This window comes from Ornithorhynchus anatinus, chromosome X5 (assembly GCF_004115215.2).
Source record: "Ornithorhynchus anatinus isolate Pmale09 chromosome X5, mOrnAna1.pri.v4, whole genome shotgun sequence".
Taxonomy (NCBI): Eukaryota; Metazoa; Chordata; class Mammalia; order Monotremata; family Ornithorhynchidae; genus Ornithorhynchus; species Ornithorhynchus anatinus.
Genome location: NC_041753.1, coordinates 9,183,832 through 9,301,180, shown reverse-complemented (window position 1 = coordinate 9,301,180; position 117,349 = coordinate 9,183,832). Strand labels below are relative to the sequence as shown.

At 44.8% G+C, this 117,349-nt stretch overlaps 2 protein-coding genes and 9 pseudogenes across 3 annotated transcripts; 10 read left to right on the top strand and 1 right to left on the bottom strand.

Moving 5' to 3' along the window:
* ORNANAV1R-PS3256 (vomeronasal 1 receptor ornAnaV1R-ps3256 pseudogene) lies at window positions 2,917–3,465 on the bottom strand (annotated as a pseudogene).
* On the top strand, window positions 13,940–14,922 carry ORNANAV1R-PS3257 (vomeronasal 1 receptor ornAnaV1R-ps3257 pseudogene; annotated as a pseudogene).
* Window positions 19,652–20,601, top strand: LOC114807961 (annotated as a pseudogene).
* ORNANAV1R-PS3118 (vomeronasal 1 receptor ornAnaV1R-ps3118 pseudogene) lies at window positions 31,994–32,982 on the top strand (annotated as a pseudogene).
* Window positions 41,717–42,649, top strand: ORNANAV1R3061 (vomeronasal 1 receptor ornAnaV1R3061). The gene has a single exon (NM_001253453.1). The coding sequence runs from the start codon at window positions 41,717–41,719 to the stop codon at window positions 42,647–42,649; it is 933 nt and encodes a 310-aa protein (NP_001240382.1).
* On the top strand, window positions 51,478–52,457 carry ORNANAV1R-PS3117 (vomeronasal 1 receptor ornAnaV1R-ps3117 pseudogene; annotated as a pseudogene).
* Window positions 59,778–60,218, top strand: ORNANAV1R-PS3305 (vomeronasal 1 receptor ornAnaV1R-ps3305 pseudogene; annotated as a pseudogene).
* Window positions 65,512–66,411, top strand: ORNANAV1R-PS3304 (vomeronasal 1 receptor ornAnaV1R-ps3304 pseudogene; annotated as a pseudogene).
* On the top strand, window positions 76,566–89,099 carry ORNANAV1R3212 (vomeronasal 1 receptor ornAnaV1R3212). Of its 2 annotated transcripts, XM_039910716.1 has the most exons (3): window positions 76,566–76,857; window positions 77,398–77,583; window positions 88,655–89,099. In XM_039910716.1, the coding sequence occupies exons 1-3, from the start codon at window positions 76,640–76,642 to the stop codon at window positions 88,668–88,670; spliced, it is 420 nt and encodes a 139-aa protein (XP_039766650.1). In that variant the 5' UTR covers window positions 76,566–76,639; the 3' UTR covers window positions 88,671–89,099. The 2 variants fall into 2 exon arrangements, with proteins under 2 accessions (XP_039766650.1, NP_001240533.1); NM_001253604.2 differs by lacking the exon at window positions 88,655–89,099 and having other exon boundaries at window positions 76,640–77,587.
* On the top strand, window positions 88,670–89,325 carry ORNANAV1R-PS3430 (vomeronasal 1 receptor ornAnaV1R-ps3430 pseudogene; annotated as a pseudogene).
* Window positions 103,930–104,677, top strand: ORNANAV1R-PS3921 (vomeronasal 1 receptor ornAnaV1R-ps3921 pseudogene; annotated as a pseudogene).

Here is a 117,349-nt window from a genome sequence, read left to right as displayed (position 1 = left end):
TACTAGCAGCGTGGCTCAGTGGAAAGAGCACGGGCTTTGGAGTCAGAAGTCATGGGTTCGAATCCAGGCTCGACCACTTGTCAGCTGTGTGACTTTGGGCAAGTCACTTAACTTCTCGGTGCCTCAGTTACCTCATCTGTAAAATAGGGATTAAGACTGTGAGCCCCAAGTGGGACAATCTGATTCCCCTGTGTCTACCCCAGCGCTTAGAACAGTGCTCGGCACATAGTAAGCGCTTAACAAATACCAACATCATCATCATCATCATTATGTGCCAGGCACTATACTAAGCGCTGGGGTAGATACAAGCTAATCAGTTTAGACACATCTCATGTCCAACAGAGGACTCACAGTCTTAGTCCCTATTTTACAGATGAGGTAAGCCCTTACCCTTGATATTAGCCCCAACTCACCACTTTCATTTAACCCATATAATCAAACTGTAACCAAATCCTGTTGATTCTACCTTCACAGCATCTTGAGATGCCCCCTTTTACTCTCAATCCAAACTGCTACCTCTCTGATTCAAGCATTTATCATATCCTTGACAACTGAATAAGCCTTCTCACTGATCTCCCTACATCTCAAAAACCTCCAGTAATTGCTCATCCATCTTCACATCAAACAGAAACTCTTAACCATTGGCTTAAAACACTCATTCAGCTCTCCCCTTCCTACCTTGCCTCACCCAACTCCTACTGTATCCCAATTGGCCCACACATTTTGCTTCTCTAGTGCCAAACTTCTCCCTGCACTGTGATCTCATCTCTCTCACTGTTAATTACTTACCTTCTCCTTCCAGCCTGGAAATTCCTCGCCTTCATATCTGACAGATCACCACTTTCTCCATCTTCAAAAGCCTAGTAAAATTATAGGTCTTCCATATATCTTCTGACTACGCCCTCACTTCCCCTATTTGCCTTCTCTTCTTCATTTCCTCTTCCCTTGGCACTATACCCATTAATCACTTCTATATTCACCCCATCCCCAGACCCCAGCACCTTTGTAAATATCCTTCTATTTTGCCAAGCTGCCCCAATCTGTAATAGATTTCTATCTCCCCCTCTAGACTGTAAGCTCCTTGAGGGGAGGGATCATGTCTACCAACTCTGTTGTATTCTCTCTGCACACAAAAAGCCATGATTGACTGAGGACCTGGATTCTAATCCTGGCTCCACCACTTGTGTGCTGTGTGACCTAGGACAAGTCACTAACTTCTCTGTGCTTCAGTCACCTCATCTGTAATATGGGGATTAGGACTGAGAGCCCCATGTGGGACAGGGATTGTGTCCAACCCGCTTATCTTGTATGTATCGGCCACTTCTCAGCTGTGTGACTGTGGGCAAGTCACTTAACTTCTCTGTGCCTCAGTTACCTCATCTGTAAAATGGGGATTAACTGTGAGCCCCACGGGGGACAACCTGATTACCCTGTATCCACCCCAGCGCTTACAAAAGTGCTCTACACATAGTAAGTGCTTAACAAATACCAACATTATTATTATTATCTATCCCAGCACTTAGAACTGTGCTTGACACATAGTAAGTGCTTAACAAATACCATCATCATCAATATTATTATTATTACATGGTCTTTGTCCCTTGAGGGTTTCACTGTCTAAGGGTAAAAGTGGGCAAAAGGGAATGGAGATAGATACATCAGGAATGACAAAACATTAAAACATAACTCAGAGAAATACACAAAGGAAAAACAAAATCAACAGGTTGCTGTGGCTAAAGGTGCAGGATTCCAGGCTCCTCGGGGCTCAGAGTCTAGGACCCACAAGCAGCCCCCAGTCTTCAAGGGGCTTTATGGAGGCCTCATTCTGTAATAGTTTTCTCTGTTCTTGCTGTGATCGGGAAGGCTGGATGAGATGGAGTCTTCTTAGTGGCAAGGAGGAGAGCCGGTACTTGTTCCTGGGGAAGCAATATGGCTGGCTCTCCAGGGTAGGGGGTGATTAAAACACACTACGGGGACTTTTTCCCTGAAGTAGAAACCCTCAGTCCCAGATGGGAAGGCAGAAGTTACCACAGATGCTTAGTTTTCTCTTCCAAACTAAGAAAGGATTGTCTGCCAGTGGTCCCTAGTTGGGCAAAGGAGCATGTGGATGCCAAGTGAGTTGACTGTCTCCTCATTGAAGAAGATCATAGTGGGCAGGGAATGTATCTGTTACACGCATTCACCCAAGTGTTTAGTAGAGTGCTTTGCACACAGTAAGTGCTTAATAAATACAAATGATTGATTGATCAAAAATGGCCCAGGCCCTAAAGGCATGGAGGTAAGACTGGGAGAGGAAAACCCATTCCATGAAGAAGTGAAAATGAGAGAAAATTAAATCTCAACTCTCCTCCTGGTTGCTCCCTCTCTGAGATCAGAGATTCTAGGCCCCTGGGGGAGAATAGGATACTTCCCTTTGCTAATATCATTACAGAGGAGCTGTGGGAAGAGGATAGGGCAAGGAGCTGACCTGTTGATCAGCACCGAATCCCAAGGAAGGGGAAGGGTCTTTCACCTTCCTGAGTAGATGGTGTGGCCTGGAGACCTGTGGATCAGTGTTGATCAGTACCCAGTGGCAAATGAAGGGATAACATGTAGCCAAAAATGTTTTGGTGTCATTCAACCTGAAATATTTCTCCTCTTCCTCCCATAATAGGATGCCAGGTTAATGATGCAGTTAATACAGTATAAGGACACCAAGCTGGTGACGAAGAGCAGGATGGTCTGGGTGGCTCTGGACTTGGGGGAGGATTTGGGAGTGAGGCTGGTGCTGTGGATGTGCTGGATGTGCTTGTGGTGTCATATAACACAAACACCATGTAACCACTGGCCCAGCTCATGACAAACATAAAAAAGACATCTCGGAGAGTCATCACAGTTAGAAATACCGTGTCATTTAAAAAACTCATCCAGAATATATTACCATATTTCATATCATATGTATCAACTGTGATATTGACATTTTTGACTGTTACAGTTGTTGCTAGGATACTAATATACATTAAGACATTGAGGATGTAAAAGAAGAGGAAGGAAGACAAGATATATCTGGGGGCTTTGTGTTTGGTCTGGCCCCACCAGGAAGTGCTGGGACTGATGGTGATGGCCTGGAACACGGTCAGGAGACACGTGGTGCAAATGGAAAGGCCATTGGAAACCCTTCTGACATAGATAATGATCCAGCAACCAACAGTATCCGAAGTCTTCTCCCTCCCAATTGCCAATATGACTGCTGGGATTCCCTGGGTGAGAAGTGTTGCTGTATTGGCCATGGTCAGATGGGTGAGGGTCGGATCTGTGGGCTTCTTAGAATGGGGCTGAGTGATACAGACTCTGACATAGACCACAAACAAAGTCAAGTTCCCCATCAGCCCAATGCCAGTCTGAAAAAGTGACTAAAATCAAGTCACCCACAAGTATTTTCCTATTCTCTTCAATACTCTAGATGTCAGAACACCTTTAAAGGGAAACCCAGAAAAATCTATCACCATCCCTAGCAGCAGCAGTAACAACATCACCATCATAACCACTCACCCTCTCCAACCCCACCACCATCATATCAACATCATGATCATAACCACCCCCATTACTATTAGTGTCATCTTACTCTTTCTCCCCTGCCTCTTCTTCCTCCTCCACATCCTGCTCCTCCTCCTCATTTTGTGTCATCATTGTCATCATTGTCATCATCATCATCAATACCATTATAAGCAATAAAATAATGGAAATTAAGTTGCAGAATCTAGTGATTTGAATACCTCTTCTTAGTATGCTGGGTAAATTACCCTGAAGCCAGTCCATCTGAATAGCCTTAGTAGAAAGATGACTAGTTGTCACTGATGGAATGTGTGGTGCCTCAGTGGGTTCCCACTCAGCATTGCCAGGAAAGCAGGACCTCCTTTCTAAACAACATTGCATTTGCCCTTATGTCATCAGGAGTTACCTACCAATAGACAGGAAAAGCACTTATGAGTTATTGGAGTTGGAGCCTAGAGTAATAGCCTCAAATTTTTAAAGACACGTGGAAATGAAATCCAACACCACCCTCACACCCTGTCCCAAAATCCATCAAAATGCTGAGTAAACCTGGCTGATAATGACAAGGAAGCATTTTTTTGCATCTCAAGTGGATTCTACTGCATCTTAACGCTATAAACTGGCTTTATTTTCAGAGGTGATGGAAAGCATCTGAGCCACTAGCTCTGTATCTTCCCTCTGTGTATCCTGGGACAAATTATGCTCTCTCTCTCTCTTGCTTTGTGTATCCTGGGACAAATTATGCTCTCTCCCTTTCTCTCTCTTGCTTTCTGTGTGTGTGCATGTGTGTGTGTTCTGTAAAATGGGAATAAGATTCTTAGGTTGTGAGCCCCCAAAGGGACAGGTACTTTATCTGACTTGATCATCTTGCTTCTATTCTAGCAGATGCATAGTTCTTTAGCACATAATGCATTAAGTTCTTTAGCACTTAATAAATATCATGATTAACACTCGGGGGAGGGCAGTGTTGCCAAGTGGAAAGAATGCAAGCTAATACTGGATAAGTTATTTGCCTGCTGCATGACCTTGGATAAGTTGCATATCTTCTATTTGTCTCAATTTTCTTTCTATAAAATGGAGATTCAATACCTGTTTTCCCTCTTCTTAGTCTGTGAGCCTCATGAGAGAGGACTGTGTCTTACTTGATTATCCCGCCGTCGACCCCTGGGCCACGTCCTCCTGCGGTCCTGGAATGCCCTCCCTCCTCACCTCCGCCAACTAATTCTCTTCCCCTCTTCAAAACCCTACTTAAAACTCACCTCCTCCAAGAGGCCTTCCCAGACTGAGCTCCCCTTCTCCCTCTAGTCCCTCTACTGCCCCCCCTTCATCTCTCCGCAGCTTAACCCTCTTTTCCCCCCATTTCCCTCTGCTCCTCCTCCTCTACCTTCCCATCCCCTCAGCACTGTACTCGTCTGTTCAACTGTATATATTCTCATTACCCTATTTATTTTGTTAATGAAATGTACATCGCCTTGATTCTATTTAGTTGCCATTGTTTTTACGAGATGTTCTTCCCCTTGACTCTATTTATTGCTATTGTTCTTGTCTGTCTGTCTCCCCCGATTAGACTGTAAGCCCGTCAAACGGCAGTGACTGTCTCTATCTGTTGCCGACTTGTTCATTCCAAGCGCTTAGTACAGTGCTCTGCACATAGTAAGCGCTCAATAAATACTACTGAATGAATGAATGAATCTTGTATCAACCCTAATATCTATAAATGTTATTATTATGATTATTATTGTATGTTAATCAAGGTCTCAGACTCAGCATGGCTAATAGTTCAGTGCTTTAAAACTTAAATGAAGAGCACATAATAATGGCATATATTTGTGTTATCAATCAATTATGCATATTGAGAACTTACTATTTGCAAAGCACTGTACTAGGCACTTGGGAGGGTAGCAGGAAAGTGAAGATCAGAGGCAGAGGTGAATGGGTCAAAATGCAAGGAAAATAGAATGTAATAGAACAAGAAGGGAAAAAGCTTAGAAGATTTTTTTCAGCAAGTCCTCTGGGTTTTGTGAAAATAACTACCATGGCTCCTATTTCCCATAAAGTATTGAGCATCTACCTATTCTTCCATACCCATGGCGGGAATCTATTGAGGCTTATATTGGGATAGCCTAGCAATAAGACAGTGAATGTTCCAGAGACCCAAGAATTCTGGGAGAAGGATATTTGCCCAGAACAAGTCATGAGACAGATTTTCTTAAAAATTGCAACATTACATACACAAATAAGTATTATTTTTATTCCTGAGACCTCCAGTGATTGGTTTCTTTCTTAGTATAAAAACACAACATAGTGCCAGGGGTACCCTGAAAGAAATGTGAATTGGTGAGTGAACAAAGTCACTAATTACAGAGAGCTAAAAGTATCTAGAATTAGTAACATGACAATAACTTTTGCTTATGATTAGAAATAACTCAATTAAGGGTCCTATTAGTTCCTGAGAATAAGTAGCTGAAAATTTAAGGAAATCATCATTGCTTTTATATTATTTCACAGTCTAACAGATCAGGAGCAGTTTCAATGTTTAATTACTTTAGTATATCACGGTATGAAAAGAGAAATACTTGATGGGATATCTAGATTTCAGTAGACTGCTGATCACAGAAGTAGTGAGTTGAAAGACAGACATCCTAGAACAGAAAAGACTTTAAAAGGACAATCAGTATGATGAAATAATTACTCTCCTCAATGATGTCCTACTTTGGAAAATCACTTTCTCTTGCAATTCATATGATCATTTAGGTTTTAGAATTTGGAACTGAAACCAGTAAGGAAATACAGAGACGAGATAACTGAAAAAGACAAATTGTGGAATGGTAGGTAGTCTTTTATCATTATTATGATTATGACTGTATTATATTAGTTAATGCTAATCATTGGGGTAGATAGAAGTGAATCAGGCTGGACTCAGTCCCTGTCCCATGTGAGGCTCACAGTCTAATTAGGAGGGAGAGCAGGTATTCTATCCCCATTTTACAGATGGGGAAACTTAGGCATAGAGAAGTTAGCTAAATTGCCAAAGACTAGAGAGCAGGTACATGATAGAGTCTGGATTATAAACCAGATCCTCTTACTCCTAGGGCCATGCCTTTCCAATAGGCCACGGTGTTCCCAGATTTAAAAGAATGATCAAAAAGACTGTTCAGTGGAAAATTTTGGATGGTTGAAAATGATCATATAAGAAGTGGCACCAAGATCATATGAGGCCCAAATGGGAAAAAGATGGATTTAGGAAGTGTTTATAACAATCACGTTCTGAGAAATATAAAACTGTTGGCTCAGACAATAAGGTTCTGGGGAAAAACAAAATTCAAGGAAAGTAAGGCTAAGCTGTACAATTCTAGGGCACCGGTGAAAGCAGGAGAATAATTACACTATTGAGAGTGAAGAAAATATTTTGGGTTAATACAAATCATGTAGCACATCACTCAACCTAAATTTAAAATGTGGCAATAATCATTTAAACATGATTACATGTCTACTCATTAACACCTGAAGCCAGCTTGAAAGGATGGGGAAGGTGGGTAAGATTTCTGGCTTTTGAAATAGTTGATGGGGGCAGGATGAAGGTGGGTAGGTGGAGGAAATAGAACCTGAGAGAGCCATCATCTCAGGAATATTCAAATAGAATCAGTATTATTTATTGAACTTCCTCTTCTCTATTATTTCTCACCTCATAAGTTTGAAGAAAGTTGGAAGACAGGTAGAGGCTTGAGGGTTAAAGAGCAGAGTTGTTGTCTCTAGAGGGGAGAGGAGAATGATAGCTGTGTGAGCTGGGGTCCCGCCCGAGTTTATCCCAGGTCTCTGAAAGAACCTGAGATTGTCCAGTCACAGCTGTAAAGGCACAAACCTGGGGCAAAATCTCTGGCCTTTTAGCTCTTTGAGGTCGTTCCCCTCTCATCCCCACTAAAATCCCTGCTCTTTTTGAACCCCCTTTCACAAAAAGAAAAAGCAATGCCTCTGGCGGGGAAGGCAAGTGAGTGCAGGAGGCTAAGAATTTTTCCTGAGCCTAGCTGACTACCTTCCAACAAAACCGAAGGGAGAGCAAACGGGGAGAGGCAGAAAGAACCCAACAGTTCCCAGCGACTCCATTCAGGGCTGATTCCCACGACACCACCACATAATAATAATAATAATAGTAATGACGGTATTTGTTAAGCGCTTACTATGTGCCAAGCACTGTTCTAAGCGCTGGAGGGGGGGGCGGGATACAAAATAATCAGGTTGTCCCACGTGGGGTTCACAGTCTCAATCCCCATTTTCCAGATGAGGAAACTGAGGCACAGAGAAATGAAGTGGCTTGCCCAAAGTCACATAGCTGAAAAGTGGCAGACCTGGCATTAGAACCCACGACCTCTGACTCCCAAGCCCATGCTCTTTCCACTGAGCCACGCTGCTTCGGCTCTCTTAGGATTTCTTCCCCGCCACCAGTATCTCTCTGCTAGAGCCTGGCAGAAGAGGAGGTTCTCACCTGGGCTGGTCAATGCTCCCTCCACACTGCATGGAGACAGACCCATTGTCGCCACCCAGGAGGGTCCTGCCCGGACAGCTGTTATAGGGCTGAACTGGGCTGAGCTCATCTCCCCCAGGGCTGCCATTACAATGTCACTCACTATGCCTGTGACATTCCTGGACTTCACTCCCCATTGCACATCAGCCTCCAAATCTATTATTTAATTGAATAATCTCTTAGGAAACTAATTAAATTTACAATGACAATCTGGGAGTAACACTACTTGAGAAAAGTATGAAGTATGTATTGACTATTTTGACTGTCACAGTGTCCTAAAGTAAGATTAATATTGTCTAATCAAAGAATTGTGCTTGTGTGTGCTTTATCAATATAATTATCTTGGAAGAGAAGGTCACGCCAGGGTTAGCAGGGAAGTTGGCTTCTCCTTATCTGACTAATTGATGTGGTCATTATAGTACAATCCCAAATTCTATCAGTACAATAGTTATCTCTACTACTTGCTTAATTATTTATACCCATTTTTAGGACATGTGCTTATAGAGCAATCATTTACTTTCATTGTACTAGCTGCAAATATGTTTGTAACTAAATCAATGGTATTTATTGAAGTTTTTTTCCATATGGTATTTGTTAGGTTCTTACTATATGCCAGTCACTGTTCTAAGTGCTGGAGTAGTTACAAAGGAATCAGGTGGGACACAGTCCATGTCCCACATATAGCTCACAGTCTTAATCCCCAGTCACAGATGAGGGAATTGAGGCCCAGAGAAATAAAGTGACTTGCCCCAAGTCAAAACACACACTGTACTCACTGTGCCTGTGACATGCTCTGGACTTCACTTCCCATTGCACATCATTCTCCAAATCAATTATTTAATTGAATAATTAATTAGGAAACTAATTAACTTCACAGTGACAATCTGGGAGTTATACTAATTTGAGAAATGTATGAAGTGTGTACTGACTATTGTGATTGTCACAGTGTGATTTATTGGGGTTAGAATCCAGAAACTTCTGGCTCCTGAGCTCATGCTCTAACCATTAGACCATCCTGCTGGTAAACATGATCCCTGTCCTCCTGGAGCTTTTATTCCGTGGGGGGAAAGAGACAGCAAAATGAAGTACAGATAGGGGAAGCAGTAAAGTATAAGGATGTTATAAGGTCCTGTGGACCTGCTACCACATTAATAAAATCACTCCTCCTATCTGCCTAGATTACTGCATCAGCCTCCTTGCTGCCCTCCCAACTTCCTGTCTCTTCCCACTACAGTTCATACTTCACTCTGCTGTCCTGATCATCTTTCTACAAAAAGTTCAGGACATGTCACTCGCACCTCACAAATCTCCAGTGGTTGCCCATCCTTCTCCATATCAAACAAAAACTCCTCACCATTGACTTTAAAGCACTCTATCACCTTGTCCCCTCCTACCTCACATCGCTTCTCTCCTTCTACAACCAAGCCTGCATAGCTTGATCCTCTTGTGCTAATCTTCTCGTTGTGCCTCGGCCTTGCCTGGCTCACCGCCGATCCCTGGCCCACATCCTGCCTCTGGCCTGGAACACCCTTCCTTCTCAAATCCACCAATTACCCTCCCTCCCTCCCTTCAAAGCCTTTTTGAAGGTACTGATCCTCCAAGAGGCCTTCCCAGCCTAAGCCCCACTTTTCCTCATCTTCCACTGCTTTCTATGTTGCCTTGTCTTGCTCCCTTTGCTCTTCTCCTCCCTCCCAGCTCACAGTACTTATGTATATATCTGTAATTGTATTTGTATTGATGTCTGTCTCCCCACCTCTAGAATTTGAGCTCAGTGGGGCAAGGAATGTCACTGTTAAGTGTGTATCCCAAGAGCTTAGTACTTATTCTCTGCACACAGTAAGCACTTAATAAATACAATTGAATGAATAAGGATTTGAAGAGGGGGAAGAGGGATTGTCAGATTTGAGGAAGGAGGGTGTTCCAGGCCAGAGGCAGTATGTGGTGGCAGGGTAGGCGGGTTCAAGGCAAGGTGAATAGGTTAGCATTAGAGAAGCAAAGTATGTGGGCAATGAGTCGGTATAGGTAGCATAAGTGCAAAACTTTGTGCAGAATCAGTCACTTGTCTTGAGTGCTTGGTTGTGCAGAGCACTGTACTAAGCACTTGAGCAAGTAGAATATAACAGAGTTGGTAGACATGTTCCCTGCTGCAGTGACAATTGTGGGGATGTAACTTACTGCAGTAGATATCTTTTCAGAAGGACTCTGAAGACTGAGAGAGTGGGAGTCTGGCAGATGTGAAGGAGGAGCAGGTACCAGGCAGGATATTGAGCAAGGCGCAGGGGCAGGAGAAAAATGAGGTACTGTGATTTGATTGTCTTGAGAAGAACTAAAAGCCTGATTGAAAGCCTGTAATTCAAACGTGAGGGATTTCTGGGTCTCTGCTTGATGCTTGATAAGAGGGGCTAGGACTAAACGACCTCTATGCAAGTCTGGCTAACCCCACCTCCAATATGCTTGGCTTCAAAATGGTTGATTCCCAGCTTCCCACTTTGAATGGAATTAGTTCATTAACTGGAGTTCCATTAAATCATTAAGCCAGCAATATAACTTGTATAGAAAAGTTTCCAATTAGAAGAGAAATTTTATTCTTTCTTTGGAGACTTTTCACACTCCCACTGAAGACAGTCAGAGTAATAAGAACCCCAGGGAAAAATGAGCTCATCCCACCTCCTCCCTATAACTGCTGCCCCGGTGGGGACCCTACAGCCATTCAACACTCCAAGCCCTACACACTACAGTTCTGCAGAAGTGCAAACCAGCCCAGGTTAGTGTCTCAAGTGCCAGGACCTGCAGAGGGAGGAAGAGGCAAGAGCAGGTTGATGTTCATGGAAATGAGGAAGGTTTATGAATAGACTCTGATTAGCTGAGTTGCCACCTTGTTGTCTCTCCATACAACTTCTCTATCCACCCATTCTGTCTTGTCGCTGGATTCTACTTTTCATCTCACTTTTTCTACAATCTGCCCATCAGTTATTAATTTTATTTTCTTCCTTCTTCTTTGCCTCTTTGTAAATACAGCATAATCGCATTAGACATGGGCACAGTTACAGCTGAGGCTCAGAGTTGAAGTGGTAGGAAGCAGGTATCATGCCCATTTCACTGAGGTAGAAGCTAAGATCTGGGGGCCTAGTTGAGAAGCAGCATCACAAGGTGGAAAGAGCATGGGCCTGGGAGTCAGGGGAGCTCGGGTTCTACTTCCAGCTCTACCACTTGCCTGCCGTGTGACTGAGGGCAAGTCACTTCGCTTTTCTATGATTCAGTTTCCTCATCTGTAAAATGAGGATTCAAAACCTATTCTCCCTCCCATTTAGATTGTAAGCCTCAGGTGAGATAGTGTCTGTGTCTGACCTGATTAAATTGTACCTACCTCCGTGGTTAATACAGTGCTTGTCACATAGTAAGTGCTTAACAAATAATAATAATAATAATAGTTAATAATTGTAACTTTCCATAGGTCACAAAGCAAGCCGGTGGGAGAGCTGGGGGAGAAACTGGATCTCTTGTTTCACTTTTCTTTCCACTTCCAAGAACCTGCTCAACGTTCTACTTTATCTCTTCTTTACTCATTTTTTCTTCTTATTTTGTGTTTCTTTTCTTCCTTTATGTTTCCTTTAACTTATCTCGTCTTTTCCTTTTCCTCCTATTTCTCCTTTTTTTCCCATTTTTCTTTTCTTATCTCATTAGTTTTCTCCCACTTTCCTTTTCTTCACTTATCCTCCCACCTCACAACCTCACAGTCACAGCCCAGCAGCCCATTCCACAAAACCAAACAGTTTCTCCTGACACCTGTTATCCCACTGAGCTGTCTCAGACCCAGTGATAATAATTGTGGTATTTATTAAGTTCTTACTATGTGCCAAGCTCTGTGCTAAGCACTGGGATAGATTTTCTGTACTTCCCAAGCAACTAGTACAGTGGCCACTTAGCTAATACTACTACAACTACTACAGGTGCTTAGTACAGTGTTCAGCATACAGTAAGCACTCACTAACTACTATTGATTACTTCATTGATAGAGGCACCTCAAGATTCCTGGAGACAAGTTCCCCAATTCCTGAAGTACTTTTAAGGAGTATCTTCCCTTCTGGGATCCTGAAGTATTTGCTTTGGTACTCTAATTTGCTGCCCGTATAGAATTTCGATAGGTATATTTTGTTTGAGATTGAAAAATTTTAAAGGTGTCTCCTGGATCCAGTGGACAGAGAAAGTGAAAACGCATTATTTTGTTTCTATAACTCTTATATTTCATTATTTACCATTGATGTGGGAGGACCCTGGGCAACCTGCCTGGAGACTTGTATTCTAGCATTGGCTCTGCCCCTGCCCTGCTGTTGGCTAACTGGGATGAGCACTGGAATTAGGATACTTTGGTTCTAATCCTGTCCCTGCAAGTAGGGAAATATCTATGAGGCTAAGCCATCAGTGGTAAAGGTTGATGACCAAAGAACCACCTAGGACATTTCATGAGCAGCTGTAAGTTCCTTGTGCAGAGATGAATGTATCTACCAACTCTGTTGCATTATACTCTTTCAAGCCCTGCACCCAGTAAGCATTCAATAAATATCATTTATTGATTGTAGGTCTTATCAACCAATCAGGAAGCTGAAAAAAATAGCACAGCAGCTATTAATGTAATTGTCTGCCCAACTGTCATGCTGCCACAAAACAGTGGCTCCAGACTGTGATTTTCTTGGTTGTAAATGGGTCCTGTGCGTAAACACATTTTGTGCTCACTTTGCAGTGTGTTACCTCCCCACTTTCCTACTTACTTTCTGGTCTTTGCTCCAGTGGGGAGATAAACGGCAGAGACAAGAGGGCATGAGTCACATTGAACGAACCACTCGAGCTATGACCAAATCCTTCCCTCAGCTCCTCAGTACTGAGGTCTCTGGAAAAAGCCTTCCTTCATTTTCAATGGGAGACTTAACAAGATTGCCTGTTGGGTGATCTTGATTAAGGCATTTAATCTTTTCCAATCTCAATATACTTATCTGTAAAATGAGGATGAAACCAATCAATGGTATCTATTGAGCACTTACTGTGAGCAGAGTGCTGTATTAAGAACTTGGGAGAGTACAATATAACAGAATTGGTAAGTGTGTTCCCTGCCCACAATATGTTTACAGTGTGGAGGGGATGTGGACATTAATACAAATTAATACGATTATAGATATGTACATAAGAGCTGAGGATGGGGTAAATATCAAGTGCTTAAAAGAGTGTGGATCAAAGTCATTTTTTTCTGTCTATATACTGGTGACCCTCCTATGCTTAATGTATCTGATCTAATTATCTTGCATCTACCCTGTTGCTTAGCATATGGTAAGCACTTAATAAACATTACTCATTATTAATAATGAGAAGTGGTCAATCAAAGTTGTTTTTTGAACAGTTATTAGGTGAAGAACACTCTACTAAGGCTTTGGGACAGTACAACAGAGTAAATATTGTGGATCAGTGGAAAGAGCAAGCGCTTGGTAGTCAGCGGTCATGGGTTCTAATCCCGGATCCACCACTTGTCAGCTGTGTGACTTTGGGCAAGTCACTTAACTTCTCTGTGCCTCAGTAACTTCATCTGTAAAATGGGGATTAAGACTGTGAGTCCCACGTGGGACAACCTGATCACCTTGTATTCCCCTCCTCCCCCGCCCCAGTGCTGAGAACTGTGCTTCGCACATAGTAAGCACTTAACAGATACCATGATTATTATTATTATTATCAAGTAGTCATGATCCTTCTATCAAGGAGTTTACAATCTTGTGAAAGTGCTTTGAAAAATAAAGAATTCTAGGTGCACCATTATTGATTTTTTTTTTCAAACAACAACTTCGACTTTCTCTTTAGGGAGCCTAGGTCTCTGTGGCCGAGAAGATGTTTTTAAAGATGTTTTTGAGTGGTCTGGTCTTAGGCATTTTCTTCCTCTCTCAGATGGTCACTGGTGTTGTGGGCAACTCGATCACACTCATGATGTATGTCAGAATCTTCCTATGTCAACCCCATCAGAAGAAGCCCACAGACCTGATCCTTGTCCACTTAAGTTTAACCAACACAGTGATGCTCCTCAGCCGTGGTATACCAGAGGTAATGGTCGCCTTTGGAATGGAGAATATTTTGGATGACCTAGGGTGCAAGATGGACCTGTATATGAATCGTGTGCCCCGGGGTCTTTCCATCCTTTCCATCCTGTCTCCTGAGGGTGTTCCAGGCCATCACCATCAGTCCCAGCACTTCCCACTGGGCCAGGCCCAAGCACAAAACCCCCAACTACATCCTTCCTTCTTTTCTTCTGAATTCTCAATATGCTGATCTACATCAGAGTGATCATAGCAAATCAAGCCATCAGAAACCTGACCCTATCAGGGATTGGTTATGCTTCCAAATATTGATCCAGTCGTGCTGGGGTAAACTTTATAAACTCGGTCATTTTTATCAGTGCCATGACTCTCCGGGACCTCTTTTTTGTGTGTCTCATGAGCTGGGCCAATGGTTACATGGTGATTCTGTTCGACCAACACCGTAAACATGCCCAGTGCATCCACAGTAGCAGCCTCTCCCTCAAATCCTCCGTGGAGGCCAGATCCACCCACACCATCCTGCATCTGGTCACCTGCTTTGTTGGCTTTTATTGGCTTAACTGTTGCATCATTTTGTATTTGTCAAACATGGTTGTAAAAGACCTTTATTTGCAAGGCATCTTGACCTTTTTCTCTGCCTGTTACCCCACTCTCTGCCCCTTGGTACTCATCAACAGTGATTCATTCATTCATTCAATAGTATTTATTGAGTGCTTACTATGTGCAGAGCACTGTGCTAAGCGCTTGGAATGCACAATTTGGCTACAGATAGAGACAATCCCTGCCCACTGATGGGCTTACAGTCTAATCAGGGGAGACAGACAGATGAAAACAATAGCGATAAATAGAATCAAAGGGATGTACATCTCATTAACAAAATAAATAGGGTAATAAAAATATATACAAATGAGCACAGTGCTGAGGGGAGGGGAAGGGAGGGGGGAGGATCAGAGGGAAAGCGGGGAAAGGGGGCTTAGCTGAGGGGAGGTGAAGGGGGGTCAGAGAGGCAGCAGAGGGAGCAGAGGGAAAAGGGGAAGCTCAGTCTGGGAAGGCCCCTTGGAGGAGGTGAGCTCTCAGTAGGGCTTTGAAGAGGGGAAGAGAGTTAGTTTGGCGGAGGTGAGTAGGGAGGGCATTCTAGGACAGTGGGAGAACGTGGGCCAGGGGTCGATGGCGGGACAGGTGAGAACGGGGGATGGTGAGGAGGTGAGCGGCAGAGGAGTGGAGCTTGCGGGGTGGGCAATAGAAAGAGAGAAGGGAGGAGAGGTAGGAGGGGGCAAGATGATGGAGAGCCTTGAAGCCTAGAGTGAGAAGTTTTTGTTTGGTGCGGCGGTTGATAGGCAACCACTGCGGGTTTTTAAGGAGGGGAGTGACATGTCCAGAGCGTTTCTGCAGGAAGATGATCCGGGCAGCAGAATGAAGAATAGACTGGAGTGGGGAGAGACAGGAGGAAGGGAGCTCAGAGAGAAGGCTGACAAAATAATCCAGCCGGGATATTATGAGAGCCTATACCAGTAAAATAGCCGTTTGGGTGGAGAGGAAGGGGAAGATCTTGAAGATATTGTAAAGGTGAGACCGGCAGGCCTTGGTGACAGATTGGATGTGTGGGGTGAATGAGAGAGCTGAGTCAAGGATGACACCCAAGTGAGACGGGAAGGATTGTCGTACCATCCACATGACAGGGAAGTCAGGAATAGGACAGGGTTTGGGAGGGAAGATAAGGAGCTCGGTTTTGGACATGTGGAGTTTTAGGTGGCAGGCAGACATCCAGGTGGAGATGTCCAGGAGGCAGGAGGAGATACGAGTCTGAAGGGAGGGGGAGAGAACAAGGGAGGAGATGTAGATTTGTATGTCATCTGCATAGAGATGATAGTTGAAGCCGTGGGAGCGAATGAGTTCACCAAGGGAGTGAGTGTAGATGGAGAACAGAAGAGGGTCAAGACTGACTCTTGAGGAACCCCTACAGTTAGAGGATGGGAGGGGGAGAAGGAGAAGGAGCCTGCAAAGGAGACCGAGAATGAGAATGAATGGCCAGAAAGATAAGAGGAGAACCAGGAGAGGATGGAGCCCATGAAGCCAAGGTGAGATGAGGTGTGGAGGAGAAGGGGATGGTCTACAGTGTCAAAGGCAATTGAGATGTCGACGAGGATTAGGATAGAGTAGGGGCTATTGGATTTGGCAAGAAGGAGGTCATGGGTGACCTTTGAGAGAGGAGTCTCGGTAGAGTGGAGGGGACGGAAGCCAGATTGGAGGGGATCCAGGAGAGAATTGGAGTTAATTAATTCTAGGCAGCGAGTGTAGATGACTCGTTTTAGGAACTTGGAAAGGAAGGGTAGGAGGGAGATAGAGCAATAACTGGAAGGGGAAGTAGGGTTGAGAGAGGGGTTTTTTTAGGATGGGGGATACATGGGCATGTTTGAAGGGAGAGCAGAAGCCACTGGAGAGTGAGTAGTTAAAGATAGACGTTAAGGAGGGGAGGAGGGAAGGGGCGATGGTTTTTATAAGGTGAGCGGGAATGGGGTCCGAAGCACAGGTGGATGGGGTGGCACTTGCGAGGAGGGAGGAGATACTGCAGGGAAGGATGGGAAAGTAGGGGAGAGGGTTGCGGGGGGAGGCAGGAGGAAGACGGGTGACTTTGGGGAGCTCAGACCTGATTGTGTTAATTTTCGTGATGAAGTAGGTGGCCAGATCGTTGGGGGTGAGGGGTGGGGGAGGGGAAGAACAGGGGGCCTGAGGAGATAATTAAAGGTCCGGAACAATTGGCGGAGGTGACGGGCATGGGCGTCAATGAGGGTGGAAAAGTAGTTTTGCCTGGCGGAGGAGAGGGCAGAGTTAAGACACGAAAAGATAACTTTAAAATGGATAAGGTTGGCTTGGTGCTTTGACCTTCGCCAGCAGCGCTCAGCAGTTCGAGCATAAGAGCGAAGGAGGCGGACAGAGGCAGAGACCCAGGGCTGTGGGTTAGTGGAGCGAGAACGGCAGAGGGAACGGGGGGCGAGTGAGTTGAGATCAGTAGAGAGGATGGGGTTGAGACCGGTAACCTGATCATCGAGAGTAGGAAGAGAGGATAGGGAGGCAAGGTGGGGAGAGATGCTTTTGGAGAGATGGATGGGATCAAGAGAGCGGAGGTCTCTGTGGGGGAGTAATACAGATTTGCAGGAGGAGAGAGTGTGAGAGAGGAGGCAGGTGAGAAGGTTATGGTCCGAGAGAGGGATTTCAGAGTTGGTGAGGGAGGAGATAGTGCAGCGGTAGGAGATGACGAGATCGAGGGTGTGACCAAGTTGGTGAGTGGGCGAGGTGTGGTGGAACAGGCGGTTGGCAGAGTCGAGGAGCGATAGCAGGCCGGCGGCAGAGGAGTCACCGGGTACATCCATGTGGATGTTGAAGTCTCTGAGGATCAGAGTGGGCAGAGAGAAGGAAAGAAGGAAGGTGAGAAAGGGGTCAAGGTGGTTGAAGAAGGAGGTGGGACCAGGAGGGCGGTAGATGATGGCTGCAAGTATCTGGAGGGGGTGGTAGAGGCGAATGATATGGGCTTCAAAGGAGGGGAAGGAGAGGGAAGGGGGAGGAGGGCTAGTGCGGAAGCGGCATCGGGTTGAAAGAAGGAAGCCGACGCCTCCTCCCTTTCCGGTGAGTCTGGGGGAGTGGGAGAAGGAGAGAACTCCGCTGGAGAGAGCAGCGGTGGAGACCGTGTTTTCAGGAGTGAGGCAGGTCTCCATAAGGGCGAGGAGGAGGAGGGAGCGGGAAAGGAAAAGGTCAAGGATGAAAGGTAGTTTACCTGTAATGGAGCGGGGATTCCAAAGGCCACACTTGACAGTAGCTGTGGGTGCAGGGGAGGGAGGGGGGAGGGCGCGGGGAGGGGAAGGATTTGAATGGGAATGAGATGGCGGGGACCTGGACGGGGAGATGGGGATGAGGGGTGGCAGTGGGACAGGAGGACTGGGATGGGGCGTGGGTGGGGAAGAGGGTGGAAGAAGGGGGTTTGGTGGGGAGGAGAGCAGGGGGAGGGGGAAGAGGGTGGAGCTCGTAAAGTGGGGTTCTAGGGCGGGGGGAGGGGAGGAGGGGAGGAGGCAGAGGAGAGAGCGGGAAAGAGCTGGGTGAGAGAGGGGAAGGGGAAGGTGAGGATTGGGAGGGGCAGATGGGAGGAGGGGGTGTGGAAGGACATGGTGAGATCAGAGAGGTAGATGGCAGCACTGAAAATAATTAACAGTAACATGCGAAAATGGTAATAGAGTAACATGATACAATGAAATATTATTAATAAGCGGGTGATGACCAGGGTTGGGTGTTGACTTGACTAAGGGTCAATCTGATCAAAATCAAAAGGCTAAAGGCAAGGAGAGTCCTGGGGCTCATGGTCCATTTGGACCGTCTCTGAGGCGGCAGAGGGAGCCCTGAGGATCTCCGATGTTGGTTGGGTCGCAGGTTGCGGCTAAGGTAACACAGTGAGAACAAGGGCATTGTAGCCCAGGGATGGGGGTGGGGAAGGGCGCGCGGGGGAAATCTATCACATCACAGGGGAGGAGGGATTGAGGGCTTCCCAAAGGATGGCCGCTTCTGGGCGGAGGGGCGGGAGGGCGATTGGGGATGTAATGCCCCACGCTCCGGAAGGGGGGGCGGGGGCGGCAGGGGAGCACAATGTCCCAAGGCCCGGGGTGGGAGGAGCAGGGGAGCACAATGTCCCACGACTCTGGGGGAGGGGGTGGGTGCTGGGGAGAACAGAATCCTGCGGTTCAGGTTTGCTACCAGGACGGGCTACGAGGGTCAGGGAAAGTTAGGGGGAGGTCTGGCTCGTGGATCTGGTGGCTGTGGGGCCTGCGGTGGCGTGGGGAGTAGTGGGGGAGGGCGGTGGATCCTCAGTGTCGGAGTCTTTGAGTGACGGGGGCAGAAGTCTGGGTTGGAGAGCTGACCATAAGCTCGGGGGCAGGCCATTGAAGTCTGATAGCGCGGCTCCAAGGAAGCAGAAGTCCCGAGTCGACGTGGCGGCGATGACTGGAGGAGAAAGATTCAGCCGGGAATAGGGACCAGCGGTCCAAGGCGCTGCTCCAAAGGAGAGGCGGTCCCGGCGCAGATGTGCCGGCGATCGGCAGCTAAAGAGCTAGCTGGGAATAAGGGACGGGCGGTCCAAGGCGCCGCTCCAAGGGAGCAGAGATCCCGAGTCCATGTGGCGGAGAGCAGTGGGGGAGAGAGATTCAGCGGGGAATAAGGGGACCGGAGGTGCAAGGCGTGGCTCCAAAAGAGAGGCGGTCCCGGCGCAAATGTGTCGGCGATCGGCAGCCAAAGAGCTGGCCGGAAATAAGGGATGGGCCTAATCCATCAGGCTATCACGCACACCATCGATGATCCCCAGTACATCTTCTCCAGTGGATCGGTATCCTAAATTACCGCCTAGAGCAATGGGGAGAAATGTCTAACAATCATTTTATGCTTCCTGCCTGCCAGCCTTTCAGGATGTAGCAACAATTGACACTTTAGGAGTTACCCTGAAAAGTGCTCTGACCTTTGCAGTTCTGAAGAAACCAAGAAAATGCTGCTAGGTGATGCTGTCTTGGCCATTTTCTCCCTCTCTCAGACTGGAATTGGATTCCTGGGGAATGTAACACTTTTCACAGTATACATCTGCATCTTCATTTATTGGCCTCAGCAGAGGAAGTCCATGGACCTGATTCTAACACAGCTGACAGTCATCAACTCAGTTACACTTCTCACCCAGGGGTCCCAGTGTTGATGTTCCTCTTTTACATGGAGAATGGTCTCAGTAAAGTTGGGTGTCAGATCCTGGTCTATACCGGGAGAGTGACTCGGGATCTTACCATTTGCACCATGTGTCTTCTAAGCGTGTTCCAGGCCGTTACTATCAGTCCGAGCACCTCCTGCTGGGCCCGACTCAAATACGGGGCCCCCAGGTACATCCTCCTTTCCTTCCTCTTCTTCTGGATCCTCCACTTCTTGTATCCTAATCTGTGGAAAACCACGGTAACCAACAAAAATATCAATCTCACAGTTAGTAAGTATAATGTAAAATACTGTACCACTGTATTCTGGTTAAGTTATTTATCTGATGTTGTATTTCTAAGTGTTATTACCTCCCGACATATCTTCTTTGTGCTCCTCATGACCTGGGCTAGTGACTACATGGTGATTGTGTTGTATCAACACCACAAGCAAGTCCAGCACATCCATAACCCCAGCCTCTCCCCCAGATCCTCCGCAGAGAGCAGAGCTACCCAGACCATCCTGCTCTTGGTCACCTGCTTTTTGTCCATATACTGGATCACACTCTTTTTCAGTTATGTGGAGGAAAACGTCCAGCTGAATCATGCTCTTGCTTACCTGGGTGCCTGTTACTCCTCCATCTGCCCTTGGGTGCTGATTGACAGTAATTCCTGGGTCCCCAAACCCCACTGTTTCCTCAGGAAGGTTAGGGTCTCATTCCCACCACCTGCTCTCACTTACAGACAACAGAGCAGCTCCTAATCCTGTCACTTCTCCATTTGAGGAACAAGACTATCTACCTAACTCCTCCACCCATCAGCCAAGCCGGTGTTTGGTGACTTCTAGCAAAGTGGGTGTTTGGTGACTTCTAGCAAAGTGGCATTTTATGCCTTTGTAAGGGGGAAAAAAATTTTCTACCCATAATTTCAATTGTTGGAGTTGTAGTTTGGAGCTCCCTCTCCACTTCTCTTATAATTATAATCATTTTGGTATTTGTTAAGTGCTTATGCTGTGCAAAATTCCATACAAAGCACTGGGATATTCATATACACCTCACCCACTCACCGACTTAGACTCACATTTGAACTCATGATTTCTATTCCTTGTAGTAACTCAACCTTCACAATCCCTGAAATTTCTCTATCCAACCTGCTTTCTCTCTCACACACCCACTCCTCCAGATCTGTCCTGTTCCCCCATAGAGAACCCTCATCTTTGCGGCCTCTCCAGTTTTCTAAGGTCATCATGCCCCATTTGGTCTCTACACCTAAACTCTTGATGCACAAATTGACTCCCTTAACACTGCTCTTGCCATTGAACTCAACTCCTTTGTTCCCCATCCCTCCACCAATCTCTACCACTAACCGACAATGCTGGATCACCTCCTAAATCTGCTTCCTCTGCTCTCGTGCAATACCTGTGGAGAACTGCTGGTGGAAATCCAGACACCAGGCAATCCTTTTTCATCTTATATTCATCCTCACCTACATTAGCTCTGCCCTCTCCTCCATCTGGGAGCATGATTTCTCCATCCTTATTGACTCCCATGCCCATTACCTGCCCCAGCTGTTTCAGACATTTAACTCCCTCCTCAAACCCCTCGTTGCTCCTTCTCCCATCTCTTGCCCCAATGATCTGGCCACCTATGTTATTAGTAAAATTGAAACCATTTGGCATGCTCTCCCTAAAATCTCCCCTGCTCCTTTCGACTCCCATCTTCCTTCTTTCCCCATTTGGACTCTCCCATCTCTTCAAGCAATATCTTAGAGGAGATCTTCCATATCCTCAAAAATCTAGCCCCTCCACCTGTGCCATGACCCCATCCCTTTACGCCTTATCAAAACACTTGCTACCTCCCTTCTTCCCTCTCTGACCACCAACTTCAACTGTTCATTTTCCAGTGACTTCTCCATTGCTTTCAAACATGGTCATTCACGTCCTAAAAACATCCTCCCCTGACCCATGACTCCCTTTAGTTAGTGCTCCATCTCTCTCTTATCATTCCTCTCCAACCTCCTGGGTGAGTTGTCTATGCCTGCTGCCTACATGTTACATCCTAAAATTAACTATATGATGTCCTCAATTCTGGTTTCAGCCTCCTTCAGTCCTTGGAAACTGCCATCTCTAAGGTCATCAATGCCATCCTTCTTGCCAAATCCAATGGCCGCTACTCCATCCTAATCCTGCTCAACCTCTCAGCTGCCTTCAACATGGAGGTCCACTCCCTTCTCCTTGAAACATTATCTAATTGGGTTTCACTGTCATTGTTCTCTCCTGGTTCTCCTCCTATCTCTTTGACAACTCTTTCTCTTCCTCTAATTGTGGAAGTTCCTTAAGGTTCTATATTGGCTTTCCTTCAATTCTCCATCTACACCTACTTATTCTCTTAGAAAACTCATTTGCTCCCATAGCTTCAACTGTCATCTCTATGCAGATGATTTTAAAATTTACACCTGCTGCCCTGAACTCTTCTCTGCAATCTTGCATTTTCTCCTGCCTTCAATACACCTCTACTTGTATATTCCACTGACACCTCAAACTTTTCATTCAGTAGTATTTATTGGGTGCTTTCTATGTGTAGAGCACTGTACTAAGCCCCGGGAGTGTACAATTTGGCAACAGATAGAGACAATCCCTGCCCAATGATGGGCTAACGTTCTAAAAAAAACTCATCTTCCCACCCAAATCCTAGTTAGCCACTACCCCTCACCCAAGTCCTCCCACTGGCCTGTAACTCCCTCGTTCTTCATTTTCGACAAAGTTCCAGTCTTCCCACCTACAAAGCCTTATTAAAAGCATATCATCAAGAGGCCTTCCCCAGCTAAGTTCTTATTTCCCTTATTCCCTTTCTATTCTGTATCATCAGTGCATTTGGATCTGTATTCTTGTCTTGTATTATGAGAAGCAGTGTGGCTTAGTAGGTAGAGCATGGGGCTGAGATTCAGAAGGTCAAGGATTCTAATTGCAGCTCTACCACATGTCTGCTGTGTGACTTCGGGCAAGTCACTTCACTTCTCAGTTAAGTCATCTGTAAAATGGGTTTAAGAGTATGAGCCCTATGTTGGATGGGGACTGTGTCCAACCTGACTAACTTGTATCTACCCTAGCGCTTAGAACAGTGCTTGGCACATAGTAAGTGCTTAACAAGTACCACAATTATTATCATCATACTTTACATATTCAATATTCCCTCCCCTCTAATCCCCCTAGCACTTATATACATATCTACAATTTATTTTAAATGTCTCTCTCCCACTAAATAAATTGTGGTATTTGTTAAGCACTTACTGTGTGCAAAGCACTGTTCTAAGTGCTGGGAGATATAAGGTGATCAGGTTGTCCCACGTGGCGCTCACAGTTTTAATCCCCATTTGACAGATGAGGTAACTGAGGCACAGATAAATTAAGTGACTTGCCCAAGGTCACACAGCTGACTAGCGGCAGAGCTGGGATTAGAACCCGTGACCTCTGACTCCCAAGCCCGCTCTCTTTCCACTGAGCCACACTGCTTCTCACTGTGAGCTCCTTATGGGCTAGGAATGTGTCCACCAATTCAGTTGTCTTGCACTTTCCCACATGCTTTACAGTGTTCTGCACACAGCACTCAGTAAATGCTATTGATTGATTGATAGGACACAGATAGACTATCCCATGTGGGGTTCACTACCTGCTACTTCAATCATTCGCCTCATGTACATTTGTATTACAGTTGTTATTCCCTTACTCAGACTTGGGGGTGGGGGGTGGGGTAGGCTCCTGAAAAACTAAAGATAACTCATAGTTTTCATCTGCATCTTCATTTCTCAGCCACAGCAGAAGTTCATGGACCTGATCTTCACACACCTGACTGTGGCCAACTCAGTGACTTGCTTCACTCAGAGGGTGCCAGGACTAATATTCCTCTTTCACAAGGAGAATAATCTGGGTAATATGAGGGTATCAGATCCTGGTCTACACCTGAGTGACCCAGGGACCTACCATCTGCACCACCTGTCTCCTGAACATGTTCTAGCCTGTCAAGGGTTAGGTGCTTTAGTTTTTATTCTATGACAAATGGCCTAATAAATTCACTGTTGATGAAGACTCCCCAGTTAATTTGGAATGTCCCAAGTCACATCAATCCAGCATTCTCTTCTAACAGCACACCCATCTTTGGCACTATGAATTTAGTTCAGAACTGGGAGTAAGGAAATCGGGATTCTGGTCTTGACTCTGCATTTTGCCTTCTTTCATGTCCTTGGGTAAATCACTCAACTTCTCTGTGCCTCATTTCCTTATCTGTAAATGATAATCAAACATCTGCTCTCCCTCCATCTTCTGCAGTGTATTCTGTGTGTGACAGGGAATAAGCGTAATTATCCCATCACAAACTCATTTGAGCAGGTCCTCATTGTCAAGTTGTGATTCAGGGAGTAGAAGCAGACGCAATGAGTATGTGTCCTGTACTTAGAAAGTCTGTGTCCTGGAACTGTGACTCTGTAGTGGGAAAGGGCACTGAATGCAGTCTCAGTGAACAGCTGATTTCTCACTATTTCTGGAAGGGGAGGAGGATAGGATAAAGGGGAAATTGAAGATATAGCATTGCTGCTAATTTAATATCACTTAGCTCAACATCCTTACACCACTTAGAGGAGGAAACTCTACCAGGTTTTGGGTTCAGAATCCAGGATTTGCTACAGCCTTGACAGCCGGCTATTCCTACCTATCAGGCACCAATGTCCTGGAATGTGCCTTTCTCTGTTTCATGCCTCATTTGCCCCTATGACCAAAATCATAGGCTCAATTTAAGAATTAAATGCAGTGGTTCTGTGCAATGGTGGAAACAATTAAGTTCACCAAATGAAAGTCATTCAGTGAAAATTTTCTTTGGTCCTTTGAAAATCCATTTATAAAAAAACACATTTCTCTTTCATGTCTTTTAAATACCAAACTTTGTAAGGGGATGATGTTCCAAGTGGTTGGATCAGCATGACCGAAAGGTCAAAGGCAGGATTTTCGACAACAAGGTTTTGGGCAAGGAGCAAAGGTAGTGAGCTGAGGAGTGGTGGGTGAAGCACGTTGATGGAATAGGATGAAGAGAAAGTAGGTGGAGCGCTCGAGAGAGGAGTTCTGGGAAGGGAAGACAATAGATTTGGAACAAGGCAGAGTTTGGGGTTTCGGGACCCCCGCCCCCAGCCCAATGAAGCCATCTAGATAGCATAATGGAAAGCACCTAGGACTATAATCCCAGGTCTGGTACTTTACTGCCATGTGCTCTCGGGCATGACATTTAAATTTTCTGTACCTCAGTCTCGTCACTTGTAAAATGGGAATTCATTACCTGTTGTCCTTCCCTTTTAAACTGTGAGCCCCTGGTAATAATAATAATGGTGGTATTTGTTAAGCACTTACTATGTGCTATTCTTACATTTTCTTGCTTCACCTATCTGTAATTTATTTTAATGTCTGTCTCCCCAATTAGATTATAAAATCCTTGAGGGCAAGGATCATGTTTACTTTTTCTATGATACTCTCCCAGGTGCTTAGTATCTCTGTATCTTAGTATCTTAGTATCTTACTGTGCTCTGACCACAGTAAGTGCTCTGTAAATATAAGTCAATCAATCGATTGCATTTATTGCAGGGTTTACAGCCTGGCCTAATGGCAAAAGCACTGGCTTTGGAGTTAGAGGTCATGGGTTCTAATCCCGGTTCTGCCACTTGTCTGCTGGGTGACCTTGGAAAGGTCGCTTCACTTCTCTGGGCCTCAGTTCCCTCATCTGCATAATGGGGATTAAGAATGTGAGCCTCATGTGGGACAGGGACTGTTTCCAACCTAAGTACTTTGCATCTACCCCAGCTCTTAGGACAATGCTTGACACAAAATAAGCACTTAAATACCATAATTATTTTTATTATAATATTTCTGTATGCAGAATAATGTACTAAGCACTTGGGAGAGTATGTAATAACGAAGTTGATAGACGCTGATACAAGTTGATGTTCCCTGATCCCAACAAACTGTCTAGAGGGGGATATAGACATCAATATAAACAAATGAATTAAGGATATGTACATAAGTGCTGTGGGACTGAGGGAGGGATGAATAAAGGGTGCAAAACCAAGTGCAAGCGTGAGCTCATTGTGGGCAGGGAATGTGTCTGTTTACTGTTATACAGTACTCTCCCAAGCATTTAGTACAATACTCTGCACATAGTAAGCGTTCAGTGAATACTACAGGATGGATGAATGAATGAATGAATGAATGCAGAGGGATTGGAGAAGAGGAAATGAGAGCTTAGTCTGGGAAGACCACTTGGAGGAAATGCGCTTTTAATAAGACTTTGAAGATGGAGAGAGTAATCATCTGTTGAATATGAAGAAGGAGGGTGTTCCAGGCCACAGGCAGGATGTGGGGGAGAGGTGCCTGTCCTCTCCATGACTACCCTGTCACTGTGGACGGCACGACCATCCTTCCCATCTCACAGGCCCGCAACTTTGGTGTCATCCTTGATTCAGCTCTCTCATTCACCCCGAACATCCAATCTGTCACCAACACCTACCAGTCTCACCTTTACAATATCGCCAAGATCCACCCTTTCCTCTCCATCCAAACAGCTATCATGCTGGTACAACCTCTCATAATATCCTGACTGGATTATAGAGTCACCCTCCTCTCTGTTCTCCCTTCATCCTCTCTCTCCCCACGCCAGTCTATTCTTCATTCCACTGCCCGGATCATCTTCCTACAGAATCACTCTGGGCATGTCACTCCTCTCCTTAAAAGCCTCCAGTGGTTGCCTATCAACCTTCGCACGAAACAAAAACTCCTCACTCTTGGTTTCAAAGCTCTCTATCACCTTGCCCCCTCCTACCTCACCTCCCTTCTCTATTTCTACTGCCCACCCAATACACGCCGCTCCTCTGTCACTCACCTCCTCACTGTCCCCCATTCACACCTATCCCACCATCGACCCTTGGCCCACATCCTACCGCTGTCCTGGATTGCCCTCCCTCCTCACATCTGCCAAACTAACTCTCTTCGCCTCTTAAAAGCCCTACTGAGAGCTTACCTCCTCCAATGGCCTTCCCAGACAGAGCCCCCCGTTTCCCTCTGCTCCTCCTCTCCTCCCCTTCCGCTGACTCCTGCCCTCTGCTCTTCTCCCTTCCCTTCCCATCAGCACTGTGCTTATTTGTATATATTATTTATTACTCTATTTATTTTGTTAATGAGGTGTATATCTCCATGATTCTATTTATCTTGATGAGGCTGCCTTGTTTTCGTTTTGTTCTGTTTTGCTTTGCTCTCTGTCTCCTCCATTTAGACTGTGAGCCTGTCATTGGGCAGGGATTGTCTCTAACTGTTGCCAAATTGTACATTCCAAGCACTTATTACAGTGCTCTGTACATAGTAAATGCTCAATAAATACTATTGAATGAATGAATGAAAGGTCAGCAGCAAGATAAACGTTAACGAGGTAGAATGGATAGTTTGGCATTAGAAGAGCAAAATGTTCAGGGTGGGTTGTAGTAGGAAATCAGGAAGGTAAGGTACGAGGGGGCGAGGCTTTAAAGCCTATGGTAAGGAGCTTCTGTTTGATATGGAGTTGACCTGAATGGTTTTGTTGAAAAATAATCTAGGCAGCAGAGAGATGGCAAGAAGGGAGGTCAGCTAGAAGGTTGCTGCAGCAATCAAGGCAGGCTAGGATAAGTGCTTGGATTAATGTAGTAGCAGTTTGGATGTAGAGAAAATGGCAGATTTTAGCTACATTGTTAAGGTTGAACCGACACAATTTGGTGACAGATTGAATATGTGGATTGAATGAGAGTGATGGATTGAATGAGAGTGATGAGTTGAGGATAACGCCAAATTTACAGACTTGATAAAAGGGAGGAAACCAAAACACTTGCTCCATGAGTCTTTCCAATCTTTCCCTCAAACAGTGAATTGCATAACTCCCTTTTGATCTTTATTCTAAACTGAAATGTACATAAAATAATGATACAAGTAATTTAAAAAATAATATTTATTGTGATATGTACGAAACACTCTACGAAGTGTTGAGTTAGATGCACTATAAGCAGAACAGACACAGTTCCTGTAAAATAGAAAACATTTTTGGCATATTCTACTTGCAGATTATTATTTCCAGACATTATCTCCAAATTAAATTTTTAGTTTAAATAATTTACTTCGAATTTTAATTTTAGTTATAAAAATGTTTTAACTGCTTGAAAGAAAACAAGAAAAAACAGTTCTCTCTATTTCTGTTTCATCAATGCTCCAATCTGATCTGTTTCCATTAGGTTTTACATTTTGTATTATCGTGTTTGCCATTTCAAATCTCCATTTCCAGAAGTTGAGTATTTAAGTGATAATTCCTTTGGGGGTTCTCTTTAAGCTCCTCTACCATCTGCAGTTGGAAAGAAGATGCTTGGAAGTGAAATGGTGTTGGCAATTATCCAAAAATAAAATAATTTTTTTTTAAATCCTCAATTCAGTTGCTTACCTGGTGCCTGATTCGCCTTTCATGTCTCTATTTGGCCAGATTCAATATTTATACTACCATTCTCCAGTAAATGCACTGTTTTCTGCAGTCCAAATCTTAAACATGTTTATAATCACAAAATTGCTACACTGTTCCCCCCAAAATCTGGTAGATTTCCTTCTCACCCTGAAATTGTCATGTTGCATGCATAAAACAAATATTATTTCCAAATATTAGTATACCTGTAACTTTTTGTCAGGTACAATTCCCTTGTGGATAATATGTACTTGAGTCCTCAGGTACCCCCATGCCTCTCCATGGACATATGTATTTATTTATACTCATCCTCATCACTTGGGTGCAGATGTATATTTGAAGGAACACTGTTCTACTGTTTGTCAGTATTGTTTTTTTCTGTCTTTCTCCTATTAGACTCTGAGTTGTTTGTGGGCAGGTCTTACATCTTTTACTTCCGTTGTATTTTCCCAAGCTTTTAGTACAGTACAGCTCTTAATAAATATCATTATTTCTATCACATCTGTTAAGAAAAATTTAAAAAAATATAATTAGCTTTATTTTTCCAGACACCCTGTTTCCTTAGAGTTTTGTTTCTTTCATTATGTCTCTTAGGAAAATTCAAAGTGGTTTGTTCTAAATTGCTCAGGAATGTTGTGTGTAATTTCTATGTTATTGTATTTTCTGATTATTTTTGGACCCAAGCATCTTTGTTTTTTGTAATTTTTATGATAGTGTTTAACTTTTAATGTATCAGTGTACAGAATGGGAATTCTGGAGGCCTGGGTTTTTTTAATCCCAGCTCTGCCATTTGCCTGTGTGGGACCTTGGACATGTCACAACTTCTCTGTGCCTCAATTTCCTCATCTACAAAATGGAAATTCAATAACTGTTCTCCTTCCCTCCTCAACTGTGAGCCCATTGTAGGGCAAGGACTATGTCTTATCTTCTTGTCTTTGTACCTACCCCCATGCTTAGCACAATGCTGAGCACATGATATACACTTAATGAATATCATATTTTTGTTCTCATTATTATTGTTGTTGTTGTTAGTATCATTGTTATTCTCACTTTATTTTCATAATTAGTCACTTCAATCCTCTTCTGATTACTGTTTCCCACGAACAACATCCTAATGAATTCACAACAATTTATTAATCAATCAAATAACGAATCAATTGCATTTATTGAGGGCTTCTTGTGTGAAGACCACTGTACTAAGCACTTAGAAGAACATAATAGATACTTCACACAAGGTCACACAGCAAGCAGTTGGAAGCTGGAATAAGAACCCAGGTCCTTCTGATTCTCAAGCCCATGTTCTCTCCACTAGACCACACTGCCTCTTAAACTGTGAGGCCCATGTGAGGCGGGGAGTGTGTCCAACCTGAATATTTTGTATCTAACCCAGTATCTTGTATTTAGCCCAGGGTTTAGTACAGTGCTTGGCACATAGTAAGCACTTAAAAAACACCTAGATTCAAGCGGTGGCTGATATAACTTGGGGTGTTTGGAATAAATCAGCAAAGATTTATTGGAGGAAGTGGAATTTTAGAAGGGTTTTGACTATGGGGAGAGCTGAGGTCTGATGGATTTAGGGAGGGAGCGAGTCCCTAGTTGGGGGAACACCATGAACAAGGAGTCAGAGTTGGGGGAGTCAAGATCAAGGTCTCATTAGAAGATCAGGTTGGGAAGAGAGTGAATTAGGTGGGAGTGGGGAAAGCAGTGGGGGTGCAGATATATAAGCTAGGGTGAGAGTCTGAGCTGAAGAGCCTTGAAACTGATGGTGAAGAGTTTTGTCTTAGTGCAGAGGATATAGGAAGCCAATGGAGGGTTTTGAAGGGTGGAGAGATGTGTGCTGAGTGATATTTCAGTAAAATGATTCATGTAGAAGTGTGTAGTGTAGATTCACATGAGGAGAGGCTGGAGGGCAGAAAAACTATTGAGGAGAATGATACAATACCCTAAAACATGTACTCAAGTGATATCCATTTGAGAGAAAAAGAAGGGGTGGATGGCCGCAATGTTATATAATAATAATGGGCAGGATTTGGCAGTAGATTAAATGTGAGAGTGAAAGGATAGAGAGGCTTCAAAATGTCATCAAGGACCTATAAAATAGCGAGGAAGCTGGTGATAATCGTAGTATTTATTAAGCACTTACCATGTGCCAATCACTGTACTAGGCACTGGGCTAGATACAAAATATTTATGTTGGAAACAGTCCCTGTCCCACATGTCCTACCTCTGCATCAGACAGAAACTCCTTACCACTGGTTTTAAAGCACTCAATTAGCTCACCCCATCCTACCTCACCTCATTAATCTCCTACTACAACCCAGCCCACACACTCTGCTCCTCTGGTGCCAGCTTAATCACTGAGCCTCCATCTAATCCGTCTTGCTGCTGACCCTTTTCCGATGTCTTCTCACTAGCCTGGCTCTCCCTCCCCCTCCTTGTATACCAGATCACCACTCTCTCCATCTTCAAAGCACAATTAAGGTCACATCTTTTCCATGAGCCCTTCCCTGTCTAGGCACTCTTTTTCCTGTCTCACTCTTCCATCTGTGTTGTCTATGCACTTGGATTTGTGACCTTTGGACATTTGATATTTGCCCCACCTCCAACTACACAGCACTTATATACACATCTTTAAATTATTTATTACAAATTATTTATTCATTTTAATGCCTGCCTCTCCCTCCAGACTGTAAGTTCATTATCAGCAGGAAATGTGTCTGCTAATTCTCTTGTATGTACTCTCTCAAGCACTTAGAACCGTGGTCTGCACATAGTAAGCACTAAATAAATACTATTTATTGATGGGGCTAACAGTTTAAATGGGAAGGAAAATGGTATTTAATCTTCATTTTATAGATGAGGAAACTGAGGCACAGAGAAGTGATTTGCCCCTGGTCACATAGTAGACATGTGGCCGAGATGAGATTAGAACCCAGGTCCTCTGACTCACAGGCCCATACCCTAGCCACTAGGCCACACTATTGACTAAGACAGGAAAGTTAGGAGAAGGTTTAGGGGCAAGGTGATTAGCTACATGTAGAACAACTTGAGTTCGAGGTAGCACTGAAGCTTCCAAGATCAGATGTTCCAGAGGCAAGAAGAGATGAAAAGTTGCAGACCAAAAGAAAGGCCAGGTTGGGAGAATAGATTTGGCAGTCATCATCCACATCATGGTAATAGTTGAAATCCTAAAAGACTGACTGTAGAGAGAAAAGAAAATGTGGTGATCAAGAGCAGAGCCTTGTTTAACCCCTCTTGGAGTAAGTTGAGGCAGAAGAGTGAAAATGAGAAGGAATGGCAGCAAGGTAGGAGGAGATCTAGGTTAGTTCTATGTCAGGAAAACTAAAGCCTGATAGTATTTTGAGGAGGAGGGAGTCTAAGGAGCTAAGAAGTGGAGGATAATCAGTAGAGAGGATAGCCACCTGGCCATGACTATAAGGAGGTCATGGCTGTATGGAGGTCATAACTCAGTCTCAGTGGAGGGAAAAGTTCCCAAATCAGTAAAGAGAGCTGGGGGAGAGAAAAAATGAGTGGAGAAAGTATAACAACAATGTTAAGTTTCTCAAATACTATTTTATAAGGTTTCATCATTGAGACACTCTAATGGGTTTGTCATTTTAAGGTCCTCTGAGTTTAGCAGAAATCAAGAACATGGTGATGAGTGACCTGGTTTGGACTATCTTCTTCATGGCTCTGACTAGCCTTGGGCTCCTGGGCAATTCATCCCTGCTCATGCTGTATGTCAACATTTTCATCACTCATCCCCATCATAGGAAGTCGACAGATCTGATCCTCACCCACCTGACCGTGGCCAACACCCTGATGCTTCTCACCCAGTGTGCCCCAGGAATGGTGATGGCCTTTGGACTGAAGACTCTCGTAGGCACCACTGGATGCCAGATCATCTTGTACATCAGAAGGGTGGCCTGGGCCCTTTCTATCTGCACTCGTGTCTCCTGAGCAATTTCCAGGCCATCACCATCAGTCCCAGCATCTCCCTCTTTGCCCAGCTCAAACCCAGAGCCCCCGGTTATATTTTCCCTTCCTCTGTCTTCTTCTGGATTCTCAATCTGTTGACAGACATTAATTTTCTTAAGTCCGTAATAGCCATTGGGAATGACACCGTCACTGTCAGTGTTCCCAGAAGTAAGTCCTGTTCCAGTTCCCAGAGGGAAAGCCTCTTAAAACGAGATGCTTTTGAAAGTCTCATGACTCTACGTGATGTCTTTTTTGTGTTCCTCATGAGTTGGACCAGTGGCTACATGGTGATGATGCTACACCAACACCAGAAGCAAGTCCAGCACATCCACAGCAACAGCCTCTCCCCCAAATCTTCTGCAGAGGCCAAAGCCACCCAGACCATCCTGCTCCTGGTCATTTCCTTTGTTTGTTTTTACTCCATCAACTCCAGCTTCAACCTGACCTTGTATTTTGTTCCAGAGAAAGACTAGAGATTTTATGACCCAGTATTATTTCTCGGTGCTTGTTATGCCTTCTTCTGTCCTTTTGTGTTGATTAGCAAAGATCCTCGGGTCCCCACGGTACAGGGTGTCCTGAAAAAGATAAGAGGAAACACTTGGTCCCCTGGATTCCAGCCAAGAACAACAGGTCACCTCCCTGCCTCTTTCTCAGCCCACTGACTCTTAGTAAAGATGCCAATGATAGGAAGCAAGAGATGCTAAAAGAGGAGGGCCAGTGAAACCTCCACTGAGAGAATTGCTTAGGAAGATTTCACTTCTCTGTCTTTCCCTTTCAACGTGGACCCACTACTCTCCCCTATTCTCAACTGCATATTTCCAGTGAAGATGTTCTCAATGAAAATGGCAGCCAGGTGACCAATCAGCCCTATTTGTTGATCATGATAGAGTATCACTTAACAGGACAGGACCCATACCCATACCGACTTTATTCTCTCACCAACTTTCCACTTCTCTCATTTCTTATGGTATTTGTTAAGTGCTTGCAATATGCCAGGCTCTGTATTAAGTACTAGGTAAAAGATACGAGATAATTGGGATGGTCACAGTCCCGGTCCCACGTCGGGCTCATGGTCTTAATCCCCATTTTACAGATGAAGTAGGTAAGGTACAGAGAAGTTAAGTGACTTTCCCAAGGGCATACAGCAAACAAGTGGCAGAGATGGGATTAGAACCCAGGTCCTCTGACTCCCAGCACATTCTTTTCACCAGGCCACGCTGATTCTCTTTGTCATCATCATCATCATCATCATCATCATCATCATCATGGTATTTACTGAGTGCTTCCTGGGTGCATATACATAATGCATAAATATAAAATATATATAATACATAAATATCACTACTGATGTACCTATGGCCAATCGCTTTTCCCCACTTTTTTTAATGGCATTTGTTCAGTTCTTACTAAGTGTCAGGCACCGGACCTAAACTCTTAGATTGTAAGCCACCCAATGAACAGGGACCATGTCTAATTCTTTCAATAGTATTTATTGAGCTCTTACTGTTTGCAGAGCACTGTACTCAACGCTTGTTCCTGCCTGTCTTCTCTCTCCATGCCTAGCACAGTCCTATGCCCATGGTAAGAGCTTAATAAATATTATTACTACTACTCTTCCCATCAGTTATATTTACAAATCTGTTGGAAATCTCCTTTTAACATTTTATTTGAATATTTACCTCACTGGCAATTATTCCATTTCTAAAACTCTATTTCTTCAATTTAATATATCAAGTTAAGGTCCTCTCCCAAATTCTTTGCTTTCACTCACCAGCTCAGATGTTTTGTTAACTAGATTATAATATCCTTAAGGGAAGGGATTGTGTATACATATTGTAATACTCCCCCAAGTGCTCAGTCCAATAATCTGTCCACTGTAGGCATTCTATACCATGGATGTTTCGATTAGGTACTATGAACTCTCTGATGCATGGTATTGGATTCACAAAGGAAATGTATAAAAGACTCTTCAAAATTATATTCACAGTACTCCATTTGTAGAGCACTGGTGAATTGTGGCAGATCTTCTCTGTCAAGAGGGGGGGGCTCTCAAATAAATTTTCAGTGAACACAGTTGTGACTATATTTGTTGTATGGCTCCATTCATAATTCAGTTACATTACTGCTTGATGGGAATTGGTAGTGGCAATTTACCAAATTCTCTGCCCAAAGACCCCCACTGTAGAGACCAGTAAGGAGGAGGAAGAAGATGATGGAAAGAGTGTCTCTCTATATGCCTGACACCCCTTGTTTCCTGACCACAAGGACTGGTAAATCCTACAGTGAGAGAACTGAGTCAGGAATCTGCATTCTCTCCCTTTTCCTCCCCACTGGAATGGATATTCGTCCTTAATCTTAGGCTCAAACATATGGGTTCCAGACTACTTTCCCTCATGGAAAGTAGAGGGAAATATACTTAGTGATATGATAGGGGGATGGCTGAATGCCAAGCTAGTTCCTCATGCCCTCTAACCCACTACCTCATCATTCTTCCTTTCCTTTCTCCTCACCCGCTCACTTAGAATGTGTTCTATCCCACTTTACTGGTTTTGAGGTGCAATGCAATTGCCAACATAGTTGTTACTGTTATAACCCTCTAAGTGTTATTCTTAACATCAGCTCACACCAGGGCCTCAAGCTTAACCAAGTTGAATCAATGAATCAGTGGTATTTATTGCACTTATTATGTGCAGAGTCTTGTACTAAGCTACTCACCTAGAAAAGCAGTAGACAGAAAGGAGCCAGTGATATGAATTGTTGTATCACTGCTGTATCACCAAAAATTTCAGTGAGCCATGGTCTAATGATGTGTCTTTGTTTCCAGAATGGCACAAGGAGAATTCTCTTTGATTATCAATCAATTATGTCATTTATTAAGCACACAGTGTGTGCTGTACTAAGTGCTTGGAAAAGTACAATACAATACAATGGATGTCATTTCTGGTCCTTAGGATCCCAAGTATAGGGCCAGCCAACTGCATTTTGCATTACTGTGTAAGGTAGCAGTGGAGTCTTGTAGAATAAGAAAGGAAGTAGAGGTAGGAGGCTAAGATTTGAATCTTGGCTCTGCCAGAGTGACTGAGAGGCTGTATTGAACCTCAGACCTCCTTCACCTCTCTTGTTCAATTTCTCCATCTATAAAGTGGAGAGAATAATCCCTGCCCACCCTACCCCACAAAGCTATAAATGTAACAAAATGAGATTACAAATACAGAAAGCACTTGGACAAGACTATAGCTGTACTGAAGCTTCATGAACCATTTTTGGAGAAAGAAAACAGTGTAAACTAGCTCTGCCACCTCTTGCCTGCTGTGTGACCTTGGGAAAGTCATTTCATGCATATGTGTCTCTGTTTCCTCATTTTTAAAATGGGATTTAATATTGGTTCTCCCTTCTCTAAGACTGCAAGTTCCATATAGGATGGGAACTATGTTCTACCTGATTATCTTGTATAATAATAATGTTGGTATTTGTTAAGTGCTTACTATGTGCCAAGCACTGTTCTAAGTGCTGGGGTAGACATAGGGGAATCAGGTTGTCCCACGTGGGACTCACACTCTTAATCCCCATTTTACAGATGAGGGAACTGAGGCACAGAGAAGTTAAGTGACTTGCCCACAGTCACACAGCCAACAAGTGGCAGAGCTGGGATTCGAACTCATGAATCCTGACTCCAAAGCCCATGCTCTTTTCACTGAGCCACGCTGCTTCTCCATCTTTCCTAGGACTTGGCATAAATTAAGTCCTTGACAATACAATGATTTTGACAAACCTAAAACCACACTCATCATAAACTTTACCCCATTGCTGCAATGCATTGTAATCAAGTCCAAATCCCTTCCTCTGACCCAGATAATATTAATGAAAGTGAGGACAAAATAGAGGCAGGGGACTTGGACTATAATTACTGCAAAATCACTTCTAGTGCTAGGCTTCTGAGAAAAATCACGACCCTTCCCCTGTTACCCAATATTCACCACTCAAGTGGCAAAGGATTTACTCCTCAGTTGACACTCTGTATCTCATTATTACCCGAATTACTCATTCGATTATTTCATTCAAGCATCAGTGTTATTTCAAGGAGCATTTCCAACAGGGAGAGAAGTTGGTCCCTGTTTTGGAGACATCCCAGACTCCCACTACAGAATCTGTCGCAACACCATCAGTTGACACTGTAATTGTAGTCCTGGGGGAAGAGCTCCTACAGTCAAGCTATAACTGCTGCCCTACCCCTGCCCTTTCAGGTATAGAAAAAGCAAGCCCTTCTCTGCCCAGCATGTGGCAGGGGAGAACAGACCAGCCCAGGTGAGTGCCCTTAGGAGTTAAGCTCGAATATGGGAGGGGGAGGCAGAAACAGTGGGAGCAGGCTGGGCTCAGGGACTCTGAGTGCTGGGATGGCGTAAAAGAAATAACACTTCCTGCAGGTGGTTTCTGGGATGAGCTGAGTTCTCTGCACTTGTCCATGACCTGCTCCTGGACTTGCTGTTCACAGCAGACTTATCTAGGGGGACTTGAATTCTGCAATAACAGAAGCATATTTTTATGATGTTATTTGTTACACGCTTACTTTGTTTCAGGCACTATGTTAAGCAATGGGGAAGGTTCAACGATCATCTTGGACACAGTCCATGTCCCACATGGGGCTCAGTCTTAATCCCCATTTTATAGATGTGGTAACTGAAGTATGGAGAAGTTAGTTGACTTGCTCAAGGTCACATAGTGGCCAAGTAGCAGAGCCAGAATTAGAACCCAGATCCTTCTGACCCATAAGCACATGGTTTATCCACTAGGCCACTCTGCTCTTCTAATCCATGCATCCAGTTCTTGACTCTGACTTCCCTCTTCCCTAATCTCTGTGTCTTTGCCCATCCCTTCTCTCTCACTCAGCCCTTTTCTTCACATCCATGTGCTCAAGAAAATTGGAGTCTGGGTATGGGAGAAAAGAGGGAACTGAGAAGGAGCAGAAGAGGTGAATATTGAGATATAACAGTATTACTGAAAATGATGCTAATCTCTAAAACAGGGCCCTCCACCATTTCTCTAAACATTAATAACAACAATTATAATCATAATTACAATTATGGTATTTGCTAAGTGCTTACTATATGCCAGGCACTGTACTAAGCACTTGGGTAGATATAAGCAAATTGGGTTGGACAGAGTCCCTGTCCCATGTGGAGCTCACAATCTCAATCCCCATTTTACAGATGAGGTAACTGAGGCACAGAGAAGTGAAGTGACTTGCCCAAGGTCACACAGCAGAAAAGTGGAAAAGCTGGGATTAGAAACCATGCCCATGCTCTATGCCATGCTGACCTCCTGTAACAATTCTAATTTATTAATCACTAGTAAAATGGACTTTGCACATTTTATCCTTGATCTTACTCATTGTCTTCTGGATTACATTGATTTTAGCCAAAGTGACACATATTTGATCAAGTATCATTACCTCTAATTGAAATCTCAGATTTGAGGCTCAACTGGTGTTCACAACAAGACTCCAACCTTCCCCATACTGATTTATCAGTTTAATATTTCATTTCTATCCCTCTATCAAAGGAGTGTTATAGAGTCAATAAATTAATTTTACAAAATCTTCCCTGACATTTTTTTTTATCCCAATGCCTTCCTTTACCAATGTTTCCACTTTATACCTAATTTCTGAACTGGGTCCTTCAATATTAACTACAGATATCATCCCCAGAATTTCCTAAACCCCAAAAGGTCAGGAACAGTCATTTTTATATTCTCCTAACACTTCAAAAAAGTGAAAAGTCTCAAATAGGAATTGTAGAAATCGATAAGGTTAGTGAAAGGACTGTCCTTTCTCTAATTCCCCTGAACAAGGACCCTTCCTATGGCAGAAATGATGCTTTTGGCTACAGGGACTGTGAGTCTAAAATAGTTTGAAGGGGCAGTGTAGGTTTTGAAAAAACTATATGCTAGCATTTATTGAGCACTTACTGTGTCCTAAGCACTGTACTAAGCATGGAGTAGATAAAAGATAATCATGTAGGGTACAATCCCGGTACCAAAAGAGGCTCACAGTTCAAGTATGAAGAAGAACAGGTCTGCATCCCCATTTTACAAGGGAGGAAACTGGGACATAGAAAATTTGAGTGAGTAGTTTTAGGTCACACAGCAGGTAAATGGCAAAATCTGGACTAAAACTCAGGTCCTCTTACTCCCAGGTCTGGGCTCTTTCCACTAGAAATCCAGTGAAGCAGGGACTTGCCATTGACCAAGTTCAACATATGCAAATATGTGTCTATGTGTCAGGTTTAATAAGTGCCTGCCCAGAGGAAGAAGGTGCAGGCCTTCAGAGAGCAGGTAAGCAGAAGACTGTGGAGGTGTGAGATTTTTAATTTTTTAAAATTTGTTGAACACTTTCTATGTACCAGAAACTGTACTGAGCCCTGGGGTAGATACAGGTGAATCAGGTTGAACACAATCCACACGACCTATATGGGATTGGAACATTAAGGGGGACCACAGGGTAGCTTGCCTAGCTGGTATAAAGGTGGCACAACATGCCAGATGGGTTGGTAGACTGTTGAAGGGACGAGCTAATGGTTATCAATCAATCAATCAATGCTTGAACACTCACTGTGTACAGAGCATTGTACTAAGTGCTGGGAGAGAATGCACAGGTAGGAATTGGACATGGTCCCTATCCCTTGAGGGGCTCACAATTTAAGCACGGAGAAGGGATTGGAGGCGGACATATCAGGAGTGATGAAACATTAAAACAAAACACAAGCAAATTCACAAAGACTTGGTGGTGATAGAGGAGTACAAGAGTGTCTGGAAACACATGTCAGGCGGCCATGAAACATGCTGGTAGCTGGATCCCTCAGTGGTGGGAAGGAAGGCAGAGATTGCCACAGTGATTTTCTCAACAGTGATGGGATCCCAATGATAGTATTTGCTGGACTGATGCTAGGTACACATGCAGGGCCTCAAAAGTAGTCAGTCATCCAGATCTGAGATGTGACTGAGAGTGATTCAGAGAGAAAGATTTTTAGTTTCAGTAAGGATAGGGATCTTCTGGGACAGGTGAAAATTAGGAGAGGCAGCCTCCCTCATCTCTACCAGGCCTCTGGCATTAAATGTTAGAAGTTGGTTAAGCAACTGAAAGCAGGAGTAACGCCTGTGAGTGTGGACAGAGAAAAAGACATGGATTGACTCAACCCTGGAGAAGTGAGGTGATGTAAATTGGAAGGAGTTCTGACTGTGGGGAGTGAAAGCTAGGGATTCAAAGGAAAAACAAAGGGACATTGAGGAAACTGATGAGAGGGGATTAGTTTGCCCAACAGGCAAGGAAACTGGTCCATGGAAATCTGGCAGAAATAGAAGCAAAGATTGGTGACTGTTTCTGCAGCTATACTAAAAATATAAAAATGAAAATGGATGGATTGGCATTCTTGGTGATGGGTAGGGGGCAAGTGTGTGGTCTGGGTTGTAGCTGGAAATCAGCACTTGGATCAGTGTAGTAGCACTTTGGATTGAGGAGAAAGGGCAGACTTTAGAGATGTTATGTAGGTTGAACCTACAGGATTTGGTGACACTGAATATGTGGGTTGAAATGAAATGGATGAGTTGAGGTTAATGCCGAGGTTAGGGACTTGTGAGACAGCAATGATAGGGTTGTTTTCTAGAGTGATGGGGAAAACATGGGGAGGACAGGGTTTGGGTGGAAAGATAAGGAGTTCTGTTATGGACCTATTAAATTTGCTGTGTCACCTGAACATCCAAGTAGAGATGTCCTGAAGGCAGGAGGAAATATGAGAAAGAGAGAGGTCAGGACTGGAGAGGGAAATCTGAGAATCATCTGCTTAGAGATGGTAGTTGAGCCTGTGGGAGGCAGATGAGATCTCCAAGGGTGTGGCTGTAGAATGTGAATAGAGAAGCGCCGTGGCTCAGTGGAAAGATCACGGGCTTGGGAGTCAGCAGTCATGGGTTCAAATCCTGGCTCTGCCACATGTCAGTTGTGTGACTGTGGGCAAGTCACTTAACTTTTCTGTGCCTCAGTTACCTTATCTGTAAAATGGGGATTAAGACTGTGAGCCTCACATGAGACAACCTGATTACCCTGTATCTACCCCAGCGCTTAGAACAGTGCTCTGCATATAGTAAGCGCTTAACAAATACCAATATTATTTAAAGGGAAAGAAAGCTGAGCCTTGAGGAACTCTCACAGTTAGAGGATGGGGAGCAGAGGAGAAGGCTGCCAAAGAGACTGAGAAAGAGTGGCCAGAGAGAAAGGGGGATGCCCAGGAGAGGATAACGTTAGTGAAGGCGTGGATAGCTAATCAATCAGTCAATGGTAGCTACTGAGCGTGTACTGTGTGCATAGCACTGTCCTAAAGTTTGGAGAGAGCATGATACAACAGATAATATTTCAAGGAGAAAAGGAGTAGTCCACAATTCAAAGGTAGCTGAGAGGTCGAGGAGAATTAGGATAGAGTAGAGGCCATTGGATTTAGCAAGAAAGATGTCATTGGTGACCTTAGAAGGGACATTTCTGTGAATTGAAGAGGGCAGAAGCCAGATTGGAGGAGGGGATTAGTGAAAGAATTGGAGGAGAAGAAGAGGAGGCAGCAGTGTAGACAACTTTCTCAAGGAGTTTGGAGAGGATTAGTAGGAGGTATATGGGGTGATAACTGGAGGGAGCACTGAGGCAAGGGAGAGTTTTTTACGATAGGGGATATATGAGCATGTTTGAAAGCATGGGGAAAGATCCATTGGAAAGTGATTGGCTGAAGATGGTGATCAGAGAGAGGGTAGACAAAATCTCTGTCCTCAAGGAGATTACAATCTAGTATCTTACATTCAACTCACAGACAGTAGTTGCACTTTGTATGCATCTATAACTCTATGATATTCTCCCAAGCACTTAACACAATGCTTAGCACAAAGAAGACACTCAGCAAATAGTTTCGTTGATTAAAGGAGGATGTAGTCCTCAATTGTCAAGTCCGCCTGCACTTTATGCATAACCAAATGGGCTTGACACATGAGAGAACAGAGTTTCATCCATAGACTTTCAAATTACACTATACATTTTCCCTTCCAGACACAGGGGTTTTTAAAACAATATGCTACCGGGACCTTTTTGTGTAGGTGTTTGAGTGTGTTTATGTTTTTGTTTTTAAGGGAAGGAGATTGTAGGTATTGGAATATCCAAAGTGTCATCACAGATATCCATAAGTCATTCTATTGGATGCTTCACCCAGTGGGCTGGTATCCAGAATTTGACGATGATTCCAGGAAGAAAAGGCTTAACCACTCTCCACTGTGCTACAAATGATCTCATTTGAGGGTTTAGCCATGATGAGTGCTTTTAAGCTGTTATTTAAGGTGTTTCAGAGTGGCCATTCTGAATACGTCAAGAAAATGCTATTGAGTGACCTGGTCTTCATAATTCTTTTCCTTATTCAGACTGGGGTTGGGTTTCTGGAAAACTCAATACTGTTCATACTTTATGCCAGAGTCTTCAGTTCCCAGGCCCATCACAAGAAGTCCACTGACCTGATCCTTGCCCATCTGACCATGGCCAACATGGTGACACTTCTCACACAGGTGGCCCCAGGGATGGTTCTGGCCATCAATTGGGATTATTCTCTGGGAGTGGTGGGGTGCCAGATTGTCTTGTACATCAGGAGAGTGTCCCGGGGCCTTTCCATCTGCACCACATGTCTCCTGAGCGTGTTTCAGGCTATCACCATCAGTCCCAGCACCTCCCTGTGGGCCCAATTCAAACGCAGCCTCCCCAAGTATATCCTCCCTGCCTTTCTCTTTTTCTGGATCCTCAACCTCAACGTAGAAATGAACATACTAAAATCTATTGAAAACAGCAAAAATGTCACTCTCACCATCCATATTCACAGCAGAAAATGTTGTATTAGCATGGTCCAGGGGAATTATTTAAATAATGTGGCTTTTCTAACAGTCAAGACGCTCCGAGATGTCATCTTTGTGTTCCTCATGAGCTGGTCCAGTGGCTACATGGTGCTTGTGCTCTACCGACACCGTAAACAAGTCCAGCACATCCACAGCACCAGCATCTCCTCCAAGTCCGTTGCAGAGACCAGAGCCACCCAGACCATCCTGCTCCTCGTCACCTGCTTTGTTTCCTTTTATTGCATTAACAGCGGCCTTACTTTGGCTTTAAATTTTATTAAGGAGGATGACTTGAGGTTTTATGATCCTGTATTATTTCTGGGTTCCTGTTACTCTTTCTTTGGACCACTGATGCTCATCAGTAATGATCCCCGGGTACCCAAACTCCAATGTCCTATAGGAAGAGGGAGATCCCGCTCCATATAGGGATCCCAGAGTTGAGAAGCAATTTACCTGTCCTCTAAATACATTGCCCACAGACCTTCTGTAAAGTCACTGGTTAGAAAGACGAGCAGGCTCTGGGAGCCCAACATCTTGTTTGTGCGACTATCCCTGAACCAGACCACAAGGATCCCTGGAATCCCCACTATCTGTAATATTTTCCCATCTCTCCCCACCTGGAAAGATCATGGACTGATTGATCAGATCCATGGGAGCACAGTAACAGAGAGTGCATTCTTTGTTGGAAAGGGAATACTTAACTATATCTTTCTGTGTTCTCGTCTAGACTGCCCTTCCAATGCCCATTCCTTTCCTTCAATCCATATACTCCATCCAGCTCTATTTCTGTGGAGGTGATAGAAAGGGATCATGATAGTTTTCATCTTATTCATCATAAGCATCACAATTTTCTTCACTTACTTCAATCTCTTGTCTTCCTTCTTTTCTCCTTAATTCTTACCTTTTGACAGAAAGTAATCCTGGATGGAGGTTCCTGTTTGTTTTAAAGTGACTTGAATTCAGAAGGAGATGTTAATGATCAAATAAGTATATGGCAAAAAGAATATGTCCAGTTGAAATCCAAGATGGTGTCCTGTAACACTAAAGTTGAAATGCATCATAAGATGACGTCTTCTTTAAATGTTCCTTTTCAATATTAAGAATATGGGTTTGGAATCAGAAACTTGCCCAAACACTGCTGGTATAAAAGTCAGGATGCAGGAATCAAGGCAGGATAGGATGAGTATGTGCCCTGTATCAGCATAGTAGTGGTTTGGATGGAGAGAAAAAGGGTGGATTTAAGCAATTTTGTGAAGACAAAACTGACAAGATTTGGTGATAGATTGAATATTTGTGTTGAATGACAGAGATGAGTCAAGAACAATACAAAGATTATGGGCTTGTGAGATAGGGAGAATAGTTACATTGTCTTGAGTTATGGGAAAGACAGAGGGAGGAGAGGGTTTGGGTGGGAAGATACAGAGTTCTGTCGTGGCATGTTTAGTTTGAGGTGTCAGTGGGACATCCAAGTAGAGATGTCCTGAAGGCAGGATGGAAGTGTTACTGTGAGAGAAGGAGAAATGTTAGGGCTGGAGATGTAGATTTGGGAAACATTTACTTAGAGATGTTAGTTCAAGTCAAGGGAAAGAATGAGTTCTCCAAGGGAGTGAGTGTGGAGAATAGAAGGAACCCAGAACTGAGCCTTGAGGGATACCCACTGTCAGAGGGTGGGAGGCAGAAGAGGAGCCTACAGAAGAGACTGAGAAGTAGTGGTTAGAGAGCTAGGAGGAGAACCAAGGGAAGACAATGTCAGTGAACCCAAGGTTCGATAAAGTTTCAAGAAGGGGGTGGTCCATGATGTAGAAGCCAGATGAGAAGTCTAGGAGGATTAGGATGGAGTAGAGGCTGTCAGATTTGGTGAGAAGAAGGTGATTGGTTACCTTAGAAAGGGAGTTTTCATGGAGTGGAGGGGGCAAAAACCAGATTGGAGGGGATTAAGGAGAAAACTCTAAGAGAGAAAATGGAGATGGGGATATAAACTTCTCTCATTCATTCACTCAATCATATTTATTGAGCGCTTACTATGTGCAGAACACTGTACTAAGCACTTGGAAAGTACAATTCAGCAACAATTCCTGTCTCCAGGAGTTTGGAGAGAAATGATAGGAGGAAGGTGGAATGATAACTAGAGGGAGCCATGGGATTAAGACTGGGTTTTTTTAGGATAGTGGATATATAAGCATGTTTGAAAGCAGTGGGAAAAAAGCCACTGGAAAGTCAACTGTTGAAGATGACAGTCAAGGAAGGAGAAAGGGAGGGGGCAAATGTTTTAATAAGGTTTGAAGGAATGGGGTGTTGCTTGAACTGGTCTGTGCTTCAGTTTATTCATCTATTGAATGGAAATCCCTGCTCCACTCTACCTTACATGGATATTGTGGGACAAAATAAAACAAGTGTAAAAGAACTGTGGCAAACCAACTGAGGTATAATTTCCAGGCATTAACACTATTGGTTGAAATGGAGAAAACAGAGATGGGTATATCCTTGCAAGCCATTTGCAAAAAATATCCCTGTGAAATATCTCTACTTGAATTTTCTCATGCCCTTTCTTCATCCCTAGCCATTCCATTCTCCTCTTCCTCATTTTATGTACCTCTGTGAGCTCAGACGTTCCATCTTTGGGTAAGTCTAATGTGTTGGTGTCACAGCCACCATTTTGCAGAAGCAGTCAAAGTTGCACGATCCTAGAACATTTCTCTGAAAGCAACTTTAAACTCTCCACTTGCTCCAGAGCCTTTGGGGTTCTCTCCCAAGTCTGTAGGACCTTTCACTCCTTGTCTCAGCCTTAAGAACGGGCGGCAGGAACTGCCACAGATTTGGGGAAAAAATGGATTAAATGCATTTAGCTCTATAGGAGCACCAAGGGAAAATCATACTCTGCATTGTAAAATCAGACGACTGGCCACGTGGATAGCTGGTGTTTGCTGCCAATCAACATCCATTCTGCTGTTCCAACCATTTGTCAGGGAGAGGGATATGGGAGAAACATTGCTCAGGGAAGCTTTGCGTGGACAGAATTGAGGGCTAGGGATGGAGCCCCTCGTGGAAACATGGGTATTCTGGAGAGTTAGGTACCCCACAGTCAGATGTCCTGTTGTTCCCATGTGAAACCCTTATGGACTGGTGATCTCTGGCTACCCGGTTCACCCCTTAGAAGCAGAAAGGCATAAAAAATGGAGTCAACATATGGATCAATCTCTTGCCCCCTGCCAGCCAGTGGAGGAAGAGAATGAGGATGCTGCCAATTCATTTCTGGTCCTCACAGGGCTTTGGGAAACCACCCTTGCCTAATCTCTCATTTCATCATCCTATTTTCCCTCCCTACTGTGTCACCCACGCACTTGAGAGAGTTGATACCCCTTAAGCACTTAGTCATTCACCATACCCCAATCCCCCCAGCACTTAGGTACTTTGGCTCATTTCTTCAGTAGCAATAGCCAGTCAGCACCAGTGGATCTTGGGCAATGGATTCTTGTACAGACCTATAGGGTGCCCACCACACTGCCCAGGTGGATGGGACGAGGCAAAGCCCTAAGGGGAACATGATGCTTCACAAGGTTCATTACAGGGTTGGGGGGGGGCGTTCATTCAGCCCCCCTCTGGTGCTGGGGTCTGACTGTGGCAGTGTGGCCTAGTGGAAACAGCACAGGACTGAGAGTCCAAAGACTAGGGTTCTAGTCTCCACTCTGCCACTTATCTGCTCTGTGACATCTAGCCAATCACTTCACTTCTCTGTGCCTTTGTTACCTCAACTGTAAAATGGGGATTCAAAAAACCTGTTTTCCTTCCCTCTTAGACTATGAATGCCATTTGGAACAGAGACTGTCTCCAATCTATTTTATCTCTAATCCAGGGCATGGCACATAGTAAATACCCACAAATACAACAATTATTAATATTTTTACCAGGCTCCAGGGCCTGGGGATGACCAGGAGGGCAGTGTGGGAGAAGCTTCTATTTTTGAACCTATTGATTCCTCTTTCTCCTTTATCCTTCCTTTCCCCCTTTTGAGCACTGTGCCAGCAGTTTAGGAGAGTACAGTAGAGTGACTAGACCCAATTCCTGCCCACTTAACAGAAGGTATTGTGCTATACCAGAATTTCCAGAAATGGCACCACCTAATCCAGTAGTGACAGGAGGTTGCACTTCCTTATAAGGAAGATCCACAAAGGTTAAGGCCAGCACTCTCTCTTGGTAGGCTGCCACAGTGGGGAAACACCTGACTTCCAGAGAGTTCTTCTTGGTGTATTCTTAAACCTCTACTCGATGCAACTTGAGCTCCTTCCTCTAACTTTGGAGAACTTTTACTCCAGCTCTAGCAAGTCAGGCCAGTGTACGCACCTTTGTCCTAAGTTCCAAAAAATGACCTTGAAGTCACCTATGGAGCACCACCCTACTTCTCTGGAAGGGCTTTGGCTTCCATGAAACCAGCAGAGTGAAAGGGAGAGTTTCTATCCTTATTTAATGATAGTATTTTTTAAGCCCTTATTATTTGCCAGGCACTGTACTAAGATGTGGGGTGGATACAAGCAAATTGTGTTGGACACAGTCCCTGAACCATGTGGGACTCACAGTCTCAATCCCCATTTTATAGATGAGGTAACTGAGGCACAGATAAATGAAGTGACTTGCCCAAGGTCACACAGCAGACATGTGCAAAGCCGGATTTAGAACTCATGATCTTCTGACACCCAGGTCCATGCTTTATCCATTTCACCATGCTCCTTCTCACTCATTTTCCACTGGGAAGGCATAGCCACCCCAAACACTTAAATGTCATACACATGGCAGTGGGATAGCAGCCGCTGCTTGGGATCACACTTATGACAAGCTCAGCATGGGCTTGGCTCCAGCTCCAAGCTACTTGCTGGAGGTGCCCAGTACCATGGCTCTCCCCCTTGTGCTGGTACAGTGAATAACATAATGGACTAGTGTGATTTGGTAATATCCCATGAGATCAAGCCTCAAGCCTCAAAAAACCTTAGTCTCAAGTTGGCCCATTCCCTATAATTAATTACTTAGTTCAGTCTTCTGTTACTTAATTCCACTCTCAGTGCAATGTTGGGGAATACTTCCACCGGGGAGGTAACTGTCCCTTCTTGGGAGATGCCTCAGATTCCAACTGCTGACAGTGCCAAAGCAAAAGCAAATGATGCTGTAATCTCTACTCTTGGTAGCATCTGAGCTCACCACCCCAGCACTATAACCAGGCACAGACGGCACAAACTCTTCATTTCCTCACTTGGTGAAGGGGCGTCCAGCTCAGACCAGGTGAGTCTCTCCTTGTATTCCAATATCTGATATAGGACAGGGAGGAAGCAACAGAGATGGAGCCAGATTGGTTCTCAGGTACTATGGGTACTGAAGATGTAACAGGAAAACTTTCTGAATGGAGCCTCTGAATAGCTGATACCTCAGTTTCTTTCCCCAGCTTTCTCTCTGCCCTATTTTCTAGATTAGGTTCACTCTAGATTAGGCATAGTGGGAGATATTTCAGAAGTAGGATCTTTACGTTGAGGTCCTTCAATGGACAATTATTTATCAGTCCCTATTCTAATGTACGGCCTCCCTCTTGCAAAACTTCTATGTCCTCCCTTCCTCTAGCAACGTCTACAGAACCTGCTCTGCACAATTTTTCAGAAAAGAATTTGATGGCAGAATTATAGGGAGTGGAGATGGTGGTCAGAAGGTGTAGCGGGTCCAATCAAGAAATAAGTGTTCCTATTCAATATCTCTCTCTCTTTTCTAGGTGAACACACTCCCCAACCTCCCTAGGCTTTAAGCCACTCAATTGGCTCTCTCCCCACAACCTATCCTCACTCCTCTGATGTAACCCAGCCTTTGCACTCTGTTGTTTTAACACTAACCTACTCATTGTGCCTCACCCTCATCTGTCTCACCATCGACCCCCTGCTCACATCCTCCTTCCTGCCTACAACTTCCTCCTCTTTCATATCTGACTGATCACCACTCCCCCATCTTTAAAGCTCTATTAAAATCACATTTCCTCCAGAATAACCTCTCATCTCCCCATGCTATTCTCTTTCACTTCTGCAGTGCCTCTGCACTGGAATCCATACCCCGTAAACACTTTGATATTCACCTCACCCCACCTTCTCGGCACTTAGGTGCATATCCTTATAACCTGATGCCTACTCTACCAGTAATTTGTTCTAATATCTGTCTCCCCTGCTAGCCTGTAGGCTCCTTGAGGGCAAGGGTCATGTCTACTTAATCTACTGGACCCTCCCAAATGCTTAGCATAACGCTCGGCACATTTCAAGTGCTCAATAAATAATAATAATAATGTTGGTATTTGTTAAGCGCTTACTATGTGCAGAGCACTCTTCTAAGCGCTGGGATAGATACAGGGTAATCAGGTTGTCCCACGTGAGGCTCACAGTTAATCCCCATTTGACAGATGAGGTAACTGAGACACAGAGAAGTTAAGTGACTTGCCCACAGTCACACAGCTGACAAGTGGCAGAGCTGGGTTGATTGATTTGTTAGATGCCCTACGATACCCTAAAATTGGCAGTTTCTATGTTCATTCTATGATCCAATCTAGGACCTTCCTCATGTATTGATTCCCTCTGCATTCATGCCTGCCTTTTACAAGAGCTTTATCCTTGATCCCAGTCAAGTGCTTGGGAGAGTAGAATATAATAGAGGTGGTAGATAATAATAGACTTTGTTAAGCACTTACTATGTGCCAAGCACTGTTCAAACCACTGATGTGATCCCTAATCACAAGGACCCTCCAGTTTACAGGAGGAGCAAATCAATTACCTCTTCGATAGACAGGGATTGTCACTCTTTACTGCTGTACTGCACTTTCCCAAGCGCTTAGTAGGATGTTCTGCATGCAGTAAGTGCTTAATAAATATGATTGAATGAATTTTTCTCCCTCATTTTTCATACATACACCAACTGCTTTTTTATTTTTATTTTTCTTCTTCATTCCTTGCTATCTTTCCCTTTCTTCCCCTTGCCCTTGCAGTTCTTCTTCTGTTTTTCTTTTCTCTTTCTTCAGTCGTCCCTGAAAATCAAAAGATCCACAATACATTGACTGAATTAAAGTATTTTGTCCTTCCTTGTTTACTTCTTTCTCATTAAAGCCTTGCTTCCTTGTACTTCTCCTACTCTGGAAATTATCAGTCAATCAACCAATCAATAGAATTTACTGGGCACTTACTGCATGCAGACCACTGTCCTAAGCACTTCAGGAAGTATAGTACAAGAGATTTGGTAGACAAGATCCCTGCTCACAGAATGTACAGCCTACAGGAGGAGATAGACAAGTATTACATGAGCAAATTTCTTCTTGGAATCCTGTTTTACTCATGACTTTGTTATGCACATCGATTGTTTTACTTTTTTTAGTTGGTCAAAGATGTCAACGTTTCAATCAACCAATAGTATTTATTGAGCACTTACTCTTTGTGGAGCATTCAACTAAGTGCTTAAGAGACTGTAATAACATTAGTAGACAGAATCCCTGTCATCACGGAACTTCCATCTAGCATGGAAGGCAGCCACTTAAAAAAAAAATCACAGGTAAGACAAAGCTACAGAGTGAGTGCAATAGGTGAGGACCCAAGTGCTTAGATGACAGGGAGTGCTGAAGTAGCAGGAGATGCTGAATGGGGTGGCAAAATGAATGAATAATCAGGAAAGGCCTTCTCAAGGAGATACAGTTTCAGAAGAACTTTGAAGATGTGAAGAGCAGGGTCAGTCAGATGTAAATCAATCGATAAATCAATCAGTTATATTTATTAAGCAATTACTGTGAGTCAAGCAGTATACTAGGTCCTTGAGAGAGAATAAAACAGTAGAGTTGATAGACATGAGACCCACTCACAAGGAGTTCACAGTCTATTTTAAACAGGTTAGTGAAGTCTTCTAGCAGTAATTGCCCAAACACATGGGGCTCACAGTGTAAGAGGGAAAACAGATATTGAATGCCCATTTTATAAATAAGCAAACTTGAGACACAAAGAAGTGAAATGGTTTGCCCAAGGTCACACAGCAGGTAAATGACAGAGCTGGGATTAGACTTCCAGGCCAGTGCTCTTTCCACTTATTGGGCTCTGAGGATTTCACAAGCTTCCCTATGAGGGTATTTGTGGAGCAATTATTTTCCCCCACTTCAAAACCTTATTGAAGGCCCATGTCCTCCAAGAGGGCTTCCTCGACTAAGCCTTCTTTGCCTCTTCTCCCGCTCCACTGTCCCTTCTTTCTTCAACCTGACTTGCTCCTTTTATTCATCCCCTCTCCCAGCCCCACAGCACTTATGTACATGTCTGTAATTTATTTATTTCTATTGTTTTCTGTCTCCCCCTCTAGCTCGTTGTGGGCAGGGAATATGTCTGTTGTTATATTGTACTCTCCCAAGCACGTAGTACAGTGCTCTCTACACACTAAGTGCTCAATATGATCAAATAAATGAATTATTCACTGCAGGTCTTAAAGATAGTGAAAACCCCACTCAATTAATCAGTGGTATGTGTTGCCTGCTTTCTGTGGGCAGAGCACTGGAAGAACCTGAAGTTACAGTCAAACTTGGAGATTTGACTGCACAGTCCCTATTTCAGGTTCATTTGGGAACAATTATTGTCATGGATCTTTCCTTTCCTAGGAAAAGTGAGTTTTGTTTACAGCTTGAATGACAACATAGCTTCACAGAAAGAGCACAGATCTGGGAGACAGAAGAACCACGCTCTAATCCCATCTATGCCACTACTATAAAATCTTGGGAAAGTCACTGAATTCTGAGTCCTCAGTTTCCTTCTTTGTAAAGTGGGATTAAGATACCTGCTCTCCCAACCTAGTTGGTCATGAGGAACAGAAACTATGTCTCATCTGTTCATCTTGTGTCTTTCCCCAGGGCACGGAACTGTGGTACAGAAGAAGCCCTTAATAAGTACCATAATAATGAATTTACTTGAGGGTAGATACCTTGAAATTTACTATCCAACACTTTTTGCTCTTGCAACATCTGCTGGGAACCTGTGTCACATGTCATCATGCAATTAAATGGTGAATCAGCAATCCTCAGCAGCAGAATCCTTCTGCAGGAAGGGTCAACCAATATAAAAGCATCCTGGAAATTTAGCCAGTATTCTGGACAGTAAAGTCTGACCCAACTACAAGCATCTCAAATTTTACCATTTGAGTACTGAGCACCACTGCAACCAATTGGATCTCTTTCTTTATGCTGTTCCAGGCTCTACCACTGTCAAGAAATCAAGCAAATGCTGTCAAATGATGTGATCTTAATAATTTTCTTCCTGGCTCAGACTGGGATTGGGCTCTTGGGGAATTCCACACTGCTCATGCTGTATGTCAGTGTCATCATATCTCAGCCCCATCGGCAGAAGTCCACGGACCTGATCCTGACCCACCTGACAGGGTGACACTGCTCACCCAGGCTGCCCCGGGGATCGTGATGGCTTTTAGGTTGAAGATTCTCATGGATAACATTGGGTGTCAAATCGTGCTGTACATGAGAAGAGTGGCTGGGGGCTTGTCCATCTGCACCACTTGTCTCCTGAGCGTGTTCCAGGCCATCACCATCAGCCCCAGAACCTCCCTCTGGGGCCAGCTCAAACCCAGAGCCCCCAACTACATTCTCCCTTCTTTCCTCTTCTTCTGGATCATGTTGGTAGATATGAATGTTCTGAAATCAGTTTTTGTCTCCAGTAATGTCACTATCATCGTTCATGGCTAAGATAGAAAATCATGTTCTAGCTCGTCTCATGTTATATTTTTCAATGAGGTTGCATTTATGCGTGCCATGACTATGCGAGATCTGATCTTCATGTTCCTCATGAGCTGGGCCAGTGGCTACATGGACCTTGTGCTCTACCAACACTGCAAACAAGTCGAGCACATCCACAGCACCAGCCTCTCCCCAAAATCCTCAGCAGAGACCAGAGCCACCCAGACCATCCTGCTGCTCATCACCTGCTTTGTTTGCTTTTATTGCATCAACAGCAGCATTGTGCTTTTAAATTATACAGATGAAAAAGACCTGATACTGTATAGTGTGGCAACCTTTCTAGGTGCCTGTTATGCCTTCCTCTGTCCCTTGGTCCTGGTCTGCAGTGATTCCTGGGTCCCCAGGCCACAGTGTGAGCCCATGAAGACGCCAGGCCTTTCTGCTTCTGTAGATCCCTGTGGTGAACCACAATTTACCTTCTTATCTAATTCTCTGTCAATATCCCCACTATGAAAGCTATAGAGAGAGGAATGCATATACTTCGGAAGAAAGCTTTATCCCATGCACTGACCCTCTTTATTCCATGAGAGAAAAGCAAACATCTGGAACGTCCAGTGAGATAGCAAATTACTGGGGGGATTTATTATCTTTCTATTCCTGTACACAGACATTGTTCTCTACCCCTGTATTCAGGATGAGAGTGTGTAGACTCCATTCCCTGAGCTCAGAGGAGAGAGGGGAGACCTCAAGAGCACAAAGATCGTTACTTTTCCTGAAGAAATTAAGGAAAATAGGGCACATTTCAGACTTAAAAATCTTTTTGAAAAAAGGATCAGGCTTCATTGAATCCAGCTGGATTTCTCCATGAACCCTCTCCCTCTCAACTTGCACAACTCATCCTCTCTGCCCATCTCACAAAGCCCAGAGAACAAAGACATGTCTCCCAAGAAGAAGTATTTTCATTCCCTTAAATCCACACCTATAGATCTAGAAACCCTGGAAAATCTAACTGATAGGAAATAGGATGAAGTGTCACGGTCAGCTCTATTTACTTTAGACTAACTTCTTGTTCTTTTCTTGAAATTATTGCCTTGCAACTCTTAGACCTTTGAAACAAGGCCCCCTCCCCTTTATGCCCCATCCCATCTCCCACTTCAGCTCTTCCGCATCCTCTAAGTACTTGGGTCCTCACAGCACACTCCCACAGGATTTACACAGAGATGTGCATATTCTATTGCTTCCTCTTCCCTGAAATTTATTTTAGTGTCAGACTTCCCCAGCAGGAATCATACCTATCAATTCTACTATGTTCTCCCAAGAGCTTAGTAAAGTGACCTCTCACCTGTTTTCCCGATGACCACTTTTCCACATCCTCTCTTGGAAGGCAGGGCACCTACTCAAGGCTCCCTCTCCCTTCATATCCGACATACTCTCCCCATGTCCAAAGCCCTGCTAAAATCATATGTCCTCTAAGAGGCCTTCCCTGACTAACCCCTCACTTCCCTTTCTCTGTCACCTTTCTATGTGGCCTTTGCATTTGGGTCTGTTCTGATTAAGAAATTTACTATTCACCCCTCCAGCAACAGCAGAGCACTTATGTATGTATCCATTTATAATTTAGAGCACTTATGTACGCATTCATTTGTAATTTACTTTTATATGTCTACCCCTCTATTCTGTGAGTTCCTTGTGGACAGGGAGCATGTCTACCAACTCTTTTGTATTATACTCTCCCAAGTACGTAGTACAGTGTCTGCACAGAATAAGTGCTTACTAAATATCACTGAATGATTGACAGACCACCATTCTCCCTATCTTCAAAGCCCGGGTAAGATGATCATATGTCCTCCAAGAGGCCTTACCTGACTAGCCCCTCATTTTCCCACCCTATTTCCCCTCCCTTCTGTGTCACCTACACACTTTAGTCTGTACCTTTTGTAGCCCTAAGCACTTGGCCATTCACCCCATCCCCAACTGCCCAACTTATATACATATCCTTATTCTCTGCCTTTTCTCTTCCTGCAACAGATTTTAATGTCTATCTCCCCGACTAGACTGTAAGCTTCTGAGGGCAGGGATTATGTCTACCTACTCTATTGTACTGTATTCTCTCAATCACTTAGTACATTGTTATTCACCCTGCAGGAGCTCAATAAATACCACCGATTGATTTATGTTGGTCATCACCTATATCTTTTGAATCTTTGTTCATCTGTTCTTGCCAACACCTGCACTGCCCTCAGCACCCACCTCATCCTTAGAGTATGAGCCCCTTGATGCCAGGGACCATGTCTATACCTCATCTATATATTTCTTTCACAGTGTTTAGTACAATACTTTGCACATAATAATGTTGATAATATTTGTTAAGCAGTCATTCTGTATCAACCACTGTTCTAAGCCCAGTTTGGGACTCACAGTCTAAGTAGGAGGGAGAATCCCCATTTAATAATAAGAAGAAATAAGTAAATACCCTTAAACTACAGGACATAGAATGAAGAGATAGGTTCAGCTCCATGTATTTTATATCATTCATTTCCGCCATCATCTGAGTGATATAAGACAAAAAGTGTTAGCTAAGCAAAAAGATATTTCCATTTTTGAGTGAAATGGATAGCTATTCTGAAAACCAGAAAGTTTCCATCCCAAACTTTTATCATCACTGAGCCTTTGGGCCCACGTTCCAAACAGGTAAAGCACTAGAACCTTTGATCATCAATTCTGAGAATGTGTCCATTCAGTAGTGTAGCTAGAGGGGAGCGAGGGGGGCAGTCCGCCCCAGGCAACAATTATATGGGGGCGGCACTTTTGGGTCTGCTGTATAAGGCTGTATAGGCTACATTGAAATAAAAGTGGTTTTAATGTCGGGACACTACTCACAGCTGAAGGACCTTTTCAATTTAGAGTAACTTAAACTATGACATATGTATTTAAGCGATTTTTACCTTGGCCAAACAATAAACATTATTCATTGATGTATTCAGGGCTGTTTTATCATTGCTGACAATGTGAAACCTGTGAACGGACCCAAGGGGAGGTTTTTTAATGCCGCAACACAGCTGTGTGTGGGATACGCCAAATTGGGGGGAGGGGGGACTCTGGGCAGCAAACTCACGACTGCCCCAGGCAGCACACACTCTAGTTATGCCACTGTGTCCAATCACCAAACGGGATACAGATAGCCAGGCTCCAAACAATACTCTCTCCATCGCTCTTTAGCTATGATATAAAAACAAGCTTAACATAACCCATCCTACATTATTTTAGTTTCTCAGGCATTTCTCTCCCTTTTCTGACCTGGAAACAGTAAGGAAAATTGGACAAGCATCTGTCCAGGATGGTGTGGTGATATGCCTCCTTTGAGGCATAGGACTGGACCAAATGATGTCCAGTTGGTGTTTTTACCACCAACAGCAAGGCCCAGTGTAAGGAGCATGGGCCTGCATTTGAGAGGATCTGGCTTCTGATACTGGTTCTGTCATTTGCTAAAAGTGTGACCTTGGGCAAGTCACTTAACTTCTGTGTGCTGCTGCTTTCTCATCTGTAAAAGGACAATTCCTGTTGTCTCTCCTATTTAGACTGTGAACCCCATGTGGGACAATGATTGTGCCTGACCTGAATATCTTGTACCTACGCCAGTGCTTAGTACAGTGCTCTGCACACAATAAGCACTCAATAAATGCAATTGAATGAATACTTCAGTGCTTATTACATTCCTTAACAAACATCACTTTTAGCTCTAGGATTCCATGACTATCACAACGCTTAGTGTACGTCTCTGATCAAGTCTCAGAAAATTTTACTCCCAATTGATTTCCTTTCAATAATTTGCTTAACCTTGTGTACAATTACTTAATTTACACATTAGTGGGACTTGGAGGATGATTTTCCTTACAGAGGGAAGTTTGTCCCTGCTTTGGGGATATCTCAGTTCTCCCACTACAAATGGTGTCAAAGCAGCGGCAAGTGACACAGTAATCACTACCTTGGAGGAAAGTGAGCTCACACCATCTCGTCCCTTTAATTGCTGCCCAGACCGGGCCCCACCAGGAAGACACAAGACAAGATCCCTGTTACCCAAGGCTGAAGGAGAACAGACCGAACCAGTTGAGTGACTAATGGCTGTTGTGCTCTCAGCAAGGATATGAAGGAGAAATCAAGTGGGATGGTGTTCATGGTTCAGGGGCACTGAACGGTCAGGCTGAGATAATATTCTCACAAAGGTCCATGACTGACATCTTTGTGAGAGCAGTTGAGGGTTCATGATTCGTCTGCTGATTCCTGTTCATGAAGCTGGAGTGACTTTGCTCTTCCCTACTCCCAGGCTCACAGCACTTATGTGCATATCTGTCATTGTATTTACCTGTTTTGACGTCTGTCTCCCCCAGTCTAAACTGTGAGCCTGTTGTGGGCAGGGAATGTGACTTTTATTGCTGTATTGTACTCTCCCAAGAGCTTAGTACCATGCTCTGCATGCAATGAGTGCCCAATAAATACAACTGAATTAATTAATTAATAACTTCCTGCTGTCTACCTGAGGGCTCAGGATTTGTCTATAACCTGTCCTTTTCCTGGTGCATTCAATAGACTCCATCAGGGAGACTCCACTCTCCACTCTCCACTCTCATTCCTTTAATTAAGGTCATCACTCATATACAACATCCACTTTTACAATTCAAAGCCCCATAAGACCATATTTTCTCCAAGAGATAATCTTTGACTAAGCAAGACTGAGGAGAAGGAGAGAGATCATTAAATGTAGTATTTGTTAAGCGCTTACTATGTGCAGAGCACTGTTCTAAGCGCTGGGGTAGACACAGGGGAATCAGCTTGTCCCACGTGGGGCTCACAGTCTTAATCCCCATTTTACAGATGAGGTAACTGAGGCACAGAGAAGTGAAGTGACTTGCCCACAGTCACACAGCTGACAAGTGGCAGAGCCGGGATTTGAACCCATGACCTCTGACTCCAAAGCCCATGCTCTTTCCACTGAGCCACGCTGCTTCTCCAATAAAGAGGGGGTGTCTTCCCATACCAGGAGTCGAACCCGGGCCGCCTGGGTGAAAACCAGGAATCCTAACCGCTAGACCATATGTAGATTTGGGAATCATCTGCATAGCAATGGTCCCTGAAGCCACGGGAGTGAATAAGTTCTCCAAGGGAGTGAGTGAAGATGGAGAATAGAAAGGGATCCAGAACTGAGGCCTGAGGGAATCCCACAGTTAGGGGGTGGGAGGCAGAGGAGGAGCCTGTGAAAGAGACAGAGTATGAGTGCCCAGAAAGATAAGAGGAGAACCAGGAGAGGTGAATGTCAGTGAAGCCAAGGTTAGATAATGTTTCCAGGAGAAGGGATTGGTCCACAGTGTCAAAGGTAGATTCAGGATCAAGGAGGATTAAAATAATAATAATAATAATGTTGGTATTTGTTAAGCATTTACTATGTGCTGAGCACTGTTCTAAGCGCTGGGGTAGATACAGGGTAATAAGGTTGTCCCACGTGAGCCTTGCCATCTTAATCCCCATTTTACAAATGAGGTGTCTGAGGCACAGAGAAGTTAAGTGACTTGCCCACAGTCACACAGCTAACAAGTGGCAGAGTGGGGATTCGAACCCATGACCTCTGACTCCCAAACCGGGGCTCTTTCCACTGAGCTACACTGCTTCAGAGTAGAGGCCATTAATTTAACAGGAAGAAGATCATTGGTGACCTTTGAACCTTCTCTTGGTGCACAAACTGATGTTCTCAAAATGACCTTTTCTACTGAACGAAACTCACTCACTCCACTTTCACTCTGCCAAACTCGGACCACCAGAGCCCTGGATCATCTCCACAGTACACTTTCTTCACTTCTGTACATGAGCTGTAGATCACTGCTGAGTGTCCATTTCAAATGTATCCTCTCCTCTCCTCCACCAGCCAACATTTTCTCTCCATCCTTATTAGCTCCCGTGCCCATTGCCCTCACCAGTTGTTTCAGATGTTTGACTCCCTTCTGAAGCCTTCTGTCCCCCTGACAGCCCACCATCTCTTTCCCCTAGTTATCTGACCCTATATTTCATCAGTAAAATTGAAACCATCAAGCATGATCTCCCTAAAATCTCCCTTGCTCTTTTCCTGCCCATTATTCGAGTTTCCTACCTTTCCCAGGAGTTTCTCAAGAGATCTCCCACTGCCTCTCAGAATCTACCCCCTCCACGTGCATCGCTGATCCCATCCCTTCGTACCTTATAAAAACACTTGTCCTTTCCCTTCTTCCCTCCTTGACCACCATCTTCAACCATTTCCTTTACAGTGGCTTCTTCCCCACTCCTTTTACACATTTTCATGTATTCCCTAGCCTAAAAAAATCCTCTCTTGACTCCAAGGCCCCTCCAGTTATCGCTCTATCTCCCTTCAAGCATGCCTCTCCAAATCTCTTGGGGGTGTTAACCCCTTCCAATCTGTCTTCTGTCCCCTTTGCTCCACCAAAACTGTACTCTAGACTCGTGTTTACTGCATGGAAGGCGACAATGGTAAACCATTTCCATTTTTTTACCAAGAAAACGCTACAGATACACTACCAGAATGATTGCAGATGGAGAGCAGGGCGTTCTGGGAGTGATGTGTCCATGGTGTCGCTATGGATCAGAAATGACTTGATGACATAAGACGACAATTATTGTTATATGATTATTTGGGTAATGTTAGAAGAATGTTCAGTGCTGCAGAAATCCCATAAAAGGTAAAGCAAACCTATCTCCAAGATCTTAAAGAGGGACAGGAGGAAGGGCTCTCACAGAATTGGATTGAGGGAGAAAAAGGCAGGAAAGAGAAGCTATAGTGTTAACTTGCTCAGTCCCACGTCTTGCTTTTGTGTCACCCCAAGCTTGGCATCTGACTTCCCTCACACCCCCTGGACTCAAGGACACATGTGACATCACATGCACAAGAAACAACATGCCCAATTTTCTTGTACCCACCCCAGCACTTAGTACAGTGCCTGGCACACAGTGAGCACTTCACAAATACCATTATTACTATTATCATTATTATTATTATTATCATTACAAAGCAGCAGTAGGGCCAATCACAAGAGGTTGTTTTATGAAAATTACACAAAGTTGATGTAGCCTGCTTTTGGAACAAAGAAAGTCAGACATTGTCCTTAGATATCTCAATTTCTCTCATTTGAGGATTTAAAGTTGATGATTCCCACTGGGTTTGTCTTTTTAAGGTCCTGTAGGCTCTTCAGTTCCAAATGAAATCAAGAAAATGCTTTGGGAAGACTTGATTGTCTCAATTTTATTCCTGACTCAATCTGGAATTGGGTTCCTGGGAAATTCAGCACTGCTGCTGCTTTATGTCAGTGTCCTAATTGCCCAGGCACACTGGATAAAGGCCCGCAGACCTGAGCATCGCCCACCTGACCGTAGCCAACACAGTGATACTTCTTACCCAGCTAGCCCCAGGTATGGTGCTGGCCTTCAAGGGGCAGGATATTACAGATGTCGTGGGATGCCAGATCATCCTATACATGAGGAAAGTGGCCTGGGGCCTTTCCATCTGCACCACATTTCTCCTGAGCATGTTCCAGGCCATCACTATTAGTCCCAGCACCTCTTGCTGGGCCCGGCTCAAACCCAGGACTCCCAGATTTATCCCCCCTTCCTTCATTTTCTTCTGGATCTTCTCCTTGTTGTTGGACAAACATATTCTGAGAATGACTGAAGTTACCAGGAATTATATGGCCACAGTTAAAAATGTCTAAAGGACATTTTGTGTAGGGTCTCTCCAGGCAATATGTTTACAAGATACTGCATTTGTAAGTGCCTTGACTTTCTGAGATGTCCTCTTTGTGTGTCTCATGAGCTGGTCCAGCGGCTACATGGTGATTGTCCTTCACCAACACCGCAAGCAAGTCCAGCACATCCACAGCACCCAGCCTCTCTCCCAAATCCTCCCCCGAGTCCAGGGCCATCTGAGTCAGACCATCCTGGTCATCGTCATCTGCTTTGTGCCTTTTTATTGCATCAATTGTGGTACTGTGCTTATGACTTATGTGGTGAAGAATGCTCTGAAACTCTGTGATCCTGGCACCTTTCTGGGCTAATGTTTTGCATCTATGTGCCCCCTGGTTCTCATCAGCAATGATCCCCGGGTCTGCGGACTCCTGTGTCTTCTCAAAAAGGTGTGAGGTCTTCTTCTTTCCATAGGTATCACCTCAACATCTCCACTTGGATGTCCCACCAACATCTCATATTTTACATATCTAAAAAGAACCCCTCATCTTCCCTCCTGAACTTTGTTCTTCCCCACCTTTCCCATCACTATAGACAATACAACCATCCTCCCTGTCTTACAATTCCATAACCTTGGAAGGATCCATAACCTTGGAACGTTCCCGAGCAAAGATCCTTAAATGAGGAGCAACGGGGCCTAGTAGGTAGGGGACAGGCCTGAAAGTCAGATGGACCCGGGTTCTAATGCCTGCTCCACCTTAACTTGGACAACTCACTTAACTTCTCTGTGCCTCCATTTCCTCAATTGTAGACTGAGGATTAAGACTGTGAGCCTCATATAGGACAGGGACTGCATCTAACCTGTATCATCTTGTATCTGCTCCAGCGCTTAGTACAGTACCTGGCACATAGTAAGCACTTAAACAAATACCATAAAAATATACAAAACTCATCTCTTTCACTTAACATATATATTCAATCTGTCACCAAATCCTGTCAGTTCTACTTTCACAACATCTCTAGAATCCACCTTTTCCTCTCCATCCAAACTGCTTCCATGCTGATATAAGCACTGATTATATACCTCATCATCCTCCTGTTTACCTCACTCCCTTCTCTCTCTCCTGTCTGTGGTCTATTCTTCTGCCTGGATCATTTTCCTCAAAAACCATTCAGCTCATTTATCCCCACTCCTCAAGAACCTCCGATACTTGCCCACCCACCTCTGCATTAAGCAGAAAATTTCTTATCATCTGCTTTAAAGTACTCACTCAGCTCTTTCTCTTTTGCCTTGTCTCAGTGATTTCCTACTTAACCCAGCCTGCACATTTAGAAGCAGCGTGGCTCAGTGGAAAGAGCATGGGCTTTGGAGTCAGGGCTCATGAGTTCGAATCCCAGCTCTGCCACTTGTCGGCTGTGTGACTGTGGGCAAGTCACTTAACTTCTCTGTGCCTCAGTTCCCTCATCTGTAAAATGGAGATTAAGACTGTGAGCCCCACGTGGGACAACCTGATTCCCCTATGTCTACCCCAGCGCTTAGAACAGTGCTCGGCACATAGTAAGCGCTTAACAAATACCAACATTAAATACCAACATTTTGCTCTTCCAACACCCACCTACTCCTGGTAACTTGTTCTCCTCTATCTTGCCACCAACCGCTTTCCTACAACCTCCCTCTGCTATATATGACATATACTATAGTTCATCAATCTTTCCTCCTTCAAAGCTTTATTAAAATCACATCTCCTCCAAAGTTGGGTTTTTCCCAATTTCTTAGTGAAAAGAACCAATCCAAAGGAAATCAAGGTTTTCCTTATAACCATGTTCCATTACCCCATCCTTGACCTAAGTGAGTAAAAAGGAAGGAAGCTCCTCGACCCATGAACATCAGGTCTAGGGTTGAATCCATCCTGCCAAAAGAACCAACTGGCTAACATTCCACAGCCTGCAGTAAGTAAGGTTTCTCTCCCAGAGGCTTGTCAATTATCTTCACTGCACACTGAGATTAAAAACACACTGAGCATCAACCATAGTCCCTCTCTTTGTTCATCCAGTCATCTGCAGCAACATGGTCCGTGCCCTGACCTAGAAAATGTAAATGAAAGTGTGAACAAATGTCTTTCCTGGTGATTGTTTCAAATAACCTTTAAAGGTCACTTCTGGATCTCGTGTTCCAAGACAATCACGACTCCTGCTGTGCATCTCTTTTCAAGACCCAGCAGTTTATCCTTCCAAACTTACATTTTTTAATCACCAATTCACTCAATTAATTCTTAAATGAATTAATTGAGTGAATTGGTAAAGAATTGGTAAAGAATTGGTAAAGAATTCTTAATTCTTAATTAATTCAACCCTGACTGTGATTTGATAGAGGATTTCGACTTCGGAGATGTTTCACACTCCACGTGCAGACATTGTCCCAGCAACAGTGGGTGATGCAATAATGGCAGCTCTGCGTGGAGATGAGCTCACACCTCCTTGTCCCTATAACTGGTCCCTGGGCTGGGCAGCACCAGGCACAGCCAAGACAGACCCCCTCATGGCTCAGCGTGGTGGCAGAACAGACCGGTCCAGGTGAGTGAGGCTCTGATGGCAGAAGGAAAAAAAGAAGCAGAGCAGGAAGGAGGGCTGCCTGGGTTGGAGGAATCTGGGGATTTGGGGGTGTGTATGTTAGGTGGGGAACAGAAGGGTGAGCAACTGAGTTCTCAACCTGTCTCCATGGCCTGCTTTCCAGGGACTCCTCAATCTACATCTTCAGCTCTAACCACTTTCCTTCTCTACAATCACCCATTTCTTCCTGCACTCAGGACATCTCTTCTTGGATGACCCACTGACACCTTAACATGTCCAAAATAGAACTTCTCATCTCCCCACCCAAATCCTGTCCTCCCACAGATTTTCCCATCACCATAAAGAGCACCACCATCCTAACTGTCTCACAAGCCCATAACCTTGGCATTACACTCATCTTTCATTCTGTCACCAAATCCTGTCATTTCTACCTTCACAACACCTCTAGCACCCAACTTTCCTCTCCATCAAAACTGCTACCACGCGGATCCAAGGACTTATATCCCAGTTAGACTACAGCATCAGCCTCCTCCTTGACCTTTCTACCTCCTGCCTCTCCTCACTTCCAGTCCTTATTCTGCTGCCCAGTTCATTTTTCTCAAAAAGCATTCAGTGCACATTTCCCCATTCCTCAAGAACACCCAGTGGTTGCTGATTCACCTTCTCACCAAACAGAAACTCCTAACCATAAGCTTTAAGGCACTTAGAGATTTCTTCCCCTCCTACCTTATGTTGCGGAACTCCTACTAAACCCCAGCCCACATACTCTGCTCCTCTAACACCAACCTACTCTCTTTACCTCCATTTCTCATCTTTCTCATTGCCAACCCCTTGCCCCTATCCTCCTCTTTCTTGGAACTTCCTCCCATTTCCTATCTGATAGACCATCATTCTCCCCCTCTTCAAAACCCTAGAAAAATTATAACTCCTCTAAGAAGCTTTCCCTGAATAAGCCTTAATATCCCTTATTTGCGTTCCCTTCTCAGTCACCTATCCACTTGGATCTGTACCTCTCAAGCACTTTGATATTCACCCCCACCCCACAGCACTTATGTACCTATTTATCTGTCATTTATTTTAATGCCTGTCTCACCTCTAGTCTGTCCTACCTACCTATTGAATTGTACTCTCCTAAGCACTTGATGCATTGCTCGACACAAGATAAGCACTCGTTACATATTATCGATTGACTGATTGATTGATTAATTTCTGGCCTGGGCCTGAAATAGTTTTTACCTTCAAGAACTGAGAGCATGGGGATATAGTTAGGGGAAAATAGAGTGAAGAAGGCGGGAGAGGGTGATGGGCTGGGAATAGGGTGGATGGCTTGGGGTTTCACCAGTTGGAAGCCAGGGGCTGTATCCCATGACTTATGGATTTTCTTGGTTTTAAGGCACAACCTAAAAATTATTTAAATGCATTACCCTTAATTAGATTCCACTCTTTCATCTCTTTCTTTCCTTTTTCTTTTATTTTCCTTCAGTCATCCTGTCTTCATTGATTAATTGTGTCTTACCTTTTCTTTCTACTTCCCCTTTTGCTTCTTTTCCCCTTAACTCATATTCATGAATGGACTAGAGCTAAAAAAAGAGTTTCTGTTTTAAATCCCATTTGGTTCCAATTTTATTCTCCAGTCTGGTTGGATTCTATTATATTTTTTTCATTTTCTGATTTGTCCACTTTGAAGTATTCATTGCAATACCTGTTATTATTGCTCTCATTAATTACTGAGCACATTACATCTTGTAACATTTAGGTAGACTACCAAGAGTTTGGATGTTGATTTTCTATTATCACTGATGAGCAATGATGAGTAGATTAGACTTTCCCTAGATGGAATGACTTTGCATTTCTTACCATCCAGGTCTATCTACTATTTTTCAGGCTGTTCTCTCTCGGTGTCCTCTTATATTTTATGTACATCTCACTGGTACTTCATCAACTGGAAAAGCTCCATATCAACTGTGACCTTGGAGATTTCACTGCACATTCCTTCTTCCGAGTAACAATAATTGTGGCATTTGGTAACCATTATCATAAGTAAAATACCGTACTAAACTCTGGAGTAGATACAAAATAATGACGTCAGGCACAGTGCCTGTCCCACTAAATTAAGAGGGAGGACGGGTATTGAATCCACATTTTAGAGATGAGGAAACTGAGACACAGAGAAGTTAAATGAATTGCCCGAGGTCAAACAGCAGGCAAGTAGCAGAGCCAGGATCAGAACTCAGGCCTCTCGTCTCAAGGTCCACGTTCTTTCCACTAGTCCATGCTGAGTATGTTATTCTCAGAATCTGTGCATTGTTGGATCTCTCCTTGACCTTTCTGTGATTGGCTGTGCCCATAGTTAGAGGTGTTATCACCTCTAGAGCTGGTGCCCTGGGTCGACCCCTGGTTCCTTCTTTCTGATTTCCCTTTGGTCACCATCAGCGGAAACCCCTCCTTGTCAATGGCTGGCCAGAAACCTCCCCCGTTCACCAGGAATCCTGGATTGCTGTAAATTGTTGGATACAAGTTCTGAGGCTATAAAACCAGTTGCTGTGAATGCAGATGGTATTCCCGGTGCCCCACACCCCATTCAAAGGGAATTCTCTATCCAATCCCCCATGACTATCAGGGTACAACTGCACATTAAGCAACACCTCCCTTTTGTGGTGCAGATAACGACATTGCCAGGTGGATTACAAGAGAACATTTTATTTTTCTTCAGGGAATTTAGATGACAGTCATATCCCATACCCCATCAAGACAACAAGAATGTCATAAATGATCCTCAGAATAAATTCTACTGGATAAACCCTCTGGAGGTCAGGGATTTTGCCTACCAAATTTATGGTATTGTTCTCTCCCATAGTAAATGCTTCATACAGGGTTCTACACACAATGATATTACTGATTGATTGAATCACTGGAAAGTGAGCAATGGAAAATGAAGCTAGGGAGGTAAGAAGGAAGAGGACAATTGTTCTGATTAGAGGAGAAAGAATTATTTCCTGAGGTCAGGGATCATGTCTACCAACTCTACTGACCTCTTTTAAACACTTAGTACAGTGTTCTGCACAAAGTGAGTGCTTAATAAATACCACTGATGAGTTGATTGATCAGAACCTTCACCCAAGGTACTGTCAATACAGAATCTGCCTATGTTGAACAAAGAATATATGACAACTTGCTAGGTGTTTCAAAGTATAACATTGGAAGCTAGCAATGATGTGTCCTTTGGGGTTTCTCTTTGAGGTTTCCTGAGCTTTGCAGACATGAAACCATCAAGACAATGCTTTGGAGTGACCTGATCTTCACAATTCTCTTCATCACTCAGATCGGGATTGGTGTTCTGGGGAACTCAATACTGCTCACACTGTATATCACCGTCTTCATTCTCCAGCCCCGTCCCAAGAAACCCATTCACCTGATCCTAGTCCACCTGACTGTGAACAACACAGTGACACTTCTCACCCAAGTGGTCCTGGAGATGGTTCTGGCCTTGAGTTGGGAGAATTCTCTGGATGTGGTGGGGTACCAACTAGTCCAGTACACCAGGAGAGTGGCCTGGGGCCTTTCCATCTGCACCACGTGTCTCCTGAGCATGTTCCAGACTGTCACTATCAGTTCTGGCACCTCCTGCTGTGCTCCTATCAAACATCGCATCCCCTAATATATTCTCCCTTCCCTTCTCTCCTTTTGGGTTCTCAATCTGTTGGTAGAAATTAATGCACTAAAATCCATTATAACCACGAGAAGGAATGCCACTGTCCCAGTAAATGAGCCAGTAGGGAATCGGGCCCCAGTTGACCAAGCTGTTTTAAACAAGCCTGCATTTATCATGCTCTTCCATGATCTCTTATTTGTGCTGTTCATGACTTTGGCCAGTGGCTACATGATAGTTGTACTACACCAACACCACAAACAAGTCCAGCACATCCACAGCACCAGCCTCTCCCCCAAATCCTCCACGGAGAACAGAGCCACCCAGACCATCCTGCTCATCATCACCTGCTTTGTTTCCTTTTATTGCATCAACAGTATCCTTAGATTGTTCTTGAATTATATGAATAAGGATGATTTGAGTCTTTATGATCCAGTATTATTCCTGGGAGGCTGTTTTGCCCTCTTCTACCCCTTGGTGCTGATCAGCATTGATACCAACCTCTCCACACTCCAGTGTGTCCTCTAGAAAGGTGTTAGACATTTTGCTTCTGCTGCTTTCAGGGAGGGAAGAACAGGTCAACCCTCGGACATATTAATTTACCTCAAAAGCCTTTGGAAAGTCTCCAGTCTGATGGGAGAAATGGATTTTGGGAGCAGCCCACCCTGCTTTGCCCCAGACAACAAGGAAAACTACAATCCCCTGGGAAAGAATTGCATTGGGAGGCCTCACTCTCTACCTTTTCCTCCCCAAATGAATAGCATTTTCTTCCCTTTTAGGAATAATCCATAACTACTAATAATAAATAAATAATAAATTGGCAAATAAAGAACAGTGTCCTCTAGAAAGACAACCTTGCATGTTCAGATCACTCATATAGGAACACAGCAGCAGAAAGGTCATTCTCAGTGCAGCAGGGATCACATACCCATGTCTGGTTGTCCTCTCCCCTGCTTTCCCCTCCCAATTTCCAGTTATATCTCTCCACCATTCCCTCTGCATTTGTTCTGTACAGATTTTCTCCTATGGAGGTGATATAAGAATTATTGGCCTATTAGAGGAGCCCAGGCCTGGGAGGGTTAAAGGACTTGGGTTCTAATCACCACTCTATCACTTGTTGGATGTATGACCTTGGGGAAGTCACAACTTCTCTGAGCCTTATTTTTCTCATCTGTAAAATGGGGATTCCATACTTGTTTTCCCTCCCCTTTAAACTGTGAACCCTGGTGGGGCAGGAACTTTTTCTAACCTAATTATCTTGTTTCAACTCCAGCACTTAGTACAGTGCTTGGCTTATAGTGAGCACTTAACAAATACCACAATAATTGTTATCAACTTTACCTTTATCCTCATCTTCTCCTCTTCATTCTCTTCCTCAGATAATACTTGACGAGAAGCAACATGTGAAGTGGGTAGAGCACAGGTCTGGGAGTCAGAAGGTCATGGGTTCTAACCTTGGCTCTGCCAAGGTCACCCATGTCTGTGGTGTGACCTTGGTAAAGTAACTTCATTTCTGTGTGCCTCAGTTACATCATTTGTAAAATGGGGATTGAGGCTTTGAGTCCTATATGGGACAGGTACTGTGTCCAACCTAATTTGCTGGTATCCACCCCAGTGCTTAGTACAGTGCCTGCCATAGAGTAAGCTCTCAACAAATACCACAATGATTATTATTATTTTTATAATTACCTTTTCAATAATAGAATCATCATTTAAGGACATTAAAAAGGACATTAAGATCTCATCTTTCTGGAGACACTGTAGATCAGCTGAAAATGAAGAAACAAATTAATATTTAGTGGTCTATGTTGATATAGACTGTGAGCTCCATGTGGGACAGGGCCTGTGTCCAATCTCATTATCCTGTATCTCTCCCAATGTTTAGCAGGGTGCTTGGCACATAATAAGCACTTAACACATGTGACAACATTATTGTATTATGTACTGGATCATTAAATGAATTTTCACTGAGTCATGTGCCAAAATGCCTTCTCCACGGTGACTCTAAAATAATCTCTTAGACTATCCATTCTGGTCCCTAGGTTTCCTCATTTTGGGCCAGGCAACTGGACTGTGTATTGTCTGAATGAGAACCATGATGGGAGCTATGAAAAAGAAACAAACCTATTTCAAGCTAATGGTGCCCTGTTGCCACAGTTGATCTAGATAAAACAACCCTGATATTCATTCAATCGTATTTATTCATTTGATCATATTTATTGAGCTCTTACTGTGGGTACAGCACTGTATAAACCCTTGGGAGAGTACAGTACAACAATAAACAGACACATTCCATGCTCACATTGAGCTTACTACAGCCTAGAGGGAAAGACAGGCATTAATATAAATAAATAAATTACAGATATGTGCATAAGTGATGTGGGTCTGGGAGGGGAATGAATAAAGGAAGCAAGTGAAGGTGATGCAGAAGGGAGTGGGAGAAGAGGAGAGGAGGGCTTAGTCAGGGAAGACCTCTTGGAGGAGATGTGCCTTCAATAAGACTTTAAATGCAGGGAGAGTAATTATTGATCCAGTGGGCAGTATGCTGCTCTGGGAATCAAGAGATCTGAGTTCTGATCCCAGTCCAACTGGTGCTGGCTGGTGTGGGCATGTCCGACCGATGCTTTTTGCCATGCCCCGCACTCCTGCCTGCCTACTTGCTCATTGCACTCTGTGCACTAGTGAGAATGTGAGTGGCAGGAATAAGGACAGGTGCTTGATGCTGTGTGAGACACCAGCACTAGAATCAAAGTCTCTGTGCAGATTCTCAGCCTCCAAGCCTTAGATTCCTTTGGTGGTCTTTGTTGAAGACATCACCATCATCTCTGTAATATTTCCCAGGTCATTTTAGTGTTCTGGGTTTCCATATTTTCACTGATGAAAAGAAGAGAGTAATCTGTATCCCACTACTACCTTACAGGAATATTATGGAATGAAAGAGAATAATTGCTGTGAAAGTACTCTGGCAAATAAAATTACTGATGGATTTGAGATATTAGTGTTATTGGATGAGAAGGAGAAGGCAGAGGATAAGCCATGCCTGAACATGAGGTGCTTTGAGTAGGGGGAGCTAAAACTGACAGACTGTACAAACCTGGCCACACTGCTGATAAAGAGAGGAGAAACAGCCATTGATTCATTTCAGGGCCCAAACTAAGAGCTTGAACCCGAAAATTCAAAGAAACAAAGCTGGCTGGCTGAAGAAAAGAGGAACTGAGAAGGCTTTGGGTCTGACATTGAATCTGGAGAGGAACGAGACTAAGCAAATGTTTTCTGGGGCCATTCTGAAGTAGCCCAGCATGAACAGAGCCAGAGACTAAACTGTCCTGAATCCTGGGGAAGGGGAAATTTGGTAGGGATCTCAGGAAGAGGAGGATGGAAAGGAAAAGTGGGGTAGAAACAGAGGAACCTGAGGAAGAACCAGGAGCTCTGATTTGTTCCTGTGATAGTTCAAGTGTCCTGTAGCCCATTCCCAAGAGAAAACAACCCCAAGCAAAGTGTGGATTTTTAATGGTTCATGCAGTGATGGTCCTCAAAATTCACATCTCAAATTGGCACCACCCACTCATGACTTTCTCATTTGCACCCCAGAGGTTTGTTATCATCTGGCATGCAGCTAGCCAGTGCAGGTAGCCAGGCCTGCTTCCAGAAGGCTGGCTGCTGAGAGCCTGGAAGTGTTTCTCAATGCTAGTGGTATTTATTGACTACTATACAATGAAATGTGGCTTATTCTAATCTTTATTTATTCAAATGAATCAATTGACCGATCAATTGAATTGACTGAGTGCTTACTATGGGCAGAATACTGTTCTAAATGCTTAAAAATAATAATAGTGGTAATTGTTAAGCACTTACTATGTGCCAAGCACTGTACTAAGCACTGGGGTGGATATAAGCAAATCAGGTTGAACACAGTCTCTGTCCCAGGTAGGACTCACAGTCTCAATCCCCATTTTACAAATGAGATAACCAAGGCACAGAGAAGTAAAGTGACTTGCTCAAGGTCAAACAACAGACAAGTGATGGAGTCAGGATTAGAACCCATGACCTTCTGACTCCCAGGCCCTTGCTTAAGAGAATACAGTAAGATAGAATTGGTAAGCATGATCCCCATCCTCATGAAGTTTACAGTCTAGTGGAGAATGGAATTGAATGGAGAGAAAAATCTTGTTTACAGCAGATCGTAGGATATCAGTCACTTGAGTCCTGCTTGGAGGTTGGATTCAATTCAACCACAGAGAATCAATCAATCAGTGGTATTTATTGAGAGCTGACAGTGTGCAGAACACCACATAAAATGATTTGTAGAGTCCAATACAATGGATCAAGGGGCCTGTTATCCTGTGAGGGTGGGGACTAGGGATTGGGTAATGTTAAAAGAAGATGATGAAAACCAGGGGCTTTTTGAACATATCTCTTCACTCTGAAATAGGAAATCCGTCATTCTGCTTAGGCAACAGCTTTCAGGTGTAGTCCAGTCAGATGATTTGAGGGGATAAATTATGGAGTTTCCTTCCCGAGTCCATTTCAGTTCCCCAAATTCCAACTCAAAATTTCCAGGGCCAGCTAAGTCATTGGTCCATGTACAAAAAGTCTAGAAGAAATCAAGCAGGAGTTATAGCTAAATTGAGAAACCAGTCTAAAGTAAATTTAACATTTTCCATCTCTATATTTTATGTCCTTTAGTTCGTTTTCAAGGGTCTCTGTGTCCAGAGGAGTGGGAGAGGGAAGAATGTTAACTCACTGTGGAATAGCCAGTGTCCTCTGAGCTCACCAGAGAAAGCAAAGGGATCATGGGGAAATCGACAAATCATTTTCCAACCAAATTATTTTTGAAAATAATTTGTAAGTCTAAATTTCCTTCTTTATTTTTCCAATGATAATAATGATCCTTAAGCTTTGACTAAAGAACTTTCACCCTCCTTTTCCTAATTTCCTCAAAATTTCCTATCCTAAAAGAAACCTCTACTGACCCCCATACCCTTCAGTTACCACACATCAGGTCAAGCAAGGAATCCAACCTTCCCAAGGACCCAATACTGACTCCCATACCCTTCAGTTACCACACATCAGGTCAAGCAAGGAATCCAACCTTCCCAAGGACCCAACTGCCTAACCTTCCCACAGCCTGTGGTAAATAAGGTTTTCCTCCCAGAGGCTCTTCAATTATATTCACTACATCTCTGAGATTAAAACATGCATAGTATAAACCTTATTCCATCTCTTTGGAATCCTTCTAGTCATCTGCAACATCATGGTCCCTACCCTGACCTAAATACTATAAATGAAAGTGTGGCCAAACTTCTTTCTTAGACATTGGTCCAAATGATCTCTTAGAGTCACTCCTGGCTCAGATTCTAAGTCAATCACAACTTCTATAGTGCACATCTGATCAAGGTCCCAGCTTACTCTCCCAAACGTACGCTCTCTAATCATTAATTCACACAATTAACTGTTTCATGAATTAAATCAACCATCAAGAGGATTTGGAAGAGGATTTCCATCAAGGAGAGAAGTTGATTCCTACTATAGAGATTTCTCAGATTCCCCATGCAGCCAGTGTCCCAGCTACAGCAGGTGATGCCATAATGGCAGCTCTAGGGGGGAAATGAACTCACCGCCTCATCCCTACAACTGTTGCCTGTGCTGGGCATCACCAGGCACAGACAAGACAGACCCCTCATGGCACAGCGTGGTAGGAGACAGACCAGTCCAGGTGAGTGCCTTTTTATTTGTGAGACTCTGATGCCAGAGGGAAGACAGAAGCAGAGCAGGGGCAAGGGCTGCCTGTGTTATAGGATTCTTGGGATTCCAGGAGTGTGCATCTGAGGAGGGAATAGAAGTTCTCCATGAGAAGCTGAGTTCTCGGCCTGTCTCCATTACCAGCTTAAGGATGTCTACCCAATATACTTCTACAGCCCTGACCTCTCTCCTCTTCAGTCTCAGATTTCCTCCTACCTTCAGGACATCTCTCCTTGGATGTCCTGAGGGACACCTCAAACTTCACATGTCTGAAATAGAACTCCTCATTTTCCCTCCCAAATCTTGCCCTATCCCAAGCTTCCCCCAAGACTTTCCTCCCTGTGTCATAAGTGTGGGTCCTTGGCATTATACTAAACTCATCTCTCTCATTCAACCTGGAGAAGCAGTATGGTCTAATGGATAGAGCACATGCCTGGGAGTTAGAAGGACCTGGATTCTAATCCTGGCTCCACTGTTTGTTTGCTGTATGATCTAAGTCACTTCAGTTCTTTGTGCCTCAGTTCCCTCATCTATAAAGTGGGGATTCTTCTTTCAGGGCCACACCGGGAGCATTTTCAGTACTCTACCAGTCTCGACTACAGGAGGGAGAGTGAAGCAAAGGCCTATCCATTCCATTCCTAGCTTGGGCTATAGCTGGTGAGTGTAAAGCACTCGCCTACAGTCCAAAATTTACCTGTGCTGGGCAGCAGCGGCATGGGAGAGAGTTGAGGGCAGAGAGTCAGGTGTACTGCATGGTAGGAGGCAATGGTAAACTATTTCCTTATTTTTTACCAAGTCTGGATCCACTACCAGAATGATTGCAGATGGAGGTGGGGCGTTCTGGGAGAGATCTGTCCATGGCATCTCTATGGGTTGGAGATGACTCAACAGCATAAAATGACAACAAACTGGGGATTACGACTGTGAGACATGGACTGTGCCCAACCTAAATAGCTTGTATCTACTCCAATACTTAGTATAGTGCCTGGCACATAATAACTGCTTAACAAACACTGTAAGAAAAACCCTTCATGTCTGTCACCTAAACCTGTCGGTCTATTTTCACAACTGCTCTAGAATCTGCCCAAGTCTCTCCAACCAAACTGCTACCATGCTGGTCCAAACTCTTATCATATTCCACCTTGACTACTGCAAAACCCTCCTTGCTGACCTCCTTGTCTCTTGTCTCTCCCCTCCCCAGTCCATACGTCACTCTGCTACCCAGATGATTTTACTTTAGAAAGGTTCTGTTCTCCATACTCTTCAAAAGCATCAAATAGTTTCCCTCCTCATCATCAAACAGAAACTCCTTACCATCAACTTGAAGGTACTTAATCAGTTTTTTCCTCTTATACCTGACCTTGCTGATCTCCTACTACCCCTCAAACTGCACACATTGCTCCTCTAAATGCCAAACCACCCATTCTATCTTGACCCCTTTCCCACATTCTCCCTGTATCCTGGAATGCCCTCCTCCTTCATATGCAACAGACCACCACTTTCCCCATCTTCAAAACCCTACTAAAATTGCAACTCCTCTAAAAGACCATCCCTGATTAAGCCCTGATTTCCCCTTTTTGTTTTCCCTTCTGTATTCCTTACCTTTGGAGCTGTACTTCTTAAGCACTTAAATATTCCATCCCAACTGCACAGCACTTAGGTATTTCCCTGCCCCATGTGTAAGGTACCAATTAAACATCAACAGCAAGGGTGGAGCAACTCAGTGGGGAAGAGGAGCCTTAGGGTCTTCAATCCATACAGAGACAGAGAGAGTTTTTGGGAGAAGCAGGGTCTCCTCTAGCAGCATAGGGACATCAATCAATACTCATCAATAAAGGATTATAGCATTTATGAAGGAAAATATTTAGTCCCTGTCATTTTCTCCAAACCTCATTTTTTTAGGACTGAAAGAATGTTCCCTTTTAATAGTTGTATTCAGTCTGTTTTCAAACCCAGAGTGATGAACAGGTTTTCTGCACCATCACAAATTAATGAATATTTGTATGGTTTTTAGAGAAGCAGCGTGGCTCAGTGGAAAGAGCATGGGCTTTGGAGTCAGAGGTCATGAGTTCGAATCCCAGCTCTGCCACTTGTCAGCTGTGTGACCGTGGGCAAGTCACTTAACTTCTCTGTGCCTCAGTTACCTCATCTGTAAAATGGGGATTAAGCCTGTGAGCCCCACGTGGGACATCCTGATTCCCCTGTGTCTACCCCAGCGCTTAGAACAGTGCTCGGCACATAGTAAGCGCTTAACAAATACCAACATTATTATTCTTCTTGTTCTGTGATTCCTTACAATAATGATTTCCTAAATTCTCCATTTAACTTCTTTTCATTCCTTAAGCACATATAACTGGAATTTAATCTTTCTGAAATTTGCATTTCTATGATTTCTCTGGGGGCCTTAAAATATCCCTTGATTCCATCTTCACTACTAATTCAACTTTTCTCTGGTAAACAATACACTCATTTACATGACAACAGCAAACAACTGAAATCAATAATTTTGATACCATGTCTTCTATCAGACATGTTCATGACTGGGGTTCATTCATTCATTCAATCGTATTTATTGAGTGCTTACTATATGCTCAATACTAAGCACTTGAGAGAGTACAATATAGCAATAAAGAGATATATTCCCTGCCCACAATGAGCTTACAGTCTAGAGGGGGAGACAGACATTAATTACAGATATGCACATAAATCCTTTGGGGCTGGGAGGGGGTAAATAAAGGGAGCAAGTCAGAGCAATGCATAAGGGAGTGAGAGAAGAGGAAAGGAGGGCTTAGTCAGGAAAGGTCTCTTGGAGGGGAGAGTAATCATCAGTCAGATTTGAGGAGGGAGGGCATTCCAGGCCAGAGGCAGGATGTGGGTGAGGGGTCGGAGGCGAGATAGACGAGATCAAGGTACAGTGAGAAGTGTGAAGTGTACAGGCTGGGTTGTAATAGGAGAGTAGAGAGGTGAAGTAGGAGGGGGCAAGGTGATTGAATGTTTTAAAGCCAATGATGAGGAGGTTCTGTTTGATGCAGAGGTGGATGGGCAACCACTGGAGTTTCTTGAGGAGTGGGGAAACATGTTCTGAATGTTTCTGTAGAAAAATGATCTGGGTGGCAGAATAAAGTTTGGACTGGAGTGGGGAGAGACAGGAGGCTGGGAAGTCCAGCAAGGAGGCTGATACAGTAATCAAGATGATGTTATCAATACTTGATTAAGCAAGTGCTGCTAATGAACTTTTATATAGTTGCAATATAATTTTTATATGCATGAAAATCTGAAGCAAATAATAGTATATAGGGTTTAGTGGCAAGCAAATATCTCTGTGATAATCCCATTTAGTTTATGTTTTATTCTCCAGTCTAGTTGGCTTCCATTATATTTACTTATTTTCTTTCTTGTCCACTTTGACCTTTTCATTATGATTCCTGTCATGACTGTTCTCATCAATTATTGAGCACAACGCTTCTTTTAGTACTAAGATTGTTTACCAGAAGATTGGCTGTTCATGGTCTTTTCCCTAGATGGCATGACTTTGCATTTGCTCCCACTGAAGTCCATTTACTATTTTTCAGTCTACTCTTACCCGGAATCCTCTTACACTACATGTACATCTCACTGGCATTTCATCGATGGGAAGAGCTTTCTATTAACTGCAACCTTGGGGATTTCACTGCACATTCCTTCTTCCAGGTAATAACGATTGGGGCATTCCTTAAGCACTTACCATGTACCAAGCACAGTGCTAAATTCTCGAGTAGTAACAAGATAATAATAATAATAATGTTGGTATTTGTTAAGCACTTACTATGTGCAGAGCACTGTTCTAAGCGCTGGGGTAGACACAAGGGAATCAGGTTGTCCCACGTGGGGCTCACAGTCTTAATCCCCATTTTACAGATGAGGTAACTGAGGCACAGAGAAGTTAAGTGACTTGCCTAAAGTCACACAGCTGACAAGTTGCAGAGCTGGGATTTGAACCCATGATTTCTGACTCCAAAGCCTGCGCTCTTTCCACTGAGCCATGCTGCTTCTAATCAGATCAGATGTGGTCCCTGACCCATATGGGGTTCCCAGTCTAAGTAGGACAGAGAACAGACATTGACTCCCTATTTAACAGAGGAGGAAACTGAGGAACAGAAAAATTAAATGACTTGCTGAAGGCCACACAGCAGTCAAGTAGTAGAGCCAAGATTAGAACCTAGATCTTGTCACTGAAAAGCTCAATGCTCTTTCCCCTAGGGCACACTGAGTACAGTACTCTTTCAGCATTTATGCATTGTCACTCTTTTGTGATTGACTGAGCTCGTAGTTACAGCTGTGGCCCTGCTTGCAGGAGCAAGGCTCTGGGTCCACCCTCAGCTCCTGCTAACCACTGTCCCTTGGTTCATTAAGAGCAGCAGCCACACCTCATCAGTGGCTGACTGTCCACCACCCACCTCTCCTCCAAAGCCACCAGGAAACCCAGATGTCTGTGACTCAGATATAAATTCTACAGTTTTAAATCCAGTGGTTGCCAGATGCCAGTGGAATTCCTGGGTTTCCCATCATTCACGGGGGTTTCTCCAGCCAATCCACCATGACTCTCAGGGGATGACTGTACATTATACAACACCTTCCTGTTGTGGTGCAGATGGATTCACTGCAATGGCAAGGTGGTTTGCAGATAATCACACTCCAAACCCCAGCAGGACAACAAGGGTGTCATCACTAATTCCTAGAATTAATTCTAGTGGATAAGCCCCCTGAGGTCAAGGGTCATATCTACCAACTCTATCGTCCTCTCCCAAGAGCTTAATAGAATGCTCTGCATACAGGGAACACACAATTAATACCACTAATTGGTCGATTGATCTGAAACTTCACCCAGTGTAGTGTCATCTGTCCATCATGCTGAAGGAAAAAATGTATGACAACTTGACTAAGGGTTTCAAATTATGACATTGGAAATTAGAGAAATGCCTCTTTGGATTTCTTTTTGAGGTGTCCTGAGCTTTGCCTATCTGAAGCCATCAAGATGATACTTTGGAATGACCTGTTCTTCACAGTTCTCTTCATTGCTCAGACTGGGATTGGTCTTCTAGGGAACTCAATACTGCTTATGTTGTATGTCAGCATCTTCGTTCTCCAGCCCCATCACAAGAAGCCCATTGACCTGATCCTAGCCCACCTGACTGTGAACAACGCAATGACACTTCTCACCCAGGTGGCCCCTGGGATGGTTCTAGCCTTCAGGTGGGAGAATTCTCTGAATGTCTTTGGGTTTCAGTTAGCCCAGTACATCAGGAGAGTAGCCAGGGGTCTTTCCATCTGCAACACGTGTCTCCTGAGTGTCTTCCAGGCCATCACCATCAGTCCCAGCACTTCCTGCTTTTCTCAGATCAAACATCGTGTCCCCAAGTATATTCTCCCTGTCCTTCTCTCCTGTGTTTTCAATCTTTTGGTAGAAATGAATGCTGTAAAATTCACTGCCATCACCAGGAATGCCACTGCCCCAGTAAATGGTGCCAGTAGAGAATCTGGTCCCAGTTCACTGCAGACTAATGTTTTAAATCATGCTGTACTTGTGAGCCTAATGGCCCTCCGCGATATTTTATTTGTGCTGTTCATGAGTTTGGCTAGTGGCTACATGGTGGTTGTGCTACACCAGCACCACAAACAAGTTCAGCAGATCCACAGCAGCAGCATCTCCCCCAAATCCTCCCCTAAGTTCAGAGCCACCCAGACCATCCTGCTCCTCGTCACCTTCTTCGTTTGCTTTTATTGCATCAATAGCATCCTTAGATTATCCTTGAATTATATGAAGAAGGATGACTTGAGGCTTTATGATCCTGTATTATTTCTGGCCGGATGTTATGCATTCTTCTGCCCCCTGGTGCTGATCAGCAGTGATCCTCACATCTCCAGATTCCGGGCATCCTCTAAGGGAGGAGTTAGACACTTCACCTCCTGTGAATTCAGGTAACTAGTAAGGTAACAATAATAATAATGATTATAATTTTTGTTAAGCACTTACTATGTATCAAACACAGTATTAAGTATTAGGATAGATACAGTGCAACCCAGTTGAATACAACCCCGATTCCACATGGAAATCACAGTCTAAGAATGAAGGGGAACAGACATTTCATCCCAATTCTACAGATGAAGAAACTGAGGGACATAAAAGTTAAGTGATTTTCCCAGGTCACAAAGCAGGCAAAGACAGAGGTCTAACTCGGTGTTCTCTTCTTAACTGGGAATGAAATCTCTGTTGCTTTGGCCCAGAATAGTTGATCTGTCACAGTGCTGCCATGATTCTAGAGAACACTGGCCTTTTTTCTCCGATAGGAGAAAGGAGCCTTGGACTCACTCCAATTGAATTCAAAATGAGGGAGAGAGATCAAAAGTGACCAGACTCAGTTTTGGGGGGGGGGGGGGGGGAATATGTTTCAGTTATGCTTCCGTTTTGGATTAAGAAGTGTCACATTCTTCAGGATAAACTGTTCTAAGAGTCTGCTTCTTCGCTATGACAGGAGACTTTCCAGAGACTGGAGGGAGGGATGTCACCTGTCCTTGACTTCTGAGCTCATAGGAAGAGGAGTGAGTCAGGCTGGAGGGGTAGATTTGGGAATCATCTACATAGAGATGATAGTTGAAGCCATGGAAGCAAATGAGTTCTTCAAGAGAGTGGGTGTAGATGGAGAATAGAAGGGGTTTTAGAACTGAATCTTAAATTACTCCCAAAGTTAGGGGATGGGAGATAGAGGAGGATCCCATGAAAGAGACTGAGAATGAGCAGCCAGCGAGACAGGAGGAAAACCAAGAGAGGACAGTGTCAATGAAGCCAAGGTAAGAAAGTGTTCCCAGGAGAAGGGAGTGGTCCACAGTGTTGAAGAGAGCTGAATGGTCGAGGAGGCCATTTGATTCAGCCAATAGGAGGTCACTGGTGACTTTAGAGAGGGCAGTACCCTTGAACTGGAGGAAGCAGAGGCCAGACAACAGGGGGTTCAGGAAAAAAATTGTACAAGAGGAAGTGTAGGCAGTGGGTGTTAGCAACTCTCATGAGCAATTTGGGAAAGTATGTTAGGAGGGTGGTGGGGCAATAACTTCAGGGTTCTGTGGGCTGAAGGGAGGGGGTTTTAAGATAAGTGATATATAGGCAAGGTTCAAAGCAGTGGAGAAGTAGACATTGACAAGTGAGTGGTTGAAGATGGCAGTCAGGGAGAGAAGAAAGGAGGGGTAAGTGTTTTAATAAGGTGGGGAAAGAGGGGTTAGGAAGTGCAGGTGGAGATGGTAGAATTTGAGAGGAGGAGAGAGCTCGCCTCCTGAGATACTGCTGGGAAGGATGGGAGAGTCAAAGCGGGTCAGAAGGAAGGAGTCATTGGAGAGTAGTAGGGGAGATTCTAAGAAAAGTGGCCATTAACAAAAGAAGTGTTTTCATTGGAAATATCTGAAGGAAACCTCTCCACTGGTACGATTTCTTCAAGTGTCCTTCTCTGTTTCTCTTCACAGTGAAGAGACTCATTCCCCCCCCCCCCCCGGCAAGTCACTTCACTTCTCTGTGCCTCAGTTACCTCATCTGTAAAATGGGGATTAACTGTGAGCCTCACATGGGACAACCTGATTACCCTGTATCTCCCCCAGTGCTTAGAACAGTGCTCTGCATATAGTAAGCGTTTAACAAATACCAACATTATTATTTCCTTCTTCTTTTACCCAGAGCAGTACATCACTGTCAGTCCCATCTGTTTTGAGTACTCCAGGGCAGCTATAGGTGTGTTAATGTGCGAGGTCTGATATACCTGTATTGTAGTCTTAAGCATTTTGATACTCACCCCAGCTCTATACCCCTTATGGAAATTTCTTCATAGTCTACTATTTCCTCTTTCTGTAATTTAGCTTAATGTCTGTCTTGCCTTGTAGACTGTAAACCCCTTGTGGGTAAGGATCACATCTACCAACTCTATCATATTGTATCCCCCCAAGAAATTAGTAGTGCTTTGCACACAGTAAGTGCTCAAAAAATACCACTGATTGATTGATTGAAAAAAGACTCTTCTCTCTTTTTCTATGCATCTATCTTCCTGTATATGCTACTAAATACAAACTAGTGAACTAAATTGTACACTATTTTTCAAATTCTAAAATCATTTCCTCAACCCTTTAATGATCCAAGTTCAAGGAGGCAGGAGACCGAGCCAAATGACGTCTCAAAATTACCACTACTTTCCTGCTGTATGACCTTGGGCAAGTCACTTACCTGCTCCGTGCCTTAGTTTCCCCCATCTCTGAAGTGGGGATTAAATGGCTGTTTTACCTTCCCCTTACTCTTAGAGTCTCATGAGGATGGAGACTGTGACTGATCTAACTGCACTGTACTTATCCCAGTGCTTAACACAGTGCTTGGCACCTAGCAACTCAACAAATTCCACACGTTACTATTCTAGATCTACGATTCTGCAACTAAGAAAAGTACAGGTGTCAACAGCGCTAATAAAACCCTCATAAAATAATTTCCAGAATGACACCTTCTGCTTATTTGATAAACTGTTCGATTAATTAATTCCACCTTGACCATTATTCAGTAGAGAACTAGTAAATGGGAGAAACTGTATTGCTTTTCTAAGTTATATTTGATTCCTCCTGAGGACAGTGTCCCAGCAATTGCAAGTGACAGAGTGATAGACACTCTTCAGGGAGATGAGCTCATGCCACTTCATCCCTATAAGTTGCTGCCCTGGCTGGACCCCTTCAGTCATCAGTAAGACAAACCTTTCCATTTGCAGTGCAGTGGGAGTAATCTCACCCAGGCCAGGTGAGTGTCTCTTCGGGAGTCAGGCTCTGAAACGGCAAAGGGCCGAGATTAGTCAGGGATCAGCATGTCTGGGGGTGGGATGATTCAATAGACAGGCTCGGGAATGGAATCTATGGAAATGGTTGATTCCTTAGCCCTCTCCCTGACCTAATCTTGATGCGGCTGCCTGGCAGAATGGAAGGAATTTCAAAGAAGGGGTATGAAAAACCCAGGTTTCTCAATTTTGGCCCATTGCCTAACCATTAATAATTGTGGCATTTCCCCAACTATTGTTCTCTTTGTGGCCTTCCCTCCTCACCCAGTTCTCTGTCCCCTAACCCTGGCTTATCTTCTTTTGCCCCAGGAAATATGACTTCAAATTCTGGGTGAGGAGTGAGGTGGGGCAGGGAGGGAAGGGAGATGAACAAGTGAAAAGACTCTCTGGGGTTGGGTTGAGGTGGTCAGGGGTGTCTTCATCCTCCTCTGGTCACCTCTCCCAGTGTCCCAGAAGATAATGAATAATGGATAATGAAGCTGAACCCAACTGTCCTCCGCAGATGCCACAGCTTGGCTACAACACCACCCAGCACCCCCAAGGCTATACCACCTCATTTCCCCAATCCTAGCCCACCAATTTAGCTACTATAGGGCAACTGTGTCCTGGTCCTAAATGTGGTGTCCTCCATTTCCCATCTCTTCTTGGTTTCTCTCTCTTTTTTTTTTTTACTATGATATTTGTTAAGCATTTATATGTGCCAGACATTGTACTAAGTACTGGGTAGATATCAGGTAATCAAGTGGGACATGGACTATGTCCCACATGGTGCTCAGAATCTTAATCTCCATTTTATAGATGAGTTAACTAAGGCATAGAGAAGTTAAGTGACTTGCCGTAGATCACAAAGCAGTCTAAGGTGGAGTCAGGATTAGAACCCAGATCCCTCTGACACCCAGGTCCATGCTCTATTCACTAGGCCACGCTTATTCTCTTCCACCCAAGGGATGTGTTGAATTTAGTGATTCTATTGAAGCAGCATAGCCTAGAGAATAGAACATGGGCCTGGGAGTCAAAAAGACCTGGGTTCTAATCCCAGCTCTGCCACATGTCTGCTGTGTGACATTAGGCAGGTCACTTTTACTTCTCTGTGCCTCAGTTCCCTCATCTGTATGGGGATTTATGAGGATTAAGAGTGTGAGGTCTATGTGGAACAGGGACTGTGTCCAACCCGATTATCTTGTATCTACCCCAGTGCTTAGAACATAGCCTGGCACACATAATTAGCACTTAACAAATACCATTATTATTATTATTATTGTTAATTCATGACATATTAAAAAGGATTAAGCACTTGATTTTCACTTCAGCCCCACAGCATATACGTACAGATTGGCAAATTTTTAATATGTATTGACATTTGTCTCCCCCTCTAGTCTGTTAGCTTTTTGTGGGCAGGGAACATGCCTACCAATTCAGTTGACTGGACTTTTCCAAGTGCTTCTGTGCAATGCTCTGCACCCAGTAAATGGTCAGTACATGTTATCAACTGATCGAGTGACTGATTGACTAAATTCATTTGTTGTACCATCATTTGATAAGCTTTTTGCATCACTGATTGCACTTTCACCCACCCTCTCTGCATGGTGCCTGCAGCCCTGGTACTTCTCCAGCAAGGTCCAAGCTTCTGATATATATCTGTGATGATCGATTTCCCATAATCCTCTTTCCTCTCCCAAACCACCAGTACTATCCTTCACATGGAGCCTGCAGCTCTTTCCTCTGTCTGAAAGTCCTGCCCCTTCCAAATCTCCCATGCCACAACTTTTTTTCCCCTTTTCACAGATGGGGAAACTGAGGTTCAGAGAGATTAAGTGACTTTCTCGAGATCACATAGAAGGCTAGTGGCAGAACTGGATTTAGAACCTAAGTCTCTTGGTTCCCAATCCCAGCCTCTTTCCATTAGACCAGGCTACCGTCTGAGTATAATCCTTTCCACCCTGTTTGCATGTGAAGATTGTCCCTTATTATAGAGATCCATCTTGGAGTCCCTTCCTCCCCACTGCTCCTGTTCCCAAGCCATTGCTGTCACTACATCAGTCTGTGTTCTGCTGCTGCATGTGTGCTTGAAGTTTTGTTTCTGCCCCTGTAAATTCAACAGTATTGAACCAATAGTAGGTTTAATGCTGAGGGTTGGCATAGGAAGTAAAACTAGTTTGCTGGGCAGTACCGTCACTCTTTAAGCACCTATCTTCCCCTGACCTGGGCGTTTGGAGAATCATTCCGGGCTCCTCAGTAGGCTCATTTGACATGGAAGAAATAACTCCACCTTATGGCTGGCTCGGTGTGTGTCTCTGGACTTGTCTCTGTCACTGTGAATATTCCTGCCTCCGTAGTTCTCGATGTCTCTGCCCAGTGACTGGTGGCAGGAAAACTGTTGCCTTTTTTAGTTCTAAGGAAAGAAATAATCTATCTCCCTGCCTTTCCTACAGGGGCGGTGAACATTAAACACTCCAATCTGGAAGGGGGTGACTGTTTCTCACTGCAGGTTTTTAAAAGGCAGAGAACAATGACAAACCCAAATCACACTTCCCAATTTTCCCCAAATGATAAAAAAGGCCCAAAAGAGAGAGAATAATTTTTAAGAGTCCCTGAGATAGGAAGAGGCCACAGACCCCCAACGTACCCCAAGGATGAACAGGTGAACCCAGGGCCCATTCTCTGCCCATTCCTTCACTGTGAAGATGGCTGTCCAAGGGAAGAAGTGGATTCTAGGAGGAGGCTCCCTCCATGTCTCTAAATTGCTGGTCTCTTGGCTGAGAGCACCAGATGAGAGGTTTCACTTCTCAGTCTCTCTTGTGGAATGGATTCCCTCCCCTGTCTTCTGAATTCATTATGTGAACCCAGTCGTCTTTCCCTACAGGAGAAAGAGGACATTGCTCTCAGGGAAAATGGCAGCTGGGTTGTTATTCGTCCATACTAGATCCATTTATCGGCTTGTGCAGAAAAATAGAATCCTTTCCTTTTTTAAAAGAAATAGTATTTGTTATGCACTTCCTTGTGCTAGGCACTGTAGTAAACGTTGGGGTAGATACAAGCTAATCAAGTTGGACACAGTCCATGTCCCATATGGGGCTCACAGTCAATCCCTATTTTACAGATGAGGTAACTTAATAATGATTAATAATATGAATGATAATAATGATGATAGTATTTGTTAAGTGCTTACTCTGTGCCAGGCACTGTTCTAAGTACTAAGGTAGATACAGGGAGTAGGGTTTTCCCATGTGGGCTCACAGTCTTCATCCCCAATTTACTGATGATGCATCTGATGCCCAGAGAAACGAAGTGACTTGCCCAAAGTCATGCAGCTGACAAGTGAAAGAACAGGGATTAGAACCCATGACCTATGACTCCCAAGTCCGTGCTGTTTCCACTAAGCCATGCTGCTTCTCAAGCACAGAGAAGTTAAGTGATGTGCCCAAGGTCCCTTTAAAGGACTCAGGTTTTCTCAGGGCTCAGAAAGTCCAACTATGAGATGTCAGAGATGACTGAAAATCAGCAAATATATAACCATTACAGCCAATCATTGGAACACAAGAAACCAGTATTGTTACAATGAAGGTTACATCGTTGTTATTCCTTCTGCTCCCACCGTTTGATTTCTAGCATTATCTCTATTATCATCATCATCACTATCAACTCCATCCACCTCCTCCTTCTCCCTGCCATCACCTCATTTTCATCAACATCATCAGTAATATCATCATCAATGACATCATCAGTATCTGTATCATCATTGTCATCATCAGTAGCCATATTAGGAATGGCTGAATGCCACTGCCTGATGATGGCAGGTCTGAGCTCAGTGGGCAGAGGGAGGGCAAAGATGGATGTGATCCCTGGGTGCCTCACACCTCGTGAAATGTGAAGTGACTCTTTAGTTTAGCGGAGGTTGAGCACACCTATCTTCATTTTCTCCACCTGATCTTTTAAGCCTTCCTTTTCTCCCTCCTACATGTCTTACAGGGTGCCCAGGAGCCTGTTGCTAGCTCCTCCACCCACAGAGCAAACCACATCTGAATCACCAGTTCCACTGTTCCTTCAAACAGTGTAAAATGAATAAACACCATTCTGCTCCATTGGGCCTAGGATTGCTGGGTGACCTTAAATGTGATGAATTATTATTATCATTATTATGATCATCATCGTTATTATTATTATTGCTAACAGCTTACTTTGTGTCAAGCATTGTCCTAAGTGCTGGGAGAGGAACAAGTTAATCAGATCAGACACAGTCCTGATCTCGCATGAAGTTTACAATCTAAGCGTGAGGGAGAACAGTAATTGAATCCCCAGTTTACAGATAAGAAAACTGAGGCACAGAGAAGTAAAGTGACTTGCCCAAGGTCAAACATAAGGTTCTGTGTGAATCATTTCCCAGTAGGCCTCCTATGGAAAAGACATCACCTAAAGGGTCATAGACAAGAGATTAGGATCAAGATGTGAGAGAAAAAGGAATTTCTGAGAAAAAAAAATGCATATGTACATATATGCACATATATGTATTTGTGTATATATAGACATTTGTTTAATGAAATAATTATAAACAGAAGTTACAATTATAATTTATAATTATGGTAATTCTCATATAATTATTTTATGCAATATAATTAAATTTGTAATTTTGAATACAATTATTTCAAATGAATTTCATATATACACATAACATATGTGTTATTATTACATAATAATTATTATTATGGTATTTGCTAAACGCTTACTATGTGCCAAGCACTGTGGTATATACAAGGTAATTAGGTTGTCCTACATGGGGCTCACAGGCTTAATCCCCATTTTATAGATGAGGTAGCTGAGGCACAGAGAAGTGAAGTGGCTTGCCCAAGGTCATGCAGCAGACAAGTGGCAGAGCCGGGATTAGATCCCATGTCCTCTGACTCCCAAGCCTCTGCTCTTTCCACTAAGCCAAGCTGCTTCTCACTAAAGAATGGTAGTTGTTAAGCGCTTACTATGTGCCAAATACTGTTCTAAGCGCCGGGGTAGATACAAAGTAATCAGGTTGTCCCACGTGGGGCTCACAGTCTTCATCCCCATTTTCCAGATGAGGGAACTGAAGCACAGAGAAGTGAAATGTCTTTCCCCAGGTCACACAACAGACAAGTGGCGGAGCTGGGATCAGAACCCACGTCCTCTGAGTCCCAAGCCCGGGCTCTTTCTGCTAAGCCACACTGCTTCTCTACATATGGGCTGCTTCTCACATAACTATATATATTATATATATACATACTATATATATGCAGTGTGAATGCTTAGGTGCATATGTACATAAACACATGTACACATAGCATATTCACACCGCATATGCACATACTAATTTAAAGGCAGAATAGAGTTGCTCTGGCTCGCGTTGTGTGGGGTTCCTTCACTCTAGACCCTAGTCTGGCTAGTCCTCCCGATTGGTCGAGGAGGAGGAGGAGGAGTGGCCATCCCTTGCTTTCCCCACTTCCCCAACCCCCCACCAGATTGTGCTTCTCAGCTAGCACAGTTTTGCAGGGAGCAGGGAGTAGATGTGTGGGGGACAGAGGTCAAAGATGGAGATAGGAAGAAATGAAGCCTCAAGTTATCAGGGGTCATTTCCTCCTTTCCCCTATTTTCAGGTGTACTGGATATTTCTCCCTCCTTTGCTCTCATCCTCAGCCTGCAGGACCACCCCCCTCCGCCTCCCGACCACCCCTTTCCTCTCCCAGGGCACTGTCAGGAAACTCCCAGTTGTAACAGCCTAATCAGTTGTGTGAAGCTCTGAGAACAGTATATAACATAATGGCACCCCAGCTGATTGCTTTGTCAAGTGGAGATGAGATAATTCTCTTTACAGGGAGTCCCTGTTCTCCTGTCCCACTTCTTCTGTTGACAAGATAATCACAATCATGGAGGGGGGTGAGAACTCATTCCATCCTTTCCCTATAAATTCTGCCCCAGCCTCCCTCTTAAACATTGTGAGCATCAGATCTGCACCAGCAGCTACCACCTTGGTGAGTGGTTCTTCCTGTCTCAGATTCCTAGGAAGGGTTTGGAAGAGAGTGCCTGAAACTAGACGGGGAGTTGAAAACCTGGTTGCTAAGACTCTGTGTTGGGCCACTGTAGTTATCATACACTAATAGCATAATAGCTTAATATCACTTACCATGCATCAAATACTGGGATAGCCTCCCTGTATGATGGAGTGTTTTATGCTTGCCACCCTGGAGGCGTTGGTTGTAGCACTTAGTTCTAACTGTGTTTCTTCCATTTCTTGTGGATTGGTTGGGAGTGATACTGGGGGTTGGAGGGCAGCTCTCAGGAGATATCCTTGCCCTCAGAGTCTGAATAAAGTACCACAGTGACAGAAGAAAAGAGGTGGTCTGGGGTCATGGCAGTCAGAGGAAAGGGTATTATTATACTATTATTATTATAGTATTTTGTTAAGGGCTTTCTATGGGTCAGGTACTTTTTTAAGTGCCAGAGTGGATACAAGTTAATCAGGTTGGACACAGTTCCTGTCCCACGTGGGGCTCACAGTCTAAGTAGGAGAGAGAACAGGTATTTAATCCCTATTTTACAAATGAGGAAACTGAGGCCCAGAGTTGATCGAGTAAAGTTACTTGCCCAAGGTCACATAAAAAGCAATTGGCAGAGCCAGGATTAGAACCTAGGTCCTCTGACTCCCAGGTCCTTGCTCTATCCACTAGGTCATGCTGCTTCTCCAAGCTATTCATTAATTCATTCATTCAATTGTGAATGCTTACTGCGTGTAGAGCACTGTACTAAGCACTTCGGAGTATACAGTATCACAATAAACAGACACATTAGAAGTCATTGAGGGTGGAAATGCTGGGATCCGGGGTGGTGACTGGGGCCTTAACCCGACACAGCGAGACACTCCTCCTCACCATCCTCCAGCACTCACCCTGTCTAGGACCTAGACACCAAAGAGAGCTACCTTCAGTCAGCTCAGAGAGCTTGGCTCCTAGAAAGCAGACACTGAGTGTCAGATCTCCCAGCCTGTTCCTGGCTCTTCCCCACTATAGACATTCCCACTGTACCAGAGCATGGACAGGCTGATCCTTACCGCTGGGGAGACAGGCCAGAGACCAGTTCAGACCTTGGGGTGGAGGCTTTCCTGAATGGACTTCCCCAAATTAGAATCCACTGAGGCCAGAGTTAGAGATGGGCACAACCAGGAGCCAAAGTTATGGAGTGAGATTCCAGTGATAACATTTGCTGAGCTGGTGGGAGAAGCAGATTTTCCACTGATGAGGAAGCCCACACTGCCCCCTCATCACTCTTAAGGCCACAGGTGCCACTTTTTCATATGCTTCCCTGTAAATGCTCCACTTCCCTCCTTGGTCTTCCCCATGCCAACTGAAACCAGTTCATCACCTGAAATCTCTCCTGCTTTTTTCTTGTTTTCAACACAGTGTGGTCTAACCGGATCTGGCAGTCAGAGGACCTGGGTTCTAATTATGGCTCCACCCTTTGCCTGATGTATGACCTTGAATAAGTCACTCAACATCTCTGGGCTTCAATTTCCTCATCTGTAAAATGGACATTAAATACCTGTTCTCTGTTCCCCTTACACTGTGAGCCCCATGTGGTACAGATACACTGTCTGATGTGATTGCATTGTGATTGTATGTACTATCCTTTGTTCCTCCCCACAGTGCCTCCATCCAGGGCTCAGTCCATTGGTGCTTAGGACATGTGGCCTGACTGACACAGTTTTCATTTATCTGAACCCCATTGTCTAGTTTCTCTTAAATATGAAGCCCACTTATCTTGTCTTATGTTGTCGAGTCACCTCTGACCCAGAGCAACTCCATGGACACATCTCTCCCAGAATGCCCCGCTTCCATCTGCAAACGTTCTGGTAGTGTATCCAAAGAGTTTTCTTGGTAAAAATATGGAAGTGGTTTACCATTGCCTTCTTCCATGCAGTAAACCTGAGTCTCTGTCCTCAAATCTCCCCCATGCCTCTGCTACACAGCACCGGTGAGTTTTGACTTGCCGCAGATTGCCTTTCACTCCCTAGCTATTGCCCAAGCTAGGAATGGAATGGGTATGCCTCCGTTTGACTCTCCCTCCCATAGTTGAGACGGGTAGAGTACTGGAAACTCTCCAGGTGTGATCCTGAGAGGAGATGAAGCCCACTAACAGAAGTTCATTCACTTTCTCACTTCCTCTCACGCTGTCTTTCCTTCCAGGGCACTCTGGCGATGATGATCTCAAGAGACATAGCCCAGGCTGTCTGCTTCCTCTCCCAGACAAGAGTTGGGGAAATGGGAAATTCCCTCCTGATCACACTCCACATCTCCATGTTTCTTCGGAACCACAAGCCAAAGCCCACGGACCTGATCATCATTCACCTGGCCATGGTCCACACCATGATGCTCCTTACCATCTTGGTGACCGTGGGGGCATCTCTGCTGGGGCTCCAGCTCATCCAGAGTGACATCGGGTGTAAGACTTTCGCATACATATACTGAGTTTCCCGTGGCCTCTCCGTCTGCATCACTGGCCTCCTGAGTGCAGTCCAGGCTGTCACCATCAGTCCCAGGAGCTGTCCCTGGACCCAGCTCAAAGTCGGCACCCCAAAACGCATCTTGTCGATTTGTGTCTTCTTCTGGGTGGTAAACCCACTGATTAGCAGCAACCTTCTGCTCCAAGTCATATCTCCCCAAACATGACCAGGAGGGGGCCATGATTTCATGATAACAATTGTTCCATCACCTCCAACGGCGCCACCCTCCAGGGCTTTTGTCTTGCCCTGATGCTTCTGCGGGACGACACCTCTTTGGGGCTCATGAGCCACGCCAGTGCCCACATGGTCCTTTTCCTCTACTGACATGGCCAGCGGGTCCATTCATTCAATTCATTCAATAGTATTTATTGAGCGCTTACTATGTGCAGAGCACTGTACTAAGCGCTTGGGATGAACAAGTCGGCAACAGATAGAGACAGTCCCTGCCGTTTGACGGGCTTACAGTCTAATCGGGGGAGACGGACAGACAAGAACAATGGCACTAAACAGCGTCAAGGGGAAGAACATCTCGTAAAAACAATGGCAACTAAATAGAATCAAGGCGATGTACAATTCATTAACAAAATAAATAGGGTAACGAAAATATATACAGTTGAGCGGACGAGTACAGTGCTGTGGGGATGGGAAGGGAGAGGTGGAGGAGCAGAGGGAAAAGGGGAAAATGAGGCTTTAGCTGCGGAGAGGTAAAGGGGGGATGGCAGAGGGAGTAGAGGGGGAAGAGGAGCTCAGTCTGGGAACGCCTCTAAGGTCCAGCATCTTCACACCTCCAACCTCCCCGGTAAAGCCTCTCCAGAGAGAAGACCTACCCAGAGCATCCTGCTGCTGGTGAGCTGCTTCGTGACTTTCTACTGTGTGTACCTACTACTTTCCTACTTCCTAGGCACATCCTTAAAGGATAATTTCATACTTAACAGTGCTAACAGTGCTAACGTGTTTGTGGTCAGTGGCTATGCCACTATCAGCCCCTTTGGGCTGCTCCAAAGCAACCCAGGAATCGTTAAGTTCTTGTCTCATCTTTTGTCAAAGAAAAGTCCCCAAGGCCCCCAGGTGGCCACTATTGAATTGAGGACTTCTTTTCCTCCCCAGCAGCACCTGTGACGTTTCAGTGGGAAGGAAAAAGAAACCCTGGATGAAGTGTAAACAGCATCTCATCCTGTGGAAGGACTCCCAGACTCTAATCACTAGATTGTAAATTCCTTGAGGGCAGGGATTGTGCCTAACAACTCTGCCAACTCTCCCAAATGCTTAGTACAGTGCTCTGCCTTCAGAAATGATGTCATTTAGGTTTACATGGGTGGGGCTTACTGGTAATACTAATAATGTGCCAAGCAATGTCCTGAGCACTTGGGTAGCTACAAGATAATGTAACCCACATGAGGCTTACAAGTCTAAATTGGAGGAAAACTAGACATATTACAGATGAGAAGACTGAAGCAATCCCATAGCTTCCAGGTTTGTGCTCTTTCTACTAAGTCATGCTGCGCTTGCTTCCCACAGTCATTCCCTTGAAACCCTGAGTAACTGTGGCAATAATATTTATTAGGCCCTTAGTGTGTGCACAGCACTATACTAAGCACTGGGAGAGAATATATAGGTGGAAATTAGACACAGTCCCTGTCCCTCAGGGGGCTCACACTTTGCATGGGCTCTGCATGGGCTCTGGAGTTTTAACTAATTCCCACCTACTTTTGCCCATTTCCTCCCCTGGGATTAGCAGGATTCCAGTTGATATCATCAAGGGAGTGATTCATTGACCTCTCATGCAAATGAGTTTTTTGCCTCTGGAAGAGTTCCTCAGGAGTAAGCAGTTTCTTTCTTCTAGAAACTTCTGGAACTTTCCCCCTTATGGGATGGGATGGGCCTGCTGAACCATCACAGGAGTCTCAGAGAAATTTGAGCCTCCAGAATCGTGGCTCAATCTTCCATAGTTTTCTTTTTTCATATTAATTTATTTATAATAATAATAACTATGGCATTTATTAAGCACTTATTATGTGCCCAGAACAGTACTGAGAATTGGTGTGGGTGCGAGATAATTAGATCAGGCACAGCCCCTGAGTCACATGGGGGTCACAATCTAAGGGGGAGAGAGAACAAGCATACAATCCCCATTTTACAGACGAGGAAGCAGAGGCAGAGAGAAATTAAGGAGACATGCCCAAGGTCTCACAGCAGGCAAGTGTTATAACCAGGATTAGAACTCAGGTCCCTTGAATCCCAGGCCCATGCTCGTTTACTAAGATACTCTTCTTTCCATGAATTAAACGATCTAATAAACCAATCCCATAGGCAGCTTCTGCCTGCTCCACCCCAAATCCCAGTTCAGAGATTAAAGACTGTTTCAAATGGACAAGGTGGATATTTTTTATCCAGTGATCAATGAGGAGAGCACTGCCTGATCCTTAAGATGCCTCTAAGGACTCTTTTCACACCCCCATATCTGGATCATTGTCCTTCAGCAGCGTGGCTTAGGGATATATATACATCATTACCTTAGCCTGCAGGGATATATATACATCATTAATAAAATAGAATAATTAATAATATATAACATAAATAATATAATAATAATATATACACATATGCACAAGTTCTGTGGGGAGAGGAAGGGGTTACAGCAGAGGGAGGCAGTAGGGGGAAGGGGGAGGGGAGGAGGGGCAGAGGGAAAAGGAGGGCTCAGTCTGGGAAGGCCTCCTGGAGGAGGTGAGCTCTCAGTAGGGCTTTGAAAGAGGGGAAGAGAGTTAGTTTGGCGGATGTGAGGAGGGAGGATGAGGGCCAGGGGTCGATGGCAGGACAGGCGAGAACAAGGCACCATGAGGAGGTTAGCAGCAGAGGAGCAGAGTGTACAGGGTGGGCTGTAGGAGGAGAGAAGGAAGGTGAGGTAAGAGAGGGAAAAGTGATGGAGAGCTTTGAAGCCAAGAGTGAGGAGGTTTTTTTATGTGAAAGTTGACAGGCAACGACTGAAGGTTCATGAGCAGGGATGTGACATGCCCAGAGCATTTCTGTAGAAATATAATCCAGGCAGTGGAATGAAGAATAGACTGGAGTTGGGAGAGACAGGTGGGTGGGAGATAAGAGAGGAGGCTGACTCAATAATCCAGTCGGAATATTATGAGAGCTTGTACCAGCAAGATAGAAGTTTGGAAAAAGAGGAAAGGGTGGATCTTGGCGATGTTGTGAAGGTGAGACCGGCAGGTTTTGGTGACAGATTGGATGTGTGGGGTGAATGAGAGAGCAGAGTCAAAGATGACACCAAGGTTGCGGGCCTGTGAGACAGGAAGGCTGGTAGTGCCAACCACAGCGACAGGGAAGTCAGGGAGAAGACAGGGTTTGGGAGGGAAGATAAGGAGCTCAGTATCCCCCCCACTACGCTTAGAACAGTGCTTCACACATAGTAAGCACTTAACAAATACCATCATCATTATTGTTGAGCAACTGTTTTTTATATATTATTATTGTATATATAAAGGTTAATACACAGTGAGAACTTGATTTTAGTGAAGATACAGAAAATGAGGAACGAAATAGAGGGAGCAGAGGGCAAACAAGAATGAAAATCAAAGAGACAGGAGTACGCCATGATAATTATAATAATTGTGGTATTCGTTAAGCATGTACTTTGTGACAAGAACTGTAGAAGTGCAGGAGTAAATAGAATATATGCAGATCAGGCACAGTCTAAGAGGTAGAGAGGACAGGTATTGGGTTCTCATTTAACAGTTGAGGAAACTGAGGCCCAGAGAAGTGAATTGTCCAAGTTCACATAGTAGACAAGTGGTGGAGCAATGATTATAACCTTCCCTGAGTGAGCCCTACCTTTCACTCTGCCCCTCCTCCCCTTCTCATTCCCCCTACTCCCTATGCTCTACCTCCTTCCCCTCTCCACAGCACTTGTGCATATTTGTATATATCATTTTTTACTCTATTTTATTAATGATGTGTATATATATATATATATATATGATTCTATTTATCTTGATGGTATTGATGCTTGACTACTTGTTTTGTTGTCTGTCTCCACCTTTTAGACTGTGAGCCCATTGTTGGGCAGGGATTGTCTTTCTCTGTTGCCAAATTGTACATTCCAAGCGCTAGGTACAGTGCTCTGCACATAGTAAGAGCTCAATAAATACGACTGAATGAATGAAGATGATCAGGTTGTCCCACGTGGGGCTCACAGTCTTAATCCCCATTTTCCAGATGTAACTGAGGGACGGAGAAGTGCCCAAAGTCACACAGCTGACAAGTGATGGGGCCGGGATTACAATCCATGACCTCTCACTCCCAAGCCCGTTCTCTTTCCACTGAGCCATGTTGCTTCCCTTTATATAAGGGTATTTATAACCACCATACTTACTGTACTAAGCATTGGGGTCGATACAAATTAATCAGGTGGGACTGTGCCCATGTCTCATAATAATAATAATAATAATGTTGGTATTTGTTAAGTGCTTACTATGTGCAGAGCACTGTTCTTAGAGCTGGAGTAGATACAGGGAAATTAGGTTGTCCCACGTGAGGCTCACAGTTAATCCCCATTTTACAGGTGAGGTAACTGAGGCACATAGAAGTTAAGTGACTTGCCCACAATCACACAGCTGACAATTGGCAGAGCCGGGATTCAAACCTATGACCTCTGACTCCCAAGCCCGGGCTCTTTCCACTGAGCCACACTGCTTCTCTATATGGGGCTTACAGTCATTACCCCATTTTACAGATGTGGTAGCTGAGGCACAGAGAAATGAAGTGACTTGCCCAAGGTCATGCAGCAGACAAGTAGCAGAGTGGGGATTAAAACTTGGGTCCTTTTGACATAGGCTCATGGTCTAGCCACAGAGATACACTGCTCCTCAACCTTCTTGAAGTATTTCATTTTTTTTTTATTGTGTTTCTGTTAATATGACAATTCCTAGTGTTTCCATCAATAGCCCAGCTCTGCATTGGAAACCTTTGTTCCTTGTCTTTGAATTCAGTACATATGTTCTGAATACAGTAGCCATTACCACGTGGGCCCGTGATCTCTGCTCCCCTGGGGCTGAATCGACCACCACATGGACTCGGGAGCTCTCCTCCCAGGCGGTGGTTCCTTGGGCTGCCTGCCCCCCGTTTCCAGGCTAGCTCTTTAGCAGCCTTTGGCCACCGACCGCCGACCGCCGACTCATCCACGCCGAGACCAGCCCCCTCTCCCGGGAAGCTGAGCCTTGTCATCGCCCGGACCCTTGGAGCCATTACCACGTGGGCCCGGGATCTCTGCTCCCCTGGGGGTAAGTCTCAGACCGCCGGGCCCCCTCTTCCCAGCCGATTCGACCACCACATGGACTCTGGAGCTCTCCTCCCAGGCGGTGGTTCCTTGGGCTGCCTGCCCCCCGTTTCCAGGCTAGCTCTTTAGCAGCCTTTTGGCCACCGACCGCCGACTTTAGCGGCTTTTTGGCCGCCGACCGCCGACTCATCCACGCCAAGGCCACCCCCCCTCCCGGGAAGCTGAGCCTTGTCATCGCCCGGACCCTTGGAGCCATTACCTCGTGGGCTCGGGATCTCTGCTCCCCTGAGGCGCAGCCTCGGCCCGCCCGGCCCCGATTCCCGACAAGCCCCCCTTCGCCTGCCGCTCGCCGACTCATCTGCGCTTCCTCCGCCTCCCCCGGGGAGCTGAGCCTCGGACCGCCCGGACCCGCGCCCGCCTCAGCCTTTCGCAACCTGGACCTCCGCACCCCCGCTTGGGAACTCCGACACTAAGGATCTTCGCCCCCACAGACCCCCAGCCACCAGCTTCCAGTCCACCCCCCCCCCCCGCTCGGGCCCGGGGACATTGCTCTCCCCTTCTCGATCCTGGGGACATTGTGCTCCCCTTCTCGGCCCCAAGGACATTGTGTCCTCGGGGGACATTGTGCTCCCCAACCGCTCCCCCACTCCGCCCGAGGCGGCCATTTTGGGAAACCCCCACTCTGCCTGAGGCGGCCATTTTGGGAAGGCCTCACTCCCTCTTCCCTCGAGGTGATTCTTCTCTCCCGCCCCCGCCCCGGGCGACGACGTCCTTGTTCTCACCATGTTACCTTACCTTAGCCGCCGCCTATGGCCGCCACCCACCCCGGACAACCTCAGGGCCTCCCCGCCGCCACAGGGTTATTTTGTCATGAGCTCTGGGACTCTCTCGGCCGCTGGCCGCTTGACTTTGAGTCTGATCGGGTAGGGTCGGCTCGTCCCCCGACCCTGGTCATCGCCTGCTTATTAACACTATTGTAGTGTGCCTTACTGTAGCATGTTGCTATATTAGCGATCTTGCTTGTTATTGTTTATTGTCGTCAGACTTTGAATCTGATCAGGTCGCCCCTTAATCGAGTCTACCCCCGACCCTGGTCATCGCCCCGTTTATTAACACGACTACATTGTATCATACTGTGTCATGTTGCTATATTAGCACTACCGTATTGTATCATACTGTATCATGTTGCTATATTACCGATTTCATTTATTACTGTTTATTGTTGTCAGTGCTGCCACCCACCTCTCTGGCCTCGCCGTGTCCCTCCTCCCCCCCTCCTCCCTCCCGCCCCTTCCTATCCTCCCCTTCCCCTTCCCCTCTCTCGCTCAGCTCTTTCCCGCTCTCTCCTCTGTCTCCTCCCCCCCTCCCCTCTCCCGCCCTAGAACCCCACTTTACCAGCGCTATCCCTCTTCCCCCTCCCCCTACTCTTCCCCCCACCAAACCCCCTCCTCACCCCCTACCCCTTCTCTCTTCCCCACTCACGCCCCATCCCAGTCCTCTTGTCCCACCGCTACCCCTCATCCCCCTCTCCCCATCCAGGGCCCCGCCACCTCCTTCCCATCCAAACCCTCCCCTCCCCCCATCCTTCCCCCCCTCTCCACCTTGCACCCACAGCTACTTTCAAGTGTGGCCTCTGGAACCCCCGCTCTATTACAGGTAAGCTACCTTTCATCCATGACCTTTTCCTCTCCCGCTCTCTCCTCCTCCTCGCCCTTTCGGAAACGTGGCTCTCTCCCGAAGACACGGTCTCCGCCGCCGCTCTCTCCAGCGGAGGCCTCTCCTTCTCCCACTCCCCCAGACTCACCGGTAAAGGAGGAGGCGTCGGCTTCCTCCTCTCGCCCCGTTGCCGCTTCCGCACTATCCCTCCTCCCCCCTCCCTCTCCTTCCCCTCCTTCGAAGCCCATATCATTCGCCTCTACCACCCCCTCCAGTTACTTGTCGCCGTCATCTACCGCCCTCCCGGTCCCACCTCCGACTTCTTCAACCACCTTGACCCCTTTCTCACCTTCCTTCTCTCCTTCTCTCTGCCCACTCTGATCCTTGGAGACTTCAACATCCATACGGATGTACCCGACAACTCCTCTGCCGCCCGCCTGCTACCCCTCCTCGACTCTGCCGACCTCCTCCTCCACCATACTGCGCCCACTCACCGACTCAGTCACACCCTCGATCTCGTCATCTCCTACCGCTGCACTATCTCCTCCCTCACCGACTCTGAAATCCCTCTCTCTGACCATAACCTTCTCACCTGCCTCATCTCTCACACTCCCTCCCCCTGCAAATCTTCGCTACTGCCCCACAGAGACCTCCGCTCTCTCGATCCCATCCGTCTTTCCAATAGCATCTCTCCTCACCTCGCCGCCCTGTCCTCTCTTCCCACTCTCGACGATCGGGTCTCCGCTCTCAACTCCACCCTCTCTACTCATCTCGACTCTCTCGCCCCCCTTTCCCTCCGCCGCTCTCGCTCCACTAACCCGCAGCCCTGGATCACCTCCTCCGTCTGCCTCCTACGCTCCTATGCTCGAGCTGCCGAGCGCTGCTGGCGAAAGTCCAAGCACCAAGCCGACCTCACACACTTCAAATTTATCCTTTCCTGCCTTAACTCTGCCCTCTCCTCCGCCAGGTAAAGCTTCTTCTCCTCCCTCATCGACACCCATGCCCGTCACCCCCGCCGATTGTTCCGGACCTTTAACTCTCTCCTTAGGCCCCCTGTTCCTCCCCCTCCCCCATCTCTCACCCCCAATGATCTGGCCACCTATTTCCTCACGAAAATCAACACGATCAGGTCTGAGCTCCCCAAAGTCACCCCTCCGCCTCTCCCCTCCCCCCCACCAACCCCCTCCCCTACTTTCCCATCCTTCCCTGCAGTATCCTCAGAGGAGATCTCCTCCCTCCTCGCAAGTGCCACACCCTCCACCTGTGCCTCGGACCCCATTCCCTCTCACCTTATTAAAACCATCGCCCCTGCCCTCCTACCTTCCTTAACTTCTATTTTTAACCACTCAATCTCCAAGGGCTCCTTCCCCTCTGCCTTCAAACATGCCCACGTCTCCCCCATCCTAAAAAAACCCGCTCTTGACCCCACTTCCCCCTCCAGTTATCGCCCTATCTCCCTACTACCCTTTCCAAAATCCTAGAACGAGTCGTCTACAATCGATGCTTACAATTCCTTAACTCCCATTCTCTCCTAGACCCCCTCCAATCTGGCTTCCGTCCCCTCCACTCTACCGAGACTGCTCTCTCTAAGGTCACCCATGACCTCCTTCTTGCCAAATCCAATGGCTCCTACTCCATTCTAATCCTCCTTGACCTCTCTGCTGCCTTTGACACTGTCGACCATCCCCTCCTCCTCCATACCTTATCTCACCTCGGCTTCACGGACTCTGTCCTCTCCTGGTTCTCCTCTTACCTCTCTGGCCGGTCATTCTCGGTCTCCTTCGCTGGAGCCCCCTCCCCCTCCCATCCTTTAACTGTTGGAGTTCCTCAAGGGTCAGTTCTTGGCCCTCTTCTGTTCTCCATTTACACTCACTCCCTCGGTGAACTCATTCGCTCTCACGGCTTTGACTACCATCTCTACGCAGATGACACGCGGATCTACATCTCTGCCCCTGTCCTCTCCCCCTCCCTTCAGGCTCGCATCTCCTCCTGCCTCCGGGACGTCTCCACCTGGATGTCGGCCCGCCACCAAAAACTCAACATGAGCAAGACTGAGCTCCTCATCTTCCCTCCCAAACCCGGTCCTCTCCCAGACTTCTCTATCACCGTGGATGGCACGACCATCCTTCCCGTCTCTCAGGCCCGCAATCTCGGTGTCATCCTTGACTCGTCTCTCTCGTTCACCCCACGCATCCTATCCGTTACCGAGACCTGCCGGTTTCACCTCTACAATATCGCCAAGATCCGCCCTTTCCTCTCCACCCAAACGGCTACCTTACTGTTACGGGCTCTCGTTATATCCCGGCTAGACTATCGTGTCAGCCTTCTCTCTGACCTCCCTTCCTCCTCTCTCGCCCCGCTCCAGTCTATTCTTCACTCCGCTGCCTGGCTCATCTTCCCGCAGAAACGATCTGGGCATGTCACTCCCCTTCTTAAACAACTCCAGTGGTTGTCTATCAACCTCCGCTCCAAACAAAAACTCCTCACTCTAGGCTTCAAGGCTCTCCATCACCTTGCCCCTTCCTACCTCTCCTCCCTTCTCTCTTTCTACCGCCCACCCCGCACGCTCCGCTCCTCTGCCGCCCACCTCCTCACCGTCCCTCGGTCTCTCCTATCCCGCCGTCGACCCCTGGCCCACGTCCTGCCGCGGTCCTGGAACGCCCTCCCTCCTCACCTCCGCCAAACTGATTCTCTTTCCCTCTTCAAAACCCTACTTAAAACTCACCTCCTCCAAGAGGCGTTCCCAGACTGAGCTCCTCTTCTCCCTCTACTCCCTCTGCTATCCCCCCTTTACCTCTCCGCAGCTTAACCCTCTTTTTCCCCTTTTCCCTCTGCTCCTCCACCTCTCCCTTCCCATCCCCACAGCACTGTACTCGTCCGCTCAACTGTATATATTTTCGTTACCCTATTTATTTTGTTAATGAATTGTACATCGCCTCGATTCTATTTAGTTGCCATTGTTTTTACGAGATGTTCTTCCCCTTGACTCTATTTATTGCCATTGTTCTTGTCTGTCCGTCTCCCCCGATTAGACTGTAAGCCCGTCAAACGGCAGGGACTGTCTCTATCTGTTGCCGACTTGTTCATTCCAAGCGCTTAGTACAGTGCTCTGCACATAGTAAGCGCTCAATATATACTATTGAGTGAATGAATGAATAAATATGATTGAATGAATGAATGACCGCCCCCCAGCCCCCCCAAAATTAAATAAATAAATAAATAAATAAATAAATAAATAAATAAATAAATAAATCCTAAATTCAGTTGTTTACCTGACTTGTCTTGATTTTTAAATCCAAATCCCTTTGGAAATCTAATTTTAATGTTTGTATTAACTGCCTCCAATAAATGCAATGTTTTCTGGAATCCAAGTTTTAAACATGTTTGTAATCACAAAACTGCTACACTCTTCCCCTAGCCCCTATAAAAGGTTGATTTCCATCTCGTCCTTAATTGTCTTGATAAATGTATATTTAAGCCTATATCTAATATCTATCTAATATATCTAAATCTAAATACATTCATATTTAGACATAACTTTTTAAAAACTTTTTAGCAGGTACCATTACCATGAGGACAACAGTTACCTGAGATGTATGTATTTCTTTATTCTCATCCTCAGCACTTGGGTATATACGTACATTAGAAAGAACATTCAGTTAGTTCCACTGCTTGTCAATATCCATTTTTCTGTCTCTCCCTTTAGAGTGTAAATTGTCTGTGGACAGGACATGAATCTTTTGCTTCTGCTGTATTTTCCCAACCATTTAATACTGTACATTCAGTAAACTCTTAAGAAATAGCATTATTTCTACTACAGCTATCAAGCAAAAAAGTATTCATTGTTAGTTTTATTAATCTAGATTTCCTGGTTCCACTGGATTTTATGATTCCTTTCATCATGTCTCTTTTAGGAAAATTAAAAGTGGTTTGTTCTCCATTATTAGTTGCTCAGGCATGTTGTGTGTAATTTCTAACCTATTGTTTATTCTGATTCTTTTTGGACCATCTATCTGTTTTCATATAAGAAACAAATATGAAATATTGTATCCAGAGAGCAGAAACATGTTTCCTGATATTGGACATCCGTATTGTCTACCATTACTATAATATTTTGTGACACAATGTGTTTTATAGCACAGGATCACAATTCAGTTGACCTGGGCTCTAAATCCCAGCTCTGCCTTTTGCCTGCTGCGTAACCTTGGGCAAGTCAATTTCTCCTTGCCTTAATTTCCTCATCTGCAAAATGGCAATTCAGTAACAGTTCTCCCTTCCCCTTTGACTGTGAGCCCACTGTGGATCCCAGACTGTGTGCAATCTAATTATCTTGTATCTACCCTTGTGCTTAGCACTGTGCTGGTCTCAACTTAACAAATGCCACATTTTTATCATTATCATTACAATTATTATTGTTATTATTATTATTCACACTTTATTTTCATAATGAGTCACTTCAATCCTCTTCTGACTGCTGTTTCCCACCAACAGTAGGCTAATGAATTCACGAAACTATGATAAATCAGTCAATTAATGAATCAATCAATTGCATTTATTGAGGGTTTGCTGTGTGCAGAGCACCATACTGAGCACTTGGGAGAACAGGAGTGGAATAATAGGCATATTACCTGCCCATAAGGAGTCTACACTCTAGCTGGGGCGACAGACTTTAAAATAAATTACAAAGAAGGTCAGCAACAGACTATAAGGTGGTAATACATAAGTGATGTGGGGTTTGGGGTGGGGTGAATACCAAAGAATTTAGGAAGTACAGATTTGTGTACCCAGGTGACACAGAAAGGAAAGAGAGTAGAGTGGGAAGGGGAGAGATTACTTCATTTTTATAATTGATATGTTGCAAATATTTTATTGGCTGTTTTATCCACTTGCTGAATTTCTTCTTGCATAGGCTTTTCCATCTGTTATAAAAGAATTTGCCAGCCCAGATAGCAAACATAAAATCTTCTGGCTGATATCTAATGTGAAACTTGAGTTTTAGTTACTTCATATAGTAAAGGGTTGAAATGAAATGTCCTGTGCTTCAGACAGTTTTTGCACATTTCAGGCCTTGGTAGAAAGATGCTGAATAAAGAGATGGCTCACAGAACACTGTAAATTTGCACAACTCTGGTCAATGTGTTCATAGAGTGGGTGTGAATTTTATTTAAATGGGGGGGGGGTTCAGGGAAATACCCCTGTGAGAAAGGAGAACTGAATGTATCATTAAATGTCATTCACTTTCTCTCAGGAACTAAAATGATGATGATGATAAAAAAGAATAAAATAATAGTATTTATTAAACATTTACTATGCATTAAACACTATGCTAAGCACTGGGTAATATATAAGATAACCAGAACAGACACAGTCCATGTTTCACATGTTTATAGGGAGGGAGAACAGGTATTAAATTCCCATTTTACAGATAAGGAAACTGAGGTGCAGAGCAGTGGCCTAGTGGAAAGAGTACCAGCCTACAAGTTCTAATTATTATTCTATTAATCAATTCTAATTCCACTCAAACTAATTAGACCTGGGTTCTAATCCCATCTCCATCACTTGTCTGCTGCATGACCTTGGGCAAAGCACTTAACCTCTCTGTTGCTCAGTTACCTCATCAGTACACTGAGAATTAAGACTGTGACCCCCATGTGGGACATGGATTGGGTCCAACCTGATTAGCTTGCATCTTTCCTAGTGCTTAATACAGGGCCTAGCACATAGAAAGTGTCCAACAAATACCATTTTAAATAAAGTGTTTTACCCAACATCACACAGAGGGCAAGTGGATTAGAACCCAGTTTGTCTGACTTTCAGGCTTGTGCTTTTCCCATTAGGCCATGGTGCTGCTCCATTAACAAACACCTGGTGAAATTGTTGCCAATTATAAGCAGCATTTATAGTTCTAGATTATTTTCTAAATGGTATTAGTTAAGTGTTTAATATGCATCTAGCACTGCTTGAAGCACTGGGATAGATACAAATTTATCAAGTTGGACAGAGTTCCTGTCCCACATGGCACTCACAGTCTAAATTGGAGAAAAGAGGATTTAATCCTCATTTTATAAATGAGGTAACTAAGGTCCAGAGAAGTTAAGTGAATTGCCCAAGGTCACACAGCTAGCAATTGGCAGAACTGGGTTAGAACCCAGGTCCTCGGACCCACAGGACCATGCTCTATCCACTATTATTCCATCTGAACCTAGAAAGCTTCCCTGAAGCATCAATCCAGTCTCAATTCAGTTTATTCCTGACACTGTGTTATGGGCTTTCAATCAATCAATCAGTCAACCAATCAATGGTATTTATTGAGCATTTTTTGTAGTAGTAAGCTCTCGGGAACATAGAATTGGTAAGCATGATCCAAAGAAGGAACTCAGTCATTTATTTCCTAAGGCCAACGAACTACCAATTTGTGTATATTATTTTACTATTTAATAATAAGTCCCATTTTCTATTCTTCCTGCTCTGCGTGTTCTTTGCCAGAATTCCGGTGTCTTGAAAGAAAATCATTTTTCTGAAAATATTATCCCAACAGATCTTGGCTATAAACTATATGCTCCTCCAGTAGATTGTAAGGTCTTTGTGGGCATAGATTGTGTCTATCAATTCTATTGCATTGTACATTCCCAAGTGCTTAATACAGGGCACTATTCACTCAAAAATGACACTGATTTGCTGACTGATTCACTGAATGACTCAGATGCAAGCAGCAAGTAGGCTTGTTTTTCTTTCCTTTGACTTGTGTGGAGGGGGCCTGAGGGTCAGAGAACATAGGTTCACAATGCCAGTGCTGTCACTTGTCTGCAAGCTAATCATGTTGTATAAAGGCTTTTTCTCACATGGAGCTCACAGCTCAAGTGGGAGGGAGAATGGGTATTTAACCCCACTTTTAAAGATGAAGAAACTGAGGCACAGAGAAGTGAAGAGACTTCCCCCAGGTCACATGGCAGTCAAGTGGCAGAGCTGGTATTAGAACTCAGGTCATCTGACTTCAAGTCCTGTGCCCTTTACATTTGCCAAGCTATTGACTAAGATGTGAAAGTTTAGGGTCAAGGAGAGTAGTTCCATGTAGGGTATCTTGAGTTTGAGGTGCCAGTGAAGCAGCCAAGATCAGATGTCCCAGAGGCAAAAGGAGATGAAGAATTGCAGCCAGACAAAAGCCCAGGTTTGGAGAGGTAGATCTGGCAGTCATCATCTGCAACAAGGTGCTAGTTGAAACCACCAAAGTATGAGTGTTGAGTGAGGTGATGAGGTGATCAAGGGAAGAGTCTTGGTTAACCCTTCCTGAAATAAGATGAGGCAGAAAAATGAAAATGAGAAGGACTAGGCAGAGAGGTAGGAGATCCAGGTTCATTCTATCTCAGGAAATCCAAAGCCTGCCAATATTTCAAGGAGGAGGGGAGTGGTCCACAGCATCAAAAGCAACTGAGAAGTCAAGGAGGATCAGGGGAGACTATAGCCCTCTAGCCATGGCTATAAGAAGGTCGGGGATATGTGGAGATCATAGCTCGGACTCAGTGAAGGGAAAGTGTCCCAAGTGAATCAAGAAGAGCGTTGGTGGAGAGAAAAATGAGTGGACAAAGAACGTATAACCACGATCCTAGGTTTCTCAAATTCTATTACATAAGGGTTTAGCATTGAGGCATTCTAATGGGTCTGTCATTTTTAAGGTCCTCTGAGTTTAACAGAAATCAAGAAAATGGTGGTGAATGACCTGGTTTGGATGATTTTCTTCCTGGCTCAGACCGGCTTTGGGCTCTTGGGAAATTCAACGCTGCTCATATTGTATATCAACATCTTCATATCTCATCCCCATCAGAAGAAGTCCACAGACCTGATCCTCACCACCTGACCGTGGCCAACACAGTAAGACTTCTCACCCAGTGTGCCCCAGGAATAGTGATGGCCTTTGGACTGTAGACTCTCATAGACACCATAGGATGCCAGGTCATCTTGTACATCAGGAGGGTGGCCAGGGGCCTTTTCATCTGCACAGTGTGTCTTTTTAGCATGTTTCAGGCCATTACCATCATTCCCAGCACTTCCCGCTGGGCCTGGCTCAAACCCAGAGCTTCCAGATACATTCTGCCTTCCTTTCTCTTCTTCTGGATTCTCAGTCTGTCAGTTGGTATGAATTTTGTTCTAAAGACCATAATAGGCATTAGGAGTTTCATCACCACTGTCAATGTTTACAGAAGTAAGTCCTGTTCCACTGCCCTGTGGGGAAATGACTCGAGTAACGATGCTTTTTTAAGAGTCATGACTAGGCGAGATCTCTTCTCCGTGTTCCTCATGAGCTCTACTACACCAGAAGCAAGTCCAGCATATCCACAGCACCAGCCTCTCCCCCAAATCTTCTACAGAGGCCAAAACCACCCAGACCATCCTGCTCTTGGTCATTTCCTTTGTTTGCTTTTACTGCATAAATTCCGGCCTCGATCTGATATTGTATTCTTCGCCAGAGAATGATTTGAGGTTTTATGATATGGTATTAATTCTGGGTGCTTGTTATGTCTTTTTCTGCCCCTTCGTACTGATCAGCAAAGATCTCTGGATCCCTAGCGTCCCGTGCATCCTGAAAAAGATGAGCGAAACCACTTGTCCCCTGTATTCTAGTGACAAACAACAGGTCAGTTCTCTGCCTATTTTTCTGCTCACCCATTCTCTGTGAAGACGCCAGTCTTGGAAAGCAGAAGATGCTGAAGGAAAGGACCAGTGAAACCTACACTGACAGAACTGATTTGAGAGATTTCACTCTCTACCTGGTCCTTTCAACATAGATTCACTATTCTCCTCCTTTCCTGTATCCACATGTTTCTAATGGAGATGGTCTCAAGGAAGATGGTGGTCAAGTGACCAATAAGTCATACTTGCTGACCAATATAGAACATCACATCTCAGGATAGAGACCCTCATCCACAGAAATGCTGTTCTCTCACCAACTTTCCCCTTCTCTCTTTCATTCCTCCTCCATCCATTTGGTCTGTACCCACTGCTTCATTTTGCTAGCATTGAGGCAACAGACAATAACCACCATTCTCAGTCTCATTATCACCACTGCCATCATCATTTTCAGGGACACGATCATCATTGTACCATCATCATCGCCATGATTATCATGACCAACTTCATCAACTTCATCCCTGACTTAAAACAATAGAAAAGGTGCCAGGACATTTCTAGGTGTCTTAAGTTTGGCTGAGCTCACGCTGGGTTGCTGTGAATCAACTGGAAATGTGGAAGAACCTAAAATATCCAGTATGCCAAGGACATTTCAGTAGATTGTAAGCTCCTCACTGAAATGTAAGGTGTTTGAGAATCAGGATCATGTCTACCAACTCTTTTTTACTGTATTTTCCCAAACACTTAGTAGAGTGTGCTGCACATGGTAAGTAAGGATGAGGCCAGGATAATCATTTTAGGTGTTGTTTTTGTTCAGTAGGATGTATCAGACAACTGAAGAAAAAAGATTTAAGCAGGAAGGGCAAGAGCAGGGTCTTGGAAGTCAAGAGACAGAAGCTGAAATCCTAACATCTGCACATGTCACTGACCTCTTGGTTTTATCCCTAACTTTGCCATGTCCCCCCGATGTGCCTTGATTTCTTCACATGTAATTTGATGGTAACTACTTTCAAGGGGTTCTGGAAGATAAAATTGCCATTGCAATGACAGGTGGCACTACTATTGGAAAAATCAGCATCGGTAGAAATAGCATGGCATAGTGGATAGACCATGGGCCTGGGAATCAGAAGGGTTCTAATCCCAGATCTACCACTTGCCTGCTGTTTGACCTTGGGCAAGTCACTTCACTTCTCTAGGCCTCAGTTACCTCATCTGTAAAATGAGGATTGAGACTGTGAGCCCCACATGGGACAAGGACTCTGTCCAACCTGCTTTGCTCGTATCCACCCCAGCGCTTAGTACAGAGCCTGGCACATAGTAAGCTCTTAACAAATACCATAATTATTATTATTATGTAAGGTAATCAGGTTGAACACAGCCCCTGTCTCACGTGGGGCTTCCAGCTATGTAGGAGGAAGATTTAATTTCCATTGTACAGATGAGGAATGAGTGATCTATGGATAATTGGGACTTGCCAGGGGTATTCTGGGATAAGTACTATTTGCAATCCTAAATTTGGAGGGTGCCTAACATAATTATTGTGGTATTTGTTAATAACTGTGGCATTTGTTAAGCACTTACACTGTGCCAAGCACTGAACTAAGAGCTGGAGTAGATACAATTTGGACAGTTCACACCTCTCCACTCCTTGGAAACATCCAGTGGTTGCCCATACACCTCCACATCCAACAGAAGCTCCTTATCATCTGCCTTAAGGCATTCAATTAGCTCTCTCCCTCCTACCTAATCTCACTAATCCTAACCTCCTTACTACAACCCAACCTACACACTCCACTCCTCTAATATCAACCTACTTTCTGTACCTTGATCTTGCCCATCCGCACACCAACCCCTTTCACACATTCTCCCCTGGGCTCAGAACTCCCTTGTTCATTCATTCATTGTCAATCATATTTATTGAGCAATAATAATAATAATAATGTTGGTATTTGTTAAGCGCTTACTATGTGCAGAGCACTGTTCTAAGCGCTGGGGTAGACACAGGGGAATCAGGTTGTCCCACGTAGGGCTCACAGTCTTAATCCCCATTTTACAGATGAGGGAACTGAGGCACAGAGAAGTTAAGTGACTTGCCCACAGTCACACAGCTGACAAGTGGCAGAGCTGGGATTCGAACTCATGAGCCCTGACTCCAAAGCCCGTGCTCTTTCCAGAGCACTTACTGTGTGCAGAGCACTGTACTAAGCACTTGGGAAAGTACAATATATTCAATACACCACTCTTCCCACCTTCAAAACCCTCCTAAGATCACATCTCCTCTAAGAGGCCTTCACAGACTAAGCCCTTTTTTTTCCCCATTTTCTCCTCCCTTCTGCATCAACTATGTACGTGGTTATAGAATGTGGCTCAGCATGAGAAGCGTAATAAGCAGTGTGGCTCAGTGGAAAGAGCCCGGGCTTGGGAGTCAGAGGTCATGGGTTCAATTCCCAGCTCTGCCACTTGTCAGCTGTGTGACTGTGGGCAAGTCACTTAACTTCCCTGTGCCTCAGTTACCTCATCTGTAAAATGGGGATTAACTATGAGCTTCATGTGGGACAACCTGATTACCCTGTATCTACCCCAGCGCTTAGAACAGTGCTCTGCACATAGTAAGCGCTGAACAAATACCAACATTATTATTATTATAGCACCATCAGTGATATTTCATAAGTGTTTACTGTGTGCTCAGCACTGTACTAAGCACTTGGGAGAATACAATACAGTGACGTTGGTAGACACATTCTCTGCCCACTACGAGCTTGTGGTCTAGAGGAGGAGAGAGGCATTGAAAGAAATAAATAATTTATAATATATACAATATGTTATTCATATAATATAGAATTTATAGTTTTTACATATTTACATAAGTACTGTGGGGCTAAGGGTGAGGCAAATATCAGAATATCTACCCCTTAAACACTATGATACTTACCCCAGTCCCACAATAACTTATGTAATCATTCTATTTTACTATTTCCTCCATCCCTATTCTACTTCAATGTCTATTTCCCTCTGTAGATTGTAAACTACCTGTGAGCAGGGATCGTGTCTATCAACTCTGTTATATTGTGCTTTCTAAGCACATAATACAGGTCTGGATGTCGGCCCGCCACCTAAAACTCAACATGAGCAAGACTGAGCTCCTCATCTTCCCTCCCAAACCCGGTCCTCTCCCAGACTTCCCTATCACCGTGGATGGCACGACCATCCTTCCTGTCTCTCAGGCCCGCGATCTCGGTGTCATCCTTGACTCGTCTCTCTCGTTCACCCCACACATCCTATCCGTTACCGAGACCTGCCGGTTTCACCTTTACAATATCGCCAAGATCCACCCTTTCCTCTCCACCCAAACGGCTACCTTACTGCTACGGGCTCTCGTTATATCCCGGCTAGACTACTGTCAGCCTTCTCTCTGACCTCCCTTCCTCCTCTCTCGCCCCGCTCCAGTCTATTCTTCACTCCGCTGCCCGGCTCATCTTCCCGCAGAAACGATCTGGGCATGTCACTCCCCTTCTTAAACAACTCCAGTGGTTGCCTATCAACCTCCGCTCCAAACAAAAACTCCTCACTCTATGCTTCGAGGCTCTACATCACCTTGCCCCTTCCTACCTCTCCTCCCTTCTCTCTTTCTACCGCCCACCCCACACGCTCCGCTCCTCTGCCGCCCACCTCCTCACCATCCCTCGGTCTCTCCTATCCCGCAGGGGACCCCTGGGCCACATCCTCCCGCGGTCCTAGAACGCCCTCCCTCCTCACCACCACCAAACTGATTCTCTTCCCCTCTTCAAAACCCTACTTAAAACTCACCTCCTCCAAGAGGCGTTCCCAGACTGAGCTCCTCTTCTCCCTCTACTCCCTCTACCACCCCCCCTTCACCTCTCCGCAGTTTAACCCTCTTTTCCCCCCATTTCCCTCTGCTCCTCCCCCTCTCCCTTCCCATCCCCTCAGCACTGTACTCGTCCGCTCAACTGTATATATTTTCATTACCCTATTCATTTTGTTAATGAAATGTATATCGCCTTGATTCTATTTAGTTGCCATTGTTTTTACGAGATGTTCTTCCCCTTGACTCTATTTATTGCCATTGTTCTTGTCTGTCCGCCTCCCCCGATTAGACTGTAAGTCCGTCAAACGGCAGGGACTGTATCTGTTGCCAACTTGTTCATTCCAAGTGCTTAGTACAGTGCTCTGCACATAGTAAGCGCTCAATAAATACTATTGAATGAATGAATGAAAGGTCTCTACACACAGTAAGTGTTTAATAAATACCACTGATTAATTGATTGATCACTACTTCCATCACCTCATTTGGATCATCAAATACTCACAGTATTCAAAGAAGACCACTGAGGGTAAAGTGTCACCAATGAGTATGGCCGAAAAGGTCAATGCAGGACCCACAGTCCCAAACACATTGTGCTCACAAAACAGTTGTCCCCTGCTCCATTGTGTTTAATGTTTGCAGCATCTGGTGCTGTTTGCTCTTTTGCCTCTTTTTCTCTTGCACCGTGGACATAGTCATTAACTCTATCGTATATGTATGTCTCTATTTACCATATTTACTCACTTAATTGTCCCCCCTCCTATTTTTGAGGAGGAAATAAAAGAATATTTCTGCACCACATTATTGTCTCTCTTTTACTTTATTCACAGTGGTTGTGATTGTCTAGGTTGTCTCTATGCTCCCTCCTAGCCTGAACCAATCCAATCCTATGCAAGAAAATCACCTCATCTCCTAAAACGTTATACAGTAGCTATTTGAGCTGCCAATAACATTTATTTAACTTTACATTTTCTACTTTCAGTATCAAGTCCACTCTTCTCTGCCTGTCTCAATGAACTGATGAATAAATGTGATTCTGTTCTGAAATAACCTCTATCTTTGTAGTGAGTCAGCCACCAAGTTTTCAACTGATGTCTGGAGCAATGCATAAAAATGGACTAGGACAAGTAAGGAAATAGCATTACTGTGCATGGGTGGAGTTTGCATTTAAGAAAAAAGTATTTGTAGTGGGTGGAAGTGTAGCCAAGGTAAAAGTGATAATTGCCGAATTCTGTGCATCGTACATTTTGCTGAACAAATTGGAGTTAGAGCAACAGCCTGAAAATTTTCCAGCAAGTGAGATATTAAGAAGCAGCATGGCCTAATGGAAAGAGAATAGTCCTGGGAGTCACATGGCCTAAGTTCTAATACCAACTCTGCCTCTTACCTGCTGTGTGACCTTGGACAAGTCACTTAACTTCCCTGGGCCTCAGTTTCCTCTTCTGTAAAATGGGAATTCAATACCTGTTTTCCCTTCTACTTAGGTTGTGAGGTCCATGTGGGTGAGGGACTGTATCGAAGATAATAATCTTGTCTCTACCCCAGTGTTTCATGCAGTACTTGACACACAGTAAGCAATTAACAAATACCACCGTTATTATTATTATTAAATATTAGAGGAAACAAATTAAACTAACGATGAGCACTAAAAAAACATGTTGAATTTTCTGTGGTTCTAAGACTGGAGAGTATCCAGCAATATTGTTAGACTTCATGCTTATATGACTCACATAATTTTTTTATGATTTTTTTAGTGGTATAAGTGCTTACTATGTGTCAAGTACTGTTCTAAGGGCTGGTCGATACAGGTTAATCAAGTCGGACACAGCCCCTGCCCATATGGGGCTCAAAGTCTAAGTAGGAGGGAGAAGAGGTATTGTCCCATCCATTTTTATGTTATTATAATTTTACTCCCAAAAGTGGGACAGTTGACTGAAGAAATTTGGTGTGATAGTATCTTCTCACTTGGTGCCAAAGGTGATTCTTATGTGATGCTGGTAATAATAATAATAATGGTATTTGTTAAGTGCTTACTATGTGCCAAGCACTGTTCTAAGCGCTGGGGGGGATACAAGGTAATCAAATTGTTCCACGTGGGACTCACAGTCTTAGTCCCCATTTTACAGATGAGGTACCTGAGACACAGAGAAGTTAAGTGACCTGCCTAAAGTCACACAGCTGACAAGTGGCAGAGCTGAGGTTAGAACCCATGACCTCTGACTCCTGAGCCCGTGGTCTTTCCATTGAGTCATGCTGCTACTGCTCGAGGAGTTGAGTGTGACAGCTATGGGAGGACAAACCAAGGGTCATGACCATAGAGAAACTTGGCCAGCACTAAAGTTGTGTAGACCTTCAGTCTGGGCTGAAGCCTACTATTATGCAGCCCTGAAGCTCTGCCTCTCAATCTCCCAGAGGAATAACTCAAGATAGGTGTCTGTACTCTATAGCAGTGAGTAAGGGTGAATGAGCACCTTAACAGTGTCAGTGTGAGTAATTCTGTAGATATTGGTGGCAATCTCCGGACTTTCTTTCAATAGTATTTATTGAGAGCTTACTATGTGCAGAGCACTGTACTAAGCACTTGGAGTGCACAAATCGGCAACAGAGACAGTCCCTGCCTATTGATGAGCTTACAGTCTAATGGGGAGCTTTTGCGGACTTCCTGCCCACAAAAGCTCCCCATGGATAGAGTGAAGATCCATTGGGCCAGAAATTAAAAATGAAATTGTGGCTCATCTGCTCCCCAGATTGCTGTGCCAGAAAAGCGTAACAACGTTAGGGACTCCCCATCTCTGGCTACTCCCCGATGGTGTCAGGCTCCTGAGAGTGACAGGGTAATTGCAGCCCGGGAGAGATGAGCTCATGAAATCCTTCCCTATATCTGCTGCTGTGACTGCCACTGCCCAGACGCTGATGGATGAGACTGGCTCAGGCTCCGGGATCAAAGACTAATTTGGTGAGTATCTGCTTCTGTCTCAGACACTAAGGCCAGGCAGGGAGGGAGGAAGTTTTCTTTATTCATTCATTCATTCATTCAATAGTATTTATTGAGCGCTTACTATGTGCAGCACACTGTACAAAGCGCTTGGAATGTACAATTCGACAACAGATAGAGACAATCCCTGCCCAACAACAGGCTCACAATCTAAGCGGGGGAGACAGACAGCAAAGCAAAACAGAACAAGACATCATCAAGATAAATAGAATCAAGGAGATAAACACCTCATTAACAAAATAAATAGGGTAATAAATAATACATACAAATGAGCACAGTGCTGACAGGATGGGAAGGGGGAAGAGCAGAGGGTGGGGGGGAGGGGAGGAGGAGCAGAGGGAAAGGGAGGACTCAGTCTGGGAAGGCCTGCTGGAGGAGATGAGTTCTCAGTAGGGCTTTGAAGAGGGGAAGAGAGTTGGTTTGGTGGAGGTGAGCAGGAAGGGCATTCCAGGACAGAAGTAGGACATGGGCCAGGGGTCGACGGTGGGACAGTCGCGAATGGGGGACTGTGAGGAGGTGAGCGGCAGAGGAGCAAAGCGTACGGGGTGGGCAGTAGAAAGAGAGAAGGGAGGTGAGGTAGGAGGGGCAAGGTGATGGAGCGCTTTGAAGCCAAGGGTGAGGAGTTTTTGTTTTGTGCGAAGGTTGATATGCAATCCCTGGAGGTTTTTGAGGAGGGGAGTGACATGCCCAGAGCATTTCTGCAGGAAGATGTTCCGGGCAGCGGAATGAAGAATAGACTGGAGTGGGGAGAGACAGGAGGAAGGGAGATCAGAAAGGAGGCTGACAATAATCCTGTCAGGATATTATGAGAGCTTGTACCAGCAGGGTAGCAATTTGGATGGAGAGGAAAGGGTGGATTTTGGCAATATTGTGAAGGTGAGACAGGCAGGTGTTGGTGACGGATTGGATGTGTGGGGTGAATGAGAGAGCTGAGTCAAGGACGACACCAAAGTTGCAGGCCTGTGAGACAGAAAGGATGGCAGTGCTGTCCACAGTGACAGGGAAGTGAGGGAGAGGACAGGGTTTGGGAGGGGAGATAAGGAGCTCAGTTGTAAACATGTTGAGATTTAGGTGGCGGGCAGACATCCAGGTGGAGACGTCCTGGAGGCAGGAGGAGATACGAGCCTGGAGAGAGGGGGAGAGAGCAGGGGAGGAGATGTAGATTTGGGTGTCATCTGCGTAGAGATGATAGATGAAGCCGTGGGAGCGAATGAGTTCACCAAGGGAGTGAGTACAGATGGAGAACAGAAGAGGGCCAAGAACTGACCCTCGAGGAATCCCTACAGTTAATGGATGGGAGGGGGAGGAGGAGCCTGTGAAGGACTCCAAGAATGAACGGCCAGAAAGATAAGAGGAGAACCAGGAGAGGACTGAGTCCGTGAAGCCAACGTGAGATAAAGTGTGGAGGAGAAGAGGATGGTCGACAGTGTCAAAGGCAGCTGAGAGGTCGAGAAGGATTAGGATAGAGTAGGAGCCATTGGATTTGGCAAGAAGGAGGTCATGGGCGACCTTTGAGAGGGCAGTTTCGGTGGAGTGGAGAGGACGGAAGCCATATTGGAGGGGGTCCAGGAGAGAGTTGGAGTTAAGGAATTCAAGGCAGCGAGTGTAGACGACTCGGGGAGCTGGAGCCTTGGACTAGAGAAGAGTCGATCAGCAAGACCAGAAGGAAACACTGAAACTCTATACTATTTCCCCTATCCCTAATCTAAATGATTGGGAATTATTCTGGGTGTTTTCGGGGTGGTCTCTTCATCTGCCCCCATCATGGGAATCTGTTCTGGAAAGAGGAACCTAGGTCGTCCTCCAGGAGGGGCAGGGATCCAGCTCATAAAAGCCCAACACCAAGACCTCTTCCCCTGTCCCTTCCTCCAGAGCTCACCTTCATGGTAGGGTAGGAGTCCTAGGTTGCCCTGGTCCTTCTTCCAGACCTGAGACATGTGGTTGTGGGAAAAGGGAGACACCCTGAGGTACAGGCTCGGGGGACAGAGTCGCTGGTACCCCATTTCCTCTGCTGAGAACCCATGTGGATTGCACAGATCAGCAGCAGAATGTGTTGTGGATGACAGGCTGCCATCAGGTTGCTTAGAGAAGTGGCACAGCCTCATGGAAAGAGCATGGGTTTGAGTGACAGAGGACCAAACTTCTCACTCTAGGCTTCAAGGCTCTCCATCACCTTGCCCCTTCCTCCCTCTCCTCCCTTCTATCTTTCCACTGCCCACCCCGCATGCTCCGCTCCTCTGCCCCTCACCTCCTCACCGTCCCCCGTTCTCGCCTATCCCACCGTCGACCCCTGGGCCATGTCCTCCCGTGGTCCTGGAATGCCCTCCCTCCTCACCTCTGCCAAACTAATTCTCTTCTCCTTTTCAAAACCCTACTTAAAGCTCACCTCCTCCAAGAGACCTTCCCAGACTGAGCTCCCCTTTTCCCTCTGCTCCCTCTGCTCCCCCTCTAGCCCCCTTCACCTCTCCTCAGCTAAGTCCTCTTTTCCCCTCTTTCCCTCTGCTCCTCCCCCTCTCCCTTCCCCTCCCCTCAGCACTGTACTCGTCCGCTCAACTGTATATATTTTCATTGCCCTATTTATTTTGTTAATGAGATGTACATCACCTTGATTCTATTTATTTGCTATTGTTTTAATGAGATGTTCATCCCCTTGATTCTATTTATTGCTATTGTTCTTGTCTGTCTGCATCCCCCGATTAGACTGTAAGCCCATCAAAGGGCAGGGACTGTCTCTATCTGTTACCGATTTGTACATTCCAAGCGCTTAGTACAGTGCTCTGCACATAGTAAGTGCTCAATAAATACTATTGAATGAATGAATCCCATTTCAGGCACTTGACAATTCTGTGACCTTGGACAAAACACTTTACTTCTCCGTGTTAGTTTCTTCATCTGTAAAATGAGGAGTAAGTTCTTGTTCTCCCTCCTCCTCAGACTGTGAGCCCTATATCTGGCAGGGGCTGTGTTGGTTATGGTTATCTTATATCTATCCAAGCGCTCAGTACAATGCTTGGCACATATTAAGCACTTATAATAATGTTGGTATTTGTTAAGCGCTTACTATGTGCCGAGCACTGTTCTCAGCGCTGGGGTAGACATAGGGGAATCAGGTTGTCCCACGTGGGGCTCACAGTCTTAATCCCCATTTTACAGATGAGGGAACTGAGGCACTTATCAAACACTACAGTCATTATTATTTGGGGTCCATAATAGGTTGTTAAAGGGAGCAATTGGGGACATTTACATTGAGAATGGTTGCTGAAGAGGAAAACCAATAAGCTCAACATGGACAGGTAGCATGTCCGCTAATTCTGCTGTACTCTCCCAAGCACTTAGTACAGTACTCTGCACGAAGTAAACACTCAGTAAACACCATTGATTGATTGGTTGGCTCAAGGCCCTTCTAGAGTTAACAATGGTAATAGAACTCTGGATTGCATAGACCATCATTCTGACCTAGAATGGCATTGCAGATGCCCTTGTCTAACTTGTTCTCAGAGGATGGACCTTTATCCTGCCCAAGTAGCTTACTCTACAGAATCTCTTGTTTAGTCTTGGTCCAACCAGCCCCCATGCTCAGAACAGGGAGTAAGGAAGCCCGGAGAGTCACTCCAAGGTGCCTCCCACCAAGGGAAGTGAAATTAAAGCCATGTTTTTTGTTACTTGATCAAAGGACTATTAAATATTGTTGAGATTCATTCATTCATTGTCATATTTGTTGAGTTCTTACTATGTGCACAGCACCTGTACTAAGCGCTTGTGAGAGTACCATACAATAATAAACAGACACATTCCCTGTTCCCATCAAGCTTACAGTCTTGAGGGGAAGACAGGCAATGGAACAAGTAAATAAATGACAGGTATGTACATAACTGCTGTGGGGCTGGGAGCGGGGGATGAACAAAGGGAGCAAATCAGGGTGATGCAGAAGGGAGTGGGAGAAGAGGAAAGGGGGCTTAGGGAAGGCCTCTTGGAGGAGATAGATGTGCCTTCGGTGAGAATTTGAAAGGGTGCTGGGGGATTATGTCTGCCTGTGTTAGAGGCTGGAGGAGAGGCCCCGTGACCCAGGGAGATACATGGACCTGAAGAGCCATGGGTAGGGGAAGGAGTGCTTCCTCATAGAGCTCTCTGTAGCCAGTCCTGGGAGGGGAAATGGTAGGCTACTCCCTGATGACACCTTCATCTCTGGGGAGATTCCTGGACTTTAGATGAGGGGTGGTGGAATTGATAGGGGTGCAGGGATTTGGAGTACACTAAACTGAGGTCTTCAATCAGCCAGTCCCAGGAAGGGGAAAAGTAGAGGGCTTTAACAGCCAATGGAAACCAACAGAGGTGCAGGCTCTCCTAAAGTGACTCCAAGTACTATTTTGGCCAGGATTTAGGGCAGAGAATTCTGGTAGTGTCTCTTCCTCCCAAATCCAAGACAATATTATCTCAGGGAGGTGCCAAGCTATTTTTTTTAAACCAATCCACCTCCTCACTCAGTCCTCATTCAATTCTGCCCATTCCCTAGCAATGTGTGGCAAGTGTTAATCACTTACTATGTGCCAAGCCCTGTAATAAGTGCTGGGGTAGACACAGGATAGTCAGGTCAGACACAGTCCCTGTCCCACATGGGGCTCATAGTCTTATGGGAGGGAGAACAAATCCTCATTTGACAGGTGAGGAAACTGAGACATAGAGAAGTTCAATGACTTGCCCAAGATCACACAGCAGGTAAGTGGTAGAGCCAGAAATTGGAATATAGGTCCTCTACCTCACATTGGGCCATGTTGCTTCCCTCCTTCTCACCTTCGGCAATCCCTCCTGAGTCTTTTAGAAATGAAAGACTTTCATCGTGGCCCCCATGACCACCGGGATGCTGATGATTTTTCTATGGCACATCTCAGCAACACCGGTCATGTGAGTCCCCACAAGGGAGCTTCCCAGACGTAGGGAAGAACTGAGGTTTAAATCAATCAGTCAATCAATCATATTTAATAATAATAATAATACTTATGACATTTGTTAAGCAGTTAAGCACTGGGATAGATACAAGGTTATCAAGTTGTCCCACTTGGGGCTCACAGTCTTAATCCCCATTTTACAAATGAGGTAACTGAGGCACAGAGAAGTTAGGTGACTTGCTCAAAGTCACACAGCTGACAAGTGTTAAAGCTGGAGTTAGAACCCATTACCTCTGACTCCCAAGCCCGTGTTCTTTCCACTAAGCCACGCTGCTTCGAGCACTTACTGTGTGCAGAGCACTGTACCAGACAATTGAGAGAATACAGTGTAACAGAATTCATAGATACGTTCCCTGCCCCCAGTGAGCTTACAGTCCAAAGGGATGCTCCCTTTCCTGTCTCTGACTCAGTCTCTCAGACAACCCATCATATTCTAATAGTAATAAGCAAGGTTCCCTGTCCCAGAGTCCATGAAATGACTCTGAGACTATAGACAATGATCTATAAAGAATCATTTTCTTCAATAGATTACTCTGTATAGTATCATTGGTTTGAGCCAATGAATAGTGCTATAGTATAGCAATCCTAGAGTCAGAGGAAGGGAGGAGGGCACTCACTCCTAAAGATCATCCCCTTCTCTCTAAGGGGTGGTGAATAGAATTAAGAGCTATCCCTTGGCATTCAGCCAATCATAGGGGGGAATGAGAAGGGAAAAGGGGGTGCTGGTAAGGAGGACAAGGAACTCCACAACCGTCTTGGGTCAGAGGTATCAAAGCTGTGATACTGGGAGGTCAGGGCCTGCAGAAAGGTTGAGGTCATGACCTTGGGAGAACACAGAGCTCAGGGAGGGATCAGAGTTACAAGCCCATACATCCCTATAGGGATGTCATGCTGACAGTTCAAACTTAACATGTCCAAAACCACTCCTCATAATTCCCACCCAAACCCTGGTCATCTTCCAGACTTTTCCATAAATGTTGATGACACCACTATCCTCCCTGTATCACAAGTTTGCAACCTTAGCATTATCTTTGATTCATTTCTCTCATTCA

Excerpts from the sequence above, each read along its gene's own strand:
- ORNANAV1R3061 (NM_001253453.1), top strand. The coding sequence starts at position 41,717 with ATGCTATTGAGTGACCTGGTCTTCATAATTCTTTTCCTTATTCAGACT.
- ORNANAV1R3212 (NM_001253604.2), top strand. The coding sequence starts at position 76,640 with ATGATACTTTGGAATGACCTGTTCTTCACAGTTCTCTTCATTGCTCAG.